Source organism: Carassius carassius, chromosome 5 (assembly GCF_963082965.1).
Source record: "Carassius carassius chromosome 5, fCarCar2.1, whole genome shotgun sequence".
In the NCBI taxonomy this organism is placed as follows: domain Eukaryota; kingdom Metazoa; phylum Chordata; class Actinopteri; order Cypriniformes; family Cyprinidae; genus Carassius; species Carassius carassius.
Window position 1 is genome coordinate 31,246,516 of NC_081759.1, and position 144,179 is coordinate 31,390,694.

General features: G+C 36.8%; 9 protein-coding genes, 3 long non-coding RNA genes and 2 other non-coding genes across 18 annotated transcripts in view; 6 read left to right on the top strand and 8 right to left on the bottom strand.

Moving 5' to 3' along the window:
• The window catches only part of LOC132141250 (LIM domain transcription factor LMO4.1-like), a 13,465-nt gene extending 7,826 nt beyond the window's left edge, over window positions 1–5,639 (bottom strand). The window contains exon 1 of one of the 3 annotated variants that reach the window (XM_059550600.1): window positions 5,260–5,636. The gene's annotated coding sequence lies outside the window, so the exon portion shown is untranslated. Of the gene's footprint in view, window positions 1–4,157; window positions 4,331–5,259 lie in introns of those variants that run through there. The other 2 variants (XM_059550601.1, XM_059550602.1) reach the window with 2 other exon arrangements.
• A 2,713-nt stretch (window positions 5,640–8,352) lies between these two features.
• ccn1l1 (cellular communication network factor 1, like 1) lies at window positions 8,353–12,517 on the bottom strand. The gene is made up of 5 exons (XM_059549196.1): window positions 12,261–12,517; window positions 11,274–11,487; window positions 10,324–10,665; window positions 9,884–10,086; window positions 8,353–9,169 (listed from the first exon to the last, which is right to left on the bottom strand). The coding sequence occupies exons 1-5, from the start codon at window positions 12,333–12,335 to the stop codon at window positions 8,858–8,860; spliced, it is 1,146 nt and encodes a 381-aa protein (XP_059405179.1). The 5' UTR covers window positions 12,336–12,517; the 3' UTR covers window positions 8,353–8,857.
• Window positions 12,518–22,618: 10,101 nt separating this feature from the next.
• pole3 (polymerase (DNA directed), epsilon 3 (p17 subunit)) lies at window positions 22,619–24,373 on the top strand. Its single transcript, XM_059549197.1, has 5 exons — window positions 22,619–22,778; window positions 22,987–23,067; window positions 23,246–23,331; window positions 23,417–23,535; window positions 23,637–24,373. Exons 2-5 carry the CDS (start codon window positions 23,002–23,004, stop codon window positions 23,810–23,812), a joined length of 447 nt encoding a protein of 148 aa, XP_059405180.1. The 5' UTR covers window positions 22,619–22,778; window positions 22,987–23,001; the 3' UTR covers window positions 23,813–24,373.
• A 1,316-nt stretch (window positions 24,374–25,689) lies between these two features.
• Window positions 25,690–28,376, bottom strand: LOC132141252 (large ribosomal subunit protein uL11). Of its 2 annotated transcripts, none has more exons than XM_059550605.1 (7): window positions 28,217–28,376; window positions 27,414–27,487; window positions 27,091–27,189; window positions 26,921–27,002; window positions 26,174–26,260; window positions 25,826–25,938; window positions 25,690–25,734 (listed from the first exon to the last, which is right to left on the bottom strand). In XM_059550605.1, the coding sequence occupies exons 1-7, from the start codon at window positions 28,251–28,253 to the stop codon at window positions 25,729–25,731; spliced, it is 498 nt and encodes a 165-aa protein (XP_059406588.1). In that variant the 5' UTR covers window positions 28,254–28,376; the 3' UTR covers window positions 25,690–25,728. The 2 variants fall into 2 exon arrangements, with proteins under 2 accessions (XP_059406588.1, XP_059406590.1); XM_059550607.1 differs by having other exon boundaries at window positions 28,113–28,374.
• On the bottom strand, window positions 26,008–26,134 carry LOC132141652 (small nucleolar RNA SNORA65). Its single transcript, XR_009433920.1, has one exon. It is a non-coding gene; the product is annotated as a small nucleolar RNA SNORA65 (small nucleolar RNA).
• On the bottom strand, window positions 26,697–26,823 carry LOC132141651 (small nucleolar RNA SNORA65). Its single transcript, XR_009433919.1, has one exon. It is a non-coding gene; the product is annotated as a small nucleolar RNA SNORA65 (small nucleolar RNA).
• A 69-nt stretch (window positions 28,377–28,445) lies between the features above and the next one.
• Window positions 28,446–37,999, top strand: LOC132141251 (E3 ubiquitin-protein ligase LRSAM1-like). Of its 2 annotated transcripts, none has more exons than XM_059550604.1 (25): window positions 28,446–28,514; window positions 28,845–29,002; window positions 29,110–29,166; window positions 29,282–29,326; window positions 29,409–29,486; window positions 29,579–29,647; window positions 30,499–30,583; window positions 30,668–30,789; window positions 30,912–31,002; window positions 31,190–31,299; window positions 31,398–31,427; window positions 31,514–31,636; window positions 32,118–32,257; window positions 32,399–32,443; window positions 33,705–33,775; window positions 34,090–34,189; window positions 34,488–34,575; window positions 34,769–34,843; window positions 35,590–35,670; window positions 35,948–36,043; window positions 36,819–36,917; window positions 37,005–37,136; window positions 37,252–37,321; window positions 37,426–37,595; window positions 37,722–37,999. In XM_059550604.1, the coding sequence occupies exons 2-25, from the start codon at window positions 28,931–28,933 to the stop codon at window positions 37,842–37,844; spliced, it is 2,172 nt and encodes a 723-aa protein (XP_059406587.1). In that variant the 5' UTR covers window positions 28,446–28,514; window positions 28,845–28,930; the 3' UTR covers window positions 37,845–37,999. The 2 variants fall into 2 exon arrangements, with proteins under 2 accessions (XP_059406587.1, XP_059406586.1); XM_059550603.1 differs by having other exon boundaries at window positions 28,453–28,623.
• A 2,305-nt stretch (window positions 38,000–40,304) lies between these two features.
• On the bottom strand, window positions 40,305–47,976 carry fkbp15a (FKBP prolyl isomerase family member 15a). Its single transcript, XM_059549281.1, has 22 exons — window positions 47,789–47,976; window positions 46,007–46,113; window positions 45,810–45,888; window positions 45,647–45,716; window positions 45,150–45,224; window positions 44,955–45,053; window positions 44,642–44,791; window positions 44,131–44,199; window positions 43,888–44,031; window positions 43,676–43,788; window positions 43,241–43,283; window positions 43,031–43,150; window positions 42,860–42,944; window positions 42,685–42,761; window positions 42,178–42,268; window positions 41,910–42,016; window positions 41,719–41,817; window positions 41,536–41,624; window positions 41,345–41,399; window positions 40,999–41,175; window positions 40,582–40,689; window positions 40,305–40,509 (listed from the first exon to the last, which is right to left on the bottom strand). Exons 1-22 carry the CDS (start codon window positions 47,851–47,853, stop codon window positions 40,417–40,419), a joined length of 2,115 nt encoding a protein of 704 aa, XP_059405264.1. The 5' UTR covers window positions 47,854–47,976; the 3' UTR covers window positions 40,305–40,416.
• Window positions 47,977–48,507: 531 nt separating this feature from the next.
• crata (carnitine O-acetyltransferase a) lies at window positions 48,508–54,948 on the bottom strand. The gene is made up of 14 exons (XM_059550608.1): window positions 54,763–54,948; window positions 53,943–54,221; window positions 53,738–53,856; window positions 52,569–52,622; window positions 52,273–52,438; window positions 51,850–52,024; window positions 51,378–51,556; window positions 51,180–51,280; window positions 50,971–51,090; window positions 50,736–50,858; window positions 50,483–50,618; window positions 49,754–49,816; window positions 49,501–49,638; window positions 48,508–49,249 (listed from the first exon to the last, which is right to left on the bottom strand). The coding sequence occupies exons 1-14, from the start codon at window positions 54,787–54,789 to the stop codon at window positions 49,034–49,036; spliced, it is 1,896 nt and encodes a 631-aa protein (XP_059406591.1). The 5' UTR covers window positions 54,790–54,948; the 3' UTR covers window positions 48,508–49,033.
• A 948-nt stretch (window positions 54,949–55,896) lies between these two features.
• On the top strand, window positions 55,897–67,746 carry ptpa (protein phosphatase 2 phosphatase activator). The gene is made up of 10 exons (XM_059550609.1): window positions 55,897–55,957; window positions 57,171–57,280; window positions 58,384–58,470; window positions 58,606–58,731; window positions 59,022–59,139; window positions 62,250–62,349; window positions 62,505–62,629; window positions 63,012–63,112; window positions 64,554–64,661; window positions 66,904–67,746. The coding sequence occupies exons 1-10, from the start codon at window positions 55,933–55,935 to the stop codon at window positions 66,976–66,978; spliced, it is 975 nt and encodes a 324-aa protein (XP_059406592.1). The 5' UTR covers window positions 55,897–55,932; the 3' UTR covers window positions 66,979–67,746.
• Window positions 67,747–70,944: 3,198 nt separating this feature from the next.
• On the bottom strand, window positions 70,945–73,232 carry ier5l (immediate early response 5-like). The gene has a single exon (XM_059550610.1). The coding sequence runs from the start codon at window positions 73,060–73,062 to the stop codon at window positions 72,154–72,156; it is 909 nt and encodes a 302-aa protein (XP_059406593.1). The 5' UTR covers window positions 73,063–73,232; the 3' UTR covers window positions 70,945–72,153.
• A 2,933-nt stretch (window positions 73,233–76,165) lies between these two features.
• Window positions 76,166–89,681, top strand: LOC132141256 (uncharacterized). The gene is made up of 3 exons (XR_009433883.1): window positions 76,166–76,344; window positions 80,175–80,407; window positions 88,243–89,681. It is a non-coding gene; the product is annotated as an uncharacterized LOC132141256 (long non-coding RNA).
• Window positions 83,381–84,644, top strand: LOC132141257 (uncharacterized). The gene is made up of 2 exons (XR_009433884.1): window positions 83,381–83,449; window positions 84,237–84,644. It is a non-coding gene; the product is annotated as an uncharacterized LOC132141257 (long non-coding RNA).
• Window positions 89,682–94,582: 4,901 nt separating the features above from the next.
• On the top strand, window positions 94,583–97,949 carry LOC132140413 (uncharacterized). Its single transcript, XR_009433799.1, has 3 exons — window positions 94,583–94,735; window positions 95,216–95,272; window positions 97,881–97,949. It is a non-coding gene; the product is annotated as an uncharacterized LOC132140413 (long non-coding RNA).
• Window positions 97,950–144,179: the final 46,230 nt, after the last annotated feature.

Here is a 144,179-nt window from a genome sequence, read left to right on the forward strand (position 1 = left end):
CGTTTGACTGGGTTTGCGTTATGCATTCACTAGATGGAGCTGTGCTAAAGGGAATGTCAACATTTTGACAGAGCGCCTTGATTCATATATAAGGCGCTCCGGATTATAAGGCGCACTGTCATTTTTTTGAGAAAATTAAATGCGTTTAAGTGCGCCTTATAGTGCGGAAAATACAGTAATTCTAGGTAACTTATATGAATTGTTTAAATGTGTAGAATCCACATATGCTTGTTTTTCATAAACCAGTCAAAATTTACAGCACGACATACAAATTTGGTCTGTTTTTTGGCCAGACAAAACCCACTGCACACAAGCTGAATATAAATATATTGAATAAGTCTCTGTGTATCCACTCTATGACAGTAGGTGGCGCTTACGGAAAAGCTGAATTACAGCTGTTTCCCCTTAACCTCTGTGGGCAAGACAGCACTGCGATTAAGAACACTTCTTTAGGGATTACAAAGAGCAAAGATGTTTTTTCTAATGACAGACAGTAAGAACCCTTCAGAGGTACAGTCATAGAATTAATTCATTCATATACTCAAAGCTTTTCCGCAATGTTTTCACTCAAAATGAAACTATTCTGCGTGCAGTGCACACGTGAGACTGTTACTTAAAATTATACGTTTGGATAGTATTTATTTATCCATCCTCGGTTGTTCAAATCACGGTAATCGAATACGGTCATAATGATAATTAAATTATGAAGTGGTAATACTAACCATGGGGAATTTTATCATGATTTATCATCAAACCTGTAATCTCTAAATCTGTATTAATAACAAATGCATTTAAAATATGTTTGTACAAACATACTGGTGTTGAAGTACTTCTTGAAAAAAAAAGTCACATTTTAAAACTTAAAAGAAAAAAAAATCTTAAAGTGCAATGTTATTGCCACAGAACTACAATAAAACTCATGCTGCAGGCAATTCTATGGAAATGATGTAGTCCACAGATTTTTATATCTGCCTTAACATTATCAGTTTATATCTACAGCTCATTTCCAGAACTTTCATTGCAAATATGAGTGGAGATCAAGCCCAGCTGGAGGCAGTGCAGCTCTCAAATGGCAGTAACTGGAACCATAAGGACAAACTTAAGTCTGTTCCTTTTCAGAGTATGCAATCTCAGAGTGTGAATGCTGATCCAAGAACAAGGGTCATATCTATATGTTGTTTCTAAATAAGAATGCTAATCTAAATCAGGATTTTCACTTTTCCCTTTTTTAATGGTATATCCAAGTTGTAGTCAGTATGCCTTGTGGTAAACAGCCTTCAACCAATATGAGAACTCAATCACAACACCGACCACTGTTAATGATGTTTTGCAAATCAAAGTGCAGCTGTTTAAATATGTATTCACTTATGTCGAGCTTATTCCCTTGATGAGTTACAGTTCACTAGCAGTTTCCCTGCAAGCAAACAAACTATTCCCGCTCTCAATAAACAGCCTTATGCAGTTCCAGAAGGATGAATTCAGACTAACCTTACATGGTACATGGTTAGTACCTCTAGCTTCAGACCAACATATTACCTTTTCTAACTTTATCTAAAATAAGCACGAAGACTGTGGTTTGAGAGGGTTAGACTGTCTAACTAAGCAAAAGACATTTAGGCTCAATACACTTATAATACACTTGCTTGAACACATTTGGAAATGCTTGCACATTTTATTTCTAAAAATAACTTTGTATCTCTGCATTGTTTTCTGAACAGACACAAAGCGAGCTTCGCTGCTGCATTTGGAGAACCTCTGCGAAATCCAGTGAGGAACAGACGGTGCAGTCTGCTCTTTTTGGAAGGCAGCAGCAATGTGAGGAAGAGGTTTTGGACAACTGGCAGAGGCTATATCACTTGTTATTTCCTCCCTCTGTTGTTCTGAAGGAGAGGTCAGTCGGCAGCAGACTGGAGATGGAGGCCAGGTTAGAGGTCACAATTGAGCCCTGTTGATTGGTAGGGTCGACCAGGGGTCCAAAGAGGAGAGGAAAGCAACAGGAAAGCTCTTTGTGCTTCGCTCTAAAGGATTGGAAATGTTTCCTCTGGTCCTATCTGTTTTCCTATCCTTGTGCCGGACACAAGATTTTGGCCGCCACGTGTTTTCCCAAAATCAGAAGCATGAACATCAGGTACGGTAGGGTCAGCCCAAAAATGAAAATTCTGTCATCATTTACTCACCCTCACGACACAAAAAAAAATGATATTTTGAATAGATTTTTTTGCCTGTACTTTTAAAATATATTTTTTTGTGTTACACTGAAGAAAGTAAAGGCTGGATTACACCACAGCTTTTGCCCAGATTTGTGCCCTAATTTACAGTCTGGATGAGCTGACGCTGGTTGCATAAAGTCAAAGAGTTGACAGATTTCACAGAAAATCAAATAGTGTATGATGGGCATGGAGTCTTTTAGCATCAGACTATGATTCTGTCTATTCTGAGGATGTCAAAGTTGTTTGAAATTTTGAGCCAATCTGTCATGTGTCTCCTACTAATGAAGTGAGTGTTCTGTATAAGTTAGTTTTGTTTGGAAAAACTTGAAAGTCTAGTAGTGTTTTAGTGATTTAATTTATTATCCCTAGTTTTTCCTCAGTAACCCTTTACGCAGCTGACAAGTTCATAATGCCTTGTGTTTTAAAATCATTTCAGATTTTAAAAGTCAGTGTGACAGAATATTGATTTTGTGGGGAACTATCCCTTTAAATGATACAGGGGTTTATAACACAGTTTATATAGTTAAAAAATATGGTGGAAATCCTAAAGCCAAGCATTAGCAGTCTGCAGAAAAATAACCAGGAAAGAGAGACCTTGTGTGCACGTGGTTAACATTCCCTCACCTAACCTAGTAAAACTGACTGAGCAGGTCTAATACAAAACTCAGAGAGCTGCGTAAGCATTTCCTCCACAAACACAAGTATCCTGAAACTGACATGAACCTACATGCCTGAATTCTTATTGGAGAATTTGCCAAGCAATGGTTTAAACCAATTTCTGACACCCTCAGCTCTAATCTTTTCACTGTCATGTCAGAGTTGGGGATATTTGTAAGTCATACACGAACTATGAGCCTGATATCTTATTAAATGCATTGGGACCCGCTGTACAAGATTACAAACCTGAACCAAAAGTACATTTATTCAGCGCTTCTACACAAACAGATTTTGCCTCGGGACCTTTTCTCCATAACTGACACTGGTAACAAGCAAAATACATTGTCATTCCCACACACCTGCAGAAGTGCAAAGCAGGTTGCCAAATAACTTTGCAACAGCTAATTTCATGAAAATGCAAATCCCCCGTTTTTAATCATGCCTTTCCCGCAGACCTGAGAGCGAGAGAGACAATGCTGCCGAATGGGACCCTGGGGGAATATCACACGCTTTGAGGCTTGGCTGTTTCAATACAGAACAATTACATTATCCCTCTAATAACTTAGGTAAGTTAATCCTTCACTGGAAACGCTTGGCGACAAGCTTTTTTTAAGCTATGAGGCTTAATGTAGTGTGTTATCACAGAGTAGCAGGAGTTCGTGATGCTATAGCCCAACATCTTTGGCAGTCTGCATTGTGTTATGACCAATTCTTGACTTAAAAGGCAAGCCAAAATATGGCATACAGTACATACAGCTTAAGCAGAGTGCAAAGTTTGTTTAAAGGTCACTGCTAACTTAAAACAGGCAAATATGTAATATATGAGCACAGTTGTACATCAATGGGTAGATTTATCAAAGAGTTTGATATATGCAACATTTTTGGCAAGAGTGGAGAATGTCATAAAAGCTCTACAGACTCACTTTAACTATTTTTTATACCTATTTTAAGAGTTTTTTAGTAATTTATATCCTATGTGAGTTTAATATACCAACTGTTTAAAGCATAAATATCCATTAAAAACGTAAATATCTAAAAAGCTGGCGTGTATGTCGAGAATTCATCCTGTTTTCTCAAACGTAACTGAAACGGTCAACCAAGTTCTGCTAGTTTCGAAGTGAGGAGCTGACGTTACTCTGGAAATAGACCAAACTCTTTCTTTCTCTCGTTATTTAAACGCTGTCATCAAAAAGGTCAGAGAGGGGGAGGCTCGTTCAGTTCCACTTGACTAACGGGCTGATTGATGAAATGAGAGGCAAAAACAGAAGCTAATGAAGAGTAACACAATACCGTCGCTGTCCGAGCGCAGACTGATGGATTGGTGTCGGCTTGACGGAGCAAATGATGGGTCTCCGCCACGAGACAAATCACATATCATCAATTACTAGCCTAATGGTGTAGGAGACTTAAGAACACACTATTATGTTTTATGGTTAAGCTTCAACTTTTCCTTTTGTTGGGCGGAACGTCTATTGAGAACTAACCGCACGGTCACCATAGAAACTCGGCAACGCGAGAGAACGACCGTATAATCTCGCTATTTCAATATAAACTGACTTATGCTGTAACTGGGAATGTTTAGTGTCATAACACGTCGCTTAAGACAGCATATAAATGCGCAAAAACCCAGTGTGAGTCCCTGATAATTAAAATAAATGAGCATAACACCACGGTTCGCAGCCTCTAAAAATAGTAAATTAGCGAGTCCAGCGAGCAAATGACCAATCCCTGGTTGGCACCGCCGCAGATTAGCAGTATATCCTTCTATTTTAATAATGCGCTCTGGGGCCATATAACTACACGCTTCGCCGTTTCATTAAAACAGGTCTCTTTTTAATTAACACTCCGCGCACAACTCCCCATTGTGCACAATTCTCCGCTTCAGTGACAGCATACATCAAGGCGCTCACTCAAAAAATAGTGTGCTGCCTACCTAGACTGCATTTTACCTAGACCTCAACTGAGCCCAGCCGTCTAGGTTGGCAGCTCACTACAATTTGAGATACAGCCTGCGAGTTACAGTACAGGGAAGTTGCAGCCAATACGTAGCAATGTAAAGTTTGGTTAAACAAGGTTGGGGAATAAAATAAATTATAATCATAAAACTTTAATTTTTGGTCCATAGTTCAAGTGTGGAACTTGCAATGGTCTATATGATCTATTTGCGCGATTAGGACGTTTTTGAGAAACGTAACTCTGGTAAATGTGGTGCAAACAGCTTTAGATAAAAGCTGCTAAATGACAAATAACTATGTTGTGAGGTGCGTGTTTGAGCATGCACAGACTTCAGTGGAAACTGTTAAAACAGAAAGCCATCGACACATCGGGACACTCCAACCATTTTGAAACCTATCTTTACCAATTCACAATCTTTATTAATGTTTTTACTCACCGCTATTTGTAAGTTACGGAGTCTGGAAAGAAGCCAAAAGGTGGTGGGATCAATCTCAAAGTTATTGTGAGTTGATAAACAGTGAGAGACTGGCTGTTTTTTATATATGTATTTTGTTTTCGTCCAGCAAAAGAAAATTGTTGAAGAAAATGCGCTGTTGATAATCCGAGTGTCGCGTGTTCCAACAAACTTCAGAATCGTCCCCCTCTTCAGAAGCGCTCTGCTGCCACCGTCAAACTCATATTAATGTAGAGCCTTTCCTTTTGCACATGATCTTTCTGTCGCTTTCTTAAAACTAAAATGTATAACTCGCTTTCTTATGACTTAATGTCTAAAGCCTCCTATGAGCTGCGAAATCAGTTTACGCTGAAATTACACACGACACGAACGAACAGGGAGAAATTTTTAAAGTCACTCCTCTGATGACGTGCCATAGGTGCAACCCCAAAAGCCAATGAGCGACGAGGGGGCGTGGCATTTGACAGGATGATGGATGGTTTGGGCAAATTTAAACTGTTTGAAAGTGAACTAATTTAAATTGTCTATAATGTTATAACGCCGTCTTTATCCACAGCATTTAGGCCTACTGACGATTGGCGGGGCCACGTTTAGGTGTATTAATTATTCACCTACGCGCCGACACAAACGGAGTTTTCTATAGCATCAATCTATAAATAAACCGACAATAGATGCAAAAACAGACAGTCCAAATAACAGATGTGCTCATGCAAGAGGAAAACAGGCAGCTGTTAAACTGAACACTACCACGTGTCTTAACTTATATTTGCTGCGTCTCTCGGCACGATCGAAGCTGCGAACATCTGTCCTGGAAAGCCAATTACCTCTGGCGCCGTAAATCTTTATTTAACCAATGCAAAACCGTCCAATCTGCCTTGATTTACCATCACAGGCTTAAATGAACTAGCCTTGGCCTCTCACTTACAGACAGTGCTACCACAAATAAATATTGTGGCTTATGATGTCAACTAAACACACCTGCGAGGCCAAATCACTACTTAACTGTTAATGCTCTTATAAATGTTTTCTTTGTTCTAACTAAGTACTATGTTCATAGTTTAAGTTGCATGATAAGTTTATTTTTTAACCTGGCCTATATGATGCAAAGGCATTGTATAATACTTAATGTACTACATTTTTATTTTCATGAAGGAGGGACAATATCACATTTAGCAGATTTGAAAATTAAATACATACAATTCTAGTTGTGTAAAACAACACTTGTAAGACACCCTGTCTAAAACTAACAAGGAATCAAATTTCAGTACGCTATACAACTATTATTCAGACAATAAAGTTTAAAAGTATGTATCAAGGTTATAGTGTAAGGTTCACAAACATTAATTTTTTATCATAAATGGGGCACAGCCGACATAACTTAGTCAAGATTTTCACACAGGAGATGTACATGTGCTTGGCCCCTGTATACAGACACTGGGGCCCATAGCATTTAAAAGTGTTATTATTCTTGCTCAGGAATTAAGGGACTAACGACATCTAGTGGAGGGTTCTATGATCTATTTTGTGTGCACTTGAGGCCAGAACTAGAGGCATGATTAAATAAATACATAAATAAAATGAGTGAAAAAATTAGAGAAAATTAGAGTGAAAATATATTATGGAATTATTTTGTCTACTTTTGAATTTGCTCATTTGCCAACAAAATTAGCAAAACTAGTATCATTATCATGTTAGTATCATGAGAACACAATTAAGTGAATATATAAGGGGTCAAAGATGGGTCATAGAAGGATCTACCAGTTCTATTCTGATGCAAGGCAATGTCATTTGTTTATAAAAGGGGGGAATAGTGTGATTCTATTCAAATCCAGGCTCTGCATACAAAGACTTTAAAGAAAGCAGCTCTTAGATACACACACACACTCTGCCTTGGGGATCACCTGAGCAGACTGGTCTTTGATGAGACACTGTGGAGTCCCCTGCCACTCTTACAAAGGTAAATGTATCCACCCCTCCTTTCCCCCAACCCCCTGGTACCAATCTCCCTGGTGGCCCCATTGTTTCATAGAAACTCTACCCTTTGCATGAGATAGAAAAAGGAAGTAGATGGAAAGAAGACCATGAGACATGAACAGGGCACATCAGTATGGGTGAGAAAATATCTAAGCCAGGGGGGGAAAGAGATAAAGAGGCTGACAGAAAGAAAGGGGAAAAAACTGAATACTTGAAAATCAGAGGACATTAAGATCCGTTTTTATTGTAGAAATTGCTTTAATGCTTCTTATTAAGAATCTATTTTTAATATAAATGGATAACCTCTCTCTCTCTCATGAATGCTACAAACAAGAATTTGGGTTTTTTCGACATCTCAAAAGGGATTTTATGTTTTAATGTCGAAATTAGACATGAAGGGTAAATCGTTATGTAATGGTCAGTAGCTAGAAATGTTCTGCATCTGTCATTGCTATTGTTGATCGTTAGTCAATCCAAAACATTTTTTTCCCTTTATGGTAGTCTTGCTCAGTTATACTCATTCATAACTATTCCTAAATTCCATTGGAATGGTGAAGAATAAACTACACAGAACATACCAATGGAAGACTGTGGCTGTGTGTCATAGTGACTGTGTTTTCACTGCCACAGTATATTTAATAGATTCTGTCATAAGCTGTGGTTGTGTTACCCGAGTCCCGACATACAGACAAAACATGTGCTGACTCATCAAAGAGTGACAAATGTTCACAGCATGTGTGGCTCAAATGTTCTGTGAAAGTATCTGTGGGATTGTACAGCCATCGTCACTTATTTACACCTGCCATCCTGCACATTCTCAACAATTTCAGGCATTTTCTGTAACCCTGTCATGTCAGTGCTGAAAGTCTCAGATGTCTGTGAGAAAGTGAGAGACGGAGATAAAGCAGAGAGAAATATAACATTGGCAACACCAAAGTCATTTAGAAAAATTGACCTGGCCATGTTTATGTGTTCTAATGATGATATAAGTGAATGTGTTTTGTAACTCAAAAGACATCTTTTTTATGATTAATGACAATTCTATTCTGTTCTGATCACTTATTTGTCAATATCAGACGCAATAAACCCAAAGACAAAAAGTAAATTGTAATAAATTTAATTTACAAAATGAAACTATTGTAATTATACATATGCATGTATTTGCTCCATATTTGTTATTTGCCATTCACCTCAAAAAAATTGAGGTTTGAATATGACACTTCACAAGAGTTGAAGTCTATTAAATATTATAAAATAGAAATAAAACATCATATTTGTACAGTGGTATTAAAACATATTTATACTATATACAGTAAATCTGTTTTTATGAATACAACAAAAGGGCCTAAATATTGAATTATTAGTGTGTGTGCACGCTATATTATGGTGTGGATTATACTATTGTATGTTTTTCTTCAAATAACTGCTTTACATTCATTATTTTTCCATTGTGTCACTACAGCATACTTGATAAAACAGCAATGATAAACCTGTTTCTAAGCTTTATACATTTAGTTGAATCCTGGGCTAAAACATTTCCACAGAAAATCTGGTACAGTAGATAGGAAAGTGAGAAAACATTTTTGAATGTGCTCTTGAGCTAACGTCAGTGTCTATGTGTGTATATATCATTTGGCAGATTGAAGAACTCTGCTTGTGATGACAGGCCCTGTCTGCTGTCTCTTTGACTGCAGCTGCAGCGCTGTATCCACATGAAGTTGCGGGTAAAGTCGTCTCGTTCTGGCTCAGGACAATGAAAGTATAGAGGGACTGTACGTGTCACAGAGGGAACACAGAAGCGACCGTCTGAGCAGGATCCACATGAACGAGGCCGGTAGCGGCGAGCAGTGAAGCATCCTGCAAATACGATCTGCACAGGTTTCGGTGATCGTGTGGTTCTCTGACACTTCTTTCCTTTCTAAGTGAATGAGAAAGAGAGAGAGAAATCTACTTCAATACAGAACAAAAGCAGTTGATCAAACATTAAAATGAAAATATCAAAATTATTAATATTTTTTAAATTATAAAAATCTAAGCAGATATTTGTTTTGATCATTTTATATTGTTTAAAAATTATACTCTTTAAATTTTATATTTATATTCTTTATGGTATTCACAGATAAAGTTTCGATTTTACACGTATATACATTTACAAGTTTACAAAGACAAATATTACATCTGTGTTATTTTATTGTATTTGTGTTATAGTATTTATTAATAATTTGAATTAATTTTACAGTTTTAATTTTATTTTAGTTTTAATATTTAATATTTAATATTAAGTTTTAATAAATGGGTTACAATAAGTTTTAGTCATTTTAGTTCATATTTAATTCAGTTTTTCATCTAATATAATGTATATTTTTTCTGCTTTATTTAGCTAAAATACATTTTAATAGTTTTACTTATAGTAATAAATGAAATTTATATATATTGTAATTTTATATTGTTTAAATATTATATTTAAATATGATATTTTATGATGCTTAAATATTATAGCCTATTACAAAGCTGAAAATACTTAGAAAATTACCACTACTAAATATATTTTTTTATTATTTTATAATGTTAAATAAATAAAAAAATCTTATATATATATATATATATATGTGTGTCTGCAGACAAAACTTACCTTCAGTGATGGTGCAGGGTTGACACCACATTCTCGTATCTGACAGAGCCTAGTTTCGCTGACGAGCCGACACTCAGGATTACTATTGGTTACACGGCTGGACACGCCCATTCCACAGGTGGCTGAGCACGGGGACCAATCAGTGACTTGCAGTAAGCAGGTGGTTGGAAGGATGGGGTGGGACTTAGAGGATGAAATCCACTCTTAAGAAAAAAAGAATATGATGAATACCTTGTAATTCCTAAACTATGATGAACATAGCAAATCCATATATATTCAGTGTTTATTTAACCATGATCAATTTTTTTCTGTGCGCAAAAGTTAGAAAACACTGCTGTAGATCATACTTTTTAATATCAATGTATTGTTTATGTCATTTGTTTTTCTTTATCAGTTTTTTTCTACACATTATATATTTTAATGCCATGTTATGCATCTACCTTGATAAGGGGCTGTTGCACTGCTGTCCCAAGAAGAAGATACAAGTAAGTCATTGCCTGTTAGGTCTGTGTGCTCTTGTGGATGTGCATCAGGCAACGGCTCCACTTCAGCAATGCGGTTGTCATCGTCGCACACCCACTCCTGGCAGCAGCTACCGGGCAGTTTGGTGAGGCGGCGGCAGGAACAGTGCCAGTCGGGTAGAGAGATGTGGTGTGGGCACAGTGGGACGCAGCCGACTACTCCATCAACACACGTGCACTGATGCTCACAAGTTGGCTGAAAGTCCTCGCTATGCTGATAGACCCGTCCATCCAGCTCACATGGGCGACCCTGAGCCTCAGCTGGACCGAATTAAAAGTAATATTGCTTGATTAGCATGAGTATAATACATTGATTAAGCAGGCTAAGTCCAGTAAATCACTTTAGACCTTTTTTAAATGTTTTTATCTAGTATTTATATATTTCAGTGAGCGAAAATTATTTTTAATAGTTTAGTTTTAACAGTGACAGCACTGTTTAATGTGGACCAAAAAACCAGTCATAAGGGTCAATTGTTTGAAATTAAGATCATCTGAATAAACAAGCTTTGCACTGATGTAGTTTGTTAGGATAGGACAGTATTTGGCTGAGATACAACTATTTGAAAATCTGGAATCTGAGGGTGCAAAAAATATCTAAATCTTTTTTTGTTGAGAAAAACACCTTTAAAGTTGTCCAAATGAAATTCTTAGCAATGCATGTTAGTTACTAATCAAACATGCAGTGTTGATGTGTAGGAAATGTACAAAATATCTTCATGGAACATGATCTTTACCTAACACATCCTAATGATTTATGAAAAAAAAAATCGATCATTTTGACCCATACATGTATTTTTGGCTTGAAATATACCCATGCTACTTATAACTGGTTTTGTGGTCCAGGGTCACAGTGTCTTTATTGCTCTTACCTCTACACAAGCCTCTGTTAGGGTCTCCAGCGGCCTTTAGGTGGCAGCGCAGTCCTTTGATGTGGTCGCAGGGCTCGGCAGGGCTGCAGTCTTGGTTAAACTGCCTGGCACAGACCCGACAGCACCCACATGAGTCCAGAACCGAACTGATACCAGGAGGACACGAGGGGGGCGAGGAAGGACAAGAGCATTTCACTGGACAGCCTCTCTGCGCCTGAGAAAGCACAGAAGGAAACGAGTAAGGACTGATGTTGAAATACACTAGCCTATCTGAGACATTTTTCTTTCTTCCATCCCATAAATCAAGAGATAATAAGTTGCTTTCACTTAAAAATGTAAAAAAAAAAAAAAAAAAAAGTTTAAAACGCCACAGTTTTGCAATAAAGCAGATGATTTATTGTAGTAACCTCCTTAACCTCCTTATAAAGTCATTATACAGTAAATTCATTCTGCCTCTATATTAGACCACATTCAAGAATAGTAATTGCTCTGTAAGCCAAAAACCTGACACAAATAAGGTGAAAAGTGGATTCAGTGCCCTATCACTCCCTGTACTAAAATGTTGCAATAGGTGCTAAAAATAAAGATTTTATCTGCAATCGAAAACTGACATCGTGATTAGAACATTTTTCTATGTGGAAAAAATACTCCCTTAAACACTATATGTTTATTAGGGTAATAAACAAACAGTGCTTAAGGAAGTGTGCAGTTATATTTTTTTCTTTGTTTAATCTACTCCTTTAACTTGCTCCTCAAAAGGTGTGCGTTTGTTTTACTACTTTATTATACCTGTGCGTATTATAACAGTATGACCTTATTTAAATTATTGATCAATAAAAGTCTCAGATCATCGTTTACAGAAGAGCAGTAAAACTATTTAATGTTCCCTAAATTGTTATGGTAGTTTGCTACATTTATTTTCAATTATATTAGAGTCTACCTGAATGTACATTCAAGTTCAAACCATCAAACGGAGCACAATCTCACCTCCACAGCGGCCCATGACAGCAGCACCAGTGTGATAAAATGTCCTTGCCTCAGTAGGCTCCTCAGATGGGACATAGTTTCATTCAAGATGTTTCAGTTGGTGCTCTGTTTGGATGAGTTACAAGTAGTCTTTAAGATGTTCAAAAAGTGTCTTCTGATTTAGTTGTCAGTTCAAAAAGAAATTGACTGGTTGGCAATCCACACTCGCCCCTTTCTCTTGAAGCCTGTTTGGGAATTGCTTAATGGATAAAACTGTAAAGCTCTGCTCACACTGGATTTCCTTAGAAACTGCCACTTTTATAGACAGCTGTGCACAACCCCCTCTGACATCACACACTCGCACACACACACACACACACACACACACACACACACACACACACACACACACACACACACACACACACACACACACACACACACACACAGATTTGACAGGTTACTTTAGACATAGAAAGAAAAAGGTAAAAGTTTATTTTCTTTTTTGCTTGTATCTTTTATTAAGAATTAATGGTAAGATCAAAATCTTTAGATACTTCTAATACTAGTAGTGCATTAACCTTCTCTAACTATCATATTATATAGACAGCAAATGAAAACTAGAGCTGGAGAAACTGCTAGAAATAATGAAAGGTGTTTGTATCTGATTTCACGAGCTAGTCTGGGTTGTTGTGAAATACAGGAAAGGTAGTCTAATCCATTTTGCTCAGAGTTAAGTCCAGTGACACACTGAGCAATCCCTCTCACCTCCCCTGCAGACAGCACAGACGGTTCATGAGACGGCACTCGCTCTCACCGCAGCAGTGGCGAGACATATCACACACATGGCACATAGCTGCCAGCCTGTTCAGTGGTGTATCCACTCACAAAATCTGAGTAAGAGCGAAGGAAAGAAAGAGAGGAAAATCATATGTATGAAAGAGTAGGTGGTGTGGAAATGTCACTCTGTGGAGCTTTTCATTTATTCCTGTGCCCAACGTGTCAGAAGAGCAGCTGGAATGACATTCCCCTGATGAAGCACTGATGTGACATCTACAGGGTCAGGGCTGAAGTCTGATGGAGATGCGTCAAAGCATATGCAGAAAATGGCTGTAATGACTGATAATAGAGTCATGCAGCAGGAATTTGAACAAGTTAAAGAGACACCAAACAAGTAAGGACACACACTGTAAGCATGTATTTGTGGCACCATGACACAAATGCTTGTAATTCATCTGCAGTTCATAATGAGACCATCAATGGTTAGAGAGCCGTTAAGGAAGTTAGTTATTTGTGTGTGGAAATTGAAATTTCTCTATAATAACAATAGTTCTGTGGTATTAGTGTGTGTGTATTAAAGTCCAGGTCACTGCTCTTCTCTTAAAGAGTTCATTCAAAAACAAAATCTTGGCATCATTTACACACCTTCATGATACACAAAAGAAGATATTCTCAAAACAGTTTTGTCCATACAATGAAAGTCAGTTGTGGGTCTCATTGGACACGAATGGTTTAAAATTCTTCAGAATATCTTCTGTGTTCAACAGAAGAAGAAAAAAAAGTCAGACAAGTTGGGAATAGCATGAGGATGAGTCAAAAAATGTTGCACTTTGATTTGTTTATTTAACTTTAATCTGTGCATAACATCACAAAAGTATCATTTTTCAGAACGTCATGAAAATTTCCACCACAGTGTCATCTTGTTTTGTGGTTAATCATTTTTCTCTGGGTCCAACGCAAGTCATAATAAAGCGCTGGTCACACTTTATTTTAAGGTTCTTGATGTTAACAAACCATTAACTACACATTTTGCCACAATACCCTATTAATTTGCTGCTTATAAATTAGTATGGTAGTTGTTATAAGTTTAGATATTAGGTAGGATTAGGGATGTAGAATATGGTCATGCACATTATGTGCTTTATAAGTACTAATAAACATCCAATATGTTAATATAGGCATGCAAAGCAACTAGTTAATAGTGAGACTTGGTCCCTATTAGAGTGTTTCCAAAGTGCTTTACCAAGAGAATAAATAATATTCACATTCTACGATAAAATTATCAACTTATAGAGAACAAATAATAGCAAATGCAATTTACTGTTTTTAAATTGTCAGTAAGTTACTTCAGACCAACAAATGAGACCACAATGACATGACAAAACAATTAGGAGCTAGAAATGTATTCATCAAATCTTGGGTGTCCAATATTACTCAATATCTTAGGTTACCTTAACTGACCCTTGTTCCTACATGTACTTCTAATTTTAAGTATGAGTTTGAGTTCTTGTCAGACAAAACAGTTGCCATCCTGAATGCTAAAAGAAGGAAAAATAAAGATAAAGACATATACATGTTGAATTCTGGAACATCTACAGTGCATTGCTATGAAAACAGTCAAGTGAGGGATCAGCAGCTTTGCATATTAGCAAGAGAAGCATGTCAAAACTGCACAGTGGGAAATCAGTGTGTGTATATATTCATCTGTCTGCCTGGGGAAAGAATAATAAAAGTTGCCTAAAAATAGAAGTAAAAAAGCAATAGAGATTGAACCAACTAATAAACTAATACCATGGCAACACTTAGACTTGCCGCACAGAGTCTGCAAAGCAATGGAAACTACATCTGCTGAAACTAAAACAATCTCAAAACAGTATGAATCAAAATCACTGAAAAAAATGTATCTAAAGACAAGCATTTATACTTGAGGAATACTGACCTAATTCCTTTTAATATGGAAAAAGAACTAAGATCTCAAGAAATGTCCAGGTCACATTTGACTCATAACCAGATGGAAACCATACTGTATTCATATTTTACATGAAGCAATCAATCAACAGATTACAACCTTAGATTGTTTTTGCATTGTGCCGTTGGCTGCAAATGGCATTTTATTAAATTGATTCTATTTTTTACTCAGTTCTCATTTTTCTAATGGATTTTTCATAAACATGACTGTAAAAATACATACATACATACATACATACATCTTCTTCCCACATCCCAAAGCTCATGACCATAGGTGAGAGTAGGAACGTAGATTGACCGGTAAATCGAGAGCTTCGCCTTGCGGCTCAGCTCTTTCTTCACCACGACAGACCGGTACATCGACCGCATTACTGCAGAAGCTGCACCGATCCGTCTGTCAATCTCCCGTTCCATCCTTCCCTCACTCGTGAACAAGACCCCAAGATACTTAAACTCCTCCACTTGAGGCAGGAACTCTCCACCAACCTGAAGAGGGCAAGCCACCCGACTGTAAAAATACTGTAAATAATTGTTTTGCCATTTTTATTAATTTAACTCAATTCATAAACAAAGACACATCAAATGTTACCATAATATATAAATACAATAAAATGTATATGTTAATCAATAATTAAGAGAATTTGGAAGGGGGTAAATGAGTTAAACTGTTCTATTTACAACACAAACTATCAAAGTGTTCTAATAATAGACTTTTACTTTTAAATATAAAATGTGACCTTGAGACCCTTTCGTGAGATTGTTGTTGAACATCCTGATGCTTAGATCAAATATGAAACTTCCACTCAGAATATGACTAAGAGTTGCAGCTGGTAAGTGTGTGAGAGGGAAACTGCTGGGAACCGATTTTTACCCCTGGAGCTGTTTAGCTTTCTGTTTAATGCAACAACATCTTTAAATGTTCCTGGAAATAATCCCCTAAACACACCAGCGATGGAAAAAATTAAGCCACATGTGCCAATATTAACTCCCCAAATATGTATCTTTCTCCTCTATACATCCGTTTTTCAACACAAACTCACCTTGTATCAACAACACCTCTTTTATGATATTGTTCAGAGGGCAGCTGAAATATGCCACTTTCAGGCCAACATAATCAAACAGACAGTTCTCCCGTTGATGAGTCAAAAAAAACTGAAAGGGTTCAAAATGCTGGCATGAAATACCAGGCATGGTGTGAAACACTTCTAGCAGATACCAAGGATACTTTAGGGTTTGCAGGATTTGACGATTCGCTTAAGAATGCTCAATGCTCGTAAATCACACAGGGGTTGGGGAGGGACCTTAGAGAGTTGGATATGCAGTTGAGTATTTTGCAAAGGTTACAGTAGCTATGTTAGGTCTAGAAAGAATAGACTCATCAGGAAGTCAAACAACCCTTTGTGTTTACGTACGTGTATGTGTTTGTGTGTGCACACAGATTAGACTTTTAGTTATTGAAATATGTTCTCAGGGCATTCTTGTCTGGATATTTAGAGAATCCTTCAGTTTCCAGAGAGTGAAGTTCAGCTTATCAAGTGAATGTGCATACATGAGATTGAATGTGTATATGAGGGAACCAGCTTGTGATGGATAGAGAATTTCAGGTTCCATCGGACCCTACACTGCTGGTCTGTATTCAGTGCTGGGTGCTCTCTGACAGGCTCATGCATCATCACAGAGTCGCCTCTATTTGTTTGCTTCTGATGAACCCTGTGCCCAATGTGTACAGAGCATCTCAACTTTTTCCACTGCCAGTGCTGTGCAAAAAGACATTCCTCAAATGACGTCTGTTCAGAATGCTTCATTTCATTTCAAAACTGCCACACTGATCGGAATCATTTTTGAGCCAAGGTACACTTCAGGAGTCAAGCTGCTTTGACTAGTCTAAAGAAGTTGGATTTTGTCAACTGTTAATTTTCTCAAAATATTACAGTAGAATATATATATATATATATATATATATATATATATATATATATATATATATATATATATATATATATATATAAATACAGAAGATATAGATTGTTACTACAATTGGTAACTTTCAAAGTCACATACTGTCTAGTCATTTGGTTTCAAACTTACATCACAAACATAAAAAAGAGGTTTTTGTAATAGTATGAATATGAGATGCATGACATTCATATTGCATTTGTGCAATGTTGTAACTGTCACAGTTGTGTCACTTCAACTGCCATTCACAGCTCTTCACCTAGTAGTGTCCATTGAATTCTCCAGAATCTTGGTGGAAGTAGTAGGACAGGTTCTTTTTTTGCCTGCTATTTTCAGACATTCTACTCTTCCAGCGTATTGTATTTCCATATTATAGTATGGAAGTAGGCATATTCAAATGCAGCATGTGACAAAAATGGCACCAGCTGCATTTGTATGAAATGTGAGAAAGTGAGTCTGAGGTGTGATATGAGAGACATGAAAGTAGTACTGCATGGTGGGGTATGATGGTGCTTTCAAGGAGTTGGAAATTTTCATACACATGTATGACCAAGCAAAGTCGAATGGGAATTTGAATTTTAGATACAAGTTGCTGAGCTGTGCCGTTGGAAGGGGTGTCAATTTGAAACATTACAGAAACACTGATCTATAGAAAATATAACATACGTGTATCAAAATTTCTAACAGTAAACGGTAAAAATCGCAATATCAAGCTGGAGAACAAGCTATTTTGTACAGCTAAAAGTGAATGACACCAGAAGCCAGACACATTAAATATAAAAAATAAGATGAATGGAGTGATAAGTGAGCAGAAACCACATCTCTAGTAATGGTAAAGAGTTAATCACTTTCAAGGTCTTCTTTAACAAAAACATTTAGATTTTAATTTTGTTTGTTGTTGTTAATGTTTGGATTTATTGTTCACAATATAATTGTTTTGCCTTATACTTAAGTAAGAAAAAATGTTGGAAGCAGTTAATGCAACATTTGTGGTAAAGGTGATTTTAATGTCATAAATGTGTGTGTGTGTGTGTGTGTGTGTGTGTGTGTGTGTGTGTGTGTGTGTGTGTGTGTGTGTGTTGTGTGAATTTACAATAACACTAGGCTAAGATATATGAAGTCTGTACAAATGTTGCCTGGGAAAAAAAATCTACTGTAAAGTATATTTTTATCTGAACCTTCACTCCCCACTTTTTTTTTTTTTGCAGACCATGTCAAAGTTTGCAGACAGAGACAGAACACTTCACCTTTCTAAGCATAACTTATTGGCGTTGCGTGCACCTCTTCCTTCAGATCTTTAGCTTTCTTTTGCTTTGGAATGCCAGTCACAACTCCTTACCTATGGTCTGTGTATAGTAAGTGTCCATTGGGTATGAACATCAGAATCTTGTTTGTTGAAAGATATTTCCTCCATATTCATAAGCGCATAATGTGAATCAGCTGTCTTCGCTGGCTTGAGTAGGAGTTTTCTGTCCCTTACATTGCAGCATGTGCCCCCTTAACCTCATAAATGGGCCAGAAGTTCAAACAGGTGAAGGTGGTGTTCTCCACAGGTGTGTTTCAATGAGGTTCATTCAGACATTCGCTTCTCATCACTCACGTGAGCCTGTTATTTATTCAGTTTGAGTTCCTTCACTCTTACAAAATGGAGGTGTTGACAGCCGTAAGGAAAGCATGAACCACCCTCCTCCACTCCTCCACTGCCCAAACCTTCTTCAAAATTACTGTCCTCTGTGAAAGACAAGATCATTCAGGTGTGCAGCAGATATGAGGTGTAATAGAGGCATGGGTGAAGATTAGGATTAGAGCCAAGGCTGAGGTAACTGTTGATGGCAAATGTTTTGGTTCTGAACTTGGAAGCTAAAATATGTTATGACCGGGAGAAATTCAGACTGCATAAGTTTTATCTTGCAAAAACCTGGGTCAATCAATGTAATAAAAAAAAAAATGTAATCAGTCCTTCATAGAACACTCGGTAATTTTTTGTTAATGTTGTGCCGGCCACTATGGTAATCATTTTGGATTGACACATGCAGAGAAGATAGATTTAGTTATGCTGATCATATACTTTGATTTTAGCAGTCCCCTATAAGTCTTTTTATTTTTCATTTTAATAGGCCATGGTAAGTGCTGTTCATTTCTAACTTGTCTACAGACTGCTTCCAGAAAGCAGTTGTCTCTTTTATGCTATTTCCAGTTTGTATAAAAGTATACAAAAGGTCAAATTAGATTCACAAAAAGACTGTTTTCACTTATGAAAATGCTTTTTCCCACATGGAAACAGTGACTCAGGATGCATAAAAGAAAGCAGATTTTCGTAATATAAAGAAAACACAAATGATATGTTTATGATCTTTTAAAAAGGCTCCATGGATCGAGTTGTCATGTATTTTGATTGATTGCAGACTCAATGAAAGCAATTGTGGTGATCAAGTTGAATGTTTTATGCAGTGTTCTTTGTCAACTAAAGAACTGAAAAAATAAAATGGAAACCGCTGCAAGAGAAAAAAAGTACAAGCAAGTGTGTGAAGTATCTTAGTTATGTAATGCAATACAAATATTTAATACAAATTATTTTTTCATTCTGTATTAGAGGTAAAAAGATTCATGATCTATGAGACGTTTGAATGCATTATTATGATTTTACCCTGTAAAGATGCAAAGTAAAGATGAAAGTAAAATGTTCAGTGTTGAAAACGTATAATCTTCAGCCAATTTATAAAACATAAGACCACTGCAATCTCTTTACTTAGATAATTATTGTAAATCTAAGATGTATTCCAATGCAAATTTCCATCAACATAAGTCTTTGGGTGACCTCTTGAGAGGGAGGCCTGTCTGTCTTAAAGCAGAAGCAGACAAATGTCCAGACAATGACGGCAGTATTTATGTATTCTTTTGGTTGTGCCCTTTCCTGAGAACATCTATTGTAGAGGGCTGGTCGTTGGACTTGTTTCCTGTTTCTGTTAAGACTTTCTTGGTTGAACCTTAAAGGAAATGAATGAGACTGGGGAACTCTGACTTCCTATCCTTCCTTAGGAACTGTGGCCTGTGGAAGCACGTGACTACGAGTAATAGACATAATAAGTGATGGCCTTTATTGTGGAAGGTGAAAATTCTTACAAATATTGGTTTTAACATTGATTGAACAGTGACAAACACATTATCTGAACTCATGGAAATGCACTTTTTTCAGAAAATGTTTGAGGAGTTTGGTACTTGAATGGCAAATAAATATTATTTATTTTTTAGTTCAGCTCAACTAAAAAATTTTGAAATTTCCATTTAATTAACACTAGAGTTTTGCTGTCTGAAATCCTGACCAAAAATCTGACAAAGCCTACACATTTCCCTATTTTTGCCACTTGTATTAGTCATCTGAATTTGTGGAACAATGGATTTTATTGTGGAATCCAGATACTAAACTGGATTTAATTTAGTATTTAATTTCAGGAAACTCCTAAAGACTCTTAAATGAAGTCATGATCAACTGGTTAAAAGCAACGGCAACAATTACACATCACCCTTTATAAAAACAATGATTTAGTCTCTGTTCCATTTAACTTTACCTCACTACAAAAAAAAATAATAATAATAAATAAATAAAAACACTCTACATTTAAGTTACTGCTGAATGGTTGAAAAACATATTTTACTTTTGAATTCTTCTTTGAGTCCCATGTAGCATTATGCTGCTGTCTTAATAAAATATTGATAATAATAAATGCTCTAGACATAAAAATAACTAGAAAAAATTAAACTGCATCTCTGCATCAATATCTGAAGTTTGAGTAAAAGTTATAAATATAACAGAAATAATATGGAAATCTAAATAGTTTACATTCCACATGATACAGTTCAGTTCATTAGAATGCATTTTTAAAAAGTGACTGCTTTAATTATTGGGTTTAATCAAAGTTATAGACAACCAGCATTTTCCCGCTGAATTTCATGGGAATCCTACAGTGAAGGCTTATAAGCAGAAAAATAAAGTCATTTTACTAATTAATTAACAATTATTTCTACAATAGAGATGGTCTTAATTATACAACAGAGAAGTATTATCGGTATTATTAGTGACACCTGGTGTTAACATTGTTAAATGTGATGTCCTTCCTTAGATTGAATTAGATCCCTGTTAATAAATCTGGTTTATCCTAATTAGGCTAATGCAAACTCCAAACCTACTCTTAGTTCACAAGCTAATGTAAACTGCAGCCATACTAAGTTACATTCAGATCTAAAGATGTAATTTAAAACGTGAGCATTTGAATGACATCATTTGCCAGAGGGTGAAGAAAAAGAATGAAACATTACCAGTCTCTATAAAAAGACAACATGGTGTTAAATGTTAATTGGTTTATGAGCTAATATGTAAAGCTAACCTCAACACATTTGATGAGCATCAAAGAAAGCGGGGGGGCGGGGTGGGGGGGGAATCATGGAAAGTCTTTACAATTTACCACAATTGAGGTTGACACAATTGTATGGCAATCATTCAAGTAAAAAAAGCCACACCCACCAGCAGTTCACTTTTATGAGTCTGTTCATTATGGAAAAATCTACATGCAAAACTTTATATATCCTTAACTACCATTTCAGGGTGACCACACATGGAGACCAGAATGCTTTATAATCATTAATTATTTATTAATCTAATTAATAATAAATTAATTAATCAATTTTATTTCATAAAGCCTCACCATGTAGCCAAACAGTTTTCCACTTTTAAGAAAATAAATATATAGATCAGATACATACTTTAGGTAAATTCGGAAAATGTGATGCAATGGAAAAAACGTTTGAGATATATATATATATATATATATATATATATATATATATATATATATATATATATATATATATATTTCTTCATCGTTTGCTTCAGCAGCAAAGCAGTGTGCCACGTTTCACATTCATTCTCACGCAAGCAATAGCCTCTCAAATATTTGAAACATATGCTATAATTGGTGATCTGAGAAGATTAACAAACGCACTTGCAAGACCATGAAATTACTACAATATACATTCCGTGTAAATTGAGCAGTTGAACTGTATTGCTACGTGACCACTGCTTCAGAAAGTCCCGCTAATAGGAAAATAAACACATTATTCAATGTGGACTTGTTTTAAGATGAAATGAGCAAGAGGGAGAATTGTAAAGAAAAACAAAACGTTCAGTTTGTACAGAGATCCATTCTGACATTCTGAGTTTACTTCACACGATCTGAGATGCAGATAAATAGAATTGCCATCTGAATGTTGCGAAGTGGCCCAAAAACAACAGCCCATAAGCCAACTGAAATCAACCACTGAAACCGCAAACTTGATATATGATATAGATGTTTGGGATCCTCGGGAATTTGCTATGATTTTTGGAAGATTAATGTTCAATATATTACTAAGATAAAAGGCTAAACCGTATTGAATTTTTTTCCCAAAACGTACGTTTGCTAAATAAGGACTGACAGGACTACAACTGCTAGCAGGATGTGAACCGTCGTAGTGATTTACTGGTAACGTTAGCGCCTTAAAAAACAAACCCCAAAACAAAGCGACCTTAAAATTCACATTTGAGGTATTCCGTGTAATATATACTATAGATAAAACGTAAAAGTGTCACTTATGCAACCACGCACACAGTGTATCTTCCATGTTTAAGACTGAGCCGTTCATTGGTTGGCGGGGCAGCAGTGTGAGAGGTGAAAGGTTAACGCATGGGTTTGGATGATCGAGCGGGCTGCAGAGCAGTGAAGCACACTTGCTTTTGTACATATTCGCTTGTTTTGTAGGGAACTGATTTGCGGATATTTCATCTAACGCATATTTAAGGTAACGAAATTCGTTATTTAACGCACTTCAATCGTTTTAGATTGTAATTGGTGTCAGTTCACCCTCAGATAAGTTAACGTTAGACGGCTAAGCTAACACAAAGTTTTCGCGGTTGTTCAGTTTGACGTCTGATCACGCATCTTAAACCGCACAAATCGGTTAATATAAACCAAAATACATTACATTGTCGTGTTGCATCTCTTTTAAGTGTGTATTCAGTGTAATGGCCGAGAGACCAGAGGACCTCAATCTTCCCAATGCTGTCATCACGCGGATTATAAAGGAGGCAGTAAGTGTCATCACACAGCTAACGTTAGTTATTATATAGCACGCGTTTAATAGCTGAAAAGCAGCTTTAGAGAAAACCATAGAAATGAAAGTGCTAAGTAAATTGTCTCTTTCAGTCACTGCAGGCAGTTTTATTGTTTATTAGTATACAGTCAACTTGTTTTCATTTTCGTGTTTAGTTGCCAGATGGCGTTAACGTCTCCAAGGAGGCTAGACGAGCGATATCTCAAGCAGCCAGTGTTTTCGTTCTCTATGCAACATCTTGGTAAGTCAGACGTTTAGTCTCGTTATGATAAGCTGTACTCTGGCAACCTACCCAAATATATCCTCCATTGTTTTGTTGAAACCAGTGCAAACAATTTTGCTATGAAAGCAAAAAGGAAGACACTCAACGCTGGAGATGTGATGTCAGCTATGGAGGAGATGGAGTTTGAGCGTTTCTTGCAACCCTTGCGGGAAGCACTTGAAGGTAAATGCTATATGAAACCGAAGAGTTCAGGTCCAGAGAGGTATGAATTATCTAAAGCATCTGACATATGTGTATAACTGGTTTATGTGTTGTTCTTTCAGCTTACAAAAAAGGTCAGAAAGGCAAGAAGGAGGCATCTGAGCAAAAACGTAAGGACAAGGAGAAGAAGAGCAGCACAGATGAGAACGACAAGAGTAGAGATGAAGAGGAAGACGAGCACATGGATGATGAGCAGGAGGGAGAGAATGAAGGAGAGGAAGAAGATGTGGAGAACTGAGAGCAAGCAGGATTTTTGTATTTGTTCAGTCCGTCCTGGTTTTCGTTAACCATGGCAAATAAAAGTTTCCACGTTAATGGTGGGACAAGGACAAGCCTATGGTACTGGAATACAAGTGTTTCACTTTATGAAATTGAGCAACTGTACAAAAACGATTGTGGCAACTTTCCTGCGGGGTGCTCCTTTGAATACAGTGAGGTATAGTTAAAGAGAAACTGCACATTGTCTCCTCATTCACTTTAATAATTTGTACGTAACGCAGTAGTACCCACACAGTTAAGCAAATAAATTTAGTGTCTGGAGTCAAGAAATGGAAAAACATGTCATGTGTGTTAATGATTTATGAGGAATGAGATGTAAGCGGCTAGAAGTACTTAAACATTTTGTTTCTGCTGTTGTGAAACGTTCTATGCCATTCCCATTTTAAAAGTCAGGCTTTTGTTCTAGGGCAACACATACCCAAGCTTACATTCTTTTGTACTGAGTCTTTTTATAACTTGGGAATTTGAGTACATGTTAGCTTTTTTATTTTCCCTCAAATAAAGAGTTGTCATTTTAAAATGTTCTCTTTTTGGTCTAAGTTTATCTGCTTAATGTAATATTGTACCTCTAAATACATGTATTCCACTCATAGCAAATTAAGTACTTTTTGACTTAAAGGTCCCCGATATACAGGTGCTGGTAATATAATTAGAATATCATCAAAAAGTTGATTTATTTCACTCATTCTATTCAAAAACTGAAACTTGTATATTCATTCATTCATTACACACAGACTAATATATTTCAAATGTTTGATTTGACCACTTTTGAATAACCCTGCTGTAGGCTATACAATCATGGGGAAGACTTGACAGTTGTTCAAAAGACAACCATTGACACCTTGCACAAAGAGGGCAAGACACGAAAGGGAGAGGCACACAATCCAGGTTGCTTGAGGTCCAGTGTAAAGTTTCCAGTCAGTGATGGCTTGCGTTGCCATGTCATCTGCTGGTGTTGGCCCACTGTGTTTTTTGAGGCCCAAGGTCAACGCAGCCATATACCAGTACGTTTTAGAGCACTTGATGTTTCCTGCTGCTGACCAACTTTATGGAGATGCAGATTTCATTTTCCAACAGGACTTGGCACCTGCACACAGTGCCAAAGCTTTCAGTACCTGGTTTAAGGACCATGGTATCCCTGTTCTTAATTGGTCAGCAAACTCACCTGACCTTAACCCCATAGAAAATCTATGGGGTATTGGGAAGAGGAAGATGCAATACGTCAGACCCAACAATGCAGGAAAGCTGAAGGCCACCATCAGAGCAGCCTGGGCTCTCAGAACACCTGAGCAGTGTCACAGACTGATGCAACTCCATGCCATGCCACATTGCAGTAATTTAGACAAAAGGAGCCCCAACGAAGTAATGATTGCTGTACATGCTCATACTTTTCATTTTCTTTTTAGTTGGCCAAGATTTCTAAAAATCCTTTCTTTGTATTGGTCTTAAGCTATATTCTAATTTTCTGACATACAGAATGTGGGATTGTCCTTAGTTGTCAGTTATAATCAAAATTAAAAGAAATAAAACATTTGAAATATCAGTCTGTAATGAAAGTACATAATATACACCAGTTTCTCCATTTGAATGGAATTAGTGAAATAAAATCAACTTTTTGATGATATTCTAAATATATGACCAGCACCTATAGTCTTGTGTTCTGGTATTGCATTATGACAGTGCTACTTGGTTATAAGCTTTAACAGAAATTGGGAGGTGTTCATGTTAAAGTCAGAAAAAAAAAAAAAAATTACATCTTGGTTTGGGTTTTCTAGCATCCTAATTAATTCCTGTTTAACAACCACCGAGAAAGAAAAAAAAAAAACCAACACTGACTTGTCATTAAAAATGGTTTTATTGTCTTTGATCCTCTTTTTACTCCTGCAAGAAAGCAAAAATAAACAGTTAAAACCAGCAAGTAAAAGGCAAATAAAAAAGATACACGCATCCAATGGATGACATTAATACTTACAGCTGGGCATTCAATTTTACCACTGTTGATGTCATCAATGACATCATGGGGAGGGCGACCATCAATGGTGCAGCCCACAGACTGAGCTGTGCCAAGAATCTCTTTAATGGTACCTGATAAACAGAACAAGATCAGTTTGTAAGGTCATCTAAATCAAGCTCTCATTCATACATGGTTATAATGCATGTTCCAGTCTTTTTGGCACAGGGTTAACCACAGAGTTGATTAGTCCTGCTTCCTAGAGCTGGGTTGTTATTAGCCTCCTCTGGACAGTACACAGTCCCTTTTACAGACTAGCACAGTGGCGGGAGGCTGATCGATAAATATTGCTCACAGATAAATACATACCACTAAGTTCCCTGGCAATAGATCGTGGCCTCATGACACGGGCGATGTTGATGATCTCATCGAAAGAAACACTTCCGGAGTGTTTAACTACAATAGAAAATGCAAACATTATACAAACGTCAGGCACGTATAGAATGCTAATAACAAACTAATACCATATACATTACCTTTCAGAAGTTTTAGGTTAGTGAAACAAACATTTTAAGACAAGTCTCATGTTTAAAACTTATATACTTTTGAAAAACTTGAATGCATCCTGGCTGAATTCAATTGCACGGAAACATCAAGGAGCTTATGTTTTGATCATAATTCAGCAGTCATTTGCCTATTTGTCTCTTCGCATAAGGCATGTCCATTTTTTTGTAGTTAATGGTGTTACCTGGTTGTAAAACAAGTTTTTACTGACCATTTTTATTTAGTTTAATGCATCCAGGCTGAATTAAGAGTTCATTTTTGCGGACCACAAACTTCTGAACAGCAGTGTGCGTCAAACAACATTCTGGCCAGCAAGAACTGGAATAGAACTTGTTCCAGACCTTTCGGCACAGAGTCACCCATTAAGTTGGGTAGCCCTGTTTCCTAGAGCTGGGTCACTATTAGCCTTCCTTTGGCAGTACAAAGTCACTTTTATAGACAAGCACAGTGGCGGGAGGCTTACACAGTCAATTACCACAAAAGATCAGAACCCACAAAGTCATGATTCCTCCAACTGGGTGTATAATTGAAGTGGGGTGAAAAGCTACTTACTGTTCTTGACCTTCTTCCTGTCACGGGGAGGTTCCTTCAGTGCCTTGATGATGAGGGCTGAGGCTGATGGCACCACCTCAATCTGAAGCAACAACAAAACCTGTTAAGTATCTAAAGGCTAGATGACCGCAAGAGCCAAATGTAGAGACTGAAACGCTTCGAGGGCTTACCGCTGCTTGCCTGTTCTGAATGGTCAGTTTCACAGTGATTCGGAGGCCCTTCCAGTCACCGGTGGCCTTTGCGATGTCATCACCCACCTTTTTAGGGGACTGAGAAAAATAGTGAAAGATGAGCATACAGCATGGAAGTGCATCAATGTGATGCAACACAACTGGTTTGTTCCAAGCCTTTCAGCATGTTGCGTGCCCTGTTTCCACTGGCTGGGTCACTAGGAGCCTTAACTGGATTGTTCAATTTCCCTTTTAAAGACTAAGACAGTGGCGGGGACTTACAATAGGATCAAACATTACGGACTGAACCAAGCTATACTTACAAGACCTAAAGGTCCAATTTTGGGGGCCAGAGAGGAAGTGGCACCAACCTCTCCACCGGTGCATCTCATGTACACTAGAAGGAAAAAATAAATAAAGTTGTGTACTTTTAACTACTACAGTTTCATTGAAGAACTACAAGACTGTGCAATACATTACAAAATCTTATTCCTAAACGTTGCAGTGGGAAGAAGCCTTAGTGAAACTTTCCAGCACCGAGCGTCGTGGTTGCATTGCAGTCTATGGAGGGTCTCGTATCTTACCAAAAAAATTAATTTGCGTTCAGATGGGTCTCTTCCGGATTGGAACGACGTGAGTTTTCGGGTAAATTAACCTTTTAAAAATGTCTAAACATTATAGCTTCAAGTAGTTTTGTTTTACAGCAGCAGCACGTGAAAACACCATCTTTCTATCCTGAGTGCGGTGAAAATACAGCAAGAAACTGGGACTTTATCAAAGACCACAGAATTGATAAAGTCAGGGACTTTGTCTTTTACATTCACAAGTTCACATCACAACGTCAGATCGAGTAGTTCACAGCGCCACATGCACGGAGAGTAACAGATATCAAAGATAATACTATAGATAGCATTTAAAATACACGCCTCTAGGATAAACTACAAATATCTCATGTTTGAACGTAAACCTTCTCAGCTTGAATGCTTTAACGAAACTATACCGTTAGGTCCTTGTAGTTTTACCTTTCTACTCATTTCAGTCCCAGCACGCGAGAGGCCAAGGCGCAGACATGGCCGCTCAGACCTAATCAAAAATCCGTCAAACGGCAACCGTATTCCACACATACCAATTTTAATCTCGTTGGGGTCGAATTTAGGAGGCATGGTGTGTCAGATGAAGCTGAGCTCAGTTCGACTTGAATTGGTGAGGGTGTCGGATGAACCCGGATTCGGGACGACCGAGAGGCGTTGCACCTTCACCACAAAAGAGGTACTGGAAAAGGTCGATAAAGCGTGATGCCACCAATATATAGGCCACGAAATATCGCGAGAACTAAACAACCTTTCACACTGCGCCGAAGCATTACGTCTTTCACAACATTTGGTTCCTGGTGTATGTGTACAGCCAGTGAGGGAGTATACTAGGTAACAAGGACTAGAAATTAAAACTGAAACATTTGAAGAAGCCCATGTTTTGCTGAAATTATTTAGTTAATTTAGCGGTTAATCGAGTATATTCGTCTTTTCGCATAAGGTATGTAAATTTTTTTTAATCACGAGCTATTTGGCTTCGAGACCAGGTTTCAGCAACTATCAAAGTCTAGTCAAAAAGTGACATTTTAAAGTCCTATGAATATCGAGGGACTATGATTTATAATATAACAAGTGTTTATTTGTGTGTTTCTTGTCATACTTAACTTTGTTCACACTGTTCTACTCTTTCTGTTTCTGTATCTTTGGAAATGTCAACACCAGTCAGGCGAGTGTCACACTAACATCCAGTGGCTTTTGTGGATGTTGTGGGGGTTTGACTAGGCAAACAAAATCTCACTTGCCTCAGGATGTTTCTGTTCTCCAAAAAGAAGAAACCAAGTGAAGATTCCATAAAACGCCTGGAATACCAGCTATGCTTGGTGAGTGTTTCTTTGTTTTGTTTTTGTTTTTTGGAGGTGGGGCAACATCCTACTTTTTCTCACAATGCACTGCTTCAAACCATAACACACATGCCTGTTTTGTGCAGGCCAAAGAAGCAGGTGCGGATGATATTCTGGACATTTCTGCCTGTGAGCTTGCAGAGGTGAATTAGAGAAAGTTTTAATATCATTATTTACATATTGGTGATATATTAATCTAAGACAGAAGATTAATCATTACTAGATATCTGAGCTTCTATCCATATTGCTTGTCTGCAGGTTCCCTCCAGTGCCTTTTCCATATGTAAAGTCCTCCAGAAGAAAGTGAGTCTATTTATTGCAGTGTTTTTCTCTGAAACTTTGGTGGGAACCAGATCTTTCACAGCAGTTTCCGCTTTAATTGCAGGTGTTTATTCTTCATGGAAACGACCTGAGGTCACTTGTTCCTAAAGGTTGCTTCATTGGTGCCTTAGCAACTTTAAAGGTGAAAGAAATTGATTGATGAAAACAGTACCAAGCAAATAACCATCTTGCACTTCTGTCCAGTGACAACATCTCTGTTTGTCAATTCTTAAGGTGTTGGACCTGCATGAAAATAAGCTCATATCACTTCCTGATGACATCGGGCAGCTTTTGTCCTTGCAGGTATTTTTATTGTATATGAACAAAGCTGATGTGAATTGTTGTTACTTATGTGGCATTTCAAAACAGAATACTGTTTTTATTGCTGATTTGTAAAAGACCCATTGGCATAATTATATATAAGCTATATACTGTATGTCACTGTGTAGCACTAGATAGGTTAGTTGATTTTTATTTAGCAGGAATGCATTACATTTGATCAAATGTGAGTGTAAAGACCTGTATTAAAAACTGTAAAAAAAAAAAACATTTATTTATCAAAGAATTGTGAACATTTGTTTCATGGTTTTACAGGAATATGAAACGGCACAAATGTTTTAAACATTAATAATAAGAGGAAATGTACCTTGGGCACCAAATCAGCATATAATGACTTCTGAAGGATCATGCGACATTGAAAATGAAAAATCAGTCATTGAAAAATCAAAATCCTTGAAAAATGAATTGATGAAAATAATAATAATAAAATCAGCTTTGCCATCACTGGAATAAATTACTTATTAAAATAATTAAAATGGAAAACACCCCCCCCCCACCACCACACACACGTGTGTGTATATATATATATATATATATATTTATATTAAAAAATAATTTTTTAATTTTTTTTTTCTAATAGTATTTCACAATACTGTTTTACTGTGTTATTAAATTAGACTGCATTATTGTTAAATGCAGCCTTGGTGAGTATAAGAGACATCTATCAAAAACAATAAAACAGTCTTGCCAGTACAAAAGTGAAGTGTGAATCTTCTAGAGCGAGGATCAATTTTCTTTAAATATATATATTCTTAATTGATAATTAGTGTCCTTCATATTTATTGCTTACACACTACCTTGATTTCTTCTCTAAGGTGCTGAATGTAGAGAAGAACCACATTAAACAGCTGCCAGACTCTATTGGGGATTTACGGCATCTACAGACACTTAATGTGAAAGGTGTGTTATGTGCTTTTTAAAAATAATAATAATCATATGAAAGCGTAAACCATTTAAATTAACAAAATGTTTTGATGGATACAGGGAACAGCCTTACTGTCATTCCTGTGTCTGTGGGACGCATGAGGAGCCTGCGTACACTAGACATAAGTGAGAACAGCATTCAAGAATTACCTAAAGAACTGGCCAATGTTCGCACTTTGGAAGTGAGTATTTTAAATCAAAAGCCTATTTTTAAGATGGAGGAGTATATTTGTACAAGCTCAAATGGCAATGTGATATCTGCAAAGACATCCTCTTGACTTTATGTGTATATGTGGTGTGGCAGAGCCTGATTCTGGATGCACAGGTTATGAGATATCCACCTGCATCAGTGTGCACGGCTGGCACAGAGGAAGTCCAGAGCTACCTCTGTTCAGGTATGGATCTGTTTTAAAACAATACTTAACACAATATGCTTTTATTACTGTCTGATTAGATATAGACTGATATATACAGGTTGTGCACAATACAGATTATGCACCAGATTTGGTTAAATATTAAAATGTAACCCCATGTGATGGTACAAGGCCATTCTGTGTAGCTGTTTTGTTTAATTGGATTTAGAGATGGGTCTGGAGTATTGCCCTCCATCCCAGTATCTGCTGCCTGTGCTGGAGGATGATGGAGGGAAGCAGGAGGTGGATTGTGTTGATGGTGAAGAGATGGCCTGGCAGGTCAGTCATCACTATTTATCAGCCATTTCAAACAGTGCCTAAAATATATGGTGTGCCATTTGATCTGTTAATGTAATATATTCTGTCTGACACTGCAGAGTAAATTCATGGACTATGAGAAAAAAAAGGTATGTTTGATTTGGTTTCTTTTTGTTATTGTTGGATCCTCCAGTGAAGTAGTATTTACGTCTCATTCTCTCTGTTTCTCCACTAGGTGCAGAAACATCTGGAAAAGTTGAACTTTGAGAAAGATCTTGAAGAGAAACAGAGAGAGCACACTCAGCTCCTCCTCCTCAACACTTCTCACAAAGAGGATGTCCTGCTGTCTGTCAAACTGGTAACAATTTCTATTGTAGAGTTGAATGTGCTTTACAAATATATGATACATTTGAGTGAATTACAAAATTTTGGGGGAAGCTTTTTTTATTTTATTTTTTTAAAACAAAAAATTTTATAGAACATCTTCAGTATTACATTATCCTCTAATTCTAAAATGTTGTTTTGTTGCTAAAGAAACACATGTTATTATTCCGACTGTTGAAAACAGTTGTTTAATATTTTTGTGGAAAGTGAGACTTTTTTAAGGAATCTTTGATGAAAAAAAAAATGCTTTTATTTGAAGTAGAAATCTTTTGTTTTGTTAAATTATAAATGTCTTTACTGCCAAGTTTTATCAATTTAATGAACTCTTGCTGAAGAAAAGTATGAATGTAACAGGTTGTACTGTCACTACACTTAGCTAGCTAATAAAAACATGTTTTCATTTGCAATGACCTTATTATCAGAAAGACTTGTCTCTGTGCTTTTCTGTCTCTCAGGAGCAGCAACGGTTGGAGTTAGGTGTGTCTCAGCAGCAAAAGGCCCAGGAGACAGAGAGGCAGAATATACTGGATAAAGCACGTCTGTTAGAGAACAATATAATGAGTCGCATCTCTGACCTCCTACTTGATAACAAACGGTGAGGGTACCATGTGAACCATTTTTGAAATATCTCGCTTTTTCTTTGGGTATCATTATAATTTTAGTCATGTTAATTCCATTAGTATTCTGTAGTTGAAGGGTGGTTACTTATTGTGCATTTGTGCTAATTTGATTATAGCCAGGCAAAGAGCGCCGAGTTTCTGCAAGCTCTAGAGGAAGACCGGTGAGTGGAAATTACACGTGGGTCGAACTCTGTAATGGAGTATGGGCTCCTGCCATCATTGCAGCTCATGCTAAGTGAATTTCTTAATGCCTAATGGTGCCACTTAAAGGGTTAGTTCAGCCAAATATTAAAATTATGTCATTAATAACTTACCCTCATGTTGTTCCAAACCCGTGAGACCTCCGTTTATCTTTGGAACACAGTTTAAGATATTTTAGATTTAGTCCGAGAGCTCTCAGTCCCTCCATTGAAGCTGTGTGTACGGTTTACTGTCCATGTCCAGAAAGGTAAGAAAAACATCATCAAACTAGTCCATGTGACATCAGAGGGTCAGTTAGAATATTTTGAAGCATCGAAAATACATTTCGGTCCAAAAATAGCAAAAACTACGACTTTATTCAGCATTGTCTTCTCTTCCATGTCTGTTGTGAGAGAGTTCAAAACAAAGCAGTTTGTCATATCCGGTTCGCGAACGAATCATTCGATGCAACTGGATCTTTTTGAACCAGTTCAACAAATCGAACTGTTCGCGTCTCCAATACGCATTAATCCACAAATGACTTAAACTGTTAACTTTTTTAATGTGGCTGACACTCCCTCTGAGTTAAAACAAACCAATATCCCGGAGTAATGCATTTACTCAAACAGTAATGGAGGACTTACTGGTTTGGAACGACATGAGGGTGAGTTATTAATGACACAATTTTGATAGTACTGAACTGTTTAGACAGTGCCACAGATTGAAGTTCGACATTTACTCTTACATTCAGGTATTTTTGGAGATGTCAGAAAGATCTGGAGTGCTACTTTAAGTTGTGGTTTCACAGACACTGCAGTGTATCAGAATCTGTTGTTTCTAATGTATACACTACCGTTCAAAAGTTTGGGGTTGAAACATTTTTGAAAGAAGTCATTTATGCTCACCAGAGCCACACTTATTTAATCAAAAATACAGTAATATTGTGAAATTATTATTATTTATTTTTTTACCTGATTAATGCCTTTACTACCACTTTCGATATATATAATGCATCGTAGCTTAATAATAATAATAGTAATAATAATAAAATAAAACAATTATAAAAAGTAAAAGTAATAAAAATGTCCTTAACAAATATTACTGACCCTAAACTTTTGAACTGTAGTGTATGTAGATGTTCATCACGCACATGGTGAAATGGTGAAATCTGGGACTTACCTCGATGTTTTTTGTTTTTGTTTTTGAATAGAGATACAGTTATGTATATTTGTTGTTTTTTAGTATACGAATGGAACACCTTACTGTCATCACACAGGATGAAGCCAACTCTCTTAGGAAGAAGGAAGTGGCAGGTGAGTTTTAGAAATTACATTATCTTTATACTGTCTTATTGTTTTACAGTTATTTGGTTTTAGATTTACAGGTATAAGGCAATTCATTAGAATCTCTGACCAAACAAGCTGCTTCAGACAAGTTAGTTCTTTGGTACTCATAGTTTGAATTAGACCTGAATCATGTTCCAATCTCACTTTCCCTCTAGTTCCCCATATTTTCTGTCATATCTACTGCCTCTATCAGTAAAAAAAATAAAAAGTCTCATAAAAAGTGAATAACATTTAAATGAAACTTAGCTATTGTTGGTTCTGAAGAGGCTACATGTTTGCAGGTGCCATGCAGAGGATGCTGTCAGAGAGCTACTCTTTAAGGTTACTTCAGGAGGCCAGGGAAGCCAAGACACAGATTCTGGTGTCTGAGACCTGCAGGAGGTGCTTCAGTTCCCACCAATTTATCCAGCAATTTATCAATCTGTTTACACCTGATATTAACATCCGTCTCTGTGATCTGACCACAAGTGGTCAGACGAGACCGTTTTCTCTTGGAAACACTCATTTCAAATCCATGTTCTATGACCACTTGGATTTCAAAGCGACATTATCTGATTTTGAAATAACTTACTATGTTACAGTGCTAATTGTTAATAAAAAAATAAAAATAAAAAAAGGCATTAAGTAAACTCCTACTTTTCTTGTGTCTTAATTTTTTCTTTTTTGCCCCTTTATTTAGTTTGCACTATATGGATAGGAAATTTGAACAAGTGTTGTCCTTGCAGCAGCTTGACAAAAACAAAGCCATTAGTCAGATCCTTCAAGAGGTAACTATTTAAATCACTATCCTACTATGTACATGAATTGAAAACTGTTATTAAAACTAGTTTGCTCTCCATCCACCCATTCACTCCACAGGCAAAATATATGTATAGTGTACTACTGTAGATATTACAAGTGGTGCATTGTTAGTTTAGTAGGTCTTGAATGATTAACACTAATTGGCTTTTTTGTTTGCAGGAGGAAATGCAGAAGGCTGCCTTTGAAGCACTCCAACTCCAGAAAGACAGTGTGCATGCTTATATCCGTAATCAGGTATGCTGATTAAAGTTTCCTTTAGGATAGAAGAGCCAATAAGACCCCACAGACACACTACTGGTTGATTGAAGGAGTTTTAACTTAATCAGCACTGTCATTTCTTAACATATACACCACCATTCAGAAGTTTGGGGTTGATTTTTTTTTTTTTTTTTTTTTTAAGAAGTCGCTTATGCTTACCAAGGCTAAATCTATTTGAGTAAAAATACAGTAAAACCGTAATACAGTAATCAATGTTTCCTATTTTTTTGTATTTAGAAATTTCATTTATTTCATTCTATTATGTTGATTTGGTGCCCAAGAAACATTTCTTATAAATGCTGAAAATTATGCTGCGTCTTATTTTTGTTAAAAACATTTATTTCTAATGTTTCAGATTTGTTTCTAATTTATTTCTACATATGTAATTTCTAAATGTATTTACTGTGGATTTTGATACTTAAATTTTTTCTTGCTGAATAATTTATTAATTTCCTAGTAAAAATGACTGATCTCAAACTTTTGAATGGTAGTGTTATTATTAACAAAGTCATTCGGTGGGTATTACATAGTCAGCTTATATAATGTTAAAGCAAGTCATGTTTCAGATGGTCTTGTGTAGTCATTAAAAGCTTTTTTTGGTTTCAGTCAGCCCATGCTTCTTACATCCCACTTCTCATTGAATGCAGAACCCAAAGGTGGCTGTTTTATCATGTCTCCATCATGGGGCCATTCACACCCCCACTGTATGCTTGTATCCATAGATTAAACTCATAGAGGGAGAGTTAATGCAGTTGACAAAGCTGGAGGTTAAGAGGAGAAATTTGGACACGGAGAATCTGCAGGTACGTAGCAGCAGTAGATGATGTGGTGGTTTCCTGTCAGTGCTTCATCATGCTGTAGAGTGTAGAGAGGAGTAATGATGACTCTGTCATCGCACATCACTTTTCTTCCCTGGTTATACATTTCTCTTGGTTATAGATTTCTTGGCCATTTTGTCCCATTTTTTTGACCCCTGTTTAAATATCATGCTCACACCACCTCTATGAGTTCTCACAGTGTCCTGGGGTTATGAATCATTTGTGTGTTTTTTGGTGAGTGTATTTACTGTGTGTGTGTAAGGAGGTGCTAGCTGACCAGAGGACTGCTCTGACTGACCTACTGCAGCAGTTACTCAAACAGAAGGACCAGAGGGAGGAGGAGCTCAGGATGGTTTTGGTAAGTGATCATGGACCAACTTTCTTGTTTTCTCAAAAGAGACATTTGAAATTAGATCAGTTAACTGAAACATTTCACATACCTCTGTCACTGATGCAGCTCACATCAATATTGTCAAAAAACAGCATTTTAAATTTGGTGTAAATGTGTGTGGAGAAAAAAAAAACTTTAGTATCTGAAGAATACGTTATCTTTGGCAGGCTTTTATTTTTTTTTAGTAAAGCTGTTAATAAGTACAACTGTTTATTTGTTTATTTAATGCTCTGCTCTAATTTTATTTTATTGCAGTGCCTTATATTTTACTGCTTATTTTATGTAATTTGTTGGATATTTTATTATCATATAAATACACATTAACTTTGACAGCCTTTAAAACAACAGTAAAATCCTTTTATTTTTGGTCAAATTTTTACCTCTTTATTATTTAATTATTTTAGACATTATTTGGTTTTAATTTTATTTTATTTCAATGGATTATATTTAACTGCTTAATATTTGTCATTTGTTGAGGCTTTGATATTTAACATTTGTTATTCAGTGTAGAAAAATAAAATAAAGAAATACAGGCCAATTAAAAAAAACCTGTAATGTACCTGACTGATGTAGAAAAATTTATTTTTTTAGCATGGTAGTCACCACTGGGTTACAAAAAATATACAACCTGATAGTGTTGGATTTGTGTAGGACTTTGAAGAAAGCAACAGATGCATATGTATGTTGCTTGTAATTTGTAAGCTATGGTGCTGAGTTTGTTGTTGTTGTTGTTTTTGTTCAGGTGGAGATGGAGCAGAAAAGCGAATCCAATCAGCAGAACTACTGGATGATCCAATATCAGAGGCTCCTGGATGCCAAACCTCTGTCTCTGCGGATGCAGGTCAGAACTGCTCTCCAATAGGCTCAAAGACCCTGTGTCTAAATCACAAAATCATGGACGCTCTGCTGACCTCTCCTTTCTCCTCAGGAGGCAGCTGTAGATGCGGATCTGGGGAATCTCCTGTGTAACCTCTCTGCTCAACACTATCTGCCAATCATAGCTCACCACCGAATCACTGCTGAGGCCTTGCGACACATGACCACAAAAGACCTTCAAAAGGTCTGCCCAAGTTTCCTTCTGTGGTTTAGCACACAGAAGCTTTAAGTAGTGTGTGTCTCTAGGAATTTGTCATCAGAGGTTTATGTCCATTAAAATATTTTCTGCTTTACTACAGTTGGGGATCAATGAGGTTGGGGTGCAGAAAGCTCTTCTCCACTGGGCCAGAGAACGAACTCTGTCTGATCGTAAGAACATACATTTTCTTTTGAAGACATGCTATTTTTAATTAGGTGACATTTGTGGATGCTTCTCAGTGATTGTTGGTATCATAACATGTTTGCCCCACTAGCATTTCCTAAAACAGCAAAAGAGATGCAGGAAGCTGGTCCATCCACTCCAAGTGCCCCACTCCAACAGCAGCTCACTCCTCCACTGACCCCCAGCACCCCCCTCACCCCCACTGCTCCAAGTCCTGATAGATGGAGCGGTTCCGAGTGTGTGGTGTGCATGGAGCACGAGGTAAGGTCTCAGTTCTATTTCAGTATATTTTTTAAAAGAACAATGTTTGTTTGAAATATAAACAATGCAGAAGATATGCTTTGAAAGAAACCATAATTTGCTCTCCTGTTCTGCTTTGTGTCACAGTCACAGGTGATCTTCCTGCCGTGTGGGCATGTATGCTGTTGCCAGACCTGCAGCGCTGCCCTGCAGTCCTGCCCTCTGTGCCGTGGCTCTGTGTCTCAGCGGGTCCGTCTTTACCACGGCTAAAGCCGGCGAGTGTCCTTCCATGGTCAGGATCATACCTCATGTGTCATTGTTGTTCCTTCCTCCTATTATTTGCTGCATGAAATCGTAGTCTGTGAACCTTCAAGCACTTTAGGGTGTATACTCACACTAGGCTTTTTGAACCGTGCCCGAGTGTGTTTGAGCCCCAATGCCCGGTTTGTTTGACTAGTGTGAGCACTCTGTGCCGCGCTCGGGTGCGGTCAGTTTAGCCGTCCCTGATAATCGTTACTGGATTTTTTTCTTCCACTTCAATTACAACTAGCCAGTCAAAGAGGCACTTACACAGCAAGACATTTCTCTAATAGGATAAGGTTTTATTGTTCATCATAAGCTAGTCACATTCCAATAAATTAACAGCAAGAAAGTATTTGATAATGGTTAATTTAACTCAAACCTAATAGGAACAGATAATAATAAGACTGTTGAGCTTTAGTATCACCATTGATGTACCCACTCGAAGCACTTGTGCCTCTTCTGTAATTGAACTCACCCCCCACCCCCCCAACTAAATTTTAAATATCTGTAGGTTCGCTATGGTAAAGGTAAATCTTCATGCCCTGCCCTCCATGTTATTCTATCAACATTGTAGTACAGTAAGACCAAATTGATCATCATTCAGGGGTTTTCATACCAAGGGCAATAACTGTAATATTTTTAAAGTTTTAATCATCATTCGAATTTTATCAGAATTGGGGCATCACACCACAGCTATAATGACAAGACAGAGGAACTATATCATTGGAATCATCACAACAGTTTTCTTCCAGCTGATAAATGATAAAAAATATTTACAGGCCAATCAAAATCTGCCTGACTTTAAAGAGTTTGAGCATTTAAAGTGGCAGCTGACATAACTACAGTATGCGCTTATAATAAATAGATTGTCTATTGGTTCGGATGCTAATACATTTATTGTTAAAGCTGTCTTTATACTTTTCTTGGTGTGAAAGGGTCTATACCCTGCAGTACCAGAGTATTTGAATACTTCAACCAGTTAAGTTAATACTTTTTAATTTGAATTTTTAATGTAAGATTTTAATTTTAGTTTAAATGTGACTCTTTACACTTAAATTTAAACATTTAAATGTTTTGAACTGACTTGGCAACACAGCAGAATAGACAAATATAGGTTGAAGGCAAAACCTTTCTGAAGGCACTGCACTAAAACACTCCAGACATTCATCCTAACAAATGCACTGTTAGTCCTTTTTACATTGTCAACTATCTAAGTATTGCACACACACAATGTTTCCTAAATCTGTGTACTTCTGTGAACCTCTCTTCGTCCAAGTGCTCTTATGTGGAAGTCTGCTTCTCACTGAACATGTACAGAATTAAAAAAAGAACTTAATCAAATATTCATTTGATTTCCTATCTCAGCATGATACATAATTTTAACCTGTGTGCTTTGTGTGATGCAGTTATGCTGTATGGATCAGACTGGACAAATATCTCTTTTATTTGCTGTGCATCTACCATTTAAGAAAAAAAAACATGAAATCATCAGAATGTTTAGTAGAAGTTACTGTAGTATAAACTACCCTCTGGTGGCAGGTTATTATTAATTTATGTACACACTAGTGTTCCTGCTTTTATTTTATTTCATAAGAACTGATGCAGTTTGTGGTCATTTTATAAACACAAATGGCACCTTATCTGTGATATTATCAGTGAGATTAAATCTCTGTGTTACATTCATTTACAATAAATGTGCTGCCTTTATGCATTTTCTGTTGTTGTCTACATATTTATAATGTACATTCTTTTTATTTAGATTTTATAATTGTACCTAACCAACCACATTCATTGAAATGCTGCCTATTCATTTTGAAGTGTTATCACACCTGTCAGATCTCTGCAAAATAAAACTCCTAGACAATATGTTCTAGAGTTTTTTCACAATTAAGAGGTTTATTTTTTGAAACAGCATACGGCGGTTAATATGCATTTGTTTACATACAAAATATCATAAGTGTTAGTTTGCAATTATGTTAGATTTTCTATTTACTTCTTACATTTTGCCTAGTGTCATTCTTATTTTCCTGTTCAATAAACCAATATTAGTCCAGAATTCCTGAAATGTCAAGTTGATCAGATAAGTCTTTTGCAATCTTATAAATAAAACCTAAATACTATATTAAATAATGTTCTCAAAGAAAACTGATGAAACAAACTCAAGTAAAGATTACATTTACGTGTATCTAGTTAACTTCACTTACAACCTTGTTAGTTATATCCAATTGTATCATAGTCAGGACACTGTTGTTGTGGATCAGGGTTCTTCCAGTTCAATGACTGAAGAACTGCCTGCTTTGAAACACTGAGAAAGTATCAGCGGTCCACGGATTGGACATTAATTAGCCTTCTTAACTGTGATTGGACAGTACCATTTCCACTTTCAGGATCTCAGTATGTGAACTTATGGTAGAACAGACTGCAATATGCAGGTGTTCTAATCTACAGATGTTCTGTTAGCATAAATGCTTCATTTTAATGTTGACCTTTTCCCACTATTTCACTGTTTTCCTTCTCCATATTTTTTTATTTGCAAACACTATTCAGTTGACAAGTACTCTTCCTCTGCTTTATCTTCATCTATGCCTGATTTAAGCTCCTGCGGTTCTGAGAGAAATTCCATGGTGATACTCTGCAATGGAAAAGCAGGCGTCAGCAAAACCTGAAATGACTGTATAACTGAATCTGGTTGGTTGAACAGTACCTTGATGGTGTTTTGGAGAATCTCAAGCACGGTGTGTCCACTGTAAGACTCCTGGCAATCAAACTCTGTCCTGAGAGACTGAAACACTTCATTCAGCAATCGCTTCACCTGCACCGAATACACCAGCTCAGTTTCAGTGCACTTTACTAAAGCAAAATAAGAGCTTTTAATCCCGTCATCTGAACAGCTAACTGTGTCTCAAACCGTCTTTCTTGCTTAGATTTTTTAACTAAAATATTTCAAATGAATGTAAATACAAGATTCAAGGGATTCTCCGTCTACCTGCTCTACCTGCCACTTCCTCTTCCTGTCTGACAGAATCTGCCAGAGAAAACTGGATGATGCTTAAATACTCTAATTATTAAAGCATTAAATTAGACAGGTTAAAACTTTTGTATACACTCAAATCATACACACCTGATCCAGATTCTCCTTTTCAGCCCTCAGATCTTGCATCTCCTTATCCATGTTTTGTCTGATGTCCCTCATCTGTTTGCACTTCTGCTTCTCTGCCCTCTGCTGGAGACTGAGCACCTCCTGCTGCAGCTGATGTGCTTGTGCAGTGGAGGAATCACACTCTCCTGATATAGGAACCTGAAAGAGAGAAGATTTATGGCATTTTCCTGATCACACCATTCTCCAGCACACACCTACAAACAGATCAAAATGGAAACATAGCAACCAAACAAGTTTAACATACATAAACATTAATATAAACTAAGCTAATAAACCTACAAAGCATAATTTAGCAAGGTCACTGTACCTTTTCCTGCTCAGCCTGAAGAAGGCAAGTCTGGCTGTGTTGCTGCTCCATATACCTGCACTCAAGGAGTAAACCAAATTGGTTGTGTGTCAACATATAGAATCCTGTTTATAGAAGTTTTTTTTTTTTTTTTGCCTTCGATCTGACTGGAAAGCAGGAAATTGGAGTTTGAAGAAAAGGGGATGACACACCTCTTATTTGTCTCTATTTTGTGGTTCTGTTCCCCCACTACACTGTTCCTACTCTTCTCCAGAACCTCCTTTTTCAGACACATACTCTCCTAAAACACAGATGGCATTTAAAAGGCTATTTATTTGCATCTAAACATTACAACACAATCTTTATCATTAATAAAAGTATCCTTGTATTCAAACCTGAATAATTCTCTGAATGTTGTGTAGGATCATGTTTGTCTCTAAGGACACAGACGAGTGTCTGAAAGAGAAGTGACCCTCTTTTCGCAGCTCATCCACCTGAGAACAATGAATCAAATCAGTTTTTTTTACCTAAATAACTAAGAATTAATCAAATAATAATAATAATAATCCATATTGCACCAATATACCTTGCAGCTAAGCTGGTCTACCCTGCGTGCCAGCTTTTCAATAGCCAGTAGAATTTCTGTGTTGTGTTGGCGAGCATCAGACATCAAGAATGATGTAATATCAGGAGCTATTTGAAAAATAATGTTTGCATTTAGTGAAAAAATGGCAGTGACAGCATGCAGTAATTGCATGCTAAAAATGATAAGTGTATATAAGTATAATAAGTAAAATAAAGAGACACATTTCAGCAAGAATTACGTGTACAAAAGTAATAGGCTCAGATCTTACTCTGGTATGGAATGTGCTGGGATGGGAAGACTGAGGCAAATGAATCTAGCTGTGGTGGAAAACAAGGATTTTGTTTGAAAGAATTTTGATCCTGTTGATCCAAAAAAAAAAAAAAAAAAAAAGAATTTATTATTTTTATTGTTATTGCAATCCTGTTTTTGTATTATTATTTTAATGTATTTAAAAATGTCTTTTTTTTTATCCAAAGCTGAATTTTCAGCTGCCAGACATCATTCTAATATTCTAATAATTTGGTGCTCAATCAAAAAAAAAAGTATTATGTTGAAAATTGGTGCATAATATTTTTCATGTTCATAAATGACATTTTTAATTTTTTTGATGAATAAAGAGTAAAAGTATCTTTTTTGTTACAATGTACAAGTCTTTACTGTCACTTTTGATCAAGTTCATGCATCGTCTTAAAGTATAAATTTCTTTAAGAATTAGTCCTGTAATGCTAATCAATAAAATGAAATCATACTTGTAAAAAACAACATTGGATCTCACCTGAAAACCTTGAGTAGCGTTTAAATCTGCTTCTGGCACCACTGCTTCCTGTTTCTGAGCATCAGGCCAATATGACACTACAGGACATGAAAGCAACGATCCTGTCAGCTCCTATATTATAGGAAGAGTTAACTAATAGGTGATGTTTTGTGGGGTTTTTTATATATATACATACAAGATGGAGATCTAAAGGGCATTTGTGCAGGTTTTGGTGAGCGCGAATGTGAAGGAGAGGGATCACAAATCAATTCACTTGTATCCTACAAAGAGAGACATAATAGATTTAAATAGCATTACATTCACATACAGTATGTGTAATGTAAACAAGCTCTCCAGTCCTCCTGACCTCTGTTTCTGAGTCACTGGGGTCAGGCTGAGCTGGAATGGCCCCAGTGAGAAAGGGAAGCATGGGTTGACCCATCTTGGCTATACGGGAGATTAGCTTGGATTTGGAAGCACCTGAACTCTACAAGAAAAAAATACATTTGGAGCTTCAGCATTTTAGCCACTCCTGGCACATGGCATCTGTCTGAATGTTAAGGTAAATGTTACTCACTGTCAGGGATACAGATTCCACTTTCCCCTTAGATGCTTGGACTCTGAATACAAATGATCAATAACTTGCATAAATTCATAAAAATCTGCTTACTGATGTATGCCGTAAAGTCACCTAATTAAAACACCTGTCTAACAAGAATTTTATATTTAACCTTTGAATATGTATAATGCTTTAAAAAAATCTTTGTATTTGTTTGCTTAAAATAAACATCATGTTTTGACGTCTCTCTCTCTCTCTCTATATATATACATACAGTTAGATAGATAGATAGATAGATAGATAGATAGATAGATAGATAGATAGATAGATAGAAACAAGATAAATGATAAAAAATACTTAAGATAATTTTATATTATATTTTTTGGAGATGGAATACACTCTAAAGTTAATAAAAATATCTCCAGTTGCAAAGGTTATTCTATCTGTACACACTTTGAAACATCTGTATCAGTGACCGATTGGCTGGTGTTCTCTTCTAGTGTACTTGGAGATGCACTGAAGGTGTCAACTGATCCCCGACTTTGTCTGTCTTTGGAAAATTTTACCTATGTGTAGATGAATATACAAATAAAAAAGGAGTTAGAGAGAGACATTAAAGATGTTTGCTGGTATATTAAATTATATTCACACTGTCAGTGGTTTACTCTGTGAATCTCAACATCAAACACCAGAGTGCTGTTTCCTGGCACATGCTGAAGGACGCCCTTCGAACCATGACCCATACTAGGAGGGACGATAAGGAGCCGTCGACCTCCTTTCTGCATGCCAAGCATCCCTTCCTCCCATCCCTGTGAGAAAGAGCAATGGCACAACAGCTCCACCAATTTTCTGTTAGAAATGTCTTTCGTTATCATTTTAAAACATTGTTTTGTTCAAGAACTGCTCACCCTCTGAGCTTTGCCTGCTCCGAGCTTTACTCGCTGCAGCTTTTCTTTGCCCAGATTGGAATCAAATACCTGAAAAAACAGACAGAGACACTGAACTTTCACATTTATAGATCTCCAACTGCACAGCAAACATGCCAGACAGACTCATTTAAATTACCAGTGAACTGATTAGTTCATTGAGTGCATGACTTATATTGAGCTGTGACTAATCAACAAGAATGTGCACAATGAGCTGCTGTGTTGTGCTCAACTACTATTTAAGAAGGTTAAGTAAAAAAAAAATAAAAAAAAAAAAATGAACCTACTGTGTCCATTTAGAAAAAATAGTGATTCCTCTCAGCATCATTTACTAAGAATAAAAAACTTCTCTAGAATTAATGCTATAAACTTTTTAACATTTATTTATTCTTTCTTTTTTGATACAATGTCATTCAGCTGTACTAAACTACCATAATGCATTTAAAAAGTGCTCTTTGAATATGATAACAATTACAAAATTGAGAATAAGCACCTGTCCTAAAGAATGGTTCTGTAAAAGCCTTCCAGAATAGGCCACCTCCACTGTGTCCCCGACATCAACAGCTTGACCTTCACCTTGGACCAGGTCCTGAGTGACCAGAGAGTCTGACGAAGCCTCACTGTTCCACCGGGCCACGCACACCTGAGAGAAACATGCTCAGAGGTCATCTCACCAAATACATTTTACAATGCATCTGTAAAATGTAAAGATGGAGAACCCTGAAGCTTTGAAGTAAATAAGATACAGAATAATTTATTCCAAAACCAGAATCTTTATTAAACAAACAATTCAGTTTAAGTATTACCTCCTTACAGAATTCAGGCCTGGACTTTGCCGAGTCAAACATTAAAGACCAGTTTTGTTGCTGGTCGTCATAGAAAGTGACATAGTTACAGGGCTTAATCTGTGGACAGGTATAAAGAGCTGATGAGTGCAGCATCTAACAACGAAGAATAGAATAGAATAGAATAGAATAGAATAGAATACTATCAACACTCACTGTGAGGGCAAATCTGCGATGGATTTGAGCCGTACTGATCTGTTTTTGTTTACTGTTGTACAACAGAATCTTGTACTTTAAATGCAGATAGAAAAAAATGAATAAAATAAAAAAAAGACTTAAATGTATTTGAAATTCATTTATTTCATAGTAAGTACACTTCAAATACATTTACATATTTATTTACTTAAAAATACCCTGAAATTGTACTTTTAGTATGCCAAATTATTATAATAAGTAAAGTGGAACAACTTATTTTGTACTTCATGCACTTTAACTGCAGTCTAACTAAAGATATAATGAAGTATATTTGATTGTGTTAAATCACGATTGTGGAACTATTGCACGTATACTTCAGGTACACTGAATGTGTCAATAAATATGTTAATAGATTTGAACTATACTCATTATTATAATGTATTAAAAAAAAAAATATATATATATATATTAATTTTTTTTTTACTGGAGATAAGCTTCTGTTAATTAGCTTCTCGTACCTCTTTGGTGACATGGTTTCCTAAAACAGCAGCTCCTATCTTGCCTTGCTTCACATATTGTCCATTCACACTAGCGGAAAATCAAAGCTCATTTAAGAAATGTGTGAACTAATGTTAATTCAAAGTCTCATAAACATCCTTTAATTGCCATATTTATACTAACAAGCTGAATGCATGAACAGCTGTAGCAAACAGCACAGCTGGAGCACATGGAGGAGGGATGGACTTCTGAGGAGGCGGGCCTTAAGAAAAACACTGATTAAACCATGAGCAATTATGTGCACATATTTAGATTTAAAATGAACAAAACATAAAACTGTGCCAAAAAAAGGCTATGCAACTATTTGCTGTACCACCTACCTAAGATGGCGCAGGACTTTTTTGGCTGTTTAGGGGCAGTGAATTGGAAGGACTCGTTTCCCTGATTCTCTGCTCGGTCCAGACCAAAGAGAGAGGCCAACTTTGCCCTATAGAAATGCAAACACACACATACACACACATTATAGCTTCACGCCTTTACAGCACTAAATATAAATCATTTTTAATTTAATGCATACAGATGTAAAAATCTCACAATGTGAATTTATGTCACATACAGGCAGCTTATTTTAAACTTCATCACAATTACCCATTTATTGTCTTACATCTTTCAAACAGCCTTCCAAATTTTTTAAATTAATTTTAAACCCTCATGAATGTTTCAAATGTATGAAAACAAGCTATTGTTTACTACTCAGTTGAAAACCATCTATGCAGACTTTCAATCAACAAAAACAGCTGAAGAATTATGTTATGTGGAAATTACACATCACATGTTTTGACTGAACATTGAACCTATCCACAGATCCCATTTCTAGAATAGCCAGATGCATGTGAAAAGTTTAACAGTACATGCTAATCTTTTAAAATATTAATTACTTTAAAAATGACAGTAAGTTACTACATTGATGGCATGAACACAAGAAGCACCAGACCAGCATGGATCAGAAATACAGTTACAGAACAACAAGATCCTGGCTAGCATCTATGATTAAATCTATATGAAAGAAGACACATTAGACCTGTTTGCACTGACCCTTGGACCTCTCTCCACAGATAGTCAGTGTCCCATACAGCTGACATGGCCGCCAGCTTTCTGTCACTGAGGAACAGGCTAAGAAGCCTCAAAAAGTATATATATATATATATATAAATCTTCCTCCTTTTTTCTTCCTGTTCTGGTATTTAAGTTGGGATCAGCAACAGTGGGTTCAGATTTGAAGCAGCCCAAATAAAATGCACTGTAATCACTAACATGTGAATTAAATTATTGAAGGAGGAGCCTCACATCAGCATCATGGTTACAAGCGGAAAATGAAATGGCAAAAAAAAAGAAAAAGAAAAAACATATTTTTTGCTCTATATGTCTGTTAAATTAAATCAGAACATTTAACAAAGTCCATTGACCTTAAGAAAAACTGAGTTTGGAGTTATAAACTTTTTTTTTAATTCTCAAAACCTCTTTAATGTAGTCAAGTTGTTAACCTTAAATCTGAGGTAAAGAAAGAAAGAAGAAAGGGAGGCAACACAAAAAAAGAAAGAAAGCATAAATAAAGAAAGAAAGAAACTGACATTATGGTTTTGAATTGATCTTTTAAGCGATAGTTCAGATGTACCTATTCTACATTCCTTTCATCAATAACATTTGATAAGATTGAGGTTAAATGTGAGGTTAAATTAATCTTATAGTGTTATCAGGAAATGAAAAAAAATTAAATAAAAAATTCTGTGGAGTAGCCTAATTACACCGAGTAATCTAAGAAAATTAAGAGAAAATGCTATAGTTAAAGAATTTGAGGAAAAGGACACCTTAAACGTCTGTCTTAAACTCAAGTTACTGTGTTAGCTATATTCAAATTTGACAACTAATAAAAACACTATTTTCACATTCAGTAAAGTTCGTACAAAATCACAGGTTAGGCTTAATGAGACACAATCAGACTATAATACAATAAACACTCACTTCAGTATATCGTTTGGAAAACAGCAATTCTATTAAATTATTTATTTTAAATTATTAAAATATTATTTAACACGTGCTAATTCAAAGATTAGGATACGAGTGTGACAACAACATGATATTTTTTTTTTCACAACACTTACCCACTTTTAGGACACAGAAAGTCTCCATCGTAATAATCAGGAATTATGTCTTTAACTTTTTCCATGCTATAATTTTTGAGTATTGTACAACTGAGTCAACAGCGCGGGCTTCTGTGAGGGGCTTGATGTGCACAAATATTCTGTACTTGTGCGATATGATGAGCACAGGTAAGCGCGAGGACACAGCCGCTCACTGATAACCATAACACACACACACACAAACAAACAAACAAATACAGGAGCATGTGACTAGTGTGACAGATAATAGAGGATCATTTGGAGACTCCAGTGGGTCAATGATTGAACTGCAGCTTTCAAAGAAATGTCATATATATATATATATATATATATATATATATATATATATATATATATATATATATATATACGAATAAAATTAAAGAGATTGTTTATCTAATCCATTAAGCATATAACAATATGTAATGTTGTAAAATTCATGTTTAACAAAAGGTAAACCATAAAATACATAGTAATTCTCATCAATTCTTATATTTATTACAAGGCACAGAGTCCATAGTTGAGTATGTATATTTGTTTTCTGATATTTATCTTTTGTGTGTCCATATATAAAAACCATTGCAGTGATATTTTATATAATTATATATCTAACTTTACATAGACCCAAAGAAGACAGCTATGCACAGTAACATTATGCACAATAACAAATTTTGATGAATAATCACCAAATCTAAACAGAATTTAAAATGTTATTGAAGACATGATATTTATCAAAAATTTGTTAATGTGCAAATTGCAACATTGTACAAAGAACTAAGAAACCTAGGAACTAAGAAAATGCTTTGCAGATGTCACTATTTACATTATGGCAATTAAAAAAAATCTGATTTAATTACATTTAATATCTAATATACAATAAAGAATCACATGAGCTTTTTTTTAACCACAGGTTCAGTATAATGCACATATTCTCAATACAAATAAAAAGAAAAAAGAAATCAGCAAAACCTGTTGACAAACCTAATGGATCTGTTTGTTTGAACAAATAAAAGCCAAAGCACATAAACATAGAAAAGTTAAGGATTATTATTTTGTGTTAAAGCTTGTATAATACCGCAGACCAATGGAGTCCAGGCATCTCTGGTCTGGACTGGTCAAATGCTAAATAAAAATCTCTTTATAAAATTTCTGTTCCTTTTGAATGCTGTTGTGAACTCAACTTCTTGACTGAACTGGTCAAAGATCAAGTCTAATTGACAATCATCTTTAAAGCTTGGCTTTGGGCGTCTGCTCCAGGAGGGTCTTCATGTCTAGCAGCGCGTCCTCAAGTGCTTGGGCCAGACGTGTTGCGTTAGTGTCCTGGCAGCTGTTGAAAGCAGAGACTGCAAAGTTAATGTGGGCATCCATGGGATTGTAGCACACACCGTAACCGTCTGGTACCACCGGGCCAAAGCACATCACACAGTCAGTTTTTGCTGGCACCTAGAAGAGCGGCAAAATTAAAAAGCACAATTCAAACCTTTGTAAGATCATGAATTTCACATGATCTGAAGATTTCAGGTTTACAGCAATATGATTTAAGCAGATTTGAACAGTCATTGTTGTCAGTTGATTAGCCCCAAAATGTAGAGTTAATGGCACAGTACATTCATTACTTAACAGGGTTTGTTCTGCAAATAAGGGTATGTTAACATGCACATAACCCTGGACCAGAGAGCTTTGTTTGACAGTACCTGGCTGGTGGAGAGGTTGAAGTGCAGTGCCACAGCATATGAGGTATCCATGAATATCTCTGGCAGGGCGGCCAGGTCCTCAATAGCCTGCAATTTCAGTCCGAGCAAATGTCTGTCGATCGCTTGACCTCGGATGGCCTGCACATCAACACATAGGATGGAGAATGAGGGATACATTTAGTGCAGACCAATAATGACCGATACACATAGTTACTGGAGTTCAGTTGAACATCACCAGCATGCATTTACTCACCATGTCTGTGTAAGCTCTGTGCGCTTTAACTGCTTTGTCTAGCAGTGCCACTTTCTCAGTGTTCTGTCAATCGAAATTAGATTGTTACATTTTCTTTCATGCTGGATCAAATGCAATTGGAAAATAATAAGATGGTTTTGAAATTGATAATCTCCATAGCAAAATATTTATAAAGCAGCCTATTTACAGTCATGATGTATGATGTTGCATCATGATGCAAACTACTGTTCAAACGTTTTTTTGTAATGTTTTTGAAAGAAGTTCCTTATGCCCACCAAGACTGCATTTATAGAATAAAATATTCTATAATAAAATAATAAAAATATTCTATTTCAGTATATTTTAGTTTTTAATTTACCGGTACTCCTGTAATGGCAACGCTTAACTGTCAGCAGCCATTACTCCAGTCTTTAGTGTCACATGATCCTTCAGAAATCATTGTAATATACTGATTTGGTGCTCAAGATAAATTTCATCTTATTACTATTATCAGTGTTGAAAACAGTTTTGCTGCTTAATATCTTTGTGGAAACACTGATTCAGTTTTTCAGTATTCATTTATGAACAGAAAGTTCAAAAGTAAAGCATTTATTTGAAAAAGAATGTGTGAGTCTTTACTATCATATTAATTTCTTTCCAAAAACATTATCTTACTGACCCACAAACTTGGGAACTGTAGTGTAATGCAAATGTGGATTCAACCAAAATGTCTACTAGAGGTGACCATACATGTTTGGCTGGGTCATCCATGGCCTTGACAAATTTAGCAGAGTCAATAGACGTTGAGCGTATAGTGTCGGTTCGGCCCAGTCTGAACATGCGGAGGGAAGCGCTCTCATAGGTAGGACAACAGCGCTTGTAAATCCTGAAACAGTGAGTCCGTGAATGAACTGAATAAGCTAAACTAATCATTAACTTCCTATTAATAACAGAATGAATAAATACAGCAAGCATCATCATTAGCATGGCTGGTGAAGTTTACCTGTAGTACGCCAGCTGGAGAGCAACCTGAATAAAGGCATCAGGGCTCATCTTCTGCGACTTTGGGAAATCTTTGCCAAAATGGGAAAACACACTGACTTTCATGTCCAACTCATGTACCATTCTGCAGAGAAGGAGAAGAGAAACCTGTAAACTTACAACATTTAACATACTGCAAATGTTGCTTGTCCAATAAAGCAATCAATCAATCAGAGTGGAATGTCTGGATTTTTTACATGTTCATGTTTTGTTTGGCCTTCTCAATATCCTTTTTGATTTCTGGTGTGATGTTAAATCGAAGCTTCTGTGGCATACGCAGCGGGACCATTGGGGTACGGACCATCTCTGACGACTTCCTGTACAAATATGCAGTAAATCTTATCTGCGTTAGCCATACTTACAATCTAGCCATGAGAAAACAGCTTTTCCACATTTAATCACTTACATGTATTCCACCACATGGTCGATCAGTGACACGATGGGAGGGCCCTCAGCGGGGGCGTGTTCATAGATCAGCCCACATGTCCCGTCCTCTCCAATAATAAACTAGAAACCATATTAATCATCATGACAGCATCAGGATCTTGATTTAGGCTTAATTTCTCAGTGAGAGCTCACACACATCAACTCATGGGTCTCTAACCTGCAATGTTTTGTCAAACCAGCGGTTTCCGCTGTTCCACCTGCTTCCCCCTCCATGCAGCATCTGAACTCCAGCACGGGTGCGGTACATGTCATCAGACGCACGCGGCATGGGAGCATCCAGACAGACTGTAAAGATACTCTTTTGAATGGCTCTCACAGAATCCTTGTTTGTTTTATCTGAAAGTGACACAAAAGGAGTTAAGAATCAACCTAAATTTAACCCTAGCCCTACATTTATTTTCTTTTAATGAGCTGAAAGCCTTTAACATTATGCCTGCAAAAGTATAAATGTTGGATCAATGTGTCCTGGCTGAATTTATTTATCAATTTCTTTCAAAAATAGTATAGTATAGTTTTGTGATTCCAAACTTTTAAACTGCGGTGTATATAATACTGTATATAGGTATCAAAAATTTAGTTCCTAGCATTGAAGACACTAATTTGTCTAGCTAAGTGTTGGCAGTGCCCACCCTTAATGAGGTTGTTGTAAGCTTTGCCCCAGCTGTTGCGGTGATGGGAGGTGAGGATGCCAATAGGCTCTTTGTTGCTCTGTAAAGAGGAGTTCCAGATCTTCTCCAGCTGTATGTAGATCTGGTCTACAGTCAGTGGTGTGCCGTCACTGTTATATACATCTAGCACAAAGAACTGCATAATGAGAAAGAAAAAAACGATAAAACAGTAAATTGTTTGATTCTAACCTGGCATTAACAGATCACAGTCCTGGATGCAAGGAAATTAATTAAATGCATTAAATATATTTTTAATAAAAGAAATGCAAAACTTATTTTATTTTGTACACCCCCCCCCCCCACCCCACCCCACCCCACCAATTTAACTACCAATGGAAGTTATATTTGGAACAGGGACCTTTTTATTTTCTAACATGGACGGACCTGAAAGTTGTGCACTATAGTGATATGTGTGGGGGGTCTCTTGTCCAAGGCATAGTTGACCACGCTGTCCCTCTTTGTTCCAGGGATCCGGCAAGACGAGAGCACTTGATAGTACTGGTTCATACAGAGTGGCTTTCCACCCAGATACTCCACTGGCAATGTTTCACTAATCAAAAAGGAAAGACATTACATCTGACTGGACCATCTGACATTTACGCATGATGAATTTAATCAATAGTAACAGTCAAGGATATCTAAACACAGGACTGAATGACTTATGACTGCACAGGACTCACTTGTCAATCATGCTCTTGAAATCTAAAACTCCAGCGATTAATTTTGCTGCATATCTGTGAGGAAAAAATACTTTTACTTTCTTACAGACATTTTAAACACTTTTGACATCAACATACTGCAAATGATTGCTGAATGCTTCTACTATAAATACAGGGAGCCTGCTGTGCTGTATGACTTATGATATTGACAGAACACACCTTACTGCTGATCTGTGAGCAGTTTTAGCAGTCATATGTGAGAGCTGTCATTATAGTTAATGTGGGAAGACTGGCTTTAGGCCAGCACTTTACGGAGAGCAATAGTTTGTACTCTCTGAATTGCAAAGCTCAACTTTGAGAGAGGGTTAGTCTGTATAAAGGTCACCACAGAGGTAACTGAAAAAAACTGCCTCACTCTGCAGTAATGCCACTCTGGGTCAATGCGTGTGGATTTAATTCATGTGAATGACCGTTGACTAATATTTAGAATGTGTTAAAGTTCCTGTAACAGGCACTAGCAACACCAAGGTCATGGTTTTGATTCCCAGGGAGCACAAATACTAAATATAAAATGAACATGCAAAAAATAATCAGTATTTTTTACCCCACTGGTAAACATTTTTTTTAACAATCTAGGTTGTAAGGTTTATACTTTAAACAATTAAAAAAAAATGTATTATTTATTATCTCAAGATTGCTTGATGATTTCTAGATAATTCACAGGATAATAAATATTAAATAGATTTATATGTTCTAATATAAACATTTTATATTTTTAAGTAATGTATCTTAATAAATGAAATACAAAACACAAAAATAATGTGTAGGAATATTTATAAATATATTCATGTTAAAATACAAGTACATTTCATATTTTCAAGTAAAATATATCAATACATAAATAAACTAAGAAAAGTGCATGCCTAGAATCAGTTTCGTAATTTTCTATGCATATACATATATTCTATGTTAAAATATAAATATGTTAGATTTTAAATAAAATATATTTATGCATAAATATATAAATAAAACATTTAAACAATTCATTGTATGCTTTTAATAAGTTTCTATTAAAAACTTTGTAGGCACATAACAACACACTTTTAGTTCTAACGAACAATTACAGACGAATTAAATGACCTATGTTAAATTCCATTGACTATTCGAATATGAATCCACACTGGTCTGACCTCATTTGGCCTTGACGGTCACTGAACTCCGTACGGGGGAGGACGACCCCAGGACTGGAATGGACGACAACAGGCATCCGGTAGTCTAGGTAGGCTGTTTGTAACCACCAGTCTGAGAGCTAGCAGTGGAAATGATAGAGAGGCAATAAGACTTAAGAAGAAGCCCTTTAAAAAAAACACTAAGCATCACCTAACAGGTTTTTACCCAGTTCTCCATCTTCTTGGCTCGTTGTTCCAGGCCCTTCTGTAGTCTCTCTCCAACACCACCCGGCTTCTGAAACTCCTCCAGCAGCTGCCGGGTGTGATTCAGCTCCTCCGGGTCCACGATGGGCGTCAGGGCAGTCAGATAGCGTTCGCATGTTTGTTGCAGTGGTGGAACTGGAAGCTTAGGCAGACCCTTCTGGTGGGCCAAGTAGCGCCCTGCGATCCGTGTCACTGACACTGGCTTTACCAGGCCGGAGGGCTTTACCATGCCAGCCTTGACCTAAACACATCCCAGAAGACATAAAACCAGCTTTATTATATCATAGATCATAAAGATACATAGATATTATAGAACAGTAATATCAGTTTCTGATAATCAGATATTATTATACTAGTATCCAGTAGTGCAATTAGTCCTAATAATTTACACAAGTGCACATTAACAAGCTAATACAGTCCAACATTTATAAATAACTGGAAATGTTATCTGTAGTAATACTCACATATAAAACACATGAGTAAGCACATGACTGGCAGTGATGCAACATGTAACTTAATAAGATTGTTACGCTGTCATTAAAACTCTAAAGGCAATACAAATTGATACGATGTGTTTAAGTATTTAAGCAACTGTCAGTAAACATTGTTTCTTTCTATCATGGCCATGAACTGTATCAGCACTTCCTACTGTTCTTAGAACTACCGCTATCTAAACCAAACACATCATGAATGTCAGGCAGCTAGCGTTACCCTTGTTTATGTCACATAAAAAAAAATCGACCATGTTTAAAAACCCGGCCATATATGTATTGGATACTCACCATCGTCCTGGCTAGAATGCCCAACATTACTGAAGTTCACTAATACGCCCCCAAAATCAAGGCCTGAGAGGAGGGACAGAAACGACCAGCTCGATCAGAGCGATCAGAGTCCACCGAGAGAGAGCTGCAGGGAACCCACGAGCGCCATCGCTACTGCGCTGCTCCGCTTCACCGCTAGACGGCGCTCGAGACCAAGCCCCTTTTTGCGTCATCATTCTGCATCTCAATGGTAATCTAAAAGACATTTTCTTGATGAAAAATAAAGAAGATAAAGCCTTTGATCTATTTATTAACTAAATGTATTACCTAAATTCCACATTTATAAACCAAATTACATTCCAAGGTCCGGAATTTAATATCCCAATACCGTTTTTCCTTCCAAATGAACATTGTTCTATTACTGCTTTTACTTTTCTGTAATTGTATGATACAACGCAGAACGCATGCACTTACTAAATAATAATACATCACAAATAACAAACATACTAATAATAATACATAATAATTTCTAAATAAATAAAAATCACTGATAATAATTACATTTATATAATAATTAGTAATACGTCATTTAATTCCTAAAATTGAAATTGTGAAATAAAAGACTACATTTACAGATTGCAATAGAGTAACATTGCAGTAACACTTTCTCACATTCGCAAATGTATGTTCTCCTGCAAAATAAATAAAATCTTTTTATTTTAGGAAGGAAATTAAGCATTTGCTTATTGATAATGCACGATTTTCTATTACCACAAAAACCAATTAAAACGGTGAAAGCTCATATATTTTGTATAACACTTTAATATTTTTTTTATATTATTTCTATTTGTATACAGCCCCTCTAGTATATGATTTTTTATATCATGTATGTAGCCTATGCTCAACTGAGGAATGCGTTAGCAAGCGCAAGGTTGGGGGTTCGAATCCCAGGGAACACATGATAGTAGAAAATTGTTTTTATATATATATAATAGCAATTTTTTATATATATATATAGTGTGTGTGTGTGTGTGTGTGTGTGTGTGTGTGTGTGTGTATATATATAAAACATGTCAACTGTTCTTGTTAGTAAAAAAGTTACATTCGCGGATAAAGGTTTATAATTTTTTTTTTTACGCGAAACTGCCGGTGAGAGTTGAAGGGTCGTGTTTTCATGTTCACACAGTAAACATGGCGGAGACTGAGCAGCCGTCAGGTAACTCACAACAATCAAACTTTCATTTATACACGTATAATATTAAAAAGGCGTTATATCTGCAGATTATACATGCTGTTGTTCAACACCTTAAAGAGGGTGAAAGAGATGTGCAGGAAAACCGCTTAATTGTGGCCTCAGCGCGCCTCATGTAATGAATCGATGATGAGAGTCTGACTGAACTGCGCCGTGGCGAATATATAGCTTATAACGCCTTTTCTGCGAAGAAATGACACACATTCATATTTATTTGCAATGTTAATGTACTAACAATGCTGTTTAAAATATATTTAAGTGAGAGTGATTGGCATAGTGGTTGAACACATTTAGTTTTAAACTTAGTTGGGTAAATTAAGTTTTCAGTTCTAGTGTAACGTTAGCATGTTATGTTAGCATGTTTGATATGTTTATGTATAATGGGATGTATATGCCAATAAGATATGCATATTATAAATTGGATGTGTTATTTTTGTTAAGAGAAGTATGAAAATTGCCTCTATAGGACAGTGTTAAAGGCTCATATTTCCTGATCAGAGCCAATTGAAGTCTTTCAGGTTCTGGTACCCCCTCAGACTACCTTTTATATTATCTTTGGGCTTTGTGTAAGAGAATTAATATAACGATGATTTTTTTTTTAACTAGCCCCTTATTCTTCCCACTATTCGTAGAAATATATGAAAAAAAACTAAAAGTCAAATCACAGAATGTTGTGTTTAGACATTGTTAATAAAAAAAATTGCTATAATTTTATAACTTAAAAAAAATAAAACTTTTCTAAAACTCTTAATAAACGCACACTGAAGTGTTGTGTTCATTGCCTCACAAAGTCACGAAGTGCACTTACTAACCCATGAGAAATACAAATTCTGCCACTGTGTAATTAACATGAATAATTAATATGTTAGGTGAGATGTGTGAGACTTCTATTACTTCTTCAATCCTTTCTGCAAATTACCTTATAAATGCTGGGAATTAATAATTGGTATTGCTATTTTTAGTGGTATTTGACACGTCCTCAAAAGTTTTTAAAAATAAAATATAATCAGTTTATTTAATCTCTGTTACATGAAATTTATATACATATTTAGAATTGCAGAAACCACTTTTAACAAGTTTCAATCAATTATTAATAGTTTAATTATTAGTATTAATACAATTTAATTCTGACACTACATTTGGATGTGTCCATCATATTTTTCTGTATTTTGCATAGGTTCCTCCCATGAGGATGACAAGCCTCCCAATCCTGTCAGTTTCAACTTCATGCTGCCAAAGAAGGAGATCAGCATGGTGTCTGATATGGGCAAATGGAAAAGATCACAGGTATGTTGTTAAACCTCACTTAAGAGCAGTTTATCTGCTACTTTGAGAGATGAAAAAATAGCTCATTATCAGTCTCTTTTCTCAGTATCTCTGGAGTTTAAAGATAATAATAGCAGGGCTCTAGACTGCAACCTTTTTTTGAGAATGTGCAAGTTAAAATTTGACGTGGTTGCATTTGAGCGAGTGCATGGTCTGCTCTGCTCGAAAGCGTCTGCTCCATGCAGTGCGCTGTGGTGCATTGTAGCAGGCATCAGTTTCACCGATCACGTGAAGAGAGACACTTTTCAGCATGAGCGCTTCAGGTGTGCACAGCCATTTTCATTTTAAAAACAAAAGCTTGCTGTCTTTGCTGTTTACCTCATGTTACGCTATGGAGGTTTTCTTGAATTTGAGTTTTTTTATTTAGGTTATTTGATTCCTCAGTGTTTGCTAAACATTCTGTAATTTATTAATCGGCATATAATACATCATGTTGTGTATGCCAAGCCTCATCTTATTTGTTTTTTGTTAATAGACGTTTTGTAAGCTAGTTTGTCTTTATAGCCTACTGTTTTATTGTTGTTGTGCTTTTTAATTAAGAATAAAATGAATCAGTCTTTTGTTTTAGTCGTGACACCAAGATCACAAATTCCAAAGTCCTGCTTATAAAACAGCAAAAGAGGAATTCCCATTCACAAAATTTAAATCACAAATAATATTGAAGAAAAAGAACGGATTGACACACTTTTTGTTATGTGGCTAGTTTTAGCAGCAGAAGCAGCACCATTACATTTTAAAGGGGCAAATATATATTAAAGGTGCACTCAGTGTTTTTCCTCATTAGAAATGTGTAAATACAGAAATGAACATTTCTGGTCTGTAAAGAGCCGTTTTATTCTAGATTAAAAGCAGCCTTGTTGAAATTACACAACCAAATGACTTAAAATTTCAATAAAACAAATTACAACCTTTATTGCAACGGCATAGTAATAACAATTAATTAATTAAATCAATAATAATAATTTTTTTGGTCATTTTTACATAAGACATATATTGGTTGCTAACATCTCCCTTAAAAGTCATTAAAGCTTGTCTTTGGGCATGTTTCTGTTTTGTGTAAGTAGGCATATGCAGACTACATGGGATTCATACTGACCCTGAATGAGGGTGTGAAGGGAAAGAAATTTACATGTGAATACCATGTGTCTGAGGTGGGTCTCTGTCCTGCTTTTCTCTATACTGCTGTATGTTGGTCTGTATTTAAAAGATGAAGTAATTGGTACATGTTTTCATCACAAAAATGCCAGTTCATAGAAATATGGTTGCATGCTTTTCATTGCTATTAGACAGTGGAGAAGTTGCTTGCTATGCTGGCAACATTAGATCGCTGGATCGATGAGACACCCCCGGTCGACCAGCCTTTTCGCTTCGGCAATAAAGCTTACCGCACATGGTATGCTAAACTAGACCAGGTGAGTGCCTGTATATGACCATTGTTTACCTTTATACTTGTTTAATTTGCTTTGGCATCAATTCTTGGCCAAGCATTGCTAGTAACTTTAAGCATACAGTGCCTTCAGAAAATATTCACCATCCATTTGATTATTTCTTCTTCTGTTGTGTTTCTTCAAATTAAAACAGATTTTTTTGTGTGTGTGCTGTAGTTAAATGAGAGAATTGGTTAAGGTGAATATTTTTTGATAGTAATTTATCTGCTGTCCATATGAGGTGAAATGCTGTAACAGTTTTTTTGTGTGTGCAGGAAGCAGAGGCTCTTGTCACAGCCGTTCTGCCATCACAGCGTCATGATGCTGCTCCAGAGATTGCCGTCTACCTGAAAGAGGCTGTGGGCAACTCCACCAGGATTGACTACGGCACAGGTCTGTGTGGGGAAACACAAATAGAAGTGTTCATTGTATTTTTTATATGTTGGTGACTGTGTTTTACCATAGTAGTCTTTGAAGAGAAATTATAACTTTTCACACTTTTATCTATCACTCATTAATAAATTCAACTGTCACATCAGAGAGAATAATAAAGACAAAAATGAACTAGTCATAGATGCATGAATTTAATAAAAAAAAAAATTGATTAGCTGTAGTTTCTTTTTACCACTGTAGAAGTTTACCAAACTATAACGTTCAGAGAACTCTGGAAATGTGAAAAGGGTCCATTTATATACAAACATCAATGTATTTAATGTTGTTCTTCTGGATAAACACTAGAGGGTGGTGTTGAAACATTAAACATGTGGATGCTTTTGAGAGCTTAACTTGATCTAGCTACAGATTTTTAAGGGTTACAAATCTTAAGTACACTAAACAGTACTTGTTTCATATAAAGTCTGACATGATTCACACTGATAACAATGAAAGCTTTCATGAGAATCAATTATTTGTAATTAAATTACACTGGTTATGTTTGTTTTGGAGTGTTACCAGCAATGACAATGCAAACAAAAATAGAATTGCCTTGACATTATTTTGCTGTAGAGTGCCATTTGGTATCATCACATCCAACTCAGACTATAAGCTCACCAATCAGGTAAAATGCTTTGGTGAGGCCATCCTTAAAAATATTTTGGTTTGCAGTAACAGTAATTTAAAAAAAAAAAAAAGGGTCTGTAGGTAGATCTATATTTTTTTTTTCAAGTTTCAATGTAAAAAAAAAAAAAAGTACAATTTTGGTGATGGTGATTACGTAGGTACGAATTTATACAAATTAGCATATCGTGACGTCACTGACTGGGTCTTCAACCCATGCCTTCGGATGCATTATTGCAAACCTCATTTTGATGCAGGCTATATAGACCACAAACAAATTGAAATCTTTGTCAAAAACATGTTTATTGCATGAATTTCAGGTGTGAAGAAAAAATAATGAGGTACTGTTTTACTTGCATCCACCACTAGGTATCAATGCAACCTAGAAATGAGAGACCGTTTACTTTTGCTTATTTGGGTTGTCACTTTGAAAAAAATCCTATTTGATTTGAGTGACAAGTGTTCATTGAATCGATTGTAAAATCGATTTTGCATGTCTAGATGCATTTTATACAGCAAATAACACCAAATATAGGTAAATCCACGGACAACAAGCAGGACGAATGTAAAGATTCAATATATTGGTAAAGACCTATATTTCTGATGATTTATTGGCGTGAAGTTACGTGCACAATGACAAACAGGAGTGCAACATTCTCAAAAAATAATAAGCAGAGTGGACTGCCATAACAATGCAAAACATTTACTGCAGGCCTTAACATGGCTGTGTTTATGATTAGAAATGTCAACAACAACAAAAAATCGCATAGGCGATTCTAGCCCAAATCAGTATCTGTATGCATGAGACTGTCTGAATACCGGCAGAATTCACATTTCTGTTGTAAAAAGAGTATTATTTGCTGTTATGCGCGTGTGTCCGAAGCTGCAGTTGCTGTGTGATGCGTGTTCCAAAAAAAAAAAAAAAAAACGACGCGTTCTGAGAGAAGGCCGTTAAAATCAATTTCCTATTTTCGTTTTCGAAACTTGTGTTGGTTGGTCCAATCGTTTCGTGCAATAGATTTTCGAAGTTTTAGACTAGACTAGGGTGACCATATGAGCCATTTTCCCAGGACGCATCCTTGCCAGGATTTTTATATTGCCTAAAATATCCAGATTTTGGCTGTTTGTGCTGTGCAGATTGATCATTGTTTGACATTCATAAGAGCTGTAGAAAACAGAACAGACGGCTCCTTATGCATTAAAATCACTCTCTTGGTACTTTGGTGTCATACAATGATCGGTGCGCAGCAACGCTTCAAGTTGAATGAACAAACAAACACCTAACATGTACTTGTATTTGCATTGTTTTGATCGATTTCTGTAGATCTCACCTTCCCACATGTAACGATTGGTTGATTATGTACCATACCTGCATGTTATTGGTCAAACTACTTTGGATGTTTTAGGCAATATAGAAATCCTGGCAAGGACGCGTCCTGGGAAAATGGCTCATATGGTCACCCTAGACTAGACGGGAGAAGGTATGGGAAAAGATCTGGGCACAGTTTTTCCAGAACCTCGTGCCGAATTAAAGCGGTTTCGAGCTGTTGTTATGAGTTTTTTACATGTATTATGGTGACCGAACACATATGATTTTGAACAGTGACCACGAACATTTTGTTTACTGCAGCCGCAGCCATCATTACCAAGCGCAAACCGTTGACTCTGACAGTGAATGAGAATATGAGACGAAGCGAACGCACAGGCCACAGTGTGACATCCGTGTAAAAAAGTGAAGTGACATTCAGCCAAGTATAGTGACCCATACTCAGAATTTGTGCTCTGCATTTAACCCATCCGAAATGCACACACACACACAGAGCAGTGAACACACACACACACTGTGAGCATACACCCGGAGCAGTGGGCAGCCATTTATGCTGCAGCGCCCGGGGAGCAATTGGGGGTTCGATGCCTTGCTCAAGGGCACCTAAGTCGTGGTATTGAAGGTGGAGAGAGAACTGTACATGCACTCCCCCCACCCACAATTCCTGCCGGCCCGGGACTCGAACTCACAACCTTTCGATTGGGAGTCCGACTCTCTAACCATTAGGCCACGACTTCCCCTTAAAATCTAAACATAGATGACGTCACAGGTTTTTTTTTTTAAAGAAAGAAAGTAGTCTTCGTTTGTATGTAGGCCTAGGCAATTTATATATTTACAATACTTACTAAAATATAATTCATCTTATTTTATTGTTTTTGTATTAGTTGTTTGAAGAGAAACAAATTGGTCGGTCTTAACGCAAATGTACAACCGGCAAGTAGGTCGGACTAAAAGCAAAAAAAAAAAATAATAATTGAGTCGGTCCTAAATTGACAGGGTCTGTCGGGTTACGGCAAACAAGAATATTTTTAATGATGGCCTGAGTTAGAACTGCTTCAGCTGTGTAGGCAACCGCTGGTTGCATTGTTTAGCAGAAGAAATAACATGTTTCTGTGGGCAGGTCATGAGGCGGCATTTGCTGCGTTCCTCTGCTGTCTTTGTAAGGTGGGAGCTCTGCGCATTGAGGACAGGCTGGCCATCATATTTAAAGTTTTTGACAAGTTAGTGTATCTTATTGCTTGACTTCTTATTTTGAATCCTTAAATCTGTAACTTCCAGCAAGTCTGCACTTTACTGCATACTAATGCATGGCCGTTGATGGTCTAAAACTGTGAAGAACTCATTTGCATTAAGCATTATGATCTTATTGGTGTAGGTATCTGCGAGTGATGCACAAACTGCAGAAGACGTATAGGATGGAGCCGGCAGGGAGTCAGGGTGTGTGGGGTCTTGATGACTTTCAGTTCCTTCCCTTCATATGGGGGAGCTCACAACTTATAGGTAACGACTCCTTCTTTGTTGCACATTTTATTGATAATATGTCCTGGCCTGGAGATGCCTTCTTTTTTAGTCTTTAATAAAAGCAAGTTCAACTTTTTGTTAGATCTAGACTGATATTTTCATATTATTTAGATATTCTATGTTCATTTGTTTTTTACATAAACTTCAGTTTCTTTACATTTCCAATTTCATTTGTTTCTGTCTAATATTTACATTTAATTTCAACCATTTTTTAATAGTTTTAGTATGCATTAAAACACTGTAAAAACACTACCTAGAGCTGGCTAAATTCAGGTCCATTGTTGTTTGCAGTGACTAACATGCAGACATCTAGTGGTCACACTGTGTTACTGAAGTGTGTTTGTTCATGTGTTGTGTGTAGACCACCCAACCCTGGAGCCCAGACACTTTGTGGAGGAGAAGGTTGTAAACGAGTACCACCAAGACTACATGTTTCTGGAGAGCATTAAATTCATCAATGAGGTGTGTGTCATCTGATGGTGTCTGCTCGTGGAAAGACCAATTTTCCCTTCATTGTCATTTTTTGTAAGAAATTTAGATCACACGCAAGCAAAAACTCAGAAGTTCCATTCATGTAAATACTTACAATATATAGTTTAAACTCTCTCTCTCTCTCTGGGAGGTTGTGTTTGGACTCCACTCACATGAGTCATTTCCTTCCTTCCCTGCATGTTGTTGTGAATCACTCCTAAAGCCCCTAGGGCCCACCCCCTCCTTTCTCTTTCTCTTTCCTCTGTCTCTCTCTCTCTCTCTCTTTCCTCCCTTTCCTTCTCTCCATTCCTCTTTGTGGGGCTAGTAGGTCTCTGGAAAGTCTGGCTCGTTGAGAGCAGTGTGTCTGTGTGTGCGTAGACTAAAGCCACACAGCACTGCCATTCATAAAGTGCTCTTTCCCAAGGGCAGCCCACATGCCCCTCTCTCTCGTAAACTCTCATGAATAGACTTCATAGTACAGTGAATTAATGATGACTTTCAAATTACCAATACTACAGAAGAGTTAATAATATTTTGATAATGTTATTGTAATGTTATTATGTTTATTTACTTCACACACAGATATACTACCAATCAAAAGTTTAGGGTCAGTAATATTTTTTTAAAAGAGTGAATATTTTTATTCAGCAAGGATGCAGTAGATGCAAAACTGTCGGTTAAGACATTTATAAAGTTAATGTTATTTTATATTTATATCTGTTCTTTTGAAATTACTATTCATCAAAGAATCACAGTTTCAACATGCTAAAATGATTTCGGAAGGGTCATGTGACTCTAAACACTGGAGTAATGACTACTGAAAATTCAGCTTTGCAATCACAGGACTAGCTTTTATTTTAAAATATATTCAGATAGAAAACGGCTTTTTTACATTTCAATAATATTTATCAAATAAATGCAGCTTTGGTGAACAAGAGATTTCTTTCAATATGAAAAAAATCGTATCCACTGCAAACTTTTGAACAGCAGTGCATTTTGATTTCTTCCGCAATCAAAACATTATTTATTGTATAAACTCTATAAACTTTGATTTTCAGTAAATTTTTGTTTTAGTTTAGTAGTGTTTGTACTACTTTGGTAATAGTAGTGCTAAATCCTGTTTATTTGTTTTCTTGTAACCTTTGTTTCTACAGCTAATTTGACGAACCACTTTCACAACGATTGTTGTATTGGTATTTGACAGATCTGATCTGTGGTCAGCACAAACATAAGAATGTATTATTTTCTTCTCTGCATAAGATCAATTTTTATCTTAGCAACTTTCCACTACAATTAAAAGTGAACTATCTTTTTCAAAGTAGAATTTTTATGTTTCAAATTGCTCCATTAAATCCAGCTTTAATGCTGATTGCACTGTATATCTTAAGTTTACTACCATCTTCTTAATCACTATGTATTTTTCCTCTTTTAGATGAAAACAGGCCCTTTTGCTGAACACTCGAATCAGCTTTGGAACATCAGCGCTGTTCCTTCTTGGTCCAAAGTCAATCACGGTCTCATACGAATGTATAAAGCGGAAGTAAGTAACATGATTTTGTAAGCACTTTTGAATGTCAGGAGTAAACTTGATACGATAGTGACTCCTTATGTAGAGTGTGTAAATGGTACATTGGTACACGTTTATATCACAACTAAAAAGAAATACACAAATAAACATTCCATTCAGAAAGCAGAATTGCAGGCTACCCACTCACACAGTCTACATGTGACATTTATATATGCTTCATTACAAATGCCAAGCGGTGAATTCACAGTTTATGAAGTTTTAAGACCAGGGCTGAAAGGGTTAATTGAGCAAGCATGTGTGTTCGAGGGGAAGAACCGAGTGCCCCACCCCCTCCTCCAAAGCCCACATCCTGTGTTATTGAGAAGATGGCTGTGCTCCCTCCCCCTTCTCTCCGCTCTGCGCTGAGGGGCCAGACTGTCTGCAAATTCCCCTCCTCCTTCCCTCTCTCTCTTTCTCTCTCTCTCTCTCTCTCTCTCTCTCTCACCCTGTCTGTCTTTCCCCACCCCCGTATATATCACTTTCTCGTTCTCTCTTTGACTCCATCAGCCAGGGACTCATGACTGTTACTGATGTCTTTCAAGATAAATACAAGTTAAAGAGATGTTTTTTTTCGGAGTATGAAAGCTATTCATGTGGACGTTTTATATATATATATATATATATATATATATATATATATATATATATATATATATATATATATATATATATATATATATATATATATATATATATATACACATACACATACATATATATACACATATATATATATATACATATATATATATATACACATACATATATATACACATACATACATATATATATATATATATATATATATATATATATATATATATATATATATATATATATATATATATGTATGTGTATATGTATGTGTATATGTATGTATGTGTATATATATGTATGTATGTGTATATATATGTGTGTATGTGTATATATATATATATATATATATATATATATATATATATAATGTGTATATATATAGAAATATATATGAATGGTTATAGTTCTGTATCTGAGTGACATTTCAATGTGCTCAATTTGTCTCAATTTGACCTTTTTGCTACATTGAAATACATACTGAGAGGCTGTGTAGTTTGAGGATCCTCTACACTTCAAGAGCATGGATGCATTAAATTGATCAAAAGCGACAGTGGAGACATTTAAAGTGTTACAAAAGATATTCAGCATTGATAATAATAAGAAATCTTCTTAAACACCAGATCAGTGTATTACACTGTGTCCTATTTACACATGCCGCGATGCAGCGATACGCGATAAAAGGTATCTTTTCCAGGTTAATTAGTTTTAGTCCTAATCAGCCGTGATGGCGACATGTGCAATTTCTATTTTAGAAACGGTTTTTATTTCTGCGACGTCACAGCTGGAGCAACAACATACAAACTATGACATTGATCATCTTAGGTACTCATTATGTGCTTTATTTAGTGTTAAAAGTGTCTAATGTGAGTTTGAATATCATTCTGCGTGACATTTAAAGTCACACTGAAAGCAACAATGTATAGTTTACCTCCGATCATGAAAGAAAATGAAAGCAAAAATGTAGGCTACGGTAAACTGTGAACTCAATGCAAACTAACAAGCATGTTCCATAATAAAGATGGTATCAGTCACTCAGTATGTACTTTTAATAATGTTAAAAAGGTTTATGAATTAGATTGTAAACTTTGTACAATCTTTTGTTTAGAGTAAACCGTGTAAATTTCATTGCGAGTGCAGTGCGCTTACAGAGAAAGCCCGCCCACACACGCTTTTGATTGGCTGTGACAATCACTCAAATTGTTTGTCACTGAAATTTTGTTGCGTCAAGTTTAGTCTGAACACGTTGTTAGAATAGTTTCTGAAGGATCGTGTGACACTGAAGACTGAAGTAATGGCTGCTAAATAAATCAGCTTTGCCACCACAGGACTAAATTACATTTTATAATAATTTAAAATAAAAAAAGTTGTTTTAAATTGTAATACTATATCACAATAATACTATTTTTGATCAAGTTATTGCAGTTTTGCTGAGTATAAGAGACTTCTTTTAAAAACAGTAAAAATAATAATTCTGATCTCAAACTTTTGAACAGTAGTATATGTGGATATATATCCTCTGTATATAGTCTTATTCTATTTGGAGACCATAGAGTTAGACATTTTCTTGCTGTAAAGTTGACTGATACTTGAAAAGTCTTTCTCTGTCATCCTCTCACAGTGTCTAGAAAAATTCCCCGTCATCCAGCATTTCAAGTTTGGGAGCCTGCTCTCCATCCAGCCAGTCAAACCATGAGAGACAAGGAAAAGAATTTGCACCTCACCAGAGAACACAACCAGACTTCAACTTCAGATGAATCTGCTTCAGTCGCAGTTAACAAACCTAAATATGCATTCTCATCACCAGAGGTGCTTGTTCTTACTGCTGAAGATCTACTTTCCTGGAGGGCTTCAATCCCAAACCTGCTCTTATACATTCAACCCTAAAAGATTTCAGTGAATCTGAAGACCTAGATTATCAGGTTCAAGAGTATTTGAGTAGAGTTTAACTAAACTCTGCAGGAAGGCAGATCTAAACAGCCCTGCTCTTCACAATCTACTAGTTCTGCATATGAAATCCCACCTCTGATATTCCTCTTTAAGTGACGCAATTTGTCTGTACGGTTTTATTTATCTATTTCCTGCAAGCAGGAAGTTGATCTGCTACTTAGACACCTGCAGTGAGCACTCTCAACGCAGTTATGCACATACATTTTCATCTGGATTGGCATTTATTTATATGTATATAAAGAAAGCTTGTCACGATGAACGGTTGAAGGCTTGGTTTTGGTTTAATGGATTCTATTTCCTGTCTGTAAAGATCTGAAGCCAATGAACAGCAATGTGTGTGTGTGTGGGTGTTTGTGAGTTCATGGAGCATCAGTGTCTCAAAAGGCACTTCTAGTGAACTTCTTGCTGTTCATTTATCAAAGATTGCTGAGGCATGTGGTGTTGTGAATGGTTTTGAAGGGTGTCATTTTTACCTATGTAAGACATTAATAAGTTGTCTACCACTTTAGTTTTACATTTTTGGCTGTGCTTGTTTCTTTCATATTCACTTAACTGAAAATGAGATGAGTAAAATGCTAAAAAGAACCCTTTAGTTTCTAAACAGCCACATGAAGCTAATACATTAGTCTTTTGTTTGCTAATTTAAAGCTATGAATTTGGATCCAGCAGTTTAGCATGATGCAACATTAGTAAAGTATATATAATTTCTAAACTTTATTCTATGTTAATAAATGATTTCGGTTTGCTTCAGAAGCAACACAAGAAGGCACATCATAAATAACCGGGTACAGTCTGCATGTTAAAATGACTGAAATATTGGTGCAAAGCTTTTGTTACTCAAATACAGTATCTCTTTTTACCATTAAAACCGGGCAATTAGTCTGTGAACACTTTAATGTCAGCAGAAATATTTATACTTCACAGAGCAAGTTTTCATAGATCTGCACAATTTGCGAGCACATTAGATTGATGAACTGTATTTTCAATAATCCAGCCCTTTTGTTTTACATGGGTTCATATGGAACTAACAGGCCTTTCCTAAATGCTTTGTAAGCCTAAGTTTACTGTTGAAACCATTGGCACCAGTTATGATATAGTACTTAGGATTAGAATCACAGCGCTTGGTGTTAAGTGTTATAAAATCATTCCTATAGCTGGATGCCAACAGCCAGCTGCAAACATCGCTTTAAATTAAGATGTACAAATTAAAATTACATTAACAATTATTATGACTAAGGATTTGTTTAAAACATTTGTTGCAACCAGATCCATATTAGTCTCAGTTGGAAATGTTTCATAACCATTAAAACCAGTCAAAATCATTGGTGTTTTACAGTTAGCTTTATGAGTGTCCATTGAGAGTATTTAATAAAAATAATTTTGAGATTGAATGGAACAATGGAAAGGAATTATGGGACACATAACACATACTGTTTATCTGCTTCCCAACCAACGCCGCTAAGTTTCAAGTTAATTAATCACTAACACTGTGACACTTATACTTGTATAGAGACCTATCAGGTTTGGTTTCTTTTCCTCATCACAATACTCACATTTTTTAAAGCATTTTCAAGTTCACACAAATGTATTTATTTCAGCAGTGTCCTGTTATGTGACATGCTATAATTTATCTAAATCTGTATATAATTCAAATAAATGGTTTCATATACCTCAAAGGGAAAGATATGAAGGACAAATGTAAAAAAAAAAAAAAAAAACTTTTTTTTTTTTAGCTTATAATTTCAGGTAAAATTGTCATATGTCTATATATGTACATTCAAACCTGAAATCGTGATTCTAAAAAAGATTTTAAGTTTCGCTATAAAAAGAAACGACATTCCTGACGCAAATTCGGTTCTATGTTTTTATTATTATTTTTTTTATTTACTTATTTTTAGGACAAAACCTACATGCAGGCCAGGCCAATTCACATTCTGCAGTTTCAGTCGAGTCATTTTCGGTGGTTACCAAATTCAGCATCTGCCCAGTCACTGTAGTCCAGCCGCCCACCCCCCCACCCCCTGTGAAACTCCGCACAGCTTGCTGAGTAATTGACATGAACACACGTCGATTTTACCCCCAGCACCCATCCGCCTCCCCCGTTTCTATTCAGCTGTATTAAGACGCAAGCTCCACTGCTGGGTTCAACAGGCGCAGCTGAGATGAGATAAGATTAAAGTCTTGCCTTTTGTCTTCATTAACATTTGATGTTACCAATGAGCCCGTTTCACAAGGCTGCTCTTTTTGGAAGGTGTAAACAGAAGTGTATTTAGTACATATATCACGTCCACCTACTAATGAAACGCGCTATCTATGTTGAATGTTCTCTGTGTGTGTGGGTAATTGAAGGCGCACGGATCCTTCCATCATGTAAAATGAGAAAATCTGCATTCGCTCTACACGGTAGCGTTTCTCGCGTTGGCCACGCGGAGGAGCTCGCCACACACCACTGACCTAGTTATGCATCGCCCTGTCAAAAATTAACCGAATATACAAACAAACGGTATTTTTATATATGTATATAAAAAATTGGTAACGCTATCATAGACACCATTACCCAAAAATCAGTCCATTCGTGGGTAAAAACACCCAAAAATTCTCAAACAGCGTTTTACGCTTATTATATAGCCGACATTAATTTAACCTTGTTGAATCTTTCAGTAATCTCACAGACGTGTCGTCCATGCAAACCAAACTCGATGCAACCGTACAACAAATTTGCACGATTTTAAACGCCTCGTTATAATGTAGCTACTACATAACATACCGCGCAACCGAATTACCTGCGTTTTAGCTAGCTTTAAACGCGCGCGAAGCAGCCCGTCGAAAATAGACATGACAACGACATGATAACAGCCTATGCATGTTGGACGTTGATGTGTCGGGTGTACTGAAGTATCTCAGATTGAGAGGAGTCGGGAGGTTTCGGCTGGAGATGAGAGAGAGAGACCAGAGAGAGGACAGGGAGGGGAGGGTGGAGGGGGTTACAGGGAGCAGCGGATTCGAGGTCAGCCCGAGGTGCCGCTACATAGGCGCTCTGATACCTTCATTCATTGATTTTGAAGAACACCACCATGTGGCATACATCAGAGATAACACAGTCTGCAAGTTTAGCGAAAGTTTCTGGCTAAAAAAAAGTGAAGACTGCCCGCCAATAGGACATGACGCGTGTGTCAGGAGAAAGTTTGCTTTTAGGGATCTGATCCTTGCTTCAAAACCCTAGTTTCGAACTTTATTTTCTTTATGGTGTATGTACGTATACTTTCCTTTTCATTAGATGTTCTATTCTTGGCCTGCAGGTGACAGTTTAATATCCCGCAGGTAATGGCATAGGGCTATATCTAAAATTAAAATTCAGGTGATCCAAACAATACTGAGAATATTCATTTAGGAACTTAAATGCACAGTATTGTACATTTTGGAGCCACTGAGTTCTAGAAACCTTTGCCATTTAGTTCTGTAGGCTAATACTTGATTAAAAAGTCTAAGATTTTCTGTTAAAGTGAGGTGTGGAAAATATGGCAAATATATAATGCATATGACCTTGATTATTGTAGATATGGCAGATGAGACCTGCTAAAGATGTTGGATTTTGCATGTAACCTTTCTGTTGTGTTGGCTATTTGAGCCAAGCTCATGATCATCAGGCCTTCATTTTAAGGCAGCTATAATGAACACTTGGTTTAAAAAAAAAAAGGGAGGCAATGCAAAGTAAGTTTCATTTTTTATTAAGGTTATAAATTTTAAACAAATACTTTCTAAAACAGTTTTACCCGGTGATATACAATTTAATATGCACAAAAATACAAGAATACCAACAAAATATGGAGAATACGTCTGAAAACGTCTTTAATTCAGTACACATAGTGCTTATATACTGTGAGGACGTATGGCTAATTTATGAGATTGCCTTTTTAGAACAAAAGGTCTAAGTTTGTAGAAAATAAAATCAAACCCACAAAACCAAGCAAATGCTGGCATCATGAATTACTGTGAAGGCTTCAACTTTTTCTGAGAGTAGGGGGGCGGGAAATGGTTAATGCTGGAGACTGGACTAGTCAACAAAAATACCTGGCAGATTAAATCACGGCGTGCATTATGGGAGTTGTAGTGTTAATTAATGGCCCCAACGTTCAGTGTTGATGAGGTGACTGGCATTGGCGAACTACAAACACACTCGGAGGAACTGGAGCTGTAGGTCAGTGCAGTCAACAAAACGCTCCAGTCCTCGCCACGTTCAACAGCACATTTCAGAATACAGAAAACAACAAACTGCGACAGGGAGGGGGTTCAAATATTGCACCTTCATTAGCCTACTTGATTGCCTTGTGTGATACTACAGAATGTAGTCTTTGTAAGCCAGTTCTCTTCCTGTAGCACGAGCTCAGATAGTCTTGTTGTAGCCTGTTCTACTGGTAAACTGGTAGTCGTTGAGACGTTAAAAAATGTGACACGGCTGCTTAAAATGTTATGTTCTGTGTGAGAAATAAGCGTGCAGTGGGTATAGGCTTCTCCGTTTGCAGCCTGTTATTCCCAGCATTACATTGGCTGTAATGTTATTTTACAATACATCTTTGTGAAAGTTCCTGGGTAGGGAGAGAGAAAAAAGAAACAATCCACGAGCGAAACATTCAGATACTTTCCATGTTTGTGGCCATAGCTAGCAGTCTGCGTTGGATTTAAGGCAACGAAATTCAACTTGGTTTTAAAACGCTTGTTGTAGGCTATCGACATTTGTTTTAAAGGATACATCACAAGTGGTAGGCTACAACCACTGCCGCCTCCCCCACTGAAACGAAACCAAAAACAAACCCAAATAAAAAGGCTTAAATAACTTTGCTGAAAAAATAAAAGTCAATTTGTCTTAGACTTTGTACAATTTTTTTTTCATAGAGTATCTGTATTCGCGTTAACCACAGAGTCAAAAGGCTACAATAGCTCTCGTCCAAGCCCCTAAACTTGCCAGGGCTTGTTTGCTACAAAACTGTCCGTTTAAGGCTTGCTCCAAGTCCGCCTGTCTGCTCACCAGTCCCGAAAACCCCGAGCCGAAGATCGAGATGAGGTTGGAAATGTTCGACGTGTCCAAGGGCTCCGTGCTCGCGTATGAAGAGTCCTCAAATTTCGCTCTTTTGCACGGCGTAAAATCCGGTACCTCTTCGATCTCGGACACGTAGTACCCAAAGTCAAGCTTGCGTTTCTTAGCCGGGCTCTGCGCGCCCTGGCAGCACTGTTGGAGCGAAGCGCAGCAGTCTTGATGCAAATACCCGTTTTCAACTGTGGTTACGACATGTGTGTCCAAATCGAGCACTGTAGTTTTGTTGCAGTGCATGCTGTTTACCGGCGAAAAGTCACAGTTGGACACGGGGTAGGCTTCCGCGCAGCAGCTGCGGTAAAACGAGGGCTCCGGCGCTTTGCAGACCTCCTCGCTTTGGAGAGATAGGGGTACCGAGCAGGCGCCGCTGGGCTGGATGTGCTGCGCCGAAGGAGCCTGGTGACTGACGGGCAGGAGTGCACCGCAGAGGCTCGCCGACTCGCTCGCGCTGCCGCAGCAGTCCCCAGTCTGCTCCTCGCAGTCCTCCACCAGTTCGAGAGGGTTCAGCTCCTGGATCTCGTTGCAGACGGTCATCACCTCCTCGTACTGCTGCATTCTGTAGATTTCGGCGTACTTCTCGTTCATGTAGACTTGCCTGGCGTTCCTCAGTACATAGGAGACCAGCAGGTTTTTGTGCAGCTTGATTCCTCCTCTCTGCGTACGGGAGTTGTGGATTTTCCTTAATGATATCGAAATGAGACTTTGTGCATCCACTGCACACTCCATGGTGTTGATCATGGTCGGGGGTCGTGATGTTCTCCCACCACTCCGACGAAGGACACAGACTTTATTTTAGTCAGAATCACGATATTTCGTGCGGGGACGAAGGCTTAAGTCAGCTCTGTGGAGTAACATTGAACGTGGTCGTTTCTGCCTCAGCGTGTGAGCGTAGGCAATCATTAGCCTGCGCTTGCTGCCATAGTATATATATGGCGAAGAACTTTCCGCCCACTTCGCCTCCGGCCAATCAGAAGCCGAGAATACCGTTGAGTGACAAGCAAATTCCACCCAGAGGTTTTGATCTCGTCCAATCACAAAGAGGCGGTTCTTCTGTGCTATTCAAATTCCAAACTGACTTTACCAAACTGGAATGTTCTCATGAGGCGCATTGTGCATCGGAGTGCGTGCTCTTGTCATGTGTACTGGAGAGACTGCTTGAAGGATCTGACACAAATTCACTGAAATCTTTTCTTTCGTAAGTTAACAAGTACTAAGCGCTGTAAGTTTAATAAAACTGAAAAAACGCACTGTACGAGTCATTACAACCTGGCACTTTAAAAGGTCATTAAAACTAAACTTTCTCTGTTTTGGCTAATCGATATTTTAAGAACCTTATACTCATTTGCACCTTACATACAGACCGTACCAGCATATGAAACGTTACATTATTGATCATAAATATGTAAATACATATTTTTTTTGTTGTTGTGAAAAACAAGAATGTAATGGATGATACAGATGGAAAGACAGCAACTGAAATTGACATATGTAATATAAACTTTATTATATATGCATTACACATTAGTCTTAAAATTATTGTATTATGTTTCTCTAATATAGATTCTTTATAGTTTAGTGAGGTTTATACAGACAGTTCAAACTCTTTGTGCAAGAACATTTTATTTCTCATTTATTTCTCTAATTCCTGTTCATGCTTCCCTGCACTAGTAACAGATCACAGTAGTTTTTAAGAGAATCATTTCGATATCAACTCTCTCTCTCTCTCTCTCTCTCTCTCTCTCTCTCTCTCTCTCTCTCTCTCTCTCTCTCTCTCTCACACACACACACACACACACACACACACACACACACACACACACAGACACAGACACAGACACAAACACAAACACACACACACACACACACACACAGACAGACACATGCACAAACTCAGATCTCCAGTGAGTGATAAAGCTTATATTAGGAATACCCAAATGTATTAAACGTATAAATAATCAATAAACAACTAACCAACACACACTACCAAACATAAATGATGAAAATAGTAGCTACATTACAATCATGCATTAAAAAAATTATAGAATGTGAAAAATATATAAAAATACTTACAATAAAGCTGTTAAAGTGAAGATTATGCCTTAATACCTCATAAGAAAGGTAAAATAGTTTGCAATGGTAAGAAGAGATATTGTTTAACTGAGTTTGGCAGTGAGTTCTGTCATGCAACATTAATTTCAGGGAAACTATCCATGAAGTACAGTAACAATATGTAGGGGTCTTCTGAAGAGATTTAGAAAATTAGCTAATTTAATAATAAACAGCTGTAAATCAGCACTAAATGGAAAGATATAACTTGATATAACTAAAGAAATTGCTTCGGACCAGAATGCAGACATTCAGATTTTGAGTAGCAAAACCTTTATACTGACTAGCTAATAAATCGGCCATGTTCAGGTGTAGTTAATCACATCAAGTATGTGATTTTAAAGTTAAACATTTTCAAATAAGCAGGCTTTCTACCTTTAAGAGAACAGCTGCATTATATACCGTCACTTTACAGCTATGCCACAAGAGGTTTGAGACACATCAGAATTCTACACAGATATAGTGACTGCAGACTATTAGTCCTAATGCAGGCTAATTTTGTCTAATGGGCCTCTAAACATAGAGCTGAATTAAGTTGCTTCACCTCTCATTTAGTGTCATACCATTCTATTATATATTCCCTATTACCATAACAGTATCTTCAGAATACGTCTATCTATGTATCTATCTGTCTGTCTGTCTGTCGTTCGTCGGTCGGTCGGTCGGTCCGTCCGTCCGTCCATCTATCTACAATATATATGATATAAAAATCTATATATAAAATCTAAATGTATATATATCTATATCTAAAAAATTACATAAAATGAAGCAGCTACCTACTGTACGAATAATAACATATATAAAGTCTGTGAGAACAATCCTCAAATTTGTATTACAGCTTAAAAAAACACATTTGGAAACACTTTCTAATTTCTCACCTAAATCTGAAAGACTTCAGATAAAGATTTGCTTGCATCTTCCTCTAGAACACCAGAATGTAGAATATAATATTTGAACTGTTTTTGTTAGTTTTTTTTTACAGTCACATAAATACGTTTATTTACAACACATTCTGTCATGTCCTATAGTCTCATATATAGCCTATCGGTAAACAGAAAAAGCATAATAACACTACTCCGCCGACAGTGAATCATCAATCAATGGTATCTTATTGTCTTCCATGAGAGTTATGATTGCTCCAGTGACATCCTTCAGTGGAATCAGAACAAAGATGACAAAAGCATGCAACAACGATGCAAGTGTCCGAAAGTAATATTTATTGATTTAGAAAAACTAAGGTTACTATGAATGTCATGGATCACTAAAATCACTAATCCCAGTTTTTTTTTTAATTATTATTCATTGGTCCTTTACCATGAAGGTTTGTGTTTGTATGACTAATGTAGTGGTTGAAAGAACGTTTAAAATTCTTATTGCTGAAAAACGATGTAATACATGGATTGTAGAAATACACTTTAATATTGACATAAAACATTCACTTTTCAGTACATTTATAATCATTGTACAGGCTCACCTAAGGAAGTTTTCTGTTCTTTGCTGCGTCGTCATATAAAAAAAACTCAGGTATAATCAGAATTCAAAAATAGCATTTTTATTTTTAATGAGCGTAATACTTAATTAATGTAAGAAAAACTACATTCCCCGGTCTTCTGGCGTCACTGAAGCACTTTTATCAAAGGAGGAGCATTGTGGGATTTGAAGTGTGATTTGCTTTGCTCAGGACACTCGCGGGCATTCCGGTGGCAGGAGGACCAGTGGGTGAAATATCAGGGCGGAGCTTTCCCTGCTTGGCAGATGGATGCCTTGTGAACTTAAAGGCAAAGTAATCAACTTAACATAAATCGCAAGATGCAATTTCACAGGGTCGGACGCCGCTATACGCTCTAGCATGTAGTTGCTAGACATTTGTTGACGACAGTAGCCTACTATAGCGTGACTGACAACGCCACTGAGGTAAAAATATATCCTGTCACATCTCAAAAGACGTAAATGAATAACCCACGAGGCAAGTGCATTGATCTGTAACATATTTATCTTAATCGAAGTAGATCAAACTTACCGGTATGACGCGATGATGCTTTGTACGGTAAGATGTTTCTGTGTCTGTGGATACTTGTGAACATTCTGTTTTATCACACGAAAGTGGTTAAAGTGTGTCGATGCTTTGTTACATAGTAACGTTCTTGACAAATAGCCTCAATAAAATGTAAATATATGTATCTCGTATTGCAAGTTAGATTATTAGCCTACAAATCGTTCTAATGATAATAATAATAATAAAGTTATCTGTACATTCTTGTGTGGAGAGGGTTTACAAGTCAAACATTTAGTCTTTGAGTTTTGCGGCGATAGCTGCAGAATTGTATCCCCCATAAACACAACAGCTCTCATGTCCCTTCTGCGTTTGTCTGTTGCGCAGTTCTCTTTATTTTTTGTAACGTAGAGCAGAAGGACCGGTCACAGACATTTTACCAAATAAGTCTGCTTAGTCTATATTCGTGTAGCATTTTGACTTATCATTTGCTTAAGTATTTTTAGCCCCGGTCCACAAATTGTGTTTTATTTCCCCTTTAAGAGCACGAACAGTGTTGGGAGGGAGGTGTCAAGCCCAGAGGCTGAATTTCGGCCAATTAAAGTCGTCGACCCCCTTTGCAATACGTCAGCCCGCTAAGGGAGGGCTCTGAGCGTGAGCGATGTGTGGGGTTTCCAAGGCAACCACTTGTACTGACCCCCCCATCCCCATCCTCCTCAGGCAAGATTGGTTTCCATGGTAATGATTGTATCTCCCCGCATGTTTCTATTCCCGTAAAGCAAGCTGAGCGAACGGTCGGAAAGTCGCCTGCTTTCCTCCAAAGTCTGTCGGACAATTTCACATTAGTTCTGCAGGAAAATGCGATGATATGATACTATGCTATAGCTTATAGGGCAGGGTAAAACCATATGTGATTATTTTCACTAACACAGATAAAGTATAGCCTATTTTTTATTTATATGTGAATAAATAAAGAGCTGCCACCATTTAATAACTGCAAAATGCATGGTTTTAAATTGTCCTCTATTTGGGCTGGCTACTCCTGTTCTTGTCTGGCAACAATCAGCCTAAGCAGAACACCTTTAATGATCTAATTAATTAAAAATGAAGAGCCCTGCTTAAGATGCAGCCTAGTTTTTTAGTAGGATCAATGACTTTCTTAAGAAATCTTTGAGAGTTGATGTCATATGTGACAAATGAGCCTCTCCTGTCTGAGCCTTTCTAGCTCTTCTGGAATTTCAGCTTCCTGTAAACCTGTTGAGACTCATCTGCATGCCACAGACTGAGGGTGTGTTCACCAAAGGGATGGGGGGGGGGGGGGGGGGCTGGAGAGATACAGAGAATGAAAGAAAGAGGGAGCTGTATCTCTCCCTCACACAGGTACATACACACACACACACACACAATCTCTTTTTATAGCTCTTTTTTACACACACACACATGCATTTGCTTATATTTTCGATAAAGAACACAGGCTGTCTTTAAGAAAATATTATTTTCAGTTCATATGATTTAGTTTTTATTCAAACTATGCTCAAAGTTAAGTAGTATTGTATTTTATAAGGTTAACCCAGCTATGAAGTGTGCTATAATGGTTTTTTCTAACATAAGGTGTTTACTTTTTAGGTGTTATCTTCAGTTCCATCTATAAAGTTACTCTTGATATTTTGATGCCTCTATGATTTTGTTACAGATTATATGCATCAAACATCTGTCAAACACCAAATTAAGAAAAATTAAAAGCTGTTAATACATTCCATTAAGAATATCTACAAACTGTACATTTACATTTACTAATGTTTATATGTGTACATCTCATAAAATCTGTAGCTATCCTTTATTTCAGAGTTTTAGAAAAAAAAAACTTTTTGTTTTTAACAACTATAAAAGGGGTTTTCTTTGGCTCTGTCCTTGATCTGGTAATCAATTCATTGATTTCAACATGAATGACAGCCTTGGTTCAGACCAAAGTACAAATAATGACCCTAAAGATTTTAAAGATGCACCAAGACTTTGTAGTAGTTTACCCTAGTTTAAAATCATCTGGTTAATTATGTAGTGTCACAGTGCCAGAATTTATTCTCCTCAATACCCTCTTCAGTCGAAGGGGGGTGCATTTTTGATGACTTCTAGGTGGATATGGACATTGAGGTGCGCGCGCAAGGACGCACGCACGCCACCGTAAACCTTTCCACACGTGGAAAACAAACAAAATAACCGTACAAAGTAAGCAAGCAAACAAAACAAAAACATACTGTATGTATTTACAATTGTAACATTAACGTCAAATGTTTACGTTACAGCTATCCTATGCTATTTTATGTAAAGAATGTAAAAACAACGAAACGAGCAAACATTGTGAAAATGGCTCTTGAAGTATAGATCGTCCTGAATAAAATACGTTCTATAATGCGGTAGCGACACACAAGTTAAATAATGCTCATGTCAAGGTGCATCCAGCTCAACAGAGCGTGCGCGGGCTCGCCTACGTGCGCGCGCTGCAGGGTGACAGCGGAAGATAGAGGTTGCGCGTGCAGCATGCATCACTTTAGAAGCGAAGGAATCAGTGAATTCGCAGGAAATGTTTTTTTTTTTATCTCCAAACTGTACTTCATAACATATATTTTGCACCGAGATTTGAGCGCCCGTGGAAGTGTCATCTATACAGCCATTCTCAAGAGTGTAGCCGGTGTCCTATTTTTATTCTCCAGCTTGTGTGCGTCACAAATCCGATGGCTGTGGTGACAATTTGCGTTGATTTCGAGGTTCGCCTACTAATGCTCTCCTGCAGAGGGCCCATTTCTCCTTGAAGTGCTTATCGCTGTGTGTATGTGCGAGTGAAATATTAGAAGTAACAATTTCCTCTGAAAATACGAACATCAAATCAGCTCATGCAGGAAAAAAGGACATCTAAAAGATACTAAAAGCATTCCCCAATTTTTCTAGTTCTCATAGAGTTGTTTTCTAGTAGTATATTGATCCACATATTTTGGCAGATTATTTAGGCTATTTAAACACAAAAAGTAGTATTAAAATTGATAACATATGTGACCCTGGACCACAAAACCAGTCATAAGAGTAATTTTTTAAAACCGTATACATATACATATACAGACTTATACATTTTCTGAAAGCTGAATAAATAAGCTTTCCGTTGATGCTGGGTTTTTTAGGATATAACAATATTTGGCTGAGATACAATTATTTGAAAATCTGGAATCTGAGGGTGCAAAAAAAATAAATAAATCAAATTGTTGAGAAAAATCACTTTTAAAGTTGTCCAAATTAAGTCCTTAGCAATGCATATTACTAATAAGAAATTAAGTTTTCATATATTTACGTTAGAAAATGTACAAAATATTTTCATGGAACATGATCTTTCCTTAATATCCTAATGATTTTTGGCACAAAATAAAATATTTTTTGACCCATACAATGTATTATTGGCTATTGCTAAAAATATACCCGTGCTACTTATGGCTGGTTTTTGTGGTCCAACGTCACATATAAACTAATGGTCATATAATTTAAGACAAAATAGTTCTGTTAGAAATTGTATCTCAAAAATCTTTCACTTAATGTTAATGTTTTAGAAACATTTGCATTTGTGTCATACATGTTTATGAGGATAAATGCTGTTATGAGCAATATTAGATTTTTAGTTTGGACAGACTCTGCATGCCTTTAATTACTAAAGGTGTAGCATTCTTCTTTGTTTCTCATATGCTCTTGTTTCTTCGCATTCATATAGGCTATGCACACAAGCTCAGATGTACAGGACTGTGCTTGGAACGCTAAACAAACATAGCCTGCTCTCCTTCATAAGCTTGCTGTGTTGGTTGCTGCTGGATGCGTTGTGTGCCCCTGTAGGGAGTGTCTCTGTACTGAGGAAATTCTTCTCAGGAAGTGGCGTATAGGTTGGTTACATGAGCAGTCCACTTTTCATACGCTCCCTCTACTGGTGTCCACTCTGTCACCCTCCCAGTCAGAATTAAATGGTTTTACCCTACAGAACATGAGGGATGGGGGATTGAGAGAGTGTTTGTATAGCCAACAATTGGTTGAATGTGAAATTCTAATCTAATTTTAGACACCTTGACCTGTTTATTTGACCTTCTTGATTTGAAATTGTTTTATTTCAGTTAAACTTTGACTTCTCACAGCTGTTTTGAAATACTATTTTGCATTGTATTCATTTCTTGTTCCTCATGCTAGTATTTTAGACAACACTGAAATGCTTAATTTGTCCAATGCAAAAGAAGCATTTCCTGTTCATAGTTTTGTAAGCCAAAAGGATTAACAAGACATGTTTGTCTGCTGAGAGAAGCAGAGAGAGGAAGACTGAAAGAAAGAGAGTGGAGGGGGTTCGAAAGCAGACACATAGTTGTGTTTTTTTTTCCTGCAAAAACTTTAGAAAATGTGAGTTTTCCCTTTGCTAGCAGAAATAAATGCTGAATGTCATATATTTAGCATTGAATTATAAAGCTACACGTGTGTTTAAAAAAAAAAAAAAGAAAAGTGAGACGTGGTCTTAGAGTTGGTGGAATCAGGTCAAAGAATTCCTGAGCCATGTTCGGGAAATATGGAACACCCGGAATTCCAGGGTTGGGGCCATAGCGAGCAAGAGAGCACTCCATAAACAAAAACTCCGGCAAATGTTAATCGAACACACATGCTCTCTCTCACAAAGAAGAGGGGAAGAAAAGGGAGGGAGCGGGTACTTTCCAAGTCTCCTAGAGAAAGTTTGCAAAGTTCTTGTTAATAATGTGCGCCTCGTTCTGTTCTGCAAAGAGTGCAAAACTGCGATACTTGAAATGCATTTCATTTATGCGTTATCCTTTTTATCAACCACCCCTTTAGGCCTCTGACTGATCCAAATCTATATAAAGCTTCATTTGAGAGAGAAAAATTGCTGTTGTAAACATATTTGACAAACTGTGAACTGAAGCCCAGACCTCACCGTCACTTATGCTCATTCAGGTGAAGCACTGTTTTTATCCTAAATGACTGCTAAAAATGTCATTCACCTTTTTCTTCAGATTCAGTATTGGAATCAATTTGCTCAGAGCTTGTGACTGTATATAGTGCTCTAGTGTGGGTTGCCTGAATCTAGGGCAGAGAGTAAGTACTCCACTGAAGTCAGCACTTAATGTAGCACTAGTAATCTCTCTCTCTTCTCTCTTCTTCTTTTTTTTTTTTTAATAAATGCCCATAAAGCCTATTTGAATATTTGAAACATGAAATGTTTCGCCAAAAATAATAAAGTCAGTATGTTATTTGTATAAAATATATGCCACAAAGCATAGTTGACATATTTTAGAAGTATTTCCTTTTAAAAATATATTAAAAATGTTAAGGACACCTTTTTTAAATTGTATTTGTTAATACTTAAAGGGATAATTAAAACTCAAATTAAAATTCTATCATCATTGACACATCCTCATCACTTACATTCTTCTGTGGAACACAAAATAAGATTTTAAACATATATATATATATATATATATATATATATATATATATATATATATATATATGGATTTGAGTTTTAAAAAAGCAAGTGGAGTCATTCTTTTTTTTTTTTTTACCACTTGTCCTTCAATGAGTAGAAAAAACGGTTAAATAAATGTTCAAACATCTTCTGCAGAAGAAACTCATGAGGTTGAGTAAAGGAGTAAAAGGTGATAATTTGCTATGCAACAAATTCAAGTCCAGTACAATGATTTGGCAAACCATTTTTTTTAAAATGCTATGTTTCTATACTGTGATTTTCAGCATTATAGCTGATGAAAAAATTTCTCAATCAGTCAGAAGCAATGTCCTTGACTAATTGTTTTATATAATTGTTCTGTACACGTTTCACCTTTTCCAATAGCGGTTTCGAAAATTAGGTCAGCAGAGTCTATCCGTCTTCGATATGGTGAAGAATTGAAATTACTACTATGAAGTTTTCCAGAGCCATTTCAGGAGAGATTTCTGAAAGGCTGCATTCAGAAATGTGTCAGAACATTAGAATGAAGCTCTGTGCAAGTGTGTACATGTAAGTTTGTGTGTTTGCACCTTTTGTGTACATGTATGTACTTGTGTTTGCGCTGTCTGTCTCTGTGCTGTGTGCAGCTCCTCCAGTCCTCCGCTCACAGGGTGTGGGTGAGCTGTTTGAACTCGGTGGTTAAGCTGGTAGACTGAGATGAATGCAAGAAGAGCTCAGTCTCCTCTTTGAAGTTTGACACAGGGGGGGGGTTACCCCTCCCACCAGGAGGGGCTTCAGCAGAGAAAGAGGGAATGGGGGGGGGGGGAGAAAAACTTTACTCTTTGTTTTTTGTGAGAAACACTAGAGGTCCAGCTTGACTCTCAAATTGTCAGAAGGTTTCTTATTGTTTTAATTATCTACTCTGAGAACAGCTACACTATTACGCTATGCTTTCTCCTAGTATCTTAGAATTGGAAAACTTTCCAAAGACAGACGTTAAAAAGCTGAGTTTTTTAAATATTGTATTACAAACATTTGTAAGTGTTCAAAGTTGTTGTCTGTCAAATAAGACACTGAAGTAATCTAGCGGGACAGTCCCATTTTAAAAAATGAGTACATTACTTGAAGACCTCCCACTCTCACTGTCTCTCACACACACACATATGCATGCTGTGTCGTGTCTGGGAGACACCTAAAAGGGAGGCCTGGCCAGGTGTGCAGCAGAGACTGAGGATGATACAGGTATGAGCAAGTTCCTTGACGGATCCAGCAACAGGCTCAAGGACTCTGCTCTGGCTTGTTATCCCTCATCTGTTTCTCCTTCTTCTTTACTGTGTTTTTAAACATGCTGCTATATCTTTTACATTTCTAAAAAATCTTTAAAATAGCAATATACCATTCCACGCCAGTAGAAAAAAAAAAACAAATTCGTAATTGTTAGTATTTTTCCCAACCATATAATTTATAGGTATTTTTGTTTAAGACCTACAGTGGGGAAAGGACCGGAAATATTTCAAGCCAAATTCGAACTTGTGTTGTCGATATGATCACCACAGGTCAGTGTTTGAAGGCATGCACCACAAAGCCATAGCTCTAGATATAATGGAAGTTTTTGATCATAAATGATTTAAATTTACACTACCATTAAAAAATGTGGGATTAGGAAAACAGTATTTACATTTTACAAAGTCACCTTCACCAAGGCTGCATTTAAAAGTAAAAACTAATATTGTGGAATATTATCACAATTTAAAGTAATGTTTAATGTAATCTTTTTAATGTAATCTATTTCTATGGCAGCAGCCATTACTCCAGTCTTCAGTGTCACACTTCATTCTAATCATTCTAATATGCTGATTTAGAGCTAAACAAAAAATCTTCCTATTATCAGTTTTGAAAACAGTTTCAGGAATCTTTTTCAAGAGTGGAATGTTAGAAATAATTCAATTCAAGTTCATTTGTATAGCGCTTTTTACGATACAAATCATTGCAAAGCGACGTTTCTGCAATATTTAGTAGAAGAGTGGAATGTTAAAAAGAACAGCATTTATTTGAAATACTCAAGAAATCTTTTGTAACATTATAAATGTTTTTATTGTCACTTTTGATAATCAAATTAATACATAATAACTGAATGAAAATATAAATACAACTACTACAAAAAACACTGTTTTATTTCAAAAATAATTTTAAAGTCATAATATCTTGTATTAATACCTTCACACCATTTGAACTAATACAATTTTTGCCTCGAACACAGTGTCTGTTGCTTTTGGATAAAAGCACTTACATTAGCACATTGGACCTTTGCTCAGAAAGATCCAACTCTGGTTTGGGTTGCAGTACCTGAACAACAACTACCAGCATTGTTTCTGAAGCTCTGCCACACCCTCACGTTGCCCGGGGCTCTATGGGTTACCCTATCCCACTGTCCTCATCGAAGACAAAGACTTCCTCAGAATCCCTCATTGTAAGACACATGGTATAGGTCTCAGTTTTCTTGTTAGATTTGGGAGGTGTGGCCTTTGAGGATGTTTTTGCCAACAGGCAGCATCAGCACATCTAAAAACAATAACTAACAGCCGTTGTCATATGCGTGTGTTCAAATGTCAGAGTTAGTCTATTCAAAGATGCCTTCAAATAGCCACTTACTGAGCATTTACCTTCTAAATTGTGTGACTGTCTGAAGCCAAGCAAGTCACAGTCATCTCTTTGTGTGCTATAAGGGTCTTAGTAAATGAAGTAAAACAATCGTTTAAGCAGCTGGCATCTCTAATATTTTTTTTTTCTGAGTAAATTCATCTGTGTTGATGGGCAAATAAGTTTGCTGTGTTTTCCCATGACAGTCATCTGTATGTACATGTTCCTCTGACATGTCAGGTGTCTACACACACTGTAGATGCAGTGACTTTGGTGCCTCCAGTGGCAGATTTTTGACGGTGTCTTTTAAACAGTGATTGCAGACATACACACACTGATATACTGCTTTGTAGGAGGTTAGATTAGTTTTGCCTCCCGCTGTAAAAATGACATTCAAACAATCTTAAAATTGTCTTCTATAGTGAGGGAATAACAAAAAACATAATCTCTTGATCACTTATCTATATGCTATAAAGTGTATGTTGCCGCTGAAGTGTTAGTAATCTGCATATTTGTTGGGTCGTAGTGTTTCAAACAGTCCAGCAGTCAGATATGTAGAATTGTGTACCTTGTCTCACTGAAAGCAGTGCAGACTGAATATGTAGAATGACTGGGCTTCTGGTTTGTTTATGATATGACTGATATTCAAACTGTAAGCACAGAAGAGTAACACCCACACACGTGTTGTTTTCTGATAATCCAATCAGAAAGTGACAAATGAACACTTGTAATTATGTGAACAGATGTACTCTATGCAATAATTAATAAACAGTTAAGATTTTTGATTTTACATTTCATAACTACATGTACAAATGTACAATATGGTTTATGGTTAGTGAAAGAGATGAGTATAAGAAATATCTTTTAAGATAATCATATTTATGCTAGCAATGAGGGGAAATATATTCAAAAACAGCAAGCCAATTTCAGGAAATAATATGCGGTTAAACAGTGTGTACTGTATGTGTGAGTATGGTCAAAATATTTTTTCACCTGACAGCACCATTTAGCAGCTCATCAAGAACTTTAAGGAGAGGTTCGACTGCAGTGAAGATGTCTTCAGGACGTCCCAGAGTGTCTAGCAAGCGCCAGGATCGTTTCCTCCTGAGGAGTCAGCTACAGAATGGTGTCTCCAGCAGTGCAGGGCTTGCTCAGGAATGGCAGCAGGTTGGTGTGAGAGTATCTGCACACACGGTGAGGCCAAGACTTTTGGACAACGGCCTGATGACAAGAAGGACAGCAAACAAGCCACTTCTCTCCAAGAAAAACATCAAGGACAGACTGAAATTTTGCAGGAAGTGCAAGGATTGAACAGCAAAAGACTAGTGCAAAGTTATGTTCTCTGATGAAGCTTCCTTCCAACTGTTTGGGACATATGGAAAATCGATTGTTCGGAGAAGAAAAGGTAAATGCAATGAGTCCTGGGACCTGCCAACAATGAAGCATCCTGAGACCATCTATGTGTGGGTTTGATTTTCAACCAAGGGAGTGGGCTCTCATAATACTACCCAGAAACGCTGCCATGAATAAACAATGGTGTCAAAACGTCCTGCAAGAGTGTCTTCTTCCAACGATCCATGTCCAATTTAGTGATGATAAATGCATTTTCCAGCATGTTGGAGCCCCATGTCACAAAGCAAGTGTGATGAAGAATTGGTTTGAAGATCATTACATTGAAATCATTACATTGAAACTCTCCAGATCTCACTCACCACCTCGGCTGAGGTTGCAAGGGAACCGTACCTCTACCAAAATGTGACGTGTAAACTCGTGATCATGGAGAGTATTTCCACTACCTGCGTCACTGAACTTGCGATACAAGACATATCTATCTATCTATCTATCTATCTATCTATCTATCTATCTATCTATCTATCTATCTATCTATCTATATTATTTTAGCAGCTTAAGCAACCATGGGCAAAACATTGTCTTCATTTGAATTTTAGTTTATTGCACAGCTGTCTGTTGTGGTTACTTGGATGGAGAAATGTGATTTTAACATTTGTTACCTTTAGCAATGCTTTAGCAAAGCGTAATTACATACATTTGCATCTGAACATTTACCTGCTAAAAACAATTGACAAAAGCCAGAAGCAATTATAAAATGATGATTTACTGAGAGGAACAAATTACAGAGGAAATGGGCTTGTCTGTTTCACACAAGCTACATGTAAGTGTGTGTGTGTGTGTGTGTGTGTGTGTGTGTGTGTGTGTGTGTGTGTGTGGCACTCATAAGAAGGGGCAGGTCTCATTAATCCATTTTACAAGCCAGAGATGAGGAGCGATACGGCACAGATCCTGATTTACAGCCTGTGAGCTTCAGTGAGTGATAAAATATGTTTACTATCCTCCTACATGTAAACCTCAGCACCCCACCCCTCCAACTGTGCCCACACAAAACACCAGTTACACTGACAAATGCAGAAAGACTCATGATCAAATGGTTGTATATAAATGGCCAAAATTTTAATTAATACAAATGCATTGGACACTAAACCCTAGTCTTATAGTCTAAATTCAATTTAATTCATTCGGTCCACTCTTGTTCTTGTCTTGGCCTAATCACCAGTTGCTGGAGAGCACCAATCTGTAGTATAATTTCCACTAAGAAACTTCCATCCTGGCCAACCATTTTCTCATTTTGGATGGATAATTATAAGAGAAATTGAACACTCATGCAGCAGAATCTGTTGATAACTAAGACTTTAGGTGATTGTCTTGATTAAAAATGTATTATTAGCTTGTGAAATGAGGTATGGATGAGCTTCTGATCTAAATACACTTCTGGTCTTTCTTCTGTTATGTCATTATAGGATGTGGTAGTGTTCGGTTATTGTCTTTTGATGAAAATATACTTTAGTCACTGTTTTGTCTCTAAGAAGTTTGGGGTCAGTAAGATTTTTAAAACATTTTTGAAAACAATTTCTTATGCTCACAAAGCTGCATTTATTTGATCAGAAGTAAAAAAAAACCCAAAACAATATTGTTAAATAGTTTTGCAGTTTAAATTAACTTATTGAAATATATATTTCAAATGTAATTTATTCTAGATGGCAAAGCTGAATTTTTATTTTTATTACTCCAGTCTTTAGTGTCCAGCGATTCTTCTGAAATCATGAAATTAATCTAATGTGCTGATTTGCTGCTTAAGAGACATTTCTTATTAACAATGTTGAAGATAGTTGTGCTGCTTAATATTTTTGTGGAAACCTTGCTACATATTTTTCCGACTTTTTTATACAAAGTAAAAAAATTTTTTTTTTTTTTTTGTAGAAATATTTTGTAATAAAAGTCTTCACTTTCACTTTAGGTCAATTTAATGCATCCTTGCTGAATAAAATTAATTGCTTAAAAATATCTTATTGACTCCAAACTTTTAAACATGAACTTGTAAAAACTGTCCTTTGAAAGCCTGAAATAATGCACTATTGTGTTTTGTCACATTTTTCTCGATTTTTCTTTTCCAGAAACATTGCATTATTAATATCTTACGTAGCTATGTTTTATCATCCTTATCATCATGATGCATATTTTGGATATGGTCTCTGTTCACTGATGAAATAAAAAATGCTTTGTTAGTTTCATCAGTAATTTTGTTGACAAAATTAACACTGTTGTGACTAATGCTGTACGTAGCCTGTTTACCAGTTCTGCCGTGTAATGATTTCTTTTTTTATTTGCTCTTTTCCTCTGTGTTTGGCTGAAGGGACAACTCGTCCAGCTGGGCACGAATCACCCGTGAATCTCCAGCGGTATAGCGAGGGAGCAGGAAATAGAACGGGAGGCTTTAACCCGATAAGACTGCTGTTGCAGAGCGGGCACACTCCGTCTCTGTGTCTCTCTCTCTTCCTCCCTCCCTCATTCTCTCTCTGTCACCCTCTATCTCTCCATTCTTCTCCCTCCTTACAGTTGCTACAGGCTCTTACATAAGCCAGTTGGATATTTTCAGCTTCTCAGCACAGATGCAGTCAAGTTGAAGAGAACGCATTAAATATTTCATTTTGCCTCCTCCCAGACCTGTCTAGTTGGGGTGAATCAACATTATAATACTACGCTGTTTTTATCTGAGTCTCCGTGACTGGTTTCAGAATGCCAATCAATCCGATGCTTTTTCTATTCAAATGTAGGTTATCTAATCAGAGAAGGAAAGAAAATGGACAGAGAATGGGCAGAAGTAGGTGGGAAACACCCTTAGAGATTTCCTCTATACCATCTATTTAGTAAACTGACCTACATTTGAATAATAAAAAACACTAAATGTTGTGTTAAAAGCTTTACCTCACAAGAATCTCAAAGAGACTCACTATTAGCAAGGTGATCTCTGTATATGGTGACTGAAGATTGGTGAGGAGATGAGGAACATATATACATATTATTGTAGCCATGCTAAACGGCTTCCATTGGGAATTCAATAGGGGTGAGTTTAATATAACTTGCTGTGTGTGTAGTGCTGAAAGTCACAGATGGCACAGAGTTACGTAATACAAGAAGAGGCCATTTTTCACAGAATGGAAGAGGTTCTGGACCTCTGGAGTGAGGATAGCGACAATATGTGTGTGGCTAGTAGTTTATAGTATTTTGAGGATGTTTTCTAAATTCCCTCATTCTCACCTCTGAACCTCATTTATGTAAACCACATCGCTGGACTCAGTTTTCCAGCATGCCCCATAACATGACTGCAAATCACTACACCATTTTTATTGTTTCCTGCATTTCATTGATGTTGTCATGTTATTTGTTCCGTTTCCATATGTTGTCTCTAAAGAACATGACTTTGAATGTCACCGTCATTGTGTTTTAGGTGTGAAATGCTAAGGATAATGTGTGCCAGGTTGAAGTTATAATTGTTTTGTTTCATAATTTAAATCAGTTTAAAATACATGGTCATAGTGATATCAGTTATATACAACAATGGTTCTTTTTGAATAATTTATTGTAACAAAAAGCATCAAAATGCATTGTTTAACCTATAATAGATGACGCTGTCCAGTGAGGCATACAAATCATTCGTCCACGCCTTCCAAATACCGCTCATAACTAATTAAAACAAGGTTATTACTGTGAGGAGGGACTGTAATGGGTCATTTGACATGTATATGTGAATCTAAAAATAATTGACTAATAAAATAAATATTTCTAAATTAATATTAACCCCTCTTGTTCTTATTGTTCATATGTGCTTAAGGTCGTGGACCACATTAAATCTACTTCATGTATGCATGTACTTTTTCTTTCTGTGCAAGCTTTGTTATTGTCGGATTCATGTTGCATCCTGATTCACCAGCAATAGCAAAAGACAAAAAACTGCTTCAAATGACGTGTTCTTATTCTGAAAGGATGTGATGACTTGGACTGAATTCACATCCTTTACTCAAAGGATGAGTAGCATAAAATTATGAATGTTTTATGAAACATTCAAAAGTGATAATTAACATTAACGTGTTGTATGGAATTTGCTGCTAATTAGGTCAAAGATGTAGAAAAACAGATAGGTTAGATTAATTTCTTATAGATAAAAGTTAGTATATTTTCTCACTTCAAATTCTCCATTCTCGACTGCTTCAAAAATCGGTCTAAATAATATATCAAAGCATGCAAGTAATTTATGGGCTTGTGTCTTAAAAAGCATTTCTGTAGAGATCCTGTTTTTGAAATACTGTCTACTTATTTGGTCTGGTGGAGGAAATATCATAGAATTTGATCATACATAGCCATTATGGAGACCCCCATCAGGCCACCAAGGACAATTTTTTTCGAGAAAAGTTAAGCATGTATGTGATTTTTTAAATCTGTATTATTTGTAATCAGAACTCTCGGATTCAATCTGAAACTGTTTCAGTAACATTACCATATAAAATGTAATGCACTTAATTTTAAACCCATAGTATTTGTATTAACCAGGTTTATGTTTCACTGCAAGTTGTGTACCTGTGCTTGAAATCTGAAATTGTTACGAAGAGGGAACAGTTTACAAATCATGTATTTTATAAATATAAACAGTACCGATTATAAAATCTTGATTCTCAGTTCTCCAAAATAACAACAAGAACTGCTTGGTGACCTGAGGGGAGCTGTGTAGTATGACAGTCGCATGAATCACCGTTCATTTTCAAACTGCTTATCCAAACAAAACATGAATTTTGACAAGGGTACGTTTAATCTGTCTATGCAACAAGGTAGCAATTTCTTCAAAAGATGAACACCAAACAATATAGAACATTTACATCAGAGTTTTCAAGCTTTTAGGAGACAGCTAGACCCTTTGAATGAAACATCCTCAGAACAGCAAACAATCTTTCCTTTGGTGCACTTGAATGCAACACAGATATGAATGTGTGATAAGGATTTCAAAAACAAGGCACGCTCAATCTGTGCTCCTCTTCTGCTGTGTGTTTCACACATCATGGCTGGTCTGGCTTTCCTTGTCTCTTTGCAATTTTCATATTCTTCAAAGAGAGATGGTTCACACTGTGGGCAATTGTAATTAGGTCATCTTCTCTCCCCCATTCTTTTTTGGCCTCACTCTCTTTTTTATACCATCTATCACTCTTATTTCTCTCATCCTTGCACCTTCCACCCTCTCCCTTCATATTTTCTTGGATCAGTTTACAGTGCAAGCGAGTAGTGAAGAAGAAAGCAGATTAGATGCCCCCTTTGCAAGACAGCTGAGGGGGAGGATGCGCGTTAGAGCTGGGGAGCTGGAAATAGGCGGCTATATTTGTGTTGCAGAATGTGTTAGGCAGGAGATGGAAAGAAAATGCAATTCTGTTTACAAGGCATGGAGGCTGGGTACCAATGTGGCATCTAAGGAGCTTTGGGTCTGGAGGCCTCTCTGGCAGTCTCTCTTTCTGGCTGCTTGCAACACTGCCTTCGACACTGGAAACAGAAGCGGAGAGCGCTGGGCAACCTGCAAGAAAAGTGTGGAAGTGACAATATCATACTTTGGCTTTAGATAACGTCTATCCAAAAGAAATAGTATAGTCCTTTACTTGAGGGACAGTGGTAATTATGGCCACAGTAATGTGGCTATTCGGAGTGAACACACAACCTTTGTGAGAGTAACTCATATGCTTACCCTGCCACTATAACCTGAAAAATAATGAGGATCTTGAGAATCCTAATTAGCATTTTAATGTCGATCTGTGATGAAGATGGAGCTTTAGAGATTAGAGAATCATATTGCTTATTGCTTACACAATCTACTGTTTTCACTGAGAAGATAATTTCCCACATACTTCATAAGGCAATTGTTGTGTCACTTAATAATGTGATGTAGCTGAGGAAACCTATATGGACACCTCCAATGTGTCCAAAATAATATTATTATTTCAAACTGAATGGACAGACTGTCTGTGGAGACTAACATATCTTTTTGCCTCTTTAAGCAGTTTTGAATGTTTCTGCTATAACTTTATGCTCTCTATGGATTCTGACTTATAAAAACTATTAAAATAGTTTTCATATCTATGTAAATACAAGTGAAAGGTAATATATCCTTTCTGTCTGTTTATTTTGTTTCATAGCTTTTAAAACAAATATTTTTTTTATTTGTCAAGGATGTCTTAAATTGATCATTGATCAATTGATCAAAAGACATTTATATTACAAAAAGCTTTGAATCCTGAAAAAAGTATCATCTTGTCCACATTATTATTAATAATAATATTAAGAAATGTTTCTTGTAGGCCAAATCAGCATATTAGAATAATTTCTAAAGGATTGTGTAATGCCATGCACTTTTTTGATTATTGTCAGTTTAAGTGTTTCAAGAATCGGCTTAAAACACATCTCTTCCATCTTTATTTGACCCTCTAACTTTAACACTCACTATTCTAATTCTATTCTTAAAAAAAAAAAATCTAACTACCTTTCTAATCTTTTTGTATTCTATTTTCTTTTCATTAATTATGCAATTGTATGTGTGTGTGTGTGTGTGTGTGTATGTGTAAAGACCTCTAACACTAGCTTGCTCTATTCTTTTTTTTATTCTATCTGTTTTCTTTATATTATATAATTTAAAATCCCATGCTAGGTGTACTGTGTTAACCTAACTGAGACTTGTTATAGCACTTATATATATATATCATTGCTCTTTTTGTTGTTTTTGATTGCTTCCACTGTCCTCATCTGTAAGTCGCTTTGGATAAAAGCGTCTGCTAAATGAATAAATGTAAATGTAAATGTAAGTGTTGCCAGGTATTGCTACGTTAACAAACAAAAGAATAAAATAAACTGAAATCAAATAAAATCTTTTGCTTTGTAAAAAAATAAAATAAAATAAATTAAAATAAATAGAGGTATTGTTAACCATAAACCACAACTTCTCACTTTATAAACTTTATTGAAGTTAAAAATAATTAACACAGAAAAAATATATACTAAACGAATATTAAAATATCAATAGAATGTATTAAAATAAAAGCTAATTCCAAATATTAACAAAAGCTATAATATCTAAATTATAAATAATAATAATAATAATTACACCATTTACACTTTTCAGAGGGATTGGCCAACAAAAGGTTAACTTATAGTTATCTATATATATTTAGCTGGCATATAAGTTATTATTTTAACTCTGAAAATATTACACATTTAACCCATGACCATCTGTTCATATAGTAGCCTTGTTGTTAAAGTTTTTTACTGCAGACTGTAGTCTGGTGAAAAATGAAAATATAGCACTAGATATTACAGACGCTGCAAGAAGTGCCCTAGATCCTAGGTGGAAATGATCCAAGATTAATAGACTTTCAAATATATGCCAAAAAGTCTACCAGTACAGATGTACCACATGTGCATAGTGCATCTATAAAGAATTGAAATTCAATCATTCTTGTCATTTAAATGTAAAAAAAAAATACTGTAATATTTTAAGAGTTTTAATGTTCATTAAATGACAGTCAAGATCTTAACGAGTCTTTCTGAAATTCTTGAGAACCATGTATTTAAGAGAAAGAGAATGAGTGAAGTGTGACAAGCATGTTAGCATCACAGTGTTTTTGTGAATGTGTCAGTGAACGAGACTGAACGGGTGAGAGCATTGACAATGTTGATGTGTATGCTTGTAAATATCTACCCAACTCATTTGAATCATGCTGTGTGTATTTGTGCCTGGCTGTGCATTTGAGAGAAAGTTGGAAGGAGGGCTCTGAGCCATTCCTGGCCTCCCTGCATTTCCTAGGATCTGGATTGGGTGGCATTTCCATGGCTACGGCGGGTGGAGGTGGGGGTAGCTCTGTGCCTTTTGTGAAGAAGCAGTGTGACTGCCCTGCTTGTCTCATGCTCCAGTCTTCACTCTTATATATATATATAGAGAGAGAGTATCATGTGAGGTTTTAAATATGCATTTGTAAAAAATTATCAATGTCAATGTATTTTTACATTCTTCAGTCAAATGCATTTGCTAAAAGTCAATGAAATTTTTTATTAAATGAATATAAAAGAATGTCTGTGTAATCCAAATGTATATTTAAATATTTTGTATGAATCACTTGCTTTTATTTTGCCTATTTTATATAGCAGGCTACTTTTTATGCTACTCAATATAACACTTGCAAACTGTATCAGCACCATAGCTTGAGGCATTATGCCCATGGATGAAGCTGTGCTAAATCAGTATAAGCAATTGATTCATACTAATATTCAGTAAAACAACACTCTGTGTTAACATATTAACTAATCTATATTAAACTATTTAGGTAAAGACATAAAGACATGTATTTATTTTAATTGAATTTTAAAAATTACAAAATTCAACAGCAAGTTCTTCACATAGGCCTATGTCTCATATTTACACAATTTGTAGGTACAAAATAATAATTTATTATTATATAATAATTAATTAATAATTACAAAATTAAAATAATAATACAAATAATAAAAAAAATAAAAGGGCATCACAAGCATTTTTATTTATTAATTTAACAGAGACACCAGTGCAATTAATGTCAGCCCATTTTCTATTCTCGAAATAGGCGCGAAAGTCACCGGCGGTAACCATAGTGACAGTGTCAGCGCTGGAGTATATATATATATCAAAGATGGCGATCTCAATAACGGCGGAGAGAATTTACCTGCCAAATCTTGATTAAAGGAAAGCAGGAGTTTGGGGTGCAGCAAATGGACCACGAAACGGACGAGAACGATTCCAGTGGAAGATTGGATCCGAAACCTTCAGATGAAATACCGTTTATAATGTATATACATGTGTCTGTACGTTTCCGAACCAAAAACAGGCATCCTACACGAGTGTGCTCACAATCTGAACAAGCTGATATAATACACATACGCTTGAATGAAAATACGGTTGTGATTCCTGAAAAACTTAGAGGTGTCGCACTTGTTTATTACTGAACTATCTGTGACCGCAACTGTGTTTAGCACTTATGGACCGCTTCACTGATACTGTAGCAGCAGACGCTTCCCGCCGCGGCTAGCTCTTCTAACATCTCATGCATTAAGATGCTATTAAGTTAGTTGTTATAAAATCTTTTCCATCCTGTTTTTATTATGCAAGTACACGTTCTTTGTGAACGGTTTTTAAAAGAGTACTAGCCGTATTCTGCTGCTGTATACGCCAGGGCCTCGTGATGACAGACGTATTCATACTTTGTTACTCTTGGAAAGTTCGTTAGTTTGAAGTTATGATTAATAGTTATGATTATGTGGTCTTTCAGAAGATTGGCGCTGCTCGCACGTGTGACTTCAGATGTGAAAGAGACAGGTCTCCACAGGTGAGTACTGTTACTACCTAACACACACACACACACACCCTTTTCCAGATCTAGTTTCAGCATGTCATTGCAGCCAGTTTATGTCACTCTAACTTCCTCAAACATATTAACCCTTGTGTATTGGCTTCACGATATGTAAACAAAAGATGGCACTATAAAGAGTGAGTGAGTGAAGTGACATTCGGCCAAGTATGGTGACCCATACTCAGAATTTGTGCTCTGCATTTAACCCATCCAAAGTGCACACACACAGAGCAGTGAACACACACTGTGAACACACACCCGGAGCAGTGGGCAACCATTTTTTATGCTGCGGCGCCCGGGGAGCAGTTGGGGGTTCGGTGCCTTGCTCAAGGGCACCTCAGTCGTGGTATTGAGGGTGGTGAGAGAACTGTACATGCACTCCCCCCACCCACAATTCCTGCCGGCCCAAGACTCGAACCCACAACCCTTCGATTGGGAGTCCGATTCTCTAACCACCAGGCCACGACTTCCCTGAAAATATAACTCTGAATAAAATATGCAATTGAGTACACTTCAATCTAAATACATTGAATGTATTTTTAGCTGTTCCTGTGGCTCAGTGGTAGAGCATTGCTAGCAGCGCAAAAGGCTGTGGGTTCGATTCCCAGAGAACACGTTAGGTAAAAAATGTTAGCCTGAATGCATTGTAAGTTGCTTTGGATAAAAGCGTCTGATAAATGTAAATGTAGTTGCATGTACTGCGTAAACTGACTTGCAGTATTTAGTAAATTATTTACTGTTGTACATCTTTTTAAAATATATAAGTAATCTGGATCTTATCAGTGAAAGACTTCCAGCAGGTTAAATGAAGTTCCCTTTATGTCTTCTTTGTTTTAAAATTCAGTTTATTTTTGTGCTGTACTTCACTTTGGCAACATCCAATAATCCAGTCATCGTTTGACAGACAATGTTGTCTTATCATTACTACTTTTGAAATTGCTAATTTAGATGAGACAAGCCGATGATTTGCCAGAACTATTTGTATGTTTATTTAGTTTAAAACTTAGCTGCTGTTTTTCTATTTATACAGATGAAGATGCTGCTTTTTTGGTGATGGGTGATGTTTGGTCACCAGTTTTTAAAGATTATTGCAGCTCTCGTCTCACTTGTCTGTCTTAGTTTGATATCTTGAGGAATTTCACGACAGTGGGTATTCCAAAGGGATGCACAGAGACATCTTGTTTTCTCAAACCTGGCGCTGTTCTGCAGATTTTAAAAGTGAGGATTTTTTTTTTTGGTGGAAGTGGATGAGGAATTGCGGCGATTCTCCTCAAGGAATTTTTAAATAGTCCAGCTGCTTTTTCAAAGAACTCCAAAACTAGGTGCATTAACAATTGTGAAATTGACCTATATAAGAGCGTGTTTCATTAAAGACAGTTTATTTATGTTCCCGTTTTGAAAACTTAATTTCAACCACTTTAATTGAAGTATGTAATAATATCTTATAAAATCAAGTTCATTCTGCATCTCTTTAGTAAACAAGATCTGTGTTACAATCTTTATACACGTGCATAGACATTCATATGCACACACACACACGACTAGCCTCCCTTTTAATACGACCCAGTTTCTAGAGCCCAGTAGCATTGCATGCTTCACCTCACTGGTTCCCAGTTTCACAGCTATGTCACAATTTCTCATCTCAAAGCTGTAGAAGTGGACAGGTTATGGGACCTGAGAGAGAAAAAGGATGAATAAAAGTGTCAAGGCATACCAATGAGGGAAGGTGAAGAGAAAGACTGAATATAGTGGAGTGTGTGTGTATGTGAGAGAGAGAGAAGATGAAGTGGAAGAATTGAAGGGGAGGGCATAACGGAAAACAAACAAATCTAGACATGTTTCCCCCTCCCCTCCCAGTCCACCACAGACAGACTGATTTGCATAAAGGGCTGCAGGGCTTTTGACTGACAGGGCTCCAGACGGCACTGCGCTGCTGCTTCCACTTTAAGTGGGCTGGTGTGGGGCACTGGGGGGAGGAGTCAACCTGGACACAAGCCCTCCCCCTCGCCAACTCCAACCCCTGCTCCATAATTGAGATATATACTAACTCCGTCCTATATGGCGTGCTGGAGAGGGGAAAAAGAAAGAGAGAGGAAGAGAAAGAGATTTGGGGGGAGGGGGCAGGAAGAGCCACTCAGAAGGAATTGATTTGTGGTCGTGATGACACCTTGTGTGTCGCTGGTGCCTGTACATTGCTGCAGCACTAAAAATGCTCCACAGCAGTGCTGCATGGTCATATTGGGATGAGGAGAAAGAAGAATATTTGCTTTTTTTTTTTAAACACGTTGTGGCTGTCTGTGTTTGTGTGTTAACTGGAAATGAATCCTTTCTGAACACACATTTATCTGTATATTTGGAAGCATGCAGATTAGTTAAGTTATTTTCCCCACTACAGTGAAGAGGATGATATCATGTTAAAGTGAGCATGGTGCCACACTGCTGCAAAATTTCCTTACAACTGGCTATGATGTTTGAAAGTTTTCAAGTTTTTTTATGTTTATGTAGTGACATGCCATTTATATGCACATTAATCATTAAAAAATTAAAGATGTGAACTTATTTTAAAATTAACATTTGGTTTCAGAAGTAAAATGCACTGTAAGAAAAAGGAAAGAAAGAACCAGATACCTTAGATGAAGAGCTAATAAGATAAAATTATTCAAAATCTAAAGTTTTAATGAAAGCTGTACCTATAAGGTCTAGAAATTGATGCAGTCCTACTTATATTCAATGAGGGGTGGCAGGCACGTTCAATCAGGCTGATTTTCAGTATTTTTTTCACATTTTATTTGTGTTGCATGCTGAGGTTGTGAACATATTAGAGTCATAAATGTTTTAAGGCCCACAAGTCCCTGGTGATATTTGAACCTTATTTTTGTAATCACTGTGATATAAATGGCTCTGTAATGAATAACCAGCTTGTCAATCAAGCTAATTTAATGCTATTAGAAATCTAGGGTTGTGGGCCATTCAAATATGAATTGAGAATGCTTTTTAAATTTAAATTCAATTTGAATTGTTGTAGCAAACAGAATGCAGCATTGCAATTAAAATGAGGAATTCATAACGGCAATGGCTGTAATTTTAAAGTGTGATTTTATAAGCTTTACAGACAGACAGATATGTTTAAAAAGTACAAAAGAAATTGTACTTGATTTATTTTATACATTTATTTTCATTTTATAAACCAATGTGGAAGAACACTTAATTAACAAGAATACCATTAGAATGAGCAAATTCCACTTTCTGTCATTCCAGTTTAAATTTCAATTCCATCTCAAACAGGGAGCCAATTCTTTTAACGTTTTTTTTTTTTTTAATAACAGGAGTCTTGCATTATTGCATTTACATTGGATTGTGATTATGATTTTACACCCAAAGTTTTAGGCACATCTGGAAACAGTTGTTTAAGGCATCTGTGTAGTTTAGCAGTCATATATCAAGTACTAAGCGGTATTTCATTAACAATGTCTGATACTCTGATAACCCTACTAGCTAGTTAAGCACCACTGTTGCCCTCACAACATGTGTAACTTGTCCAAATCATTTTCTGCAAATTAGAGTTACAATGTGCACTTCCTCTGGGATGTCTACACATTATAATCACATTTGGACTACAGCCAACACCATATTCGATTTTATTCCTAAATGTTTCTATCAGTCTCTGTGAAGCAATGTCTAACAGATGGCATTACTTGTATACTGAAAGTGATTCTGTATGCTGTATATAAATAATGTTGTGCAAGTTAGAATAGTGAGCTATTCTCTGCAAAATTACCCTATGTCTAGAATTGCTGCAACTAGCAAGCCGTTAGCCGTTATAATTATTCCATGTGACGTCCTCTCCTTTAATCACCACAAAGCTTTGTTTTTAGCCTCAATGCTATTTTTTTTGGACGAATGTTTTGCTATTTCTATAAACTCTATGTGCAGTGTTCCAAATATGAACTTGACTGTTTCAGAGACACACTAGTCTTTAAGCCTTGCAGAAAATAATAAATAGAGCCAGTATCACTTTGTGATAGTCTGCTGATAACTTTGTTCAAGTTTGTTCATGTTCAGAAAATACAGAAGGAGTTATAAAGTGAAAGAGGGTGGAACAGGAGAGATTATCAGAAAATGTCTTAAAGCATCTTCAGCCATGACAATGCACTGGGACATGAAGTGATTCTCAAAAAGAAAGTGGTCCTGTCACTTTTTTCCCCAGGGAAGATAATAGAAAAGGAGCAGAAAATTAAGAGTGATCTCGTGAGTAAATTATATATTTCTTTGTCACAACCAAGCTTGAAATGTCCAGGGTAGCATGTAAACTCTTATATTAAAATGCATGTTAATCTGTTATCTTATTTAGTAACATGTTTGATACCTTTTAGTTAAGTGAGTTTTGGTTTAGTAAGTTACCAAAATATTCTAATGTGTCTTTCATATCATATCCATCCCTATAATCAGAAGAATTCTTCTGAATACAGTCATATTCCACAATAGGCTGTGTTCAATTGACAAATAAATTGGAAAACAATAATTATGTAAAGAAACATTACAGCATGTCTTCTGTTGTCATGGAAGTTGACATTGTTTGTGCCACAGCTAAAACTGTCGCAAACAACATTGAAGGAACAGAAAATTGCAGCATTGTTGATCTGTTACAGTCATTATCCACTGAATCAAATTCACCAAATGCCAAATGAGTTCATGTACTGACAGATAAAGACTGAATATATGGCAATTTGAATATATTACAATTTCGAGAAAGCTTGTGAGAAGCACCAAGGATTTGCATCCTGATTTGATGTGCCATAAGCAAAGTTTGCTCCTTGTTATGCTATTAATTTCCATCAAGGGACCACATTACTCTCAGAAGTAATGACATTTAAACAACCTTCTTAACCAATGGAATTATTGAATTATTCCAAAAGAGAACTGCAAGCATGTTGATCTACTTAATAACCCCATAAAAGCCATATGTGAATGCATACATATTGTATTAACATTCATAGTACTTTATAATTGTAGGTTAACCTCTTAAGGCAAAGCTGCACACTAATGTAGAATTCTAATGGTAAAAGTTTTATCAATTCATAAATGAAAGAAAATTAAGTTCCAGAGGCTCTACCCCTTTATTTACTTAAAATATAAAACTAGTTAAATGGTTAATAGTAAATAGTTTATTATTATTATTATTATTATAAATAAATACATTTGTGTCATAAATCAAGAAAAATTTATTTCTTGCCAGTATACTTAAACCAAATGTTTGTTCACTGGCATTATGGCACTTGCAGAGATTATTTTTGCAGTTTTTAAGCAATGTTGTTGCAAACTTTTGTATTATTATTGTATCTTTTAAGGTTTTAGTTATTAGTTGATCTGGGTCAGAAATCTGGACAGAACGATTTATTCACTAATTGGGTAAGAATTTTAGCTAATAACAATGCATAATTTTGACAATTTCTCTTACAAAGCTATGTGGCTTATATAAATATAAAGTGCCTGAATCAGATACTTTTTGGTGTTTTATCCCACTCTCCATTCAACATAATTGTGAGGAAAAGAGCGACCTGCACAGTCTTCAGAATTTCTCCCTTTGTGTTCTGCAGAAAAAAGAAAGTTGTACAGGTTTGGAGTGGAATGATGAAAGTTTTAATACTCAAGTGAACTAGTCCTTAAAAATCACTTTATGAAGTCCTTAAAAAAGATGTTCATCAAAACAAACATAGGCAAACTCATAAGTCATGGAAGAACACAAATAGATGCATTAAGAATATCGCACTGAGGGGAAAGAGAGCAAGAGATTTCTAGTTTCTAATCGCCATATTGCAGACCACCACCACATAATGATTCCTGTGCATCTGGAGGGGGAGGCACAGACCTAAAAAAAAAAAAAAAAAAAAAATTACAAAAAAAAAAACCCTGTGTTTGTGTGAGGGAGAGAGAGAGGATGAGAGGTAGACGAGACAATCTATGCAATCTGTCAGTCGATTGGCCAGTTAAAAATGCATACAATTACTTCCACCGGCTCAGAGGCAGAGCCATTTACATATGCATACGTGAGGGTACTGCCAGGGTGTTTGAAACGAAGAAAGAATGCGAGGATGGAGAGAGAGAGGGTGGGAAGGAGAGATGCAGAGAGAGAGAGAAACATTAATCTTTAAACACTCAACATGCAGATTTATTGCCGACAGCAGAAGGACAGAATAAAAAAATCACTCGAAATGAAAGGATAAAAACTGTGAATTGTTAAGGCAATGTTTCATTTAAAGTCCATAGGTGTTAATGGAATAGTTCACTCAAAAAAAAAAAAAAATACTTTATATATATATATGTGTGTGTGTGTGTGTGTGTGTGTATGTATGTCCTTGTTAAGTCATCCTCATGTCAAACCTGTATGGCAAACATGAGACATCTAGAAAAATATCCAAGCTGCTCTTTTCCATGAAAGTGAAATGAAAGTGAATGACATTGAAAGCCGTCCCTGCCATTTTTAATAAATGGGAAAAAGAAAGTCAGACATGAAAAATAACAGAATTTTTATTTTTTTGATGAACTGTTTATACATTTAACCTGCTCATGATTTTTGTTAAACAGACTATAATAGAGGCTCACGCAGAAATATTAACAGTGTGATATTTACAAAAATTGTATAGTTTTATCAATAGTACAGGAACTTATTCATTTTCATTTGACAGATATATTTCCAATATTTTTTTCCTGTGGTACTTTTTGTGTGAAGAAACTTATGAAAGCATGCTAGATCATTGGATTGCAATTCAAACCTTCACAATATGCTAATATGTCCATTAAAATTTATTGCGTCTTGATTTATTATTAACAGATGCAAAAAATAATAATAATTCTTAATTGACAATTGCTTTTAGATAAACAACAACAAAAAATATTGTGGTGATCTTTTCTTTCCTAATGCATGTCTAACAAAAATATTTGTCATAATACTTTTGCATAACCAGACCTTAGGCTGTAAAGTCTGGTCCTCTTTGGAGCTTATTTAAGTCCAGAACCGCCCACTTAAACAGGAAGAGACCGTCTGACCAACATGTAAACCAACCAGCCTCAGATTATTCCACAGACACAATTTAGAATATGAAGCAGAATACACAATTATTCTTGTGGATATCTAGGTAAGTTGCTATATGTCTTCGACATAACTATTTGACAGGCCAGAAATCTATCTAGTTCTAAGACTTAGGCTAAAATGTTTATTCTTTGCAATTATTATCATATACGTCATTGCAATGTTCTGATCAGTAGTTTATTAGTAGTTTATTATTATTATTTTATTAGTTACATTGTTCTTGGTCTGAATTGAAGATTGACTGTATGGCAAAGAGCCATGGTTGTTGTGGTCCTGGATGTGTTCATATGCCCAGCAGATTTACATAACAAGGAACACACTAAGTGCATATGTTTAACTTGACATATGGAGAGAGAAAGAGCAGAAAATGAATAGCTCAGGTTCATGAAGAATGTTTAACAGAAATTGTTTTTGGAAAGGCTTTTTTTTAATCCTTTGCTATAGAAAATCTTAAAATAAATGTGTCCCCTTTCTTAACCATCATCCTATAATATGTATTAATTTATTTAGTTTTTAAAAGACAGATCTAAAAATTAAGTTTAAGCATTATTATTATTGCATTAGTGGTATGTGAGTAAGTATTGTTGTGGTAATGTTGTAATTTATCTTCCATGAAGAAGCATGGAGAAGCTTTTAGTAAGTTTCGATGCCACTTTATAAACCTCTGCATAGGCTCTTGACTCTTCATTTAATTTCTACATTATCCTTCCTTCATTTTAAAGCTGTATATCTCTTTGTAGTAGTGAGAAAAATGTGTTGCTTTTTTCCACATGCTGCTTCCATTTCCATTTTTCCATTTCCTTCTGTTTTTTCCCCTGATGGAAACAAAGAAGGATGTTGAGGGTCCCTTGGTTCTTCAGCTCCAGCTCCAGTTAAAGTGGGGGAAAAGAAGAGGCCTCCTGCTTTCTCTGACATAGGCTGTAGAACCTATTATGGGATGAAGCAGGACATACAAATGGTTCATTCTAAAGTACATAGATACATGAAGATGAACATGATAGCCATGATCAGCCATTTAAACATGTCCACTGTAGTATAAAATGAATTCAGACAAGATTGTAGGAATAACCCACACATGATAAGCTTCAGCTTCGGGATTAGTGGAACTGTTTTGTTTTAGAAAAGAGACTGGTCTATGCCTCAAGAAATTGGTAGCATATTTAGCACAGTAGAGAAAAAATCATTAGTCACTTGATTGCACTATTAAAGGGCACAAAATGATTTTTTTTTGTTTTTGTTTTTGTTTTTTTGAGAGGAGAAGATCAGAAGATTTAATAAAGAATTTATAAAAACAACCAGAATTTGGAAAACTACAATTTTTTTTTCTCTTTAGGGCTCCCTGTCTTTTTGGCCTGTGGTGACCCTTGACCTTTCACATAAGACACAAACAAGGTTCCCTTCTGTCTGCTTCCTTGAGTGACGCAGGTCTCACAAAGCTCCTCTGTATCTGACTAGAATGAAAGAGAGTGAGTGATTGCAGCTGAGGTCTGATTCTCTCTCTCTTACATCTTGCATTAAAATGTATCACATATGCATTTCTTTTATTGTTCCCACAAATCTTAGAAACATTTGGTTGGTCAGATGACATGTTTAAAGGGATAGTTCACCCAAAAATGTTAATTTTGTCAACCATTTGGTTACCAAAATGGTTTGGTAACCAACGTTCTTCAAAATATCATCTTTTATGTTTGCACACAAGAAAGATGACATGAGGGCGAGTAAATAAAGACAGAATAATTCCTGAAATATCCCTTTAATTTGGGTTTAGTTTTGATTGATGAAAGTGTTTCCTCATTGTTGGCATAACAGTTTAAAAGACCAAGCCACTCAAGACTGTGAACACTTTCTATCCAACGTTATTCTGTATGTTTTATGTATATAATTTCTGACTAGTGGCATCAAATGCAATTGCTTGTTTTCAGACAGGTTTCTTAAACATGCCCCCTTCCCTCCGTGGTCAGAAAAACAGATAACCCTGTTTCAAAGTCTTGCCATTAGCTGAGCAAGTTGTTACTCTGTCAGGCTATACCTACATTAATAGATATTGTATTTAAATTGATTGAGTTGAGGAGTGCACAGTTGTTTTGTGTGAAGATGTCCTGTAACTATTTCTTTCTTCCTGGAATGATACAGTGGTAATAAATACTGTTGCTTCAAACCATCATTTTATTCTTGAGAAGGTTTAAAATTTTCAAGCATTGGATGGTTTGGTGAAACCCGTGGAGAGAAATGAGGTGTTAGAATCCATTCAATGCTGCAATCATGTACCATGATACTAATATGCAAGCTGGAGGCAACAGGCTCGTTCCAAGGATTTCAAGGCGTACAGAAATGTTAAAGTTTAGTGAATAGCACCAGCAGTGTTCAGAGTTTAGTGAAATTTTAGCGCCCTTAATTCTTATGCAGCCTATAGCTAAGTGGAATCTGCTGTAAAAGTACATGAACTCTTGAGTTCTAAAATGATAAACTTGTGTTACAATTGGAGGTAAGTTATGGATCAATAAAATATTAGATAGGCTTATGTTAATAACATGTTATGGATTGAAGTGTTGTGAGCCCATCCATTGTAAAACGTAAAAAAAAAAAAAATCTAATACCATGTTTGTTTTGACAGGATTGTGATTCCATTGTTTAATTTGAAGCATCTTGGATTTGTGTACCATTTTTCATCATGACCTATAATGTCATTTAAAAGGCTGCATTTATTTGATAAAAATACAAAAATAATACATTTTGTGAAATATTAGTTTAAAATAACTGGTTACTATTGTGATATATTTTAAAATATAATTTATTCTTGTGATCAAAGCTTTTCAGTAGACATTACTATAGTTTTCAGTTTCTTCAGAAATCACTCTAATATGCTGATTTGGTGCTCGAGAAAACATTTCTTCTTATTATCAATGTTAAAAAAGCTGCTTGGTATTAAAAAAAATATATTTTTGTAGCAATAAAAGGAAGTATCGTATTTGTTCAATAGAATACATCTGTGCTGAATAGAAAAATCACTTTTATATAAAAAAAAACTTTCTTACCCCCAACATTTGAACAGTAATGTGTTAATATGGTAATAATACAATACCATGCTGTTACTGATACTGTCATTGTGCCATGGAAAAGCACTTTTAAAAGTGTAACAAATGGATGAACTCCTGTTCAGATTCTCGGTGGTGTACTTCGTTTGACCTCTGCTGCAGTGCTTTTGGGCTAAGCACAGCCCCATCTGCCTGATGCTTATGTTTGTCCTTGTGCTCTGGACCCGGCCACTGTCTTGGTCTGTTAGCGTGAGTATAGGCCAAGTAGAGAAACCTCATGCTAATTTGGAATGATTGAGAGTATATAACAAAATACAATATATATATATATATATATATATATATATATATATATATATATATATATATATATATATATATATATATATATATATATATTTTTTTTTACCATTTCTTGCTGTTCCAAAATTCTAGTAAACCTGTGAAACCTCATATTTAATAAGCGTAGATCCTAACGGATACAGCTACGGAACTACATCCCAACGTATGAATGTGTTTGGAAATGGGGAGAGGAAACAGGAGACCACAGCTGAAGGAGCTCTAGTTTCAAATCCTGTGGCAGGAAACTGCCGGAGACTCACCCCTCCCTCTCACCCTGTGTGCGTGTGTGTGTATTTTTAAGTATATAAAAGTATAAAGCATCCTGTTTCACCTATCTATTGCCAATTTAGTTAATGTTTTCATTTTACATTTTGTTTACAAGTCTACATTTGAAAAATTGCTCTCTTTTGAGTCTCTGTGTGTGTTCTTGGGTATATGGTCACGTCTGTATATTTGCTGTTTAGAAGCTTCCTCGTTCTTTTGTCCCTGACTATTGCTGCGACTCTATTTTTACAGTGTTTACATAGTTAGTCATTGCTCGTTTGCGTCAGTCTTCCTCAATGCCCGGCTCAGTTTAGTGCTGGAAATACATGCACTTTAACAGATGCACGACACACACACACAAGCTCTGAAATCTGAGGTTGAACAGTTAAAACCGAGCTTCATCCTCATCCTGTTTTGTCTACAGTTGCTCTTGTTCTGTATCCCTCTGCGATCGAACGGGACACACCCTGATGTTGCTCTATCTACTCTGGATTTCTCTAGAGCACACATATTCACACAAAAAGTGTACACAACCATGCTAAGCTACACAAACGCTCACACAGACACACACGCTCACGGCCTCTGGGGTTAGGCTGGAATGTGTGTGATGTGTGATTGTGAAGGTTGGAGGTGGTGAAGCAAGTTCAGCTTGACAGAGCGGAGCAGGGCCTCTTTTATTACAATCTAAACCAGCTCCCACTGCATTTTTTCTGTTTCTCTCTCTTGCTTGCTTTCCCTCTCTGCTCACTATCTGCAGTTCTCTTTTGCTTGCTATTTCTAACCCTATTTTTTCAAACTTCTTTCGCTCTTTCTCCTCTATCCTCCCTCCCTTGGTATATCTCTCACAGCTCTCTTTAAACATCGCTCGTTCTCCCTCCCTCTCTCACCAGCTCTCCCCTTCTGCTACTTTTCTCACTCTGTCTCTGTCGATCCCACATTCTGTCTCTCTTTCTCTTTCTCTCTCTCTCGCTCCTCATGGGCTGCAGAGTGCATTGCAGCGACAGCTGCTGTTATAACCATCAACTGCAGCCTCCACAGCAACCGTTACTGTGGAGGAGAGAACACGGCAACAGCGCTTCATACCACAGACCCCACCTTTGTTACACGGTTCAAGACAATTACAAAGTGATTATGGTTTTCTCTCTTGCTTTGCAGAAATTGTGCCAAAAGTTTCACAGCACTGTACTGTCAGAAAAACTGTGCAAATTAGAACCTTTAGGGGAACAAAAGCTTGTACCCTCAAAAGGACACTTCTGCTTTATCTACCCCTGGATGGTCAGTTTTAGTACCTAAAAGTTGTCACAAAGAAAGACTTCACCATATCTATATTCTAAATGCATGTTATAGATCTTATTGTAAATGACTCATGTATACACTTAATTATAAAAAAATTAAATGTTTAATAAAAATGTCATAACTGTCAATTCTGGTGAACATGACAGGCTTCTCTCTGGTAACATTTGCAAGACTTCTCTAATTATTTAATGCATTTAAACCTTCTCCTGCAAGCTCATGGTCATATACCTCCATTTTTGATGTCCAATCAACCAATCCAATCAACACCCAATGCAAATTTTCTTTTTGATGTTATGTCACTATTTATCTGTTTCACACATAAACAATAATTGATAACACACACATGGAGTGGTACATCAAATATGTATAGCAAACAAAGAATCTCAAATGTGTGCGTGATGCTTGAGAAACAGTGAGGTTTGCTCTTGCATGCTTCCATGTTTACCATATTTGATGCACGCTATGAATGTTCTTTGATCATATGAAGTCAAATAAACCTTCATATTAAGTCTGTTCATCAAGAAATGTGATCTTAGCTCCACACAAGACTTGGATTAGACCACCCAATTCATATGGATTCGTTTCATGACACATTTATTACCTTTTAACATCTTTTTAGATTTTGTTGCATGTACTTTTATTGGATGGCCAGAAAATATTAGTTTCGAAGATGAACAAAAATCTTATGGGTTTTGAATGACATGAGAATGAGTAAATGATGAAGAAACTTTACATTTTGGGTACACTATCCCCTTAAGGGTCGATGTTTGTATCTTAAAATAATAATATGGAGCATTTAGGGGTAAATAAGGCACAGAGGTTTTCTTTTGAGGGTTCTATCATATTAACAAGCTATATTTTTTTTTGATAGCATAAAATGAAGAGAGTTTTGTGATAAACATACTGAAAAAAACATCTTTTTATTTAATAAAAACAACCTTTAGTAACCTAAGAAAGCTCTTTGCTGAAAATTTAGAAATACCGTATTTCACATGGATATGTCTACACGTATATCCACAATACATATCTGGACATGTGGTTGATGGCCAGAGTGGACAGCTATGTTTGACCTTTACTCTGGGAAAAGACTGGTTTCATTTTAGAGCTGACAATCTTCTGCTCATAATTTGTTCCTGAGTGCTTCATCTGTGATTTAATTTCTACCAGAAAACAATTGTAAGTCTTCCATCATGCAGTAAAACTTAATAACACACGTCTACCCACTGAAAACCATTATTATAAGAGAAAATGATGAAATTAAAAGCAACTTATTGTTTTATTTGCTCCCAGTGGATTTTGTTAGGGTAGTGTTTTTTTTTTTTTTTTTTTTTTATTCCACACTTCTGTCCTCTCTTATCCAAATGTTCTAGATTTAAACTCAAATCTTATTTTTTACCAGTGAAACACTTTAACCCTAAAGCTGGGGGCACACTACACAACTAGCTGGAATATTCTTAGACTTAACCCAATTCTAGTCTTTGACAGTCAGAGAGGAGGACAAACATAATGACCAAGTCAGTCCACTGCACAACACACTAAACAACTGGCGATTCACAAATGGACAAATCCAATTCAGCCAAAAAAAAAACAACAACTGTCAGTCATTATACTGTGCTTGTAGCACATGCTCTTCCATTGCATGCACAAATGCAGCAGCACATGCTGTATATAATTTCATATTAAAGCGCCAAAAAAAAGCAAAAAACAAAGAACCGAGCATGCAATGTCATAGTTATGTTGCCAGTTAAGTAATGAATTACCAAAAAGGTGATTAAAGACACCCAATTCAGCTCATCATAAATAGAGATTTTGAGACCTGAAGTGGGCCAGAAAAGGTAAAGAGTTGTGTGGAAATACAGATCCATGTCATGTTCAGCAGCAGCAGCTCTTAAAAACAGCCAAAATAACTTAATAACCCAGCTGTTGTGATGTCTGTTAATCAAAGAACATGAGAAAAAAAAGAGGAAATCAATAACGTGTAGCTTTAAGGATTCATCTATATTTAATTTAGAATTTAATGTTTGATAACTTTATGCAATTTCTGCAAGTGCGATGGCTATAGTCAATGGTTAAATATTAGAGAGAGAGAGAAAACAGAATTTCCTAGATGCATCAGTAGTGTTGGTATCAGTGATACTCACATTCAGTCAAAAAAAGATGCCATTAAACAAATATAAAAAAATATACTGTCTTTATATTGTTTCTACATTAATTTGAAGATTGAATGTGAAATTATTGCAATATAGAAGTATATTTAAAAACTTTAATGTTAGGTGCGATTGATTTCAGAAAAAGGTGCCATATTTGTGATTTTTAATAAAAACATTTTATGAAAAATGTTTTTAAGAATAGCTATTTGTTATGTTTGTATACTAATCATGAAGTAAATTCATTATGAATAAGCTATTTGTTATGAAGATGAACATTCTTTATAACAAATTTTAAGAAAACATTAAAAGTAAAAAATAATAAAAATAGAATTAGCATATAGTACGCTGGGGAAGTCGTGGCCTAGTGGTTTGGGAGTTTGACTCTTAACCCTAGGGTTGTGGGTCTCGGGCCAGCAATACCATGACTTAGGTGCCCTTGAGCAAGGCACCGAACCCCCAACTGCTCCCCGGGCGCCGCAGCATAAATGGCTGCCTACTGCTCTGGGTGTGTGTTCACTGCTGTGTGTGTGTGCATTTCGGATGGGATAAATGCAGAGCACGAATTCTGAGTATGGGTCACCATACTTGGCTGAATGTCACGTCACTTTTCACTTTCATAGTATTTTTTTCTGCAGATAGAAATTAGATAATTCCTGATGTCTTTCAAATGAGGGAATGTATATATATATATACTTTATATACTTTATATAGTTTCTTTGACTGCAAAAAAAAGTCTGAAACCATTTTTGCACTGTTAATTTATGAAATAAAAGAAGCGTCACAACGAGATTTGTAATAAAAAAAAAATACATGACAAAATTACAATAAATGCTGAATGTTTGAAAGTGAATGCAACTCCACTGCATAGCCACATACAATCGCTAACGTCAGCCGCAAACATTATATATATACATTATACAAACGGTATATATGGAGGTTCTTAGAAGTCAGGTGATTGTTTGGGCATGCCCCAGCCCCGAACTTTAGTTCCCAATTAACTCCATTTGTTTAAAAAAAATCTTTGCAAAAATGACTGGCAATGACTTGTTCTTGATTTGTGGGATTATAATGCTTAGATTCCACACACTATACGACTTTTTCTGCCGACTGCAAACAGCGACCAAGCCAGACTGAAACAGACTGGGTACGATTCATCATCTAGACCAAATTACATTCATAATCGGCCAGACAGTCGTGAAGTATGTAAGCTCAGTGGGCACTTTCTGCATTACGTCACTGGTGTCAGAATTGGGCTAATGTAGAATTAATTCTGAAATGGTGCAGCAATTTGAATTCTGTCCAGAAAGGCTATACCATGTTTTTTTTTTTTTTTTTAAGAGTATTCTGTGATCATCAGACGTGATTTTTCATTATTTTTTTAGCATGTTTTCGCTGATCTCTAATGTAGCTCCCCAGTACCATCACTACACTTATCTCTACTCTTACTATTATTGTGGCAGACCTTCCTTCCTTACTCTGCTGCCCAGACTGAGAGGACCAGAAAGCCTCCTGTTAAAGAGATGCAGATTTATGCGCAAGCAAAGGCGGGGCCCTGTGTGTTTTGATGGAAGAGATCTATGAGAAAGGCTTGCTCATATGCTTCTAGTCACTCCCTCTCTCTCTTTCTCTCTCTCCTTCTCTCTATCGCTACATACCCCCCCCCCCCCCCCCCTCCAATCTCTCTCCTTCTCCCTCTTTTCTCTTCTATAACGGTCTCACTTTAATATGTATGCAAATGTGCCCGTCCTCCATCCCCTTAATTGTCTGGCTTCCAGCAGTCAGTGTGCATGTGTGTGTGTGTGTTTGTGTTTTACAGTGCCTCAGTTCTCCTTACTAGCCTCTGCTGGCAGGATCACCAAACCTGCACCTGAGCTCAGGAAGCGACGCCGGGGTTATGCCATTCTGTCACTTTGATAAGTGTACACAGTTAAAGCCAAAAATGGCACGAAAAGTACGTTTACCCTTTAGCTAACATATATAAATGCCCATATCAAAGCCCTGTTTTGAATAAATTGAATTGCATTCAGAAAAGGAAGATTTTTGATGAAATCATGTTTACATACTAGAACGGTTGGGGTTCAATTGGGTAACTGTGATAGAATATGATAGAAAATGAGACATGAAGTGAAAGTATTAAACAATACAATTGCCCTTTCATTTATTCTCCTAATATGCAGCTGGAAATTCGATAATAAATTGGCACAATCGCGGCACTAATTAAGCTATTTTCAACTCCTTATAGACCTGCCATGCAACTTTTCTTGTGGTGGAGATGCCATTTCTATTCGATCCACCTGAAAACTGCAGGTGTACCGACACCATGTGCACTGCTGTTCTCACATGACCCGCTGCTGCAACGTGCAAGCACTTCAAAGATATAACCTTGAGAGGATATTAAAGAGGATTTTTCTACAATATTAGGTACTTGCCACCTGCTTGATAATGCGGTGATGATTTCAACAGCAAGATTTACGACAAATCTATCAGTCAGCAACCATTTTCCTAGAGGAGGAGGATGTGGTGGGAGGAAACTGTAACTGTGTTTTCATAATGACTGAAGATAATAATAAAAGTAACAGTGAGTTTTGACATCTGTATGTATTTATTTAGGTTGTTGGGTTGATAATCACTAAAAATAACAACTAAATGTAATCTGTCTGCAGAAGCTGTGTTAGTTCTTGTTTAAACTATAATAAGTACATATGATGCTTAAATAATAGTGCGCAGTGTGGCAGATATGTATTTATTATTAAATTGTTTGTGCTACTGAACGCCCCTTCATAAGTTGTTTCTTGAAGATGATGGTGTTTTGGCATATTCCTTATTATATTAGATTTTTTATAAACATTTTTGGATTGCAATTGTCCTTTCATGCTGATGCAGCACCGATTCCCTTTGTTAAAGTACTGCATACTTTTTTTTTACTTTGTCCCAAAGGTTCATTCAAAACATCTTCAGAAATTCATATTTAAGTTTATTTGTTTAGCCAATTCGATATTCAGTATCTCACGCTCAATAACTGACAGAAGGTAGAGAAGTTGTTGAATAATATGGTTTCATAGTATGTAGAAATAGGAAGAGTAGGGTAAAGAGAAGAACTGGTTAAACATTTTAGTCAATCATATTTATTACGTAATCGTATTAAGTTAACCATAATTCTCTGTCTATTTTAATATTATATTTTTAATATGTCAAATGTCAACAATTCAAAGACTTTACAAGGTTGTGGTAGATGAATAAAGCATTGGACAAACATCCTAAAAGTTTTTTGTAATGTTTTATTGTTATATCAGTGAGCATAAAGCATTAAACAGATAAGTTTGTTATTATTGATATTATTAATAGGTGAGCACCAGCCAATGAGATTGTTGTTTGTACATTAGCCCCGCCCACTACTGGAAAACCCGACAGTTCTTAAAAGCTGAAAAAAAATCATAGGAACTCCGTTATTTTGACAGGAAAATACAACAAAGTATATCGTTTACATGTAGCACGTCAGTTCTGCATGTAAGACACTCTTGCTCTCTCTGCTCTCACCAAAGCAACGGTGAGTGATGCACCTTTACAGTAGAGTTAACGCTACGTCAAACAAGGTACGCTGTATCCATTGAGATGAAGCGCTCAGTCAGAGACTGTTCGGCAAGTGAACATATATCTGAGCTAAACTTATACTTAGCCTCCAACTCACATATTGGCGAGTAAAATCCTGAGAATGTATTAGCCATTGGCTAATATTAGACATCATTTAATTGCCCAGAGTGAAGATTTAGTTGCATATGTGAGTGATTTACTCACAATGTAGAGGGTTGGTTTGTACATAAGCAAACTTTTTGAAGGTATGGTATAGAATTGTAGAGTATTTTGTGTTTCCTGCTCTCTTTATTGTTTAGATTTACACATATAGCAGCGCTTTTGTCCAAAGCAGCTTACAGCGCATTCAGGAAATACGTTTTTTACCAGTATGTGTGTTCCCTAGGAATCGAACCCACAACCTTTTGCACTGCTAACGCAATGCTCTACCACTGGGCCACAGGAACACAGATTAGTTATTAGTTATGCCATTTCTCATAAGCTTAATTGATTTGGTCTAAAGAGAGAAGAATTAATGATTATTTTAATTTAAAAACTACATATAAAATAGCTACCAAAATAAATATGGTAACTGCAGTTTGGCAAAAACTATTGACTAAAAGTAGTGATTAAAGTTGACAAAAATGCAATGACTTTTCGACAACTAAAACTAGACTAAAACTATGAAAGACTCAAATGACTAAAATGTGTCTAAGACTATTAAGCATTTTCGTCTCAAGACTAAGACTAAATCAAAAATGCCTGCCAAAATGAACACAGCTATTGTATTGCATTTCACAGTATGAAAAGGCAATAATGTTTGAGGATGAGAGGATGTGTCCTATTCAGACAGACGTGTGCAGAGAAACAACATTGAACATCAACGAAAACAAACTAGCATAACGTCGGACAAGACTCATTCCTTCACTCTTATCAGATCAATCAATCTTTTAGAATGATCTGCACACCATTTGGTTGTTTAGTTTAGAGGAAAAGATAATTTGAAGCTTTCTCACTTTTGAAAATACTCACTAAGTCTTTTCCCACCAGTGCCTAAAAACAAAGCTCTAAATTTAACAGTTCTTTTGGCAAAAATATCTTAACTTGTGTTTTGTATATAAAAATGAACATCAAACTTAAATTGTGATGAAACCCCCATTTTCAAGGTGAGTTTGTCCTTTTGAAAAGTACTACAGAAGTAGGTGTGAAAAGCAGCAAAGTGGATGAGAGCAGAGCCCAACTATCTGCAGTCCAATCAGTTATATTTGACGTTTATTGGTTTAATGGAACCAATACCTTTTGCAAATGTGCAGTTGCGCTAAACAAAATGCGCAAATACATTATACACAGTTTTAAAAGCTCATAATGCAATTCACAAACATACACCAGACATTTTTAATGCATGTAATTTAATGCACATATAAACTGTTTGCCACAGTAGGCATATATTGATGCATCAGTCTTTCATCATGTTCAGTTAAGTACCAAACACATATTTTAGTGTTTCATGACCCATTAAACTACATTTGCTTTCTATTGATAATTGTTTAATTTCACAGGACAATTGAAATGCTTTCAGTCAGGTCAGTGACAATATGATCATGGTAGAATGGATTTGCTCTAAAGAACTAGATTATTCTTTCTCGATTCGATAATTGGTCTACATGCTAGACTTCTTCTAAGGAGCTGGACACAGTGGTTAATTTGCTTTGCTTCTGGGTCACCTTAATATGATTCCTACTGGCAAATGCAACCAACAGCGAGTGTTGCAACACCACGAGACACAATGACTTTACATGCACTTGACATGCTTTTCCATTTTAAGTGGCACCTGGAACATATAGTCTGTTTACATAGCTCATTTAAGAACATTGGGCTTCAAATGTTAAAAACCAGCGTTCTGTTCTGCCTCCGCTCTACCCAACTGCTGTATTCTGGGAATGAGAGGGAACATCAAGAAAGAGAGAAATCTATGAAAAGCCTCCCAAGGGTAGAGGTTGTTTCCTAGGCAACGTTTCATTGATTGGTTGCGCTGGAAAAGAGGCACTAGGTTCGATGTGTGTGCGTGGTTATGAACAACATTGATGTGCTCTAAGAAATATGTTGTTGAGCGCGCAATGCCGTCGCTAAGTCTTCGTTACCATTTCTCACTCCATTAAGAGCTGGCGATAGTTTTGAAAAGCAGTGCACAGTGTGTCAGTTTCGAACTTGAGTGCAGAATCCTTTTGAATCTTATGCTAACAGTGCATTTGAACATTTTTATGACTTTTAGTCAAGTAGCCTTCCATGATAAGCCAGTGCTAATCATCCGTCTTTTTTTCTGTGGTCATTAAACTGCTAGCTGACATATGATCGCTGCAGCTTAAATAAGAAATATGAATCGTTACTTGTGATCTTTTGAAGACTTTAGAGTTAGTTTATGTAAAATCCACATTTAGCAGCCAGCTTCAGTACACTTATTACAGAAGATATCAGTTCCTTGCTCAAGGGCACAATAGTGATGGCTCATGGAACTCAAAATCTACAACCTTTTGGTTACCAGTCCAGATTTACACTGTCACACGATCCCCGTCATCTGCATGATGCCACTTCCAATCTGCTTCTTTTTATTTGTGACTATGTCCTTTTTTTTTTTTTGGCACACTAAGATAACATTTCACAAAATTTAACAAAGAAAACAACGTTAGTCCTAGGAAGTTAAGAAAATCACCTAAAACAAAATATTTTCCCTTAACTTATTTTGTATAGCCTTATACAAAATCTTACACAAAGTACTATCCCACAAATCAAAATGTAAATTGAATAATTAAATTATAAATGTACTAGTTTTTCAATAGAGTTGTCAACTACAATTCTTTATTTGGAGAAAATAATAACCCCTTTAAATGGTTTCTTAAATTTGTGCTTTATTTTAATTTAGGTTTGATTTTTCAGTATTTTACCTCATTATTAGGTTTAAACTAGTTAATAAATTTAGTGATGTTTTTTAAAATAGAAGATAAGTTTAATCCTTTTATTTCTCTATTGAGCATCAGTGAAATAGAAAAACACCATATAGAATGTGCTACAACACATAGTGTTTTTAATATTTATAAGCTTTGTTTACTAGTTTCTGGTCTCTGTTGCCATGTCTGTACCAACTAAATGAGTTTCTTTATAACAAAAGGCTTTGTTTCAGGAGTTTGTTGTAATTTGTACTGTACTGAACTTATTTAATGTGATAAGAGTAGATGCTTCCCCGAAGGTGGGAGGAGTGATGGGACCATAATGTAATATAAATATCATGTCCAGTGTATTTCAGTGGGCTTTGTCATGATCTTTTATCAAAATGTTATTAGTTGTAGTAGTCTCTAAAATAATTGTCCTTTTTTTTTAGCTGACATTTTGAATCCCTCTTACTTTTTCACTCCTCTCCTCCTTGCCCCTTTCTGGTGTGCAACAATTAATCAAGATAATTAATTTTTTTGTGGAAAGGGTTCAAACCAAGTGACATTTATTTTAAAAACTGCACAACTACACTTTTTAAACAAAGCATTCATAATTTCATAAATTGAGGTAAATGTTTTAACTTTGAAGCAAATCGTATGTGTTTTCCGTATTTCATTCAAGCAGTAGGCATGCTTTATTTTTTTGTTCATTGGCCATACTGAACAAGTTATGCAAGTGAAAAAGTTTTGTTTTACAAATGTAAATCTGGTCATAGACTGGAAGTCATTATACTGTAAATCATTCAGAAATTCATAGATTTGGGGTCATTCATTTTAAAGCTTCTTAATACCTTTATTTTAAAATATAAAAAACTGTGTCTTTCAATCAATTTGCTTGATCGTAAAGTCAAATAAATATATATTCAGAGCTACATTTATGAATATAAAATATGTAACTATGTTAAAATATGTAACTATGCTAAATATGTAAGGAGTTACAAATTCAAATGTATAATTATCCAATCAATTTTGATATGTAACATTCAGAATTTATATAATTACTGTCGTATGTGTATATAAACCATTTCATTGAAATGTATCAGTCTAACACAGCCTGTACATTGCCAACACAAGTCATCTCCCTGATTAACTTTACCGCCAACCTGTGAGTGCTTTCATTGCATTCAAATGAATTCCTCCACACATTGAAAGTGCAAGCCTCCCCAAGCCTCACAGATCTCTACTCATCTGTCCTCCTGAAGCTAAAGCTACTGGCTCCACCAAGTGCCTTGTGAAGATTTCTTTCTAGAATCACTAATTGGAAAACGCTGCATGTCAATTTAGATCTGCAAACTGTCGTCACATGACCGGAGGGTTTGACTGACAAACAAAAAGAAAAATCAACCAATAACACAGCAGCATACCTTGTTACATTTGCAACAGTCTCTGTGTGTTTGTTAATTATCAGGGGTGAAAAAATTAGCAAAATACATCAGCCTGCTTGGTTGTCTCAGGAGACACAAGGATCTGGTGCTGTCATAAAAAAGGGACAAGATATGGCATCAAGTCAGGAATCTGTTGTGTAGCGGTCTGGTGATGTCTGGCTAGTTTCGTTTATAAGGCACCTCAGTTACTGTTTGTGTGCCTGTGCATGTGTGTGTACATAACAGAGTGTGGAAGGAGAAAAGGCAGACATCGATTTGTGTCCACTTGACTGCAGATCCCTGCCATCATAAAAAACAGTTATGGAGCACCACCTGCACACATTAAAGCAGAAAAACCAATAGCTGTGCTGTGCAGTTTAGTGGAATGGAACATTGTAATAACAGAGCCATTTTGGGGATCATCACTGGTGGTCTAGAAACCTTACAACTCTAATAGTTTGGTCTGTATCTTAGAGCAAAGCTGAGGTTAAATTGTTCCTAATTTTATGTACATGCTCTGTTCTTTAACAGACATTGCTGAAAAAATTAACCTTTCCTTTACTCATCCTCATGTCAAACTTGTATCACTTTCTGTATTTTGTGAAACATACTGTAGAAGATATTTGGAGAGAAGCTTTTTTTGTGCATTCAGTGGTAGTCAGTGGTTGTTTGCAGGGGCGTCATGCATTCATGATTTTTAAGGGGGCACATTGGGGGGGGGGGGGGTTCGGGAGTACAAGTCATTCTACGCAAGCACTGTATAACTGATATAGGCTTATTTTTTTGTTATTTTTTTTTCCTTTTTATTCAAAACAATTCCAAACATGCTTACTATATCAGGAAATATCTCGTTTCTCAAATATGTGTAGGTTAACGCGTTTTGCACCTTTATAGATTGTTATTTGATCAATATATGGAAATGTAGTGTAATCTATTAACTACACATAAAAACCTGACTTTTTACTTAAGTGCCATATCATGCCATAAAATATTTTTAATACGACTGAATTTGCATTTAATGTAAATTTTAATAACGATATTGTAAGATACTTATTTTAACACTTTCATTTTACAGAGAGTAAAGAACATTTACATTATCAAAAAACATTTTCATTCAGTCTAGCCAGAGTTCAGGCACTCTCAAAAACTCCCATTAAAATCACTGAAGCACTTTACATTATGAAACGAATATCTTACTTACATTCGTACGCACATCTGCACTTTTTGTTGTTTCTGATGAGAGAATTCGCTAAATAATTCAGTCAGCGAGCAAGTAAACAAAACACCGCGTTTCAGTGATGACTCTTCTGGACGTCTCTCATTGGCCATTGCATCCATAAGCGCAACAGAATAGTTTCTGATTGGTTATCATGAAGCGTTGTACGAACGCGTCTGTCTCTGGCTCAGCGCCAGCCAACGAACGCAGATTTGAATTTAGCAGCTGATGCTGTGCACTGAACGATCTAATTACACCGCTGTGATTGTATCAAATATATAAAAAATATTATTCTGCAATTTTTTTTTTTTTCGTTTGGAAGCTGCATTTAAAATCCACTTGGCTCAGAAATCTGAGGGAGCACGTGCCCCCTCACTTTGAATGGGCACGACGCCTCTGGTTGTTTGTTTGCTCTTCAAAAAAGTCTTGTTTGTCCCACAGATGAAAATAAGTCATACAGGCTTTGAAAGACATGAGGGTTAATGTTTGACAGTAAAAAATTCATGATGACAGAATTTTCATTCTGGATGAATTACTCCTTGATAAACACAGTTTCATCTTTGTATTGCCTGCGCTGTTTTTCTCCAGAAGTTATGACCAGTTATGAGCTTGTGTTAGCTGAAGGTCAAAAGTCTGCAGCATTATAAAAATTAGCGTACTACATACATACAGTACTATTACAGTACATGCACCCTACACATACTCTGCCTAGAGTATGCACAAAAACCAAAGTGCTCTTTTGGCTTTAGTTTCTAGATAAAGTGGGTTTCACATAACAACTACAGCTGAAGGTGCGTTTGTTGAAATCTTTAGCACGACAGGGACACCATAATAGCAGAATTGAAATCATGTAAAATACTCCTAATGGCAACATTTTCTAAAACCATTCTTGGAGTGAGGTTAATTAAGCCACTATTATATATGTAACATAAAATCAAACACTTGTGGCCACTTGTAGCAGTTTTAAATAGAATTTAAATTTGCTACATGAAATGGGCTGATGGTGAAGACAAATTTGGCAGTACTTAAAGGGATATAGTAGTACAATTCAGTCATCTTTTACTCAATCTTATGTCACACCCAACCCATGTGACTTTCTTTATTGCATTATTGTAAAAACTCTGCTGACTTTCATTGTACAGACAAACACTTTTCTATATTCTTTTGTAAATAATGACAATATTTAACTATGAACTATGGCTTTAATGTGTTAAACGCTCATGTTCCTGGTTATTCACTGAAGGTTGGCCGTACATATCATTACAGCTTTCTTAGGCCACACCTCACTGGCTCTCTCAGTAACTCCAAGTAAGAATGTGCAGATTTCAGTGAACCCACTGAAAACCCTTTAAAACCAGAAGCATTACTGTAAACTGTCAAAATGCTGTATTGAGATCAGTTTCTTTAATATATGGTATTCATATGTGTATCAGGGTATCAGTCTGAGGCAAACATTGTTTTAGGTGGTGTGTCACTTAAAAAGGTTACAGTCACAATTTCAAAACCTTGAGGCAGCCATTCAAATCCATTAGAGAAAATATAATGTCCAGTGTCACATAAGTGTTAAGACCCTAAAATCAGCATAGGTATGGGTATAGGTATATAGGTATATAGGTATGCTCCAACACATATGGATAGTTTAAGTGAGATTATTTGAGATTTTTGTGTTCATCAACAAAGGTAAATTAGAACAATTGCTAATTAGAAGGTAATTTAGCCATGCAAACTTGCCCAGAAAACCATCCAACTATGACTCAAGGTAGTTCCTACTGGAGATAAGTGTGTTTTTTTTTTGAAGAAGGATAATTATTTATTCTTTTTCGTTGCATGAAAATATTTGGAAGCTCATATCTGCTGTTTATGCTGACGAAGGATAAAAACGTTAGTGCTTTTTCATAGCTTCATTTGAGACATAATCAATTTATATATAATTTAAGTTTTTTAAATTATAATTCAAGTAACTTTGCATCCACCCAAGATAACTTGATTTGATTGTAAGAAGTTTTTTCTTAAAATCAGCAGTATCTATAGCAGGAATTATTGAGGCCTTATTGAGGCAAAAGAGTAAAATGTTTACTGGTAAATCTTCACATGTAAAAAATATACATATTTAAATAGTAAGAATTGTATCAATATAAATAATATTTTCACATGAATATAAGAAACTTAATTAATGTTTGTTTGTGTATGTATACCCACACTGAAACATTTTCATCAGAAAGTAGAACAGGACTAATGTTACACCATTTTTTTCAAATTAATTAGATCAATTACTGTGCCACATTGTACTGTTTCACATAAGTAAATCTACCCTAGTATGCTGGGTTTTTGGTAAAGCTTCCATATAGTTCAGTAGAAGATTGGTTCTTACTAAACAGTTTATGCTTGGTTTCCTGTTCTGAAGAGGAAAAAAGAAAGAAGGCAAAGATGGAAAAGTTTTCACTCTCCTCTGTAATTCTGCACATTAGACAGAAGGAAAAAAACACAAATGAAGAAACGAGAGAGAGAGAGAGCGAGCAGAGGGAAGTGGAGCGAGTGTGTGTGTGTGCGCGTGCGCGTGTATGCGTGATGAGAGAGGCATTTTGTGGCATCTGCTTTTGTCCAGTTCTCTCACTAGATGCTGCTAGCTTGCCCCTTTTGCTCTGCTTGCTGAGCTGAATTATTTTTAAACCATAGCCGTGTGGTGGACAGCCAGACACACTAGAAACTGCTGCGTTTTAACTCATTCCGCACAAACTTCTTACCTCTGGAATATTTAGCATTTTTCTCTTCTGTATCACATTGTGAATGAGTTGGGAAAAACAGAAGTTAAACCTTTGTAAGTCTCAATCCATCCTAGTTGTTTTAGATCTGTATGTTTTGGCAACCAATCTTTGCATCAGAGAAGAAGAGAAGCTCAAGAGTAAATGTATTTTTAACGATAGACTATGAAGTGTCTGTATAGCACTCCCCTAATGGTCTCGGAGTGCATTACCTGGTGCTGTGAAATATTGGCAGAAGAGAGATGGAGGGAGAGATTGTGTAGGGCAATTTCTGTCAGTAGTCTTTCTCTCCACCTTTTGGTGTAAAGGGGGAAAGGTGCTGAGAATGAGTGACTAGAATAATGAGGTTTGTACCCACCCACACACATTTCGCCCTCTCTCCCACTCAGTGGCAAAGAAAAAAAATCATATGCATATTGTAATTTTAGGTTGTTTAGCTCAACATATTTACTCACACATATTGATCTAAAAATTATTTTCATTTGGGGGTGAATTAACCCTTTAAGACTTAATTTTTTTGACAGAATGTTGCTTAAATTAAGATTCCCACCCGTTTTTACATCATTGTCTTTCTTGTTTTGTTTTTAAGAAGTAAATATTTATTTAGATATTTCTCAGTTTGATATTTTTTTACTAGAAAATACGATGATGATATTGATTAGGTGTACAAGTTACTTTCTCATTTCTCAGTTAATTTATATCTCAAATATTCCTCTGTACTTTCCCACTTTTTATTCTGAGAATTTATCTTTCGGTGTGAACCTATTCAGAGTTTCTACTAGTCAGCTTTGTGAGGAAAGTACATCATCATTGTTTAAAAGCATTACAGCTAAAGAACGTGTGATATACGCCAGTGGTTCCCAACCCTGGTCCTGGAGGCACGCCAACACTGCACGTTTTGCATGTCTCCTTAATCAAACACACCTGATTCAGGTTATCAGCTCATTAGTAGAGACTTCAAGACCTGAAATTGGTGTGTCAGAGAAAGGAGACATGCAAAATGTGCAGTGTGGAGATGCCTCCAGGACCAGGTTTGGAAACCACTGATATATGGTACATATGGTACCATATGGTACATTCTTCTGGTAAATTCTTACACCAGTAAATGACATGGCAGTTGAATGACATTGTTTCACACAAACTATTAAAAGTTTACTTTTAATCATAATCTGACATCAGTATAAAAACTTAAATTTGGATCTTTTTATCTAGTTGTTAAATTATGTAGTATAGTTCTTTTAAACAATATTGCAAAATCTCTATTGATAGACACTTTATACCAGGGGTGCCCAAGTGCTTTAGAATCAAGGGAGGCATGACAATAATAATTGCTTATCCTCAAGTTTCCTACGCCCCAAGAGGCCAAATATTTAAAGTTAGGGGCATAGAATCTTACATCCGAGAGTTTTTCACACCGGTCTGTTATTGTGGCAACATTTCCACGTCCCGAAAAATGACACTGAACAAAACCATCTGTGATTGGTTGTTTGACATGTCAGTCAAATGGCCTCATAGGTGGGCCTTGGCCAATGAAAGCTGCCATAGATTCCAGACCTTCAGTTGTCAGTCTGAAGGTCTGGCTATGATTGACTACTTACCAGCTAACAAACATTAAAGACTTGTAAAATAATTTTAGCTCAAAACTCACTTTCAGACATCAGCGAGTGTTTGAAATAACTTGTTTGAGATCAGTTGTAGATTATGATCACCATACAAGGCAGAAATATGTGAGGCAAATGACTATGCTCACATTACCATAGAAAACATGGTAAATATGACCGTCTGAAAAAATCTGACAAATTATGTATTTATTTATTTACATATTTTATCTGTCAAAAAGCCTCCTCTCTTTATACCTTTATACTTTTTCTGTTTTTCTGACTGAAAAAGCAACAGTGTTTTTGGGACTGGAGAGAGTATTAAAGCTACTCACGGTCATAATTTGGATGGAAAAATTGGATAAATTATCATTCTTTCTAAACGTGATGTAAGACCTAAACTCTCTGTGACTATAAATAAACAAAAACAGTGACAACTTTTTTTGTGTGTGAAATAACGGTAAATACCATTTTGTTCTGTATTAATCCTGACATAAAAAAAAATAATCAATGTAGCATTTATTATTGTAAAACTGATAAAAAAATGTATGCTTTGCAAACAAACGGCTGATTTTATCATGTTAGTTTTGTGATATCGAACACATGATAGGTAAAAATTGATAGCTTAAATGCACTATAAGTCGCTTTGGATAAAAGCGTCTGCTAAATGCATAAATTTATTTAAATGTATTTAATTTTATATCGTTAGTTCCAGTTATTTATTGCTGATTCGTTTTCAGATATCTTTTCTTTATTGGTAAAATGATGGGGTTCCGTGACATTGTTCCAGAGAGGTGTTCAAAGGCGGGTTTTAGTGAAGCACCGCGAAGCTTCTGGTCTGACGGTGGAAACGCAGTGTGATTTTGGGCTCAGTGCTACGGGTCTGAGGCTATTAGCCCCATCTGGCCTGTTGTAAACACTGGCTCGCACTGGCCCAACAGTCTAAAAAATTTCCACCTGCTGCTGGTGCGAATGCAACCAGGAAAACGGCCCTGAGGGAGAAATTGATTCTCTTGGAACCACCCAGCCAGCTAGTTCCTAGAACTACATGATGTGAAAGCCCCTACAATGTGCAGTGTTTGAGGAACCACTGCTCTGGCCTGTTTGGTCTATCTTTATTACTATTCAATTTATTTAGATTTTATTGCAGTAACTGCTGTTCTTAACCTGGAGAAAAGAACTTGCTAAGAGCTAAAATGGTATCACAGAGAAACAGAAGTGGTCAGGCAAATCCACGAGTAAAGGAAAACAGTGGAGTTATTCCATCCCATGTTAATCTGGTAGATTGAGTAAATCTTACAGCCATCTGGACCTCTGACTGCAATCACGATAGTCTCTCTCACACTCTGATAAACTGAGCACACATCACTTCCTCATTTGCAGCTGTTCTCATAACCGTAATTCTTTAACACTAATGAAGAGATTATAATGTTCACTGCTTTTGATCTTCCAGTTGAGGACCCATGGCTCAACATTGTTATGACAATCATGTCTCCATTACGGTCCTGCTATATGCAATATGACCAAATCTGTTCAAAAGGCATAGCAACTGGTTGCACGAAATAAACTTAAATACAAGGGCCAATTCAAATCTAACTCCAAAGTCCATCTTTGAAGTGTCCAACTGTTTTATTATGATGCTGATGCTAGGAATAAGTCACAGTAAGATTTAAATATGAAAAGATAAAGTGAGACATATGACTAGCACAATGCCAAAAGCATTGCTTGTTGTATGCATCCCTACAGAGTCCGGTTAAGTAAAATATCAGCAAATGCAACATTCGTCCTAATGTCCTAAGACAAGACTATTTTAAATTGAACTTTAAAAGTGATTTCAGACAATTTTTCACCAATTTGATGATGATGAATGGGGATAATGGGGAAATTGAAATAGGAAATTGGCTGATACTCCAATTAAAAATCATAATTTGAATATTGTTACTTAGTTCTGTATCTGCGATTTGTTTGTGTAAATTATATCAGTTGAAAGTGGTAAGAGAAGTGGCAAAATTTCTTGAGAATGTGTGTTGGTGTGTGTTTTTGCATTCGACAATGTGTTTGTATATACATAACTTAATTCAGTTTATTTAATGTAAAATTATAAATTAATATAATATAACAGTACTTACAATGTAATTAGAGTTACATTTTTTATAAAAATAGTATAATATTCTGATTAATTGACCTACTTAAGTAAAAGCCTATCAAACAGTGAAGGTTATGTCTGTCAGGGTAACAGTGAGAAGTAGAGACTTAATAATTTATGATTTGGGATGTGCATGTCTTTTCTCTTCTCTGTTGGTGGGATGGCGATGGGGGGGGGGGGGGTTCAAGTAAATATCTGAGTTATCAATGTTTCATGAGCTCTCTATTGCTCCACTTCAGCTTCTATGAGGAGAAGACTTACTACAAGCTCCATCTACTACGATGCCTAAACAAAACTGAAGCCTGACACATTTCTTTTTATTTTTTCTGCTGTTTTTCTGTTAGTCTTACATTTTATGCTACTTCTTCATTTGTTTTTTTTTATATATACTTTGCTTCCTTTTCTGCCTTCCTTTGTGGTATTTCCCCTTTTGAACCTTACTCTGGTTCATGACACCCCTCTTGCAGAAGTAACGGTAAAGTACAAAATAGTTTCAGTCCTTATCAGAAGAGTAGCTGCTGCATATGAGCAGCTCTATTCCACTGCTGAACAGAAAGATGACACACTGTTTGATGGGAATAAGGCTGTGCAGCAGTGATGAGGTCATTCTCACATGCTTTCTCAGTGATGATGAGCAAACATGTGATCATCACACTGCTAGTTGAGCTCATACAGCAGGTTCTTTAGCCTGTGACAGGAACAGTGTCAGATATTTTCCTTTCTGGAATTCCACATATACATTTGAGAAGTATGAGAATTGGAAGTTTACAGATTTATACAAAATCACTTATAGTCATTCAGTATAAATAGTAATTAAATAAATACCACAATAATTTTTTTCATTGTATCTTCTATTTGAAACATAAGATTATGGTATGAAAAATGTTAATTAATAAGGTTCCTTAGACAGTTTAAGTCATGCACCTCTTAGTTTTATGTGTGAAACAGCAAGGTGCCAATTTCTGAAGTGAATATGGCAAAATTTTAAGCTTAAATTACCTACATTTTAAGCATTAAATTGACTTGAAAGAGCCTTATACTTAAAAAAAAAACTTCTTTTCACTTCTGTGTTTGCATGCCTGCAGGAAAGCTACATATCATTGTTGCACAGTGTTATATATTCATATTTATGGTAAACTTACAAACCACCGAAATCTGTTTAATGACCTTGTGATGCATGTTGCAAACAGAAATGGTAAGAGCTGGCTCAAATCGACAGCTCCCATAACATTGGATGGCGCTACATGTCACTCAGAAGGTCTTCTCCTGTCTAAGTGGGTGGTTTTTGGACAGGACAGGCTGCAGTGAGGTCAAGAATTACATTTACATTCATATATTATAAGGTCAGTCTAGATATAAGCAGGTGAACAGTTAGACAAAATATTGCTAAATTTTATTAAATACATATTCTGAAAAGAAAATCAGCATTTTGATCTCTGACATCTTGGTTTGATCCTGCAATTACTAGTACTGCTCCCCCACTCACCGTTTTCTTCCACGCTGGAGGAACAAACACAGGTTTAATCATAGAGGGACCAACACAGAATGCAAATAAAAAAGAAAATGCTATCATTTCACACAAAGTGGAGCTGTGTGGGAGCACAGCTAGACAGTTCATTCTTGGGTGAGAAACTCAGCTGTCGCCAAGCACAGAAATGCGTAAAAGTAGTGGGAGTGGAGTTCAGTGCATTGAGCAATGAATGCAGGCCTGCTCTGTTTTTCTAAATTACTACACTGCACAGATTCAATTAGTCTAAGACCACATGCACACTGCAGCTAAATGCGGTTGTCGCTCCTCTTCTGAGTGCTTGAACTCATTCTGTACACAAAGAGTTTGGTTTCAGCGAAGGACAACTGCAATCTGCAACCATATTCACAAGTGCACAATGTCAGTTAGTCAGCATAATGTGCACAAGCTGAAATTGGACACAAAACTTCTGGAATGTGTATTTCTGTCAGACAGAGGTATGTGGCTTGACTTTTTCACAAATTTTAGATGTCTGTCATGAAAAGAATGGATGTTTTTGACGATTGCTTAATCAGTTAACTATTGAACATTTTGTGGAAATCAATTTCATTACATTCAGTCTTGGGCATCGAATATTTTAGTAATCGAGTATTCTACCAAAAATTCCATCGATTAATCGAGTAATCGGATAAAATGTGTTTTTTCTTAATTAAAGTGCAATATTAATTATGCAAGAGAAAATAAGACTCCTGGGTCTCTTAAAATGAACAACTAAGTTTCCTTTTTTAGAAAAAAAATATTTTTATTTTTTTAAATGCATAGAATGCAATGCATACATCAAAAATAAAAATTATATTATTACCCATTGCTTCTCTGTCTGTACTTGTACTGTGAACAATGACAAGTTGACAGATGAATTAAGTGCCATTCAGTTGGGGTTTAAAATAAAGCATTTTCTGAGATGCACATTAAACATTAAATGCATAAAACATAAATTAAATTAATCTTTTAATTATTGAAAATTAACTTAACTTTTTGGTAAACAAAGGGGATTTACTATTAAAAATAAAACATGGAAGAAATGTTATGTGATTAAACCTTAAAAAAAAAATAATGTTTTATTTTTTTTAGTTGTAGGCTATGTACATTCTGCTGAACAATAGTCTTTAACCGGACTTTTATTTTGACGGGTTGAAGTACCTTTACAGTTCTGTGTGTGATGTGACGCTAGTTTTACTCAAATCAAACGGTCAAATGCTCATGAATTTGACTGTCAGAGCAGTTCTGGAGATTTTGTTCATGTGTTCACGTCCTTATTTAGTGAGACAGCAGACGCTAAAATCACCGGAGCGTCACTCGCGCTTCAGTGTGTGTGAAAAAGGAAGACGCGCTTCTGCTCCATTCATTAACAGGGACATGCACACTTGGGATTCCGCGATTCCTTCCGCGTTTTCTGCATCGCGGAAATCATAGGGCCCTAGTTGTGGTATGCCAGCTCTATCTTGCAATGGACACACGCCACGACGTTCTCTTTACGTTTGCCCGCGCCCTCAAATCAAAACACTGCTGACCCCTTGCAGTATGCGATTTTTCGGACGCAGGGCTTGTGTCTCCTTCCGCTTTGTGGGTGACGTAAACGTGTTGTGTCACATTAAAAAAATCATTGCGAAAGAACCTGACGTGGCAGAGGAATTTGCCTCGATCATTTTTTGTAATCGAGTTACTCCAGTTACTCGAGGAATCATTTCAGCCCTAATTCAGTCCACTTACATTTATTCAATGGACGTTTCTTTAAACCTTTTCTGTTGGGACTTCATGAATCTTTCTTTTTTTTTCTAACAGAAACTGGAGAATAGATTTCTAGTTCACAACACACTTTGAATGGGTGTTGATTTGGAGGAGTTTTTGAGTGAAGAGAAATACTTGTTATTATTGTTTAATATTCAATTATGTTGAAAATGTCAAAGTTTTAGTTCAGAAGTTTCTTTTTCTTTTTTTAAATTTTAGTTTCCCCAGAAGAAGAAATAATCACAAAAATTATTCCAATTGTTAGTGCTACGTCTGTGTTGATTTGTGCCGCAAAAATGAATGTTTGTGTTGGTTCGGTTTTTGAGATATTAAACAGATGTTAAGATATTGCTTTTAATGGCACAAACCGAGCACAAATGAACAGCACCGGTTTAGAAAGATTTGGATGGCATGGGGTGAAAGTGACGTCACTGCCCTGAATTATGTTTGCTATCTCTAGCTAGAAGTAATGGGTTGAATGTTCTACAGCACAAAACAAGCACAGATGAATGGCAGCAGTTTTTCTGCAATGATTTACAAAGTCAGCAAGCGTGTGATGCCTAATGTTTTAAAATGTTTTTAGATTTTGAAAAGTTGTGTAACATATTGGTATGTTTCATGGAAAAAGTATTTTTTCTTCAATTTAAGTAAGTACTTTGAACGATTTTTATAGTGCGTTGTGAAAAGATTGTTTTTAACTATTAATTAGGTCAGCTTTGTGTGTGTGTGTGTGTGTGTGTGTGTATAGTGTACTTCATTGATGACTTATAATATTTATAATAAATATGAATTACAAGGAAATGGAAATACCACTGTACAATCAAGAAAAGCAGTGTGGCAGCTGGCAAACACTACAAATCAAGAACTAATTGCTAAATATCAAGTACATTAAAACTGTGGGTTGCTATATTAATAAAAATATTCATACTGAACTGTGTTTTTTTTATATATATTAAAGCTGTCCCAGTATAGGCTAAACCACAGCAGTCAATCCTATTTTACCATCCTCACTCCATCCAAAACACCTGTTTATATTATATAATACAGCTTCACATATTTTTGCAAAGAAAACAGTAGGTATACAATCACAAGTATCAACATTTTAAATCCACAAGCTATACATCATCCTGGGCACATGCAGTTATTTCCCTAAAGCTTGACTGAAACATGTAGATTTTCTTGATATTCCCCTTATTTGGGTTAGAATACAATCCAGATCTGCATATAAGCATAATAATAAAGCAGAATGCTGTGGGGTGCGGAGTGAACTGGGGGGGAGAGAAAGAGCGACGGGTTGGGAATGTAGAGAAAGAGCGAGAGGAAGGGAGGGAGGGAGGGAAGAAAGCAATGAGAGGATCTTGAAATTGTGCGCTAATAAAATTCGAGGTCATTTACATCTGAGATGGGATTGAGTGGCAGGCGTTACCATGGCGACATTCCCACGGGTCTTCAAGCGTTCTGCGCTCCTTGACAGCAGCGGAGAGAAAGAGAAGGAAGGGAAAGAGGGTGCGCGTTATATGGGGAAACAGTGAAAGCAGAGGGATTGTGCAAAGGGGGACTGTGGGGTTCAGCCGAATGAGAGACAGGAAGAAATAGGCAGCAGAGGACGCAACAGAGGAAAAGTGTGTGTGTGTGTGTGTGTGTGTGTGTAAGAGAGAGGCAGTGTCTCAGAGTGAGACTGGCTGCATGGCAAAGCCTTAAATTTTTAATCAGCATGCACCAGGAGGCAAACACACTGAAGGAGTGACTTAATAATGCACAATTAAATTAGAAACTCTGCCCAGAATATAGTCAGATCCTTTCAGCCTCACTGTCTCACTCATTTGTACTCAAATACCTGCTCATTCTTGCCCTTAATCACATCTTCCTCATGGCATTCACTCATTGCTCAGCCACTCCTTCATTCCAGCCATTTTTGAGCCATTCATCGTTTCTCCTGCTCACTTCCGTATTCTTTTCACTCATCACAGGGCCTCATCTGTTCTCGTGAAATGAGATCAGAAATATACTTGACACAAGTACGGAGATGGCTGATGTGGTCCAGTTAAACGTACTTGACATGCGCTGAGTTGGTCTGGCGGTAACAAACCTCAGTACTCAAGGGGGCGATAGAGTTCCCTTTAGATGTCTTTTTTATTTAAACAGTTGTGTTATTCTGATATGTTGCTGTAAACATGCTGACATTTTTGACTTTGACATTTAAACTGCTGCTACGTCTTGATAGTAGTTGAAACAATGAAAAATGGACTGTGAAACAAGAAAGTTTCATGCTAATTCCCACTATAGCACCCCTAATGGCAGAGCTGTAAATCACAGTCAATATATTTCACAATAGAATTGATCTTGCTTAGCTGGAAGCAGTGCTCTAGACTCATTCTTCCCATTGGTTACTCTTTTACGGCTAACTTCCTCAGTTGGTCACACAAGCACAATTTGGTTGCACTTATATATATATATTTTTTTCATCTATACCGACACTTTTCACTTTCTAAGACTAAAACAAATGCTTTAAAGATGGATTTATTGTTCTTAATTAATGCTGTATTATATATCGACTTATAAATTACAGAACGTTTAGCAAACACGATTGTGGAATCAAATAAATATATAAAAAATTAAAACAAAAGCCTCCGTTGCAGAACATGAGGTAATTGGTTAATTGTTAATACTATTTAGTAGTTGTAAGTAAATAATACATTAAATTAACATCTGCATGCTGCTGTCAGGTAATCACAAGAGGCAGACAGGTGGTGAGTTGAAATGAGGTTTATTTTTACAAGTGCAGCAGAACCGGGATGCAAAGGTGAGTAATGAAGTAGATGATAACGTTCACTGTGACTTAACTGAGAGGTAACCCAAGTCTCTGGTTTAGGAGCTGGAGGAAGAGTGCGGGAAGGTTCTCAGAAGGAGGACGGTAGGCTGACGGCTGACGAACGGGAATGAAGGCTTCTGAAGGTAAGTGGTTTTCTCTTGAGGTGAGTAGCGCGGGTGAGTCTGTTGTCAGTGGTATTGACGAGGCCAGACGATGACTGGTGAGTGAGAGTGGTTTATAAAGGGTATGAGATGATGAGATGGCCAGGTGAGGGTGATTAGAATTCAGGGGAGAGTGAACGAGAGGGTGGAGCGAGTGAAGATGATGGCGTGGCTGTGACAGTACCCCCCCCTCCCGAGGCGGCTCTTGACGACTGAGAAGAGGGACGAGTACGGCGACGAGGTCTCCCGCGACCTCTAGGTGCAGGACGGTCCGGATGGTCAGAATGGAACTGGGTGAGTAAAGTAGGATCAAGGATGTCATCTTGATGAACCCAGGAGCGCTCCTCAGGTCCATAGTCCTCCCAGTCGACCAGGTATTCCAACCGGGGACCTCGTCGCCGAGAGTCTAGGATGTTACGGACTCTGTAGATGGCCTCCTCTTCAACAGGAACGGGAGGAGGAGGTTCATCCGCCGGGGCAGGACCTGAGGAGGGAGGAGTGACAGGTTCAGTGTGAGGTTTGAGTAAGGATACATGGAATGATGGTGCAATTTTATACTCAGGAGGAAGGTTGAGACGATAGGTGACGTCATTGAGCTGCCTCTGCACAGTGAATGGTCCGATGTATCGAGGACTCAGCTTTCTGCAGGGCAGGCGGAGACGTATGTCCCGCGTCGAGAGCCATACCTTCTGCCCGGGATGGTATTGAGGGGGTTCGGTTCTACGACGGTCGGCTTGTCTCTTGTGTCTCCGCACTGCCTGCTGAAGGTGTACATGAGCTGAGTCCCATACCCTCTCGCTTTGATGGAACCAGTAGTCGACAGCAGGAACTTCAGACAGTTCACCAGACCAAGGGAAGAGAGGAGGTTGGTAACCTAGAACACATTGGAAAGGTGTGAGTCCAGTGGTGCTCTGGCGGAGGGAATTCTGGGCATACTCGGCCCAGGGGAGGAACTGGTTCCAGCTGTCTTGGTACTGGTGGCAATAGGATCAGAGGTACCGTCCAATCTCCTGGATCTTCCGCTTAGTCTGGCCGTTAGTCTGAGGGTGATATCCAGAGGAAAGGTTTACCGTGACTCCGAGGAGTTTGAAGAAGGCTTTCCATACCCGAGAGACGAACTGTGGTCCACGATCTGAGACAATCTCTTCAGGGATGCCGAAGTTTCGGAAGACAAAAGTGAAGAGAGCTTCGGCTGCTTCGAATGCGGTAGGTAATCCGGGCAATGGTATCAGCTTGCATGACTTGGAAAACCGGTCCACTACGACGACACACAAGTGTTTCCGTTGGAACGAGGGAGATCTGTCATGAAGTCTATCCCAAGATGGGACCACGGACGCTGAGGAATGGGTAGAGGAACGAGTTTACCCTCCGGTAGTCTTCTGGGAGTATTGGTAACGGTGCAGACTGAGCATCCCTTGATGTAACGTGAGACGTCCTGGGAGATGGATGGCCACCAGTACCGTTGAAGGAGGAGCGAGAGGGTACGCCTACTACCTGGATGTCCAGAGCCCCGGGGTAGAGTGTGCTGAGTCCAGAAGGCTGGTACGGAGTTGAGGTGGTACGAAGATGAGGCCTTCTGGACCTCCCGGCGGAGCGGGTTGAAGATTGTTAGCTTGGGCGATTTGGTCATCAATGTCCCATAAGATGGGGTTGAGGAAGATGGCTGGAGGGAGGATAGGTTCAGGAGGGTTTTCATCAGAGGATGCTTGATGAATACGAGATAATGCGTCAGCCTTGGAATTCTTGCTACCGGGACAATAGGCGACCCGGAAATCGAATCGGGTGAAGAAGAGTGCCCAACGGGCCTGACGAGGGTTCAACCTTCTAGCTTCTCTCAGATATTCCAGATTTCTATGGTCGGTTATGACTTCGAATTGATGATTAGCTCCCTCCAGCCAGTGTCTCCATTCTTCCAGTGCTAATTTGATAGCCAGAAGTTCCCGGTTACCGACATCATAGTTCCGCTCCGCCGGGGACAGTTTTTTGGAAAAGAAGACACATGGATGGAGTTTAGGAGGCTCACCCTGCCGCTGAGATAATACAGCACCAACTCCAGTGGATGAAGCGTCGACTTCAACGATAAATGGAAGATCGGGGTTGGGATGTACCAGTACAGGGGCTGTGGCGAACGCATCTTTGAGGTCGTGGAATGCTTGGATGGCCTCAGATGACAAGGACAGAGACTTCGGCCGGCCTTTCAGAGAGGAAGTTAATGGATTAGTGATGAGACTGAAACCCTTGATGAATCTCCGGTAGAAATTGGCAAATCCTAAAAAGCGCTGAAGTTCCTTTACCGAAGTGGGCTGAGGCCAGTTGTGAATGGTTTCCACCTTCCTCTGGTCCATTTGTACTCCGTGTTGGTCAATGATGTAGCCCAAGAACTGTACGGATGGAATATGGAACTCACACTTCTCCAGCTTCAGATACAGTTGGTGTTCTCTCAGTTTTTCTAGGACTTGGATGACATGTTTGCGGTGTTCAGAGAGTGAAGAGGAGTAGATTAGAATGTCGTTAATATATACTATGACGAACCTGTTGAGGTAGTTCCTGAAGACCTTGTTCATGTATCCCTGGAAGACTGCTGGGGCGTTGGATAGTCCGAAGGGCATGACGAGGTACTCATAATGGCCGGAGGGGGTGACGAACGCGGTCTTCCATTCGTCACCCCGCCTAATGCGAATGAGGTTGTAGGCTGAACGAAGGTCTAACTTGGTGAAGATTTGAGCTCCACGCAGCTGTTCCAAGGCTGCTGGAACCAGAGGAAGGGGGTAGCTGTACTTGATGGTTTGAGAATTGAGATGTCTGTAGTCGATGCACGGCCGCAAGCCTCCGTCCTTTTTACCCACGAAGAAAAAGCTTGAAGCGGCAGGGGAGGTTGAGGTCCGAATGAACTGTTGACTGAGGGCCTCCTCCACATACTCCTCCATGGCCTTCTGCTCCGGGATGGATAGAGGGTAAACGCGTCCTTTAGGTAAGGTGGCTCCAGGTAGTAGGTCGATAGCACAGTCCCATGGCCGATGAGGTGGTAGTTTGGTTGCAAGTTGCTTGCTGAATACATCCTGGAACGCCCCATACTCAGAGGGAATCACTACAGACTGTTGAGTTTCGGGACTCTCGACGGTGGTTGAACTAACTCGGAACGAGCGCTCAATCTTAGATGAAGAGGGAGGTGAAGGTTTCTTAATTGAAGACAAGCAGTTGGAAAAGCAATATTCACCCCAGCATAAGATCTCTCCGGACCTCCAGTTGATGGTGGGTTGATGTTGAACCATCCAGGAGCGTCCCAGGATGAGCTCGGCAGTTGACTCCTCCAGCACCATAAACGAGATCCTTTCAGTATGAAGACATCCAATCTGAAGAGTGATAGTTGGGGAAAAGTGAAGAATCCTTCCTCGACCCATGGGTTTGCCTTGGATGGTTTGTACTCTGAGATCTTGGTGAGTTTTGAGTTTTCGAAGGTTCAATTTTTCGAGTAGTTGAGAGGAGATGAAGTTCCCTTCGGCACCGGAGTCGAGTAGGGCTTGCGCTGAGACACAAAGACGAGGGGTTAGGAGTAAGACCATAGTACGATTGAGAGTTTAAATTTTAGGAGGGACTTGAATGGTGCTTACCTCAGTGCGCGGAAGACGCACAGGACAGCCACTGAGGAGATGTTGATCAGAAGCGCAATATAAGCACAGGTGATTCTGAATCCTTCTTTGCCGTTCAACGGTGGAGAGATGATAGGAGTCGACTTGCATGGGCTCTGGTGCTGGAGGAGCGAGAGAGGGTGCTGGGAGCGGAGAACTGGCAGCGGCTGATGGTGTATGACCACAGGCTGTGAGACGTTGAGAGACTTGGATAGTTTTTTGGATGAGATTCTCGAGACCCATAGCGTCATCATAAACAACCACTAATTGCCGGATTTTCGAATTTAAGCCGTGTCGAAACACTGTCATTAAAGCGGTCTCATTCCAGCCACTAGAGGCCGCCAGGGTGAGGAATCTGAGAGCATAGTCACATACCGAAGATGATCCTTGTTGAAGATTGAAGAGCTGGTCATGAATGGAGAGTTCTTCAGCGGACACACCGAAAACCACTTTGAAATGTTGAAGGAAGCTGGAAAGAGACTGGGTTATGGGTGAGTTAGTGTTCCATATAGATTCAGCCCATTGAAGAGCGCGGCCAGATAACAGAGATATAATGAAAGCAATACGGGCAGAGTCATTATGAAACTGATGCGGTTGCATCTCGAAATATAGAGAAACCTGGAGTAGGAAGCCGCTGCAGTTCTCCGCCTCGCCTGAGTATGTCGCTGGTCGGGCCATGGGACTACCAGAGGCAGCTACCGAAGCAGAGGGTGTTTGCGGAAGTGAAGGTGAGTTAGGATATTGGCGGTCAGTAGCGATGACAGGAGGATTTTTTAGTATGGCTTGACTGACGGCTTGAACCAGTTCAGCGAATGTGTCCCGCTGCGGCGGATCCTCGGGTTCTGATGCAGCTTGCATTGTGATCGGTCTGGCCTTCTGTCAGGTAATCACAAGAGGCAGACAGGTGGTGAGTTGAAATGAGGTTTATTTTTACAAGTGCAGCAGAACCGGGATGCAAAGGTGAGTAATGGAAGTAGATGATAACGTTCACTGTGACTTAACTGAGAGGTAACCCAAGTCTCTGGTTTAGGAGCTGGAGGAAGAGTGCGGGAAGGTTCTCAGAAGGAGGACGGTAGGCTGATGGCTGACGAACGGGAATGAAGGCTTCTGAAGGTAAGTGGTTTTCTCTTGAGGTGAGTAGCGCGGGTGAGTCTGTTTTCAGTGGTATTGACGAGGCCAGACGATGACTGGTGAGTGAGAGTGGTTTATAAAGGGTATGAGATGATGAGATGGCCAGGTGAGGGTGATTAGAATTCAGGGGAGAGTGAACGAGAGGGTGGAGCGAGTGAAGATGATGGCGTGGCTGTGACAGCTGCCTTAATTATCTGAACAAAATATCAAATATAAAAAAACACATTGTAAATAGAAACCTTTGATGCATTTGAAAGCAGCCACCTAGCAGCAGGTAACAGTAAAAAAAAAAAAAAAACATAAATCTTGAAAAAAACAAAAACATGTAAGCAGTACAACTGATTTCAACACTGATAATAATAAGAATTTCTTCCTGAGTGCTAAATCAGCATATTAGAATGATTTCTAAAGCATCATGTGACACTGAAGACTGGAGTAATGGCTCATTTGGGAGAAATTGCCATCACATGACTAAATTACATGTATTACAGTTATTACTTTATTTAAAAAATGCAGTCATTTTCTCCATATTTTGATTGTTGCCCAATTAAATATATATTTACTATTGATTTTTTATATTAATTTATATTTGAAATATATTATATATCAGTTAGCTTCAATGTTATGTATATGGCCTGGATATAAAATAAACACTAGTAAAACACTAGTAAAAATATTTTAAAATTTAAACTTTTTGTGATTCTTCATTCTTTTTCTTACTGCTGTAATTCCTTGCTCTAAACATAACAGAAATATTAGGAACAAAATCAGGTCTTTGTTATGAAGAGAATCACTATTGTATGACACAGTGATGTGTGTTTGCTAGGAAATCCATTCCTGTCACTAAAATACTGTTGAGATGTGAATGGCCAGCCATGTTCCTAACATACTGGTTAACTAAAGTAAAGGGGTTAGGTCGATGAGCAGCTCTGCTCTCAGGTGTTTCAGTGAATATAGCAGCAGCTCTGATTCCTCCACTGTCTAGGGGGCCTCAGTGGTGTGTGGAGCCGCTTCACTCTCTCCCTTCAGTAACGGCTGTCCTCCACACACACAAATAGCCATCAGAGGACAATGAGAGCCATGATCCTTTGACGCCATCTGTCACTGGAGGGTGTGCACGCACAGGCTACCAAAACCAGACAAAACACGCACACACATAGGCAAGAGGGAAGGCAGTAGTTACAGTGGGAATGAACAAGGGTGGAGGACCCATATAATTTCCTATCTTTCCAATGTAACTGCATTTCCAGGACCGATCATCCTTATAAAGGTTACTTTTAACAATGAGTAGCCAAATACAAGCTATTTATTTGTATAAAATACTGTCTACAAGTATGAGTAATTTTCTGTCTTTCAGTCCTTTTTTCTTTGCATCAAAACACAAATTTGATATAGTGAAGTTATTCTGAATAGTATTTTATTATGATGTGACATGCTGTAATTTAAATATGTATATTTAGCTTGTTTGTTTGGTCCATTGTTTTCTGTGTAATATTATAACATTGGTAACTGCAGCAAAAGTTGCATATAAGAATAATTTCACTCTTTTCATTTAATTAATCTTGAGTGATCAAGATCTTCTGCATTGTCTGTTACAGTAACACTTTACAGTAAATTTCATTTTTACAGCATTTTCTAATCTAGGTTAATTTATGAATGTGCTTATGTTAGTTAATGTGCATTCATAATACATTCATTTATTAGTATATGTTGAAATTTTCATCAACCAAAATTTATAAAGGCTGTTAAATATTATTATTTTTTGTTGTTCTTCATAATACCTTGTGGATTCTATACATAATAGCTAATGCATTGCCTAATGTTACCAATTTTTTAAGTGCACAACTCCAAATTCGTATTAATTATGCTACCACCAAACTTAACTGACTATAGATGTAATTATCAAAGAAAAAAATAAAAAAAAATAAAAGAAAACAGTGGACAGACAAAGTATTACTTAACAAAACCCAGAGGCACAATTGTTTAAATAGTAAAGAAGAAATTTGCCTGAACAATTGCAAAACCAACTTATTTTGAATGAACAAGAAATCCAGAGTTCAGTTCAAACAAGTTAGAATTAAGTTAATAGAGGTGACAATATCCAGGCTCTTCATTGTCTGGTGAAACTGGACAGTGTGTGCATGTGTGTGTGTTCCCTTCAGTGTTTAGGGGACTTCCCCTCTCACTTCTTTCCATCTCCCTGTGCAGGGAGGAGATGTTAATGGCTCTCTGGATGTGTTAATTAGCTAGAACAGTTGTTAATGAGGAAGGGTGAAATAGAGAAGGAAAGCGTGAGAATGTGTGCGTATTTAGGTACTTCTGTGTGAGTGTGTGTATGAGCGGAAGGGCGTGTGTATTCAAGTGTCACATTGGAGTGGTGGGTGGATTATACAGTGGGTCATCTCACTCTGAAGGCAATGGAAGTCAGATGAGGGCAAGAATCTTAACACGGTCGTTATAACTATGGCCACAGCGTTAGAAGGTGATGGGGAAAACAAACATAGCACCATCTACAGGCCTGGAAGTGTCTGTCTTTGTTTAAAGCTTAAAAAAAAGAGAAAATGAATGCATTTAACATGTGGTTCAATTAAATGTATTTACTTATTTTTTGCTTCATTTAAACCATTTTTATGTAGCTTGATGTGTTTACTTGTCAGATGCTTTTCTACTACTCACATTGTGCCCATACTGTACACTGTATTGTACAAATATGACATTGACTATAGAAAGAGACAATTAACCAGCAATTGTTTCTTTTTTATAGTAAGGTTTTAATGTTAGTAAGAATTAGTTCATTAAGGAGGTTTACAGCATTTACAAACTTACCATTTATATTAGTTTATAGCATTTATTAATCTTGTTTAATTTATAAACATATTATTGTTCAATGTTAATTCATTCTAGTTCATAATGAATTGAAGTGATAGTTCACCCCCAAAAAATACAGTTATATACCACCATGTTTTGCCAAATGTGTGGAACACACACAAAAGTGAGTTTTAACCGTTTTGCCCATACTGTGAAAGTGAATGGGGTCCAAAAAAAGAGAGACTTAAAAAAAAAAAAAAAGTAAATTTTGTTCCGCAGAAGAAAATAATCTTACAGGTTTGAATTGAAGAGGTTTATGGCAGAATTTTCATTTTGGGATGAACTATCCCTTTAACTGTTTCTAATCTATAATTCTAATCTATAAAACGTAATTAAGTGTAATGTGACACTAAATGCTGACCCTAAACTTAGACAAACACCAGTTAGAGAGAGAAATAGTAAAATACGAAAGAGAGAAAAAGTGAGTGACAGAAAAAAAGTGTGTGTGTGTGTGTGTGTGTGAGAGAGAGACAGAGAGAGAGAGAGAGTGTAAAAGAGAGAGTTGCGCGTGCAAGTGAGCGAGTGCATTAGGAAGAGGGAGAGTGAGTGAGCCTTTATTCTGAGTGGAATAGCTAATGAGGGCCCTGCGGAGCCTAGCTTTGCTGTGCGCGGTCGTAATGAACAGTGGCAGCCTGGCACGCCGCGCCCATGAGCTTTATTATTCACACGCATACATCAGAATACGGCAGAGAAATTATGCAAATACTGTGGAGAGAAAACTAGAGAGAGAGATGATGATGATGGAGAGAGGAAGAGAGGCTGAAGGGTAGGGGGGTTATTGGGGGAGAGAGTCTTTATAGCAGGTTGGAATTTGTTTTTTAATACTAAAATAAAAAGAGGCTCTGCTTCAGAGAGGAAACGCTCTATTTTCCGAAAAGGCTGTTTTAAAATGTATAGCTGCCACGTATGTGTCTGGATGTGAGTATTTGTGCATCTCCTTTATAGGAACGTGTGAGGCTATTGCACTGTATTATTAATCCATCAAATATGTTTGAGTTGCAGATCTCTTCTGTGCGTCTTGGTGAGCGTATGTGCATGTATTTGCATAACCGTGCAGGGGATGCAGAACTGGAGGGAAATTATTCTCATTTTTAAGAAGATTGGCAAGTCTTTCATTGGCTTCTTTTTAGGTCCCATCACTAGCATTCTCACTAAAGACGTGTGTGAGGTTCTTTTGAGGTAGGCTTAACACGAGTGGCCACTGCATAACTCGTCTCATGCTGTTGTTGCTACGCAAATGATGTCTTAAATCATATGGTTTATTGTTGATGTGCTTTTACTTTTCTGAGCAATCAAGCTAGGCAGAAATTACATATTTCAAATTCTTATTTTTAAGGAGTTAACCGAGCCATATGAAGGAGCAGAAATTGTATTGACTTTTGCTTGAGCTAGTAAGGAAACACCCAGAACCACCGGCAGCCACCAGAACATCCCAGCAATCACATGGCATTGCATTAAAAACTCAGAACAACCTAGAAGCCACATAGCAATGCGTTAAAAACACTCAAAACTTAACAAATGTACCAAAAACTCAATAAATAAACCCAATAAATTATACATCAGAAATTAATCGAACATTAAAGGTCCCGTTTTTCGCGCTTTTTTGAAGCTTTGATTGTGTTTACAGTGTGCAATATAACATGTGTTCATGTTTCGCGTGTAGGAAAACACAGTATTTTTTACACAATTCACCTATCTGTATACCGCTGTTTTCACTGTCATAAAAACGGGCTGATGACTTCCTTGTTCTATAAAGTCCCTCCTTCAGAAATACGTGACGAGTTCTGATTGGGCCAGTGGTTCCTGTGTTGTGATTCGACACCAGCGTAGCGCAATTTGCCCTCCTGGAAACGCGATTCGGCTAGTTTTGAGAAGCAAGTGGGCAGGAGCATGTGCTGGAGATGTACTTATAATCACAGGAATCGTTTTTACTGACAAGATGCGCATGAAAATCGCATTCGTTTTTTTGCACAGCCCTAACATCTAGTTAACAAAGCTAAACAGCATTGCCCTTTGTGTAATAAGTTACAGAAACTGTTAAACGCACCAACTTAAATAATAAAATACACTTACCTGTTGTGGTCCATAAACAACGCCTTCTCCAGACAAAGAGGGAACTGCTCCATCTTTCAAAAATAATCTTTGTGCGAATCCGGCATTAAACTGATTGAGATTGAGGAAGTTGTCCTCAGCAAGCTGTCCTTAGCAAAATGTGCTGCACATAGTTTTACATGTGGATTATAATTTTCGGGAACCGAGTTAAACATAAATTGTAACCATTAATCTCCAAGTACAGCATCCCTGGGAAGCCCAAACAAAGGCTTGTTATTGAACTTTAAGCTTTAGAATTTTACAGATATTATTTATACTCTAACAACAACATTACACAGTAACTAAAGTTTAAAACATGGGATCACGAAGAAGGGGACCTTTAAGAAATTACCAAAGACTATAGAAATACAAAGACTTCTGTACATAATGGGAGAAACTGCAACACCTTGAAAAAGTCCCACCTTGGAAATTAAAGAGCCAATCGCTGATTAGTAAAGTCACTGCATCACTGCAGCAGCCATTAGAAGCTCCTGTTCCCATAGAAACCTGAGACTAGACCAGCCAATCCGCATGCATAGTCCTAAGCGTGTTATTAATTTCTTTTTCTGCTGGTATAGCTTGAAAAATATGCTTTTTAAATGCTATTTAAGAAACAACATTCAAGGAGAAGTTCATTTTAGATTTTGTTGCTTTTTTAAAATGTGTAATTTAATTGCGAGTTCAGCGAGCAGTTTTTGAGATTTCAGGGTTTCCCTATTAATTTAGATAGGACTTGGTTTTGTTTGAGCTGCCCAGAGGCCTTGCAAATATTGCTGCAGTGTGAACAGACTTTCCTTGACTTTGAAATTACCCTCCAAAACATAATTTGAATTAATTTGGTTAAAAGTAGCTTTAGAAAGAAACCATTTTATTTAAACTTGCATAAATAATTCAGCAAAACCAATAATGACAATAATGCATCTAAAAGTTAAAACAATGTTAACTTCTTGCTTATTAAACTATTGTATAACTATTGTATAAAATCAGTATCTAATTTGCAATTGTTCAGATATTCGGGAAAAACAGTACCTTGCTTGTGTGGTATTGCTAAACTGTATCATATGATATAAATGTAAAACAAAAACAAGTACAGGGGGATTTTTTGCCCTTTTATCTTGAATATTATAGGCATAAAACATTTCAGTAGGCTACATCATGCAGTCTGTGGTCATCCTGTATCATGTTTGTCAGCAACTGCCTGTACTATGACATACATTTGGGTGAAATGTGTGTTAAATGCATTAATCATTTTTTATAAACACTAAAAGCACCTTAGCAACCATAGAAAAATGTGATTAAAACACTCAGCAACTCTTTAGTGACTGCATGGCAACAAACTGGAAACCACCTTCCCATGGTAACAGTCACTTTTCCAACAGACAAGCCACAGTTACATTTTCTTCAGATGTAAATGTAAAATGTAGTTCCTTGTGGTTTCCGACACTTTTACCGTTAAATATTTTTGCAAAATGTTGGCAGTGGTAATTGTGGATTGTAAATTCATTATCTTTTGCACTGTATTATCAATAAGCTGTTGCGAACAGTGGAAAATATTCTTCCAAAGGTTTTACGGTGTAGAGGTCATAAACTCTTGCTTACGATCCTGAGGCTGCTCTCCTCCTTCAGACTGGCCTTATATGGACTGACTGGGTCTGTTTTAGCTTCACCTATCCTGTAAACCCTTTCTCTTTCTTTCTCCTTCTGTTGCTCTGTGTTTCCGTCTCATGTTTTGACTCTGAAATTCATGCTTCTCCAAGCAGAAGTCTCTCTGTAGTACTGAATGAGGTTATTTTTTTACAGTTCCTAAAGCACTTTCAACAGTTGTTCCTTTTAAAACTTGTGTATGTATTGACATTCAAGTGTTGTTCTGACTGACTGATTAACATCAGAGCAAACTACTGGTAGCTAGTGTTAGCATTGTAATAGCCTACAAGCATGTAAGCTTTGTGTGGGAAAGCCCATTATGACAAAGTTCAGACTGGGAAAGCCCCAGTTACTCAAGGGAAAACATGTATGGGAACTTAAATAGTTTAAAGGCCTACCCAGGACATTTTAGGTGAATTTTTTACTTGAATGTGTTCCTGGAAGTATGATTTTTTTTGCTAGGTTTGGATTAATATTTACTAGATAAAGGCCTACTTATTCTTATGACTAAAAATTATTGTGCACCCTAATACAATTTTAAAAAAATTCTATATTTGCTCACCACTTGTTTGCTTGAGTGGTTGGTTCCATTTGCATTGCCATCAGTGCTCTTCCTTCAGTATTTAGATTGATCTCTAAATGACACTGGTAAAGGAAATTACTTGGTGTATTTTGCAATATTGCTGTTTTTACTTTATTTTTGATCAAATAAATGTAGCTTTGGTGAACAAAAGAGACTGTGAAAAACATAAATATACTTGACGACCCCAAACTTTTTAACTGTAATGTATATATTAATAAAAAAAAATATATATACATTATTCAGTCCCTTAACTTGGTGTATCATCTATTCTCCAAGCCATGGCGATGTCATGCCAAAAATCATGTTCTCACGCAGTGAAAAATAGGCGTACATCGCGGAGCAAAGAGGAAACTGATAACACTAACAGACAAGACATTTTGGTATGAAACAAAAACCTCGGCTTTCAAATTTTGTCATTTCTTTTTAAAGGAAATTCAAACAATAAATACAGTTTTGTGGCTCTTTAATGTATCGTGACAGATCGCTGTAGCGCCTCAGTTCAAGTGGAGCATGAACCGATCACCTCTTCCTGTTTACTAGTTATAACATGAAATAAACTTGAAAAAATATCAGAGGGTATCTTGTTTCAACTGTGGAAAGATAGCATTATTTAGCATTATGATTGGTCAGATCGCCTGTCAATCAAACTCCCGTGAATGGTACATTTTTAAGATCAGAATGGAGGAGGAATAGGAAAAAGATCAAAAGGTTTGGGGTACCTTTTTACACACATGGTTGTGATTGACAGTTATAAACAGGCTCCTTGCTCCTTTGTTAGACATATTATTTGATTGCAAGATTCCTTCATTCGTATTATCTAACACATGATATCTGTTAACAAAATCCTTATTTATGATGAGGCCCTTCATCAGTCAAAAAATATACATA

Coding starts and splice junctions, on each gene's coding strand:
- ier5l (XM_059550610.1), bottom strand. CDS start 73,062: ATGATCAACACCATGGAGTGTGCAGTGGATGCACAAAGTCTCATTTCG.
- pole3 (XM_059549197.1), top strand. CDS start 23,002: ATGGCCGAGAGACCAGAGGACCTCAATCTTCCCAATGCTGTCATCACG. Junction 23,068..23,245: donor CGCGGATTATAAAGGAGGCA/GTAAGTGTCATC, acceptor TTTCGTGTTTAG/TTGCCAGATGGCGTTAACGT. Junction 23,332..23,416: donor GTTCTCTATGCAACATCTTG/GTAAGTCAGACG, acceptor TGTTGAAACCAG/TGCAAACAATTTTGCTATGA.
- ccn1l1 (XM_059549196.1), bottom strand. CDS start 12,335: ATGTCCCATCTGAGGAGCCTACTGAGGCAAGGACATTTTATCACACTG. Junction 10,666..11,273: donor TAACAGAGGCTTGTGTAGAG/GTAAGAGCAATA, acceptor AATTCGGTCCAG/CTGAGGCTCAGGGTCGCCCA. Junction 10,087..10,323: donor TGCAACAGCCCCTTATCAAG/GTAGATGCATAA, acceptor TTTTTTCTTAAG/AGTGGATTTCATCCTCTAAG.
- ptpa (XM_059550609.1), top strand. CDS start 55,933: ATGGCGGAGACTGAGCAGCCGTCAG. Junction 57,281..58,383: donor GCAAATGGAAAAGATCACAG/GTATGTTGTTAA, acceptor TTGTGTAAGTAG/GCATATGCAGACTACATGGG. Junction 62,350..62,504: donor ATATTTAAAGTTTTTGACAA/GTTAGTGTATCT, acceptor TTATTGGTGTAG/GTATCTGCGAGTGATGCACA.
- crata (XM_059550608.1), bottom strand. CDS start 54,789: ATGTTGGGCATTCTAGCCAGGACGATG. Junction 51,281..51,377: donor GGTTTGACAAAACATTGCAG/GTTAGAGACCCA, acceptor TATGGTTTCTAG/TTTATTATTGGAGAGGACGG. Junction 50,619..50,735: donor CTCCAGCTGGCGTACTACAG/GTAAACTTCACC, acceptor TCACTGTTTCAG/GATTTACAAGCGCTGTTGTC.
- fkbp15a (XM_059549281.1), bottom strand. CDS start 47,853: ATGGAAAAAGTTAAAGACATAATTCCTGATTATTACGATGGAGACTTT. Junction 45,225..45,646: donor GAAACCATGTCACCAAAGAG/GTACGAGAAGCT, acceptor CTGCATTTAAAG/TACAAGATTCTGTTGTACAA. Junction 40,510..40,581: donor TTCTCCAAAACACCATCAAG/GTACTGTTCAAC, acceptor TTTCCATTGCAG/AGTATCACCATGGAATTTCT.
- LOC132141251 (XM_059550604.1), top strand. CDS start 28,931: ATGTTTCTGTTCTCCAAAAAGAAGAAACCAAGTGAAGATTCCATAAAA. Junction 29,167..29,281: donor CTGCCTGTGAGCTTGCAGAG/GTGAATTAGAGA, acceptor GCTTGTCTGCAG/GTTCCCTCCAGTGCCTTTTC. Junction 31,003..31,189: donor CCAGAGCTACCTCTGTTCAG/GTATGGATCTGT, acceptor AATTGGATTTAG/AGATGGGTCTGGAGTATTGC.
- LOC132141252 (XM_059550605.1), bottom strand. CDS start 28,253: ATGCCTCCTAAATTCGACCCCAACGAGATTAAAATTG. Junction 27,003..27,090: donor TTCAGAACAGGCAAGCAGCG/GTAAGCCCTCGA, acceptor TTGTTGCTTCAG/ATTGAGGTGGTGCCATCAGC. Junction 26,261..26,920: donor CAGGAAGAAGGTCAAGAACA/GTAAGTAGCTTT, acceptor TTTCTATTGTAG/TTAAACACTCCGGAAGTGTT.